Raw genomic sequence first — 136,299 nt, forward strand, 5'->3', positions numbered from 1 at the left:
AAAGTAAGAAATTGCATTTCCTTGTTTACGCCTTTTCTACCACCAATCTCACACTATCCCACGCGAGCCTGCACAAGCAAACACAACAGGGAAGATGCGTTTTCTCCCCAAAAGCAAGAAGCCCCCACCCCAGGGAAAGGTGTTTCAGGGTGCCCGGCCGGGGGGGGGGCCCTGCCCGCGTTGGCTCTTGGCTTTCCAGGATTGCTGCTGCCGGGGCTGCTTGTGCACCGGCGAGCGGGGCAGGGCTTGTCCTGCAAAGAGATGAGCTGCTTTGGAAGAGGAAACCCACCCGTGGGGGGGGCCGCCCCTGCCTCGCCCAGCAGCGTTTCACTTTGTGGGGAAACGAACCGAGAAGTTTTGCAGGGAGAGCTCACTCCGCTCGCCCCCGAGGCTGCACAAAGCCACCCCAAACCCCACCGCCGCACCCCAAGAAAGCTCCCGCCCGACGCCGTCACCCCGGACGGCACCGGGGCCGAGCTCAACGCGAAGGGGTCTCCTACCTGGCGCGGCCGTGCCAGCTCCCCCGAAGCACCGAGGCGAGGGGCCGGGGGGCAGCAGGGCCAGCCCAGCTGCAGCAGCTCATTATCAGCAATTAGTGGGCTCAGCTGGAGGGGAGCAGCTGCAGCCTGGCTGGGGGGAGCCGGCAGCCCTCATCAGGGGGCAGGGGGGGCACCCAGGTCCTGCTCCCCATCCTGGAGGAGGGGATCTCGCCTTTCCTCGGAGTGAGCCGACCCCGTGGCAGGACCGAGGGTCCCGCTCCCCCCTGTGCAGCGCCCAGGTGGGGACGAGAGTTGGCACTGAGGGCGGTCGTCCCAAGAGAGGGGAAAGCGTCTGGTCCCCAACACAGGTGAAACCATTGTTGTTGAGATCAAGGATTTATTTACACGTCAAGGAAAACTCTCACCCAGAGTCCCGTGAGGAGGAAAAAACAAACAAACCCAAAGGACCAAGCAATTTGCCTCCTGAACACGCACACTCGTGCTCCCCAGTGCGCCCGGCCGCCTCGAAGGGCAGCCGAATGCCTTCTCTCCTCCTTCTCTGCAAGGAGAATAGACTAACGGCATGATTATTTTTTTTTTTTTTTAACACAGTTATCTGCGCCACAGAAAACACAACCTGAAAATAAAAAACGCCTTTCCAAAGAGATCTGCCGACGCGCGGGCGGATCACGGAGCACCCCTTGCCGTGCAGGGAAGGTCCGAGGGGCCGCACTCCTAATACTCGTCCAGGGTGTCTGCCCGTGGGACGGAGAGGCCCCGCTCCTTCAGCGCCTGCACCTTCAGCTTCTCTGACTCCTGCTTGGCCTGCTGCTCCACGCGCTGCTCCTCCAGGATCTCCTCGATGGAGACCTGCTGCAGAGGCGTGTCACTCTCCTTCTCCAGGTCCTGCAAGAGAAAGAGCCCCTTGAGCGCTGCACGGCCGGGACACGCAGCCCTGCTCGGGGGATGCCCGTGGGGCAGCTCGGGGCTGAGCCGCCGCCGCCTCTCCCTCCCGTGCGTGGGCTTCGGTGACATCCTGGCGCTTCCCACCAGCGCCTGGCCGGGCTCTGCGCTCCCGGGGAGAGCCGGCGTCGCTGCGCCGCGGGCCAGAGTTGTTGGGGCAGGATGGTTCCCGAGGCACAGCGGGGTCTGCCTCCCGAGCTCGGGGTTTCCCAGCTCGCAGGCAGCCTGGGGATTCGGTCCGGGTTCCCCCGGGGTCAGTCACACGTCTGCACGTCCAGGACAGCCTCCTCCCGGTGAGCCCGTGCCCACCTTCCGCAAGTTCCATCGAAAGGTGGAGGTGATGCACAACAGAGGTGCTAGAGGCACCCCGACGGGTGGGGATGTGGACGGGGACCCCCGGGACAGCCGCCCATGGGAGGGGGCTCCCTGGGCAGCAGCCGGGCTGGACTCAGCACAGGGGGCCGAAGCAAACAGCAAGGACCACGACACTCAATTCCTTCCGAGCAAATCCCAGGCAGTGTCCCCTGGTGCCGAGCCAGCAGGGAGGTGACAGCCCCCCACTAACGACACCCTCCAGCAATGCCACACACGGGCCAGGGCTTCCCCACCCCTCCCTCTGCCAGCCCACATGCTGCCCTTCACCCCTCGCATTGTCTCAGAGGAGCTGCAGCTGCGGGGCACGGGGGCATCTCCACCACAGTTCAGCCTGAACTGGCTCCGGGAGGGGGCCTGGAATTCCAGCCCCTGCAAGCAGGACAGCGACCGTATTTCACAGCAGACAGACAGACACCCCGTGCCGGTGCCCATCTCGGCAGCGCTGCGCCGAGTCACGTCACCACAGACACAACCAGCTCCGTCCCAGACCGCGGCGCCGCTGCCGCGGGCACAACGTGCCGCTCACTTACTATTTCCCCAAGCAGAACAACGTTCTCTCCTCTCACAACGAAGATGCCTCGCGGGATGTCCCCGTACTTCTTGCCCACATGGATGCGCTCCACAGTCTGGTGCAACACCAAGTTTGCTGCAGCAACCAAGAAAGAAAATAACCCGTATTTCGCTGTGTTTTCTAGCTGTAAAGAGTGTCTCACCGGGGGGCCGAGCCCCCCCGAGCACCGTGTGCCGACGACAGCAGAGAAGACAACGGCGTTGTTGGTGCTGCAGGACCAAGGCGCTCAGCTGTGAGCATAAACATCACCCACACGCGTCTTGGGCTCTTTCTGCCCCAAAAGGGACTGCCAGAGCATCAGTGCTGGACACCACCAGGCGTGGGGGGAGCACCCGGTTCTGGGAGAAACCTCCGTGAAGCACCAAATCCCGGGGGACATGGAGGCGGGTGTTTAACCCGCAGCACAGGCACGCTCTAAACCCACGACCTGCGGTCACATTGCTCCACGTAGCAACTAAACCGATTTCTCATAAAACTCCTGGTTCCAGCCAAGGAAACGCGCCCGGCCGTCACTGCAGGCGGGGACCACGACATGGGGAGCCCCCGCCAAACCCGAACTGCAGCCACCGCCGGGGGAGGGAGCGGCTCCGGCGAGCGCAGCCCCGACGGGCACAGGAGCATCACCCAGCTCATGGGAACAGGCACTGTGGGGCTCTCCTCCTCCTCCTCCCCCCCCCCCCCCCCGTCATCCCAGCACACAGGAGCGTGTCCAAAGCCCGGCCCGAGCCCCCCAGCAGCTTCACCACCCGGTGCGGACGTACCGAACTGGTCGATGCTGCGCAGGTACCCGATGAGCGTCCGGCCGTCCCGCAGCAGGACCAGGTGCTTCTCTGTGGGAGGAGGAGAGTGTGCATGGATTGGGGGGGGGGGGTGTGTGTGTGTGAGCCACGACCACGCGTGGGCATTAACACCCCCCCCCCCCCAACGTACAGCGTGGGGAAACCAGCGACGTTAACTGCCCCAGCAGCGCGAAGGGGTGCGAGGATGCCTTCTGCAGCAGCCCCACGCGAGGATCGGTGCCCACAGGGGGGGGGCAACGCACCCTGATGAAAGGGAGGGGGGATGTCCAACTGCCCCACGGGTGGTGGTGGGAAGCAGCACCCACGGGGAAAGAGAGGGTCCAACCGCCCCACGGGGGTCAGCACCCACGGAGAACGAGAGGTCCAACCGCCCCATTTTGGGGTGTGGGGGGGTCCCTGGGGAAAGCAGGGGCTCCAAACCCCCCACGGGGGACAGCACCCACGGAGAGCGAGAGGTCCAACCGCCCCGGTTTTGGGCGGGGGGGGGGCCGGTCCCCGGGGAAAGCAGGGACCCCAACCGCCCCCCCCCCCCACCCGAGGACAGCGCGGGGAGCGGTCGCCCCGGGGGGCTGTCGGTGCGGCGGGGGGCCGGGTCCCCCGGGCACTCACTGTCGATGTCCTGGATGAGGCTGGCCGTGCCGGGCATGTAGTTCATGGTGCCGCCGCGCCGCCCCCAGCGGAAGCGCCGCCATGCGCCGGTGCCGCCGGAACCGCCCCCCCCCCCCCGCCCCGCCACGCCGGGCGGGGCCCACCGCGGCGCTGCCCTTTTAAGCCGCGCCGGCCGTGAGGGCGGGGCGGCCGGCGATTGGCCGTGGCTGGCGGGGGGCCTGGCCGCCGATTGGGCGGCGGCGGGGAGGAGGGGCGGGGCGGGGCGGGGCGGCGGCCATGGAGCCCCGCGACCGCGCCGCTGAGCGGGGCCCGCCGTGGCCCCCCGGGTCCCCCCGCCCGCCGGCGGCGCAGGTAACGTTGGGGGCGGCGACGGCCGCCGCCCCGATCCCGATCCCGGCCGCCCCGATCCCGATCCCGGCCGCCCCGATCCCGATCCCGGCCGCCGAGCCTGGAGCCCGCCCGCTGCCCGTCCCCGGGGGCGGACGGGGCGGGCAGGGCTGCAGCCCTTGTCTCTGCCCCTCTCCCCGCCCCGGTAACGGTAACTGCCCGCCCCGCGGCCACGACCGGGCCGGTGTCGCCCCCTGGGTCGGGCGGCAGCGGGGGGACCGATCCCGGCCGGCTCAGCCCTGCCCCTTCCCTCCCCAAACCCCCCGAGCTGACCCGCGGGGAAGCGGCACCGAGCCGCGACGCGCGGTCCGGACCTGTGAGCTCATCCCCGACCTCCTCCAGACGGATTTGTTTGGTTTTTTATTTTTTTTTATTTTTTTCCTCAGCTCTCGTAGCTTCGTTTCCAAAATTGCGTTAAAAATCTGCTGCCCCGTCCCCTGGGGTTTGGGCAGATGCTGTAACCGGAGAAAAATACATCAACCGGCGAACGCGGTAAAGTTTTACCTTCATATCCGGTTCAAGGTGACGTTTGTAGGGCACGCGTTCGACCGGAGAGCTCACCGGGGAAAGGCCGGTTGGTTTGCGGGTGACAGGGGGGAGCTGGGGGTGACTGACGGGGGGGAGCTGGGCACCGCCGGCCAGGACGGGTCCCGGTCCCCGCTAACCGGCCCTTCCCCCGCGGGAACGTGGGGCTCGGGGCTCCGACCCCCGCCACGGCCCCCTCCTTCAGGGCACGGGGGGGCTGAAGACGGCAGCCACGCGAGCCGTGGCATTTCCACGACAGACTCCCCAAAAGAAAGGAGCCGGCAGCGCCGGGGTGGCAGCTCGGGGTGGAGGGGGGAGAAGTGTCGCCGGTCCCATGACTTGCTCTTCCTGGATCTATTATTTGTTGGTTTTATTGCAGCAATAGCTTTTTTTAGGGGCCGTTGCACAAATACTGTGTGAAGAGAAGGGCTTTACTCTTTCCAAAGAGGTTGTCTGCTGCCCAGACATAACTGCGGTTTGTTTTAATCCTCTGGGACGTGTAGGTTTGATCCAGCGCTTTCATAAATCCCGGCACGCAGGTGATGCAATCCCTTCCCTGTGAAACAGCTCACGGGCAAAAAACTGTTTTGCCCAAAGCTATAGGGAGTCATCCGTGAGCTCGTGAAACCCTGACGCTGAATTGTCTCCTCTGTGGTTAGATGGAAGCTCACGTTCAGTGTCCATTTTTACCTGAATGTGTTCAGGTAAATGCTCACACGTGGTTTGGACATACAGACCGTTCATACGATGAGTTCTCCAACTCGACAGCTCCGGGGTGACCTGAGCACCCTGCCCCTCGGGCCCCAGAACTGGTAGATCTCGTCCGCTTGCATCATTTCTGTTCGCAGACTGAAAGAGGAAAGGAACTTTCCTGGGGAGCTTTTCATCCAGCAGCCAGTGCCTGAGCCTCCCGCTGTGAGGAATGGTGCGCGCGTTTCTGAGCAAAGCTTAGCTGAGTGCAGCGTGGTTAAGCTTAGCGTATCCCCTCTCTTCCCACCCTCCAGACAAATCTGCCCCCCTGCAACGCCCCCGACGCTGCCTGACCCCCCGGCGCGTGCTGCGGGGGCAGTGGGACCGAAGCGTGAGGCGGATGGGCGTTTATTGTGCGGCCAACAGAAAGCCACGTTAGAGCAGGAGAACCTAAAACTGGGGCACCCCAGCCTGGGGGACAAAGGAACCCCTTAGCTGAACGCTGCGGGAAGGGCCAGTCCCCTCCCCGGGCTGCTGCTGGGCCGGGCCGGAGCCCCCCTGCCCCCTGCCCGTGGCCCATCACCTTTCCTCTGCTCTTCCCTCCCCCCCAGGTGATGGATTCTCCCTACGCAAACGGAGCCTACAGCCCCCCGTACCCCCCGGCTCCCGGGGCTGCCCCGCACTATGCCAGCCTGCCGCAGACACGGGGGTACTACTGCTCCGGGCCCCCGCGGACCCCCTACCCTGCGGAACCCACGGGCATGTACCGGCCCCCGTCGCCGGCTCCCCCCTGGAGCTACGCCCCGCCGGACTGCCCCGCCGAAGGGTCCTCTCTCAGGAGGCAGCAGGCTCCTGGCTACTCCCCGTCGCAGGTAAGAGGCCGGGCACCGGGCGCAGCCGTCTCCAGCGCCGCTGTCGGTGCGGCTGCTGGGTTTGCGGTTCCACGGGCACAAGAAGTTGTTTTATGGGGCCGCAGCGGAGGGAAAGCCCCCAGTGCCTCCTCCGTGGGTCCTAACGGCTGTTGTGCCCTGAGCAGCTTGCCCTGCCTGGTTTTCTTCTTATAAAAACTGGTGGCCGCCGCGTTCTTCAGAGACTCCAGGCTTGTGGGCTAGGAAAGCAGGACTCGGGCAGCAAGCGGCTGTTCCCAGCGCTGCCTGGAGGGAGCAGGGCTGGGAGTGATTCCAGGGGTAACGCCTGTTCCGCCCCTCTTCCTGCAGCCCCCCGGAATGCCCCTCCCGCAGTATCCGTACGGAGACAGCAGTCCGGGGGGCACGGCGCAGGGCCCTCCGCCGCAGCCCAGAGCCCCGGAGGACGCGTGGGCTCCCCACACCGTCTATGGGGTGCAGCCGCGTTACGCCTGGCCCTCCGCGGCGGCGCACGGGAACTCCTTCGCCTCCGAACCGCAGCCGCCCTGGAGTGGGAGCGGAGCTCCTTCCCACCTTCCCGCGTGGGACTCGGGACAGGTACAGTGCCCACGCCGGGTCCTGGCCGCGGTCAGACCTCCTCGATTATATGGCTTTCCTCAAAAACCTGCCTCTATCCTGGGAATGCCCCTTTCTCCGAGCACGGTTAGTTCAGATAGAAACAAAGCAGCAGGTATCCAGCGTACTGCCAGCAAAATCTATTTGCATACAGGAGACCAAAATCCGCGGTTGTAATTCCAGAAAGGTGCTGGAGATACCAGACATCTCAGGGCAGGTCTTGAAATGGGTCAGACCTCGTCTCGTTTGTCCAACTCTTCTCTCGCAAGCAGCGAGCGCTGTCAGAAATCCGCCAGCACAGAGTGTGGGACTAACCTGCGGGTCAGTCCTGCAGACTCTGGTGTAGCAGACTCCAGTATTCCTCTACAGGTGCTTGTTTTGGGCATGTTACCGAGGAATGTTTTAAGCACAAAAAATAAGGAAATGATGCATTCGGTGGGGTCCATTCATCTCGGCTTTCTCTGGGTTTGATCAGGAATCAAATGACTCTCCAGAGGTTTGGTCCCCAGGCAGCAGCAGCCCGGATGGGAGGATTTGGGGATGGGGGCTGCTGTTACCTGGGAGCAGCTCCAAAGCGTGGTGCCTGCAGAGAAGTGTCTAATCCAGTGTATCCAGGTGGGACCGTGCTGCCATCTGTTTAGCATCTCCCCCGCTCGTGGGTGACGAGCCAGCAGTGGCTCATGCTGTTCTGCCCCGACACGCGCCTCTTGCCGGGGATCTGCTCTTTAACGGCCAGGGACTGGAGCGTGGGTCCCCCGTCCCTCTTCGGGGACTTCTCACAGAAACCAGCTCGCTTGGCAGGACACGGGGTGCCAGCCCGCGGGGCCGTGATGCGTGGTGATGTCACGGTGTGTGACAGTCTGGAAAATGCTGCCCAGACCCCTGGTAACGTCACGCCTAACCCAGTCTGCCCTGTCCTCCCAGGCACGCACACCTCTACGCGGCCGCCCGCTTCCCTCGGCCCTGCCCGCCTGGCTTTTTGAGTGCGAGATTAAAACCCTGGCTTCAAGGGAAATGCGCTTCAGGGTTTTTTTTTCTCCTTCTGGCTGCAGGATACCGCTTACGAGGCGCCCGAGCGGGGCGCGCACCAGCACAGCTACTACTGCGAGGTCAGCCCCCAGCACCCCGGGGCGGTGAACGACCAGGCGCCGGGCGCTGCGCGCCTCGCCGGGCCGCCCGCCGCCAGCCCCAGGGTGCAGTACAGCGCGCAGCCCCAGCTCTACGGCGCTGCATCTCGGAAGCTTTTGGCTGGGAAGCGGGAGGCTGGCTTTAAACCCGGTGACCAGCCTCCGGCAAATTCCGCAGCCTTCCAGCCAGAGATTCAGAGAATCCTCCACGTTATGGGGGAGGCCGAACAGCTGGAGCAAGAGGTGGATGAGTTTGTAGGAAAAAAGACAGATAAATCCTACCGGCTGCTGGAGGAGATGTTGACCAAGCTGCTGTTGGAACTGGATTCCATCGAGACTGGTGGCCAGGACAGTGTTCGGCAGGCCAGGAAAGAGTCCGTCCACAGAATTCAGGCCATACTGGAAAAACTGGAAAGAAAGGGATTGTGAAAGCGCATCAGCCATAACACACAGCCTGTTGTTGAGGTTCCAAAGAGTTTTAGTTCTGTTAAATCTCAGCTCTTTTTGCTACGCACTATTGACAATGGAATAGCAATAAGCCCCGAGCTAAAAAAACAAAAAACAAAACGAAACAAAGCCACCAAAAAAACCACCCAGAAGCCCAGCCCCAGCAAATAACTTGGCAGTGGACAAATTAAGCAAATTAAGGTCTGAAGCAACAAACTAACTTGTTTGTTTGTTCCAGGCTTTGGAAAAGCAGAACCACTTGAGGTACTTACACTGTAGAGGTCTCCGTGGGGGTCCACCTCCTCTTCATCAGCAGGAAGAAAATCCCGGTACAAAGCTGCCCACACCAGGCCCGATCTCTGGGTGCCTCCTGCAGCCACAGCAGTTCTTCAGACAGCCGGAACACTCGCCAGATGTGGTCGCAGTGGCACAGCTACGTGCAGCCACAAACCGAGACTCTGGGCTTGGCAGTCACTGCGTGTATTTCCAGCTTCAGCTTCCTCGCCATAAAAACGTGTGTCGTCGTGGGGTTTTGTTTGGCCTTAGTGCACTCGAGCAGCGACACTGACGTGCTGTAGGCAGGGACCACGCCGGCAGCCCGTCAGGGCAAGCAGACATCACAGCGTGCTGCTCCTCCTCCGCCGCGAAGAGCCAGGCCGTGGTGTCCCCCTTGGGCACGGGCCTGGAGATCTCAGTTCTGCCACTGGAACGGAGAGGTGCAAGCAAAGGAACAACGTTAGAGCAGAGCAACCCAGAACAGCAGGATGCTTGGAAATGCTTTCCAGGTCACTTGGGTAAAAGATCCACTTTTTAACTGTAATGTCCTTCCACATACTGCGAGTTTTGTATTCCACTGCAACGGCCGTGCTTGTGGCGCTGTACAGGACGGGGGAAGGGAACGGCTCAGCCTACTGTTAACCTTCTGGTCACAATGTGTTAAGTGAATCATTACTCTGTGTGACGAGATAATAAACCCTGACAACTTTAAAATGTTATTTTGTAATTAAGACGTCTCGGTCTCTTTTCTTTAAAGAGAAGGCGTGGGCAGGGCTGTGTAACAGACCTGCCTGTGACCAAAACGCCAGCCAGGCTGTCTCAGTGGTTAGGGACGAATGCAGCGACCTCCAGGAATGCCTGTTTGGGGGATGCCGGGGTACAGTGACCCCCAGCGCCCCCCAAGCAGCGCGGGTGCTCCAGGAACCTTCAGCCGTGGCGCTGGGGCTGGTGGCCGTGTGTTGGAAGGGGTCTGGGGGGGGGGTGTCTTGGCGTGGAAGGCACCCGGCAGGTCCCACGTCCTTCCCAGACCCGGCTGCGCGCGCGGGACTGACCTGCAGCTCCTTGGCCGTGCCCGTCCCCACGTGCGGCGGTCGGCCCGTGAGCCAGGAGAGCCCCGTGTCCGGGGACGAGGGAAGGCTCGGCTGCTGTTTCATCTCCTCCTCTTGCCGGGCAGCGAGCAGCTGGGCCAAGCCAGCCGTGCGTCGGACACAGCATGAAATCGGATTTCTGAGGGTCGGTGGCTGCGCTGGGGGAGGAAGCAGGTCACAAGGAAGAGGCTGAGGCCCCGTCACTGCGGTGCACACAGAAAGGGACGGCCCAGCCCCACTGAACGCCACTTTTCTTTCGCTGAGAAAGGCAGCAGTGTCAGCAGCCTCTCCAGGAATTAATCTGTGCTTTGGGTTTGCTTCTTCTTGTGAAAATACTCATGGTAGGGATGGTTTCCACACAACCAGCCCTGCTACCAGTGGCTCTTTAAACCCAGAGGAACGAAGAGCAGCACTGTGGTGTCTCTACCCCTTTTGGTTCATCTTATGGTTGAGCCTTGTTAAATGCTGCCTCTAATGTCCTGAAACCTTTCTCAAGAGACTGCTGTGTGTTCACTGAAGTAGTGTCATACAGTAATAACTTTACTTAGGTTTTTTTAAAAGGGAATATAAGCAACAAAAAACATCAATCCCTCATCAATCACACAAGAAATGCTTGGGGTGGAGGCAGAAAGCTTGTGCCACAGGATTGCTAGCAGACTCAATTCCAGGTTTACCGAGTCCTGTTCTTCTGATCCTTCAGCATTTCCCGCAAAGTTTGTCTATAAAAGGCTGCGAAGGAGATGGAAAAGTAAAGGAGGAATGTCAATACCCAAAGAGACCTAACTTGCCACTTTCTAGAAAAGCCAAAGACTGAAATTCCAGCCAGCAGAGCGGCACAAGCCGCTGGGCTCGTGGTGCTGGGGTGCCGGGGCAGCAGCCCGAGCCACGCTTCGCACCGGCAAAGGCTTCAGCGGGGCTTGGGAGGAGCGCGCTGGTGACGCAGGAGGGGAGAAGAGCCTCTGCGGCATTTCTCCGCGGTGCTCGGGGCATGACTGAGCTGAAGGTGAGATGAAAATTGAGACCACCCCACGCCGCCGCTTCGCTCCCCAGCCACTGCAGGTTCGGCACCAAGTCCGGGCCACAGGCTCGCCTCGTTTGTGCTCTCTAGGGAATTACCAAAGAGCTCATTTCTTCCTCTGTTACCACATTTGGTTGGTTGGTTGGCACGGCTCTTGAAAGAAAGGTTCGGATTCCCTTTGTGCAGGATCTAGCCAAAGCCTGAAATTTGCTGTTGCAAGAGATGGTGTAAGTCACACTTCAGCACAGAAATTGAAATCAAGCAGCTCGTCAATCTGTGCATATTGACTTCTACAGCACAGAGAGCTGCTAAAGGGCAGCTCGCGGGGCAGTCAGTCCTCCTCCACACCCCTCCGAACCGCCGGCTCACCCCTGCTCTGCCAAAACAACCCCTTTATAAAACCCCAGCGAGCGTGGGCAGGACTGCAGCCTCCCTTCAAGCCTGCCCGCAGCCCCGGGAGCTGCTGCGGCCGCCGGCGCCGGGGCAGGCCTCCCTCCCCACCACCCACCGGCTTTCACAGCTCCTGCTGCTGCCACGGGAGTGAGGTGGCGACAGGCAACCCGGGCACTGATGTGTCAGCCCTGCTGCTTTTTTGAGGACGTGGTGCTAGCAGCAGAAGTGCTGCAGCAAGTCACTGCTTACAGGTACATGGAAAGAAGCAGCCAGCAGCCAGCTTTGGTTAGTCTGGAATCGCAGAGCTGGCTGGAACTTTATTTTCTGTATTTGTTCCAGTAGCAAGAATTGCATCAGGAACAAACTGCATTGTTTACTGCATCCTGTTCGCTCTGATCCTCATTTCCCTCCCCTGTCAGTTGCCAGGGAAAAGGGGTAAGCCGGTTCTGGCTGTGCGAGGAGGAGTGTGGAGCAATCCTGATACCTTGCAAACTCCGTAGCACTGCAATGCAGTCAGCTAGGAGAGAAGAAAAAAACATTCACTGAGCTGCTGTATCACCAGCGCTCTGTGGACTGGGACAAAGGTTTCCTGCCGTGGGTGATGTGGTAAGAATGATCCCTTTATCTGTTCCTAAGAAAAACTGAAAGTGGGTGCGTGGCATACAAGCCAGACAAAATCTGGGAGGAAGGAGAGAGGAAGGTTTCTTCTTTGGTGTTTTGGTGCTGAACCTCTCAAGGTAACGTACTCCTCTACAATATTTCCTCTTCCGGAGTTTAAGTCCCTGCGTGTGGGAAGGACTTGGCAGAGGGTTATATAAACCTCAAGTTGACAGCACAGGAAAGACCATTGAAAAGCGGGCTGAGACGGCTGGTTATCATTTCAGCAGGGCTGGTTATCTGAACAGCTCTGCGAGAAGTCGCGGCTGCGTATGACGGTTCTGCGTCCCTCGGGCAGGCAGTGGGTGTTTTTTGTGTTCCCCCCAAAGCTGAGCCGAACCGAGGGCAGGGCTCGGGGCATACCTTCCACACGGCAGCCTGCAGAAAACTCCCGCTGACGTAACCGCATCCGTCCCCGCTCCTGCCGCCTCCTGCAACACAGGACCAAAGTGGGTCACGGCTCGGACGCCGATCTGAAAGGAGAGAGACGCTGCAGCAGAGCGCGGGCGGGAGCTGTGTCAGCGCCGAGCCACGGCTGCACGCACAGGGTTCACGGCCATTTGCTCTGCCGACGCAAAAATTAGGATTTTAGCCTTTCTGGCCATCCAGTCTTCCCAGCCAGCAACTGCCGTGGCGGAGGTGAGCACCGGGATGACGATTCCTGGCAACTGGTTTATCTTGCAGCATCCACCCACATCGCAGAACCCCAAATTAGAAAGCGTGGCCTGTTTATCACGAGGCTCATCTCTACAGAAACCATACTCTTATTCCCGGGTTGCCTGTCGCTTCTGCAAGCAGCACGCACCATCTGAAGAGGGTTTCTCAGTCTCCACTAAGGCGAAAGGGGCACGGAAGGGTTGAAAAACAAACGTTAAATCAGAATCTCGTGGCTTCCACTGCAGAGCACCCTGTGCTCAAGTGTCTGTCCACGCTGCTCGTGGGCGGCCACCGGCACGAGGGCACGTGCTTCCCGGCGACGCCGCGCCGGCTCCGCGCACCCCTGCCCGCCCGCCCCCGGCTTAGGGCCACAACGACCGGCCTGAAGTCAAGGCTTAGGCCGGAGAGTCCTAATTAGCGCTGGCATCGCCCGCCTGCGCCGGCGTCTGGGCAGGGATCCACTCGGGCTGCTGCCAGCGGCGAGGGCTGCGCAACCCTGCCGAGAGCTGCGGCTGCGGGCAGGGGCTGCGGGCAGGGGCTGCGGGCAGGGCTGTGGGAGGGGGCTGCGGGAGGGGGCTGCGGGAAGGGGCTGCGGGAAGGGGCTGCGGGCAGGGGCTGCGGGCAGGGGCTGTGGGAGGGGGCTGTGGGAAGGGGCTGCGGGCAGGGCTGTGGGAAGGGGCTGCGGGCAGGGGCTGCGGGCAGGGGCTGCGGGCAGGGCTGTGGGAGGGGGCTGTGGGAAGGGGCTGCGGGCAGGGGCTGCGGGCAGGGGCTGCGGGCAGGGCTGTGGGAGGGGGCTGTGGGAAGGGGCTGCGGGCAGGGGCTGCGGGCAGGGGCTGTGGGCAGGGGCTGTGGGAGGGGGCTGTGGGAAGGGGCTGTGGGAAGGGGCTGCGGGCAGGGGCTGCGGGCAGGGCTGTGGGAAGGGGCTGTGGGAAGGGGCTGCGGGCAGGGGCTGCGGGCAGGGCTGTGGGAGGGGGCTGTGGGAAGGGGCTGCGGGCAGGGGCTGCAGGCAGGGGCTGCGGGCAGGGCTGTGGGAAGGGGCTGTGGGAAGGGGCTGCGGGCAGGGGCTGCGGGCAGGGCTGTGGGAGGGGGCTGTGGGAAGGGGCTGTGGGAGGGGGCTGCGGGAAGGGGCTGCAGGAAGGGGCTGTGGGAGGGGGCTGCGGGAAGGGGCTGCGGGGGGGGGCTGCGGGAGGGGGCTGCGGGAAGGGGCTCAAGTCAGCAGCTGCAGGAAGGGGCTGCGGGCAGGAGCTGCGGGCAGGGGTCTGGGCAGGGGCTGTAAGCAGGGCTGCAGGTCGGGGCTGCAGGCAGGGACTGTAGGCAGGGGTCCGGGCAGGGGTCCTGGTCTGGGGTCTTGGTCTGGGGTCCCAGCTGGAGTCTGGGCAGGGGTCGGGCAAGGGTCCGGGCAGGGGCTGCAGGTGAGGGTCCGGGCAGGGGTGCGGGCAGGGGTGCGGGCAGGGGCTGCGGGTGAGGGTCCGGGCAGGGGTCCGGGCAGGGGTGCGGGCAGGGGTGCGGGCAGGGGTGCGGGCAGGGGTCCGGCAGGGGTGCGGGCAGGGGTCCGGCAGGGGTCCGGCAGGGATGCGGGCAGGGGTGCGGGGAGGGGTCCGGGCGGGGTCCGGCAGGGGTCCGGCAGGGATGCGGGCAGGGATGCGGGCAGGGGTGCGGGGAGGGGTGCGGGCAGGGGTGCGGGCAGGGGTCCGGGCGGGGTGCGGGCAGGGGTGCGGGGAGGGGTGCGGGGAGGGGTGCGGGCAGGGGTGCGGGCAGGGGTGCGGGCAGGGGTCCGGCAGGGATGCGGGCAGGGGTCCGGGCGGGTTCCGGCAGGGGTCCGGCAGGGGTGCGGGCAGGGATGCGGGCAGGGATGCGGGCAGGGGTGCGGGGAGGGGTGCGGGGAGGGGTCCGGCAGGGGTGCGGGGAGGGGTGCGGGCAGGGGTCCGGCAGGGCCCGGCTCGCTCCCCGCCCGCCCCCAGCCGTGACGGCAGCCGCGGCGGGGCCGGGCCGGGCCGGGAGCACCGCCCCGGGCTGGGCGGGGGCCGGGGCCGGGGCCGGGGCCGGGGCCGGGGCCGGGGCCGGGACCTGCGCTGCCGCCCGGGCCGGGCCGGGCCGGGCCGAGCCGCCGCAGGAGCCGCCTCGGCACCAGGTGGGGATGGGCGGGCGGGGGGGTGCGCACCCACGGACACGCGTGTGCGCGAGGGGCGGCGGGGGGGCGGGGGGGAAGCTGCCCGCAGGGCCCGTGCCCCCCGCGACCCCCCCCCCCCCCCCCCCCAGCGCCGCCGCCCACCCGCCGGGGCTTCCGTGGTGGTGGAGGCGGGGAGCGTTCTCCATTTACGCCGGAATAAGCCTTTCCGGGGCTCGTGACATTCACCCACTCGCGTCTCCCGCGGTGTCTGTGCAGGAGCATCATGTCGGCTCGGGAGCGGCCGCAGCCCCCCGCGCCCCCCGCCGCCGAGGCTGCGGGGCCGGACCCCGCGAACCGGTACGACGCGGTGGTTCCCCACTGGTTTTACTGCAAGGTCACGGACGGGAGGGAGCGGTGGGTCCCGTTCAGCGCGCAGGACTCGGAGAGGCTGGAGGAGGCTCACGGCTCAGGTAAAAACACACGCTCGGGCTGGGGCTGCCCTGCCGGGAGCCACGGGGAAAACTCCATCCACCCCGGCGGGCTGGGGGACGGCGCAGCACGGCTTGCCTGCAGCTCCTATCGTTTCTATTTTTAATTTGCCCTTTGATTTTAAATTCCTAGTCCCTGCTCTTAAAATCGCTGCGAGGAGCATGGCCTGGGAAGGGCAATAGGAGAGCATCAGGTGTGCGGTCAGGGGGAGAGCACTGTCTGGCTGTCGGAGGGAAATTCCCTGGACACGTCCCTGGGCTTCTGCCTGGGATGCAAAATTTTCCCCCGGGAATTTTATTTTGGGACTTTTTTTTGGCAACGTGCCTACTCGTAGAGCTGTAAACGCATGAATAACTAAACTGCTTGGATGCATCGAATGGTCTGACCTCATTCATTTGATATATGCTCTAAATTATATATACTCATACTGCAAAGCACCCTTCCGACGTGGATGGGAGCGTGCTAGCAGGACGGCAGGAATCCCGCTGGGGAGCAGCTCCCTGCCCCGGGAGGGTGCTGCCCGGGCCGCGGGCTCTGCTCCCAGCCCGGCTGTGCCGCCCGCAGCCCCGGCTGCGCGTAAAGCACCAGGGCTGCTCCCGTCCTCCCCTCCGAGGAAGCTTCGGATTCGAGGCCGGGCCGGGCGCAGGCTGGCACGGGGGTGCTCTGCCAGCGGCCCGGCCAGCGGGCAGGCCCCAAAGGCAACAGAATTAACAGAACTGGAAGTCCGTATTGGGATCTGTGCGGAGTTCTCTGGTTTAGGGGGGAATGACTTAGAGATCCGGGGACCCGCACCTCCACCGGTAAGCACTGCACTTCCCAAGGGCACAAATTCACATTTTACCATCTAAGCAAGGCAGGAAGAGTCCACGCCAGCCTGTGCCTGAGCTAGAGAGGAAGACGGTTGTAGCTGAGTGCCTTCATCTTACCTTCTGCCTCTGGGGGAAGTCTGACTTGGGGCATCTCTCCTAGGATGCCCGCCGACGCTGTTCTCTTGTGCTTGGGTGTGGAGAACACTGGTGTCCGCTGCCGGCACTCGTACATGCTCGTGTGTGCTGCCCACAGAAGACGCTCCAGCCTCATCCCTCTGTTCTGGCGTGGCGTACAGCTCTCCGATAGCGTGTCTTTCTGGTCTTCTCGCGATTAATTTCAGGCCTTGGTTCCTGCAGGGAAAGACAAAGAAGATCTGGTTATCCAAACGTCGGGGGGTCGGTACGACGTGCACCTGAAGAGGAGGCAGCGGGTCGCAGTGTACTGGGAGGAGGAGGTATCCGAAGTGCGTCGCTGCACCTGGTTTTACAAGGGAGACAAGGACAACAAGTACATTCCCTACTCGGAGACCTTCAGCGAAGAGCTGGAGGTGAGCACACCTCTCCTGGTAGCATCCCTCTTGCCGAGAAGCATCTTGGCTTCTCACTGTCAACTACTGGCCTCGATGTCCCAAGCTCCATATGGGGCAACGGGCACCACAGCCATACCTGAGGGCAATGGGCTCGGAAGAGGCTTTGGCATGGCATTTTTGCAGCGGATTAACAGCTGTAAACACAGCCCCTGTCTCCTCCCTCCCAGCCGGCTGTAGCTGGGTGACCTCCCCTTCCTCCTGCTACACGTTTAAGTGCCCGGGTGCTCTTGGCATGCTCTGCAGCTCTGGCCTTGCTTGCAGTCTTTGCTCTATTTTTTCCTGACCCCATCTGCTCTAACTTCAGTTTGGCTCTCCTTGTGAGAACTGTCCTCGCTGTGCTCACAGTTTCATCAAAGCCAAGGGAGTTGTGAATGTAAGAAAGGGAAATCATCGTTACGGGGCACACTGAGCACTGTGTAGTGTTAGAGACTTCAGTGGTCTGTACTGTTAATGGCTGCAGACTTTGGAAAGACACATATGTAGATGTATACATCTTTACAAAATCTGTATTCTGATGTACCAAAAAATACAATTCTAAACTGATGGGGAAGTCTGCCGCTGCTATTGAAGTGGGGGCTTCTGGAAACTCTTTAGGCAGGTGAAACTCCTATGACCCTACTTGCTCCTCCAGCTTGACCTGGCTGATTTCTCTGCCTCTTTTGCACAGTGTGTTGATAAGAGATATCATTAAATGGGTGGGGAATGTCCCCAGTGGTTGAATATTCATGGGAATATCTCAGGCTGACTCACGGAGGGTGTTATTTTTCTTAGGAAGCTTACATGATTGCTGTGACCCTGGATGAGTGGAAGAAGAAACTGGAGTCCCCCAGCAGAGAAATCATTATCTTGCACAACCCAAAGGTGAGGAGGGCCTGGTGATCTCTGTGTTGACCAGCAAGGACATCCCTTCAGTTCTCTTGAGAGCCTGGCTTTATGCCTGTGGCTTTATGCTCTTTCTTTTAACTATGTCTGCTGAGAAATCAGCCTTGTCCAACTGGTGTTCCCCAGGGCAGCAGAGTCTGCTTCACACCTCAGCCTTTCTTTTCGACACACCTTCCACTCCCTTTGTGCCAAGGGCTCGTACCAGCACAGTTAAGCGTCGCAGTCTGGTACCAGCCCCTGTCACCTACCAGCTGGTGCAGCAGCATTTCCCCGCTGCTGAAGCACGGTGCGCCGCGCGGCCCAATGACAGGCTCTTCTTGTTTACAAGCTGATGGTGCACTACCACCCGGCTGCCACCTCTGATGACTGGGGCTCAACTCCTATGGAACAAGGTCGACCTCGGACTGTGAAGAGAGGAGTAGAAAACATCGCTGCCGAGATCCCCAACGGTGAGCTCGCTTCTCCCTCCCTCCCCCTCCCTCCCTCCCTCCCTCCCTCCCTCCCTCCCTCCCTCCCTCCCTCCCTCCCTCCCTCCCTCCCTCCCACCACCCAGAGCTACAGGGTCTGTTCCCCACCCTGCTTTCTCAAAAAGACAGGAGCTTCCATGATCCTTTTAAACAATGGACGCGTCTAAACATTTCATGCTGAAAGGAATGGAATGGTTTTCAGAGACTTTCCTAGCCCCAGAGAGCCTGGAGCGTGAAGGAACGTGCTGGGGAGGCAGGCGCGTGGGTGCGCTTCCAGCTCCTGCGCCGAGGCCGGAGCGGTGGAAGGCGCTGCAGGGCCTGACGTTTCCCCCGGGGTTGGCGCTTACCTTCACAAAGGGGGAGTTCCCTTCCGTGGTAGGGACGCGGGTTTATCACCTTCGTGCCGGTGACTTTCTGGGGCACGTGCTCTCCCCATCTCTGAAGCTGTACGTCAGCTCTGCCCCCGAGCTCCCGGCCAGGCCTGGGGACTTGTCCCCGTGGTGAGGACAGGCAGTTACGCCCGTCTAACCAGGAAAGTACGTGTGCAAACTAAAGTGTGTGGGACGCAGGGAACGAGGCGTAACTCTGCCTGGTGCCTACCCGAGAGCTGCAGCTCCGCGGGGGCCGGGCGGCTCCGCAGAGTGGGCTGCACACGGGGCAGCTGGACCGAGTCCTCTGGTCCTGCCCTCCCGGGCCCCACGGCCCCACGGCCCGTGGGCCTGAACTGCGAGGAGCAGCCACTCCTGCTGAAGCGAGGACGGCCACAGAAGGGCGAGTGCTCCTGAAGCCACCTTGCCTTCCTCCGCTGTCCCGCCGATCCGGATCCATCCCAGGCTGGGCAGCTGCATTTAGTAGTACAAACAGTTCAGAAACGTGAGAAATCCCACTACCCTCGAGGCACAAAACCCAAGCACTAACTCAAAAGGTTTTGGTTTTTCTTCTTGCCTGGCTGAGGTGAGGACGGGAGGCTTCGCTCTCCTGCAGAGCACGTGGCTTCAGCTCCCCACAAAGTGATGTCTCCCGCAGGGCCCGTGCTCTGAACTCTTCCTTCCTCCTTAGGAGAGCCGCTGCAAATCGATCACCTGGTTTTCATGGTGCACGGGATCGGCCCAGCGTGCGACATTCGGTTCAGGAACATCGTCCAGTGCGGTAGGTGTGGAGCCCAGCCCTTTCCATACGCTGCTTTCAGCGGAGCCAGGGAGCCCTCATCTGCGGGGACGTGCGGAACGCTGGCGAGCGCATTCAGGCCCTGCCGACACGGGCGCTGGCGCCGGCCAGCTGCACGGCCCAACCTGCTGACTGCAGCGGGGAGCGTGAATGCAACTCTCACTAACCCGTGAAATCCTACCATCTGGAAAGGTTTGGGCAGCCACTTTCCATTACTGTGTTGTGCTGCTGCTCAAAACAGTGAGTTTTCCAAACTGGATACAGATTTTCCAATTAATTGCCTAAACCTGCTAAACTAATTACTAACCTGCTCTGTCTACTTCTACGGGTTAATCTCACTGGGTGAATTCTAACAGTCTCTGGAGTGATTTTGGACCAAAAGCAGGGATGCTGCTTCTGGCTCAGGAAATCCCCAAGCTGCAAATGCCTGGAGGTTAGGAGAGCATGTGAGGAAGTATCGCTGGTCTTACACACTCCTCTAAGCACCCACTGCTGATCAATATTGGAGACAGGGTACTAAACCCAGGGCCTCTGGTCTGACCCGTTCATTGTTATTTGCTCCGAGTGCTTCAGTTCTGTAGGAGAGGTGCTCATGGAAACCGCCTGGAAGCCCGACATGATTTAACTTGTAGAAATCAAGGGAGCTGAGATTTTTCACAGCAGACTGGCTTTAGTTCCTATAAAATATACCTCTGCTTTATTGCGGCCTATTCTTCTAGATGTTCATCTGATTAAACTATTTTCAAGGCTGCTGACCAACTGAAATGAAGGAAATCAGCCCTTCTCTCTCAGAACCGAAGGAGGAACTTCAAGTTCATCTCCCTTAGGATTCCCTTTGTAACACATGCATCTTTGCAGCAGATTTATTTCTTTCAAATTCCCGAAAATAACGTTCTTATCCTGACTACTGTGTTAAAGCCCTGGCCATGCAGAAAGGAGGCTTGTTACAGATGGGACAGCGAAATCCAGTAAACACACATGTAAGGACATGGAGCCTTCCCCTCATCTTGTAGTTAAAGATTCAGGGTCGTAGGGTAGCAGCAGCAGATTAAAGACCCTGGCGGGATTTCCCCTGGTAACGATCTTTCCTTTTATCTTATTAAGTGTTGTTGATGCAGCAGGCTTGCCCTGCAGCCTGGTGGATCTCGGTAAGAGTTGGTGCTCTTTTCCAGTGAATGTCTTCAGGAACGTTTCCCTGAGCATGCTGCAAGCCCACTTCAAGAAAGCCCAGGAGCAGCAGCAGATCGGCCGGGTGGAGTTCCTACCCGTGAACTGGCACAGCCCCCTCCACTCCACCGGCGTGGACGTGTAAGTGTCCTGGTCGGCTGCCTCGGTGCCGGCGCCCGAGCGCACACCCAGCCTCCTCCCACCTAAACTCCGCTCAGCGTCTAGCCGGGGTGGAGAGGCTTCCGCCTTTCCCGGGCTGGTGTCAGGAGGGACCGTGGACACCCACACCTTGCAAAGGCCGCTGGAAACCCACCGCCCTGTTTCTGCCCTCCAGCGCTGCTCTGCAGTGCCCTAGGAAGGGGAGAGAGGCGGTTAGGCTCCTTACTCGGGCCTGGAGCGTACGAGCACAGGCTGTGCTCTGCCTGCGGTCTTGGCACGAGCCCAGGGTCTGGATTACAACACGTGCCCTTTGAGACGGTGGCAATCCTTCTCTGAACTTACGCTCTGCTTTAGAAACGCGGTGGGGGTTCGCTGCCACCCCTAACTGCAATTCCCTCTCTCTTTTTCCCCCCTGGCAGTGACCTGGAGCGAATCACTTTGCCCAGCATCAACCGCTTGCGTCACTTCATCAACGACACCATCCTGGACGTCTTCTTCTACAACAGCTCCACCTATTGCCAGACCATCGTGGACACGGTGGCGTCTGAAATGAACCGCCTGTACCAGCTCTTCCTGCAGAGGAACCCGCTCTTCAAAGGGGGGGTCTCCCTCGCAGGGCACAGCTTGGGTAAGAGGCTTCACCCAGGGGCGCCGTACGGGGGGAGCAGGGAGGGTACGTGGTCTTTTGTCCCAGAAAGGAGACGGCTCGGGGCTCCTCCCCGACGAGATGCTGATGCTCTCTCTGCCTGCGCCCGGTTTCCAGGGTCGCTCATTTTGTTTGACCTCCTGACGAACCAGAAGGCAGCGCCCGAGGGGGACGAGCGCAGCGAAGAGGTACGTGGTGCTCGGGCGTGGACCCGCGGGGTGTTCCCGCAGCCCTGGCACCGGGAGCTGCGCCGCTGCAGCGTCGCACCGGCCTCCTGCTTCTGTGGCTGCATGGGGGACGGGGAGAGACTCCAGAACGCACGGGAAGAACATAAGTGAGCAAAACCCACCATCCCTGATGGCTCTGTTCGCAGGGGTCCAAGACAACCTCGAGCAACAGGGATACTGAGGAAGTAAAAGAAATGCTGAATAAGCTGGAGCTGTCTGAGTATGGTGATGTTTTTGAGAAGGAGAAAATGGACAGGCTAGCACTGGTAAGGAGCTCTTCTCTTTTGCCGTCTCTTTGCTTTCCTTCGCAGCCCTCCCACCCTGTGCACATCTTCCTGGTACTGAGTCACCTGCACACGAAATGTCTCTGAGGAGTGCAGCAGGAACAGAATTACAGAGAACAGGAATGCCTCACCGCACACACCTCTCTGCTCCTCTACTAATATCCAGGTCGCTTATTTTCCAGTTCTTGTGCACAGAGAAAAACCTTAATGAAATGGGAATTCCTTTAGGACCAAGAATGAAGATACACCATTACATCAGCTCCAAGAGGGAGATGCAGGTTTGTCGTCTGCACAGCTTGTTCTCGTCCAGGTCACGTCCCGTCGCTCTCAGACAAGGACCAGCCTTCACCACGTAGGAGCAGCCCCCGAGCGCCCCGTCCCTGCCCGTCCTTGCTCAGGCAGCTCTCGTGGGCTCGTGTTTGGCCGTTCCCGCGGGTTGCGCTGGTGTCACCCTGCTGCCGGAGCACTTTATCCCGTGGCCTGAAGGGCGATCGCAGAGCGGGAGGACTTGTTAGTGGTGGTGGAGGCCGAAGTTAGCGCTGCCGGCGAGCGAGGCGGCTGGCCGGAGCAGGGTGCTGCTGCCCCGACTGCCCTGGTTCGGGAGGATGCGGGACGCCGGGCAGGTCGCTGCAGGGGTTTCCCCGTTTGTGTTGCTGCAGGACCAGAGCGCAGCAGCCCGCGGGCACGGCGGGGAACACGGGGCCGAGCCTGGGTCCCCGTCGCAGCGCGGCCCGGGCAGCGCAGACGAGGGCAGGAATTGCCAATACCGGGACATTGGCCTAGGACAGGTAACGACCGCGCTCGGCACCGCGCTCCGACTGCAGCGACGAGGCGCCCCTGACACCAGCGTGGAGTTTGTCTCGCGAGACAAACCTGATCCTCCCTCTCCCCCAGGTCTCGGCAAACTATCCTCAGCTGAACTACAAGCCCACCATCTTCTTTGCCTTTGGGTCTCCCATCGGGATGTTTCTCACAGTGCGAGGAGTGAAGCGGATCAACCCAGACTACCGCCTGCCCACCTGCAAAGGCTTCTTCAACATCTTCCACCCCGTAGGTATAAGAGCCAGAGCCTTCCTGCGTGGGACGCATGGAGCACGAGCCCTGGCTCACTGCCCCCTCCGCCCCCGTACAGTTTGACCCGGTGGCGTACAGGATTGAGCCCATGATCGTCCCAGATCTGGAGTTTGAGCCCATGCTGCTGCCTCATCACAAGGGCAGGAAGAGAATGCACCTAGGTAAGGGAAGGGCCGCCCCTCACCCCCTGCCCAGGGCAGCTGCTGCGGCCCCCAGCCCGACCCCGACCCCCCCCTGCCTTTCAGAACTCAAAGAAGGGCTGACTCGCATGAGCGTGGACCTGAAAAACAACTTGCTGGGGTCCCTGCGGGTTGCCTGGCAGTCCTTCACGCGCGCCCCGCTGCCAGCCGTGGAGGCGGCCAGCACCGACGCCGACACGGAGGCAGAGCCCGGCACGGAGAAGCAGCCAGGTCGGTGCTGCGTGCGGGGTGCTGGGGGAGCAGCGTCGCGACCCACCCAGGGAGCAGGGTGCTGGGGCCCCGTCCCGGGGCCAAAGCCAGGCACCGCTGCCATCTCCTGTGCCGTGCAGTGCTGCTCCAAGAGTCAGGCAGCCCTGGGGGGCAAGGACCGAGCATTTAAAAGCTGCCCCTCCTCTGCAAAAGCCCAGAGCGGGGCCGAGGGGGGGGCACGGTGATGCTGTTACATTTTCATGGCTGCTGGAGCCCCTTGGCTGAACCACACTGCTCTTTATTCCTTCAGACACTACGCCCGAGGAGAGCCCCGCAGCAGTGAAGGAAGAGGCCTCCCTCATTAATGTGGGGAGGCTGAACGGAGGGAATCGCATAGACTACGTGCTGCAGGAGAAGCCAATAGAGAGCTTTAATGAGTATTTATTTGCGCTACAAGGGCATCTCTGCTACTGGTAAGATTCTGCATAACTGTCAAAGCTTCAAATTCATGTCTGCTGTAAGCAGAATGCCATCGTTTTTAAAGCCAACATAGTAAGAAAAGCCTTAGCTGAGTAAACGGGATATGCTCCTGCCCACAGTGCAGACACAGAGGGTGGGTAGGGACAGAGGAGGCTGCTGTAGTTCTCCTTGCCTTGCACTGCCTGCGCTCGCCGAGCCTCTACCCCATAACCATCCCTGAGAGAGCGGAGGGAAGGGTCCCCCTCCGATTCCCGTGTCCCCCTCCTCCAGGGAGTCGGAAGACACCGTTCTGCTGGTTCTGAAGGAGATCTACCAGACACAAGGCATTATGCTGGATCAACCTTTGCCTGGAAGCCAGTGACCAACCTGTGCTGCTCTGGCCGCCTGATGTAAGTCATCTCACCTCCACCTTCCTTCCGAATGTCCCAGGACACCTGAGGACATCTGGTTCGTTTGAGGGACCTTATTTACAGCGCTGTGTCCAACGCAGGAGTTAGCGTTGGGTTTTTCCTTTGGCCTGTCAGCATATTTGGCTTCTTTCCCCTTGTCCTGCACACAAGCACTATCGGACACGAGGAAAGCTAACAAACGGCTGCTGCTGACGATAAGGGCAGCAGCAGCTGCGCACGGTTACGATCAGTTCAGTCCAAGGAAGTGACCAGATGTCTGGCCTGTACTCCAAGCCTCCCGGGCTAAACGTTTCTTGCACGCAGGTGGCAAACCAGAGCGTGGACCCCGCAGCTCTTGCAGGGGTGTGTTCCCCCTCTGCTGCTCATTGCTGGCCCGGGGTTCACCAAGGGGAAGGCGCATCCTTCAGGTTTCTCGCCCTCAAAGCCCAACTGCGGGGTACAGCGGCTGGGTGGATTTTGGTCGGCCCCAGTGCACCCATTCCCACGTTCTCCCTTTGCTTTCTTAGATCCAATTCAACTAAGTACTCACCAGGAAAGTCCAGATTTCTTCTCTGCCTTCCTCTCTCCTCTGCTGCTGTGTCCCGCATGCTGCTTCCCAAGTACTTGCTGCAACCTGGAGATAAGGATGATTTTCCTCCATTTTGGGTAGGGGTGGGGGGAAAAAAATATCAAGGGGAAACACTTCTGCTCAAACACACACAGAACTTGCACTGTGACTCCCTGTGGCAACGTGTACTTTTAACCCTCCATCTTGTAAGCTACCACACCAGCTCCTCTAGCACCAAAGCAGACAGCGAGAGCCTGACTCTGCTCCTGGCTTAGCGAGGAAACGCGCAGCTTGTGACCTTGAGGAATAAAAGCCTTAAACGCGCAGTGTGGAGAGAGCTGCAGCAGCCTTGCTGAGCGAAGGAGATTGCTGATTCTCCCTGCTGTAACACCGAGCACCGGGGCGGGAGGACTGCGGTTTTGGGGAGGTGAAGCCCAGGGCACAGGCGTCTGCTGTCAAGCGAGCAGGAATGTGTCTACCAGCCATTCTCATCTCCCTGGATGGCTGCCGCAGGGTTTGGGCACCCGTGGGCTGTGCCAGGCAGGACTGCCCCACGAGACACCTCGTGAGAGCGGCACGTTTGTGCACACTTGACCTAGGTGCTCCTGCCTACTGCCACGTGCTGGCAGAGAGTTCTCAGCACCCTCACCCAGCCCACGGTGGCCGCAAACCCAGGGCCTCCCCCAGGCACTGCCTGCATCTTGCAGAGCACCCAGCCGGTGCCCGGGTGTGACCACACAGGGGAAAAGCCCAACCTGCAGCTGGACCGGGGGAAAGCAGCCGCCCCCCAGCAGCAGCCAGGCGGCTGGGAGGCCTGGAGGGACAGCCCTCCTGCGCTTCGCAGGGGCGCGGAGCAGCGCTGCCATCCTGCTGCAGCGTGGCTTTCAGGGTGGCGACTGGGATTGCACCCGCCAGCCAGGCTCGAGTCATTGATTTTGGTTTTAAACACACAGAACGCAGCTGGCCAAGCTGGAGCCCAGATCTGTAGGCTCCGGACACTGTGTCCCCGTGACCCCACTAAAGAACCGGCACCGGCGCTGCAGGCAGGTCGGTCTGCAGCTACCTGCGGCGTGCCAGCTCTGCTCCAAGGGGGACGGGGCCAGAGCCCTGGGTGACCCCTCCCTTGGGACCAAACCCACCCAGGGCGGAGGCCGGAGCCTGGGGTGAGGCGGAGGCAGACCTGGCCCTGATGGGCTGTGTCAGGTCGTTGCTGTGACAGCCTGTGGAAGAGCCAAACCACTTTCCCTCCCACTGCCTTTTGCCCTGCATGGGGCAAGGAGCCTTTTTTCCACAGCCTGATTGTTTGTCCTCTGCTGTACTACATTGTTTGCACTGTCTGAAAGGTTTTGTTTGCAGCCTGCATCCCTCCTCCCATCCCAGAGGAACAGAAACTGTTCTTTTACCTGACTGCAGAAACAGATGCTGCTCAGTCGGTGCCTGAACTACTGACTGCTAGAGCGTCTCCTACAACAGTAGGAAAAGGAACAGTCTTAACACGGGACACTCATGATCTGCTTTTTAATTTATGCACTTTGTAAAAAAAAAAAGTTAAATACATTTTAAATGTTATTTAATGTCTTTTCCAGTAAAAGCCAAAATAAATAAGTAGATGACTGTGGCGTGTGCGTGTTTGGGGAGTAGAGGGGAAGGGGTTGAAGAATTCACATGTGCACAAATTTAGGGGAAAGTAAAGCTATTTCTGTAACTTCTATTGAAGTTGCAGGGTCACAGAGGGCTTATGTGGCCCAAACTGAAGATGATGGGGTGGTGTTTTCATTCCTGTTGTGTCCTGAACTTGGCAGAGGCACACGTGCCTTGCTCCGACACAGCCTCGCCGTCACTGTCTGCACGTACGTACGCTCGATCAGGAATACACATTTCTGTGGAGGAGACTAGTGACAAATAACCACTTACAACAGTCCTGCCACACAGCTGTGCCTCGGGCCTCTCAGCAGCACTCTACCCTTCCACTGTCTGAGAAAACAAACCATGGTGCAGAGAAACAAGCGCCTCTGAAGGGCTGCTTTCAGACACCATTTCGTTTTCTGCTGACTGTCATCTCTTTACAGCTGTATTAAAGCTGCAAGGAAAGAAATACAAAATAAATATTCACCTAGAAACCCCTGCAGACACACCAAAGAAAATGGTTTATACAGCAGTAAACCCTTGAAGTCCTTCAAGTAAAGTTTTTAGTACCACAGTTCATTAAAAAAAATCAACTCCTTTATTTGGCAAATTAGAAAAAATCAGGGCTAGCACAATAATACAAATAATGATCATGCTAGTTTAATCTTCCCACTCCCCCACTTAATCCACTGTTAAAGACTGCAACCTCGTGCTCATTATTACTCTGAATCAGCTCAGCTGCAATTGAAAAGACGGACTTAAACCTGGCACCAGGAGCAGGTCCCACACTTCACTTTGGGAGCTCGGCTGGTCTGACGGAGACAACCGATGCTGCTTTCTGGACCGGACACCAGAACACCCACTGGACGGGGCACACCAGATCATCCTATTTTTCCAGTTCTTGCTTCAGCACTTTTCGTAGCTGGGCTGTCGCCCGCAGGTTCACACGCTGAATGCCTCGCTCGCTTCGCAGCGGGCCCGAGGGGAGGGACACCTACAAAATTCAGTTAACGAAGCGACACAGGCCCCTGAGCAGGAGACAACTTACCGGCACCGCAGAGAACGCCTGCTTGGCTTTCAGGTTCATCCTCATCTGAGCTACTCCTTGCAGACCATGACCAAGCTCCCCAAAGCCTTCCCCTGCCCTAGCACTGAAGGAGCAGCAGGAGAGGTGCCGGCAGGACAAAGCCCGTCGCTATATATCTAGGGGAAAGCTGGCAGCTCCAGGCTTTTCTTGGTGCACTGGCAATTCTTTGGATTTGTACAGAAATGGTTTGTGGCACATGGAGTCCATCAGAGGAGGGTAATACTGCCTGTAGCAGAGGTATGCAAGCAGGAAGCCGATCACTGAGCCAACCAACACATCTGTGGGCAAGACCAGAGGAGAGTTAACTTCCCTTTACCCTCCCAAGCTTCACGACTGAACTCTCCAGCAGGCAGCTTTTCAGCCTGCTCAGAGCTGAGCTGGATCGGCACCTTGACCCTTGGCTATAAAACTAAGCTTGGCGTGTATTTCAAAAACAAAGAGAAAGGCATCACCACATTGCAGGCAGCAAAAAAAAAAAAAAATCACCACCGGAGGAGGAGTGATTAAAAACCCCAAGTTTCCACCGTGGGCTCTGAACACTTCTGGGGCACTGCAGACTCCCCCCGCCCGCGGTCAGGGCACCCGGCTGTGACACCCACCCAGGCCCACGGGCAGACACCGACCCACCTTGCCAGTGGTGCTTGTAGTCGCAGGTGCGGGACACGGCGATGAGGGTGGCGAGGAAGAGCGGGAGGAGGAAGGCGCAGAGCCGCAGAGCCCTGCCTCCCCGGCCCGGAGCGAAGCAGCGCAGCTTCCCAGCTATGTAGAAGGCAGAGAAGGCGAGGCCAGCGAAGGCGACTGAAAGAGAAGCATGTCACTTCAGAAACGGCTCCGGGCTCTGCCGCGGGCTCTCAGCCAGACCTTCACCCTCTCCCCTGCCGCGGTGGAAGGGCTGAAAGGCGATGTGTGTCCTGTCCATGCAAGCCAAGGGAAGCACCAGCTTCCATGAGCAATGAAGGAGCCAGAGGGGCTGGTGCCGGGGAAGCATCCTTCCTCTCAGGAGCTACAAAACATCTTCAGATTACATTTGTCACCCCACTGCTTTGCAGAGGGAAAGCTGAGGCCCCCAAACAGGCCAGTGAACGTATCCAAAGCCGCGGGGTGAGTGAATGCAAACCCAAGCTGCCCTCCTCATGGGCTTCTGTTCACCACAGTTCGCCGTGGGGGCCGCAGCGGGTAGGGGACATGGAAAACTTACACGAAGCGTGTCCGCTGGGGAAGCTTTTGCGTCCCTCAGTCACTATGCCAGGGTTGCCTGTGCACACCAGCTCCACGTTCGCTCGGCCGTCCGGGAAGCACCGATAGAAGAAGTCCGGCCGGGGCCTAGGGCAGAGAACAAGGCGCGTAGCCCTCGGGCGTGCGGCGCTCCCGGCACGGCGCTCAGGAGACAGCCCAGCACCCACGCCCGAACGCAGCCGCCAGGCGCCTCGCACAGGTCCCTCCATCGTGCCAAGGGATGGCGGGGCCACCCGGGCTGCGAGAAATGCAAAGCCGAGCGCGGTGCCCATCTCCGCTCCTGCCCGGGCAGGCCGGGCTCGGCCGAGAGCCGGGCGGCAGCCACGGCCCCTCACCCGCCCACCGCCGCTTGGGCAGGGCCCCGCTTCGCCCCTGCGGATTAGGCCCGTCCTGATCCTCCCTGGCCAGCCCAGCACAGCGAACGCCCTACAAGAACCGAGGTCCCAAGCGGCCTCAGCGTGCCCTGGTTCCCCCCGGGCTGCAGCTCAGCACAGGACCAGAGCAAACCTCCCGGGCTGCAGCTCAGCACAGGACCAGAGCAAACCTCCCGGGCTGCAGCTCAGCACAGGATCAGAGCAAACCTCCCGGGCTGCAGCTCAGCACAGGACCAGAGCAAACCTCCCGGGCTGCAGCTCAGCACAGGACCAGAGCAAACCTCCCGGGCTGCAGCTCAGCACAGGATCAGAGCAAACCTCCCGGGCTGCAGCTCAGCACAGGACCAGAGCAAACCTCCCGGGCTGCAGCTCAGCACAGGACCAGAGCGAACCTCCCCGGCTGCAGCTCAGCACAGGACCAGAGCGAACCTCCCCGGCTGCAGCTCAGCACAGGATCAGAGCAAACCTCCCGGGCTGCAGCTCAGCACAGGACCAGAGCAAACCTCCCGGGCTGCAGCTCAGCACAGGACCAGAGCAAACCTCCCGGGCTGCAGCTCAGCACAGGACCAGAGCGAACCTCCCCGGCTGCAGCTCAGCACAGGACCAGAGCAAACCTCCCGGGCTGCAGCTCAGCACAGGACCAGAGCAAACCTCCCGGGCTGTGGCTCAGCACAGGGCCAGAGCAAACCTCCCGGGCTGCAGCTCAGCACAGGTAGCTTTTCTCTACCCTGACCACATGGCCCAGAGAGGTGAAACCACCCCATACGTGTGCCAAAGCACTCCTCCCTGGCACAGGATGAGCCCACCTAAATGATGCCCGGAGACAGCCAGTCCCTGCCAGTGTTTGTTCTAATATTTAATTGTCTTTACAGCTAGAAAAAGCACATTCTTTCCAGACTGAGCGTGTCCAACTTCAGCTTCTGGCCCTCGCTCCTGCTACTGCAGCTCTGCCCCTGCGCAGACATGCTTCCCCACCCCACACGCCGCAGCTGGGAAGAAGCCAGTGTCTCACCTCCCCACAATCAGCTTCAGGGCATTTGTGAAAACCCCGTTCAGGGCGAGAGCAAGGCTGGCAGCTAGGAGAGAGCAGAGAGGTCATGTCAGCATCGCCCCCATTCAGCTGGAGCCCCAGAGCTCGGCTTCGATAGCCCTGGCATGACAGCAAGAGCAAAGGGCTCATCCACGAGACCCCTGGCTCACAGCTGCAGCATCGGGACAGACCCCTCATGGGGCTGCAGCTCTCCAGGATAAGAAGGAGCTCACCTAGGCAGGCTTCTCGCGTGTCCTCCTGGTCGGCATTCATGAACACTCTTGCCAGGACAATGAGCAATAACGGAGACAGAAACGCGATGAACTGCCACAAAAAAAGAAGACTGTTAGCTGTCTGTTAGCAAAGCAGATTTAAGCACTCTCCAGAACACAGCAGCAGGGAGACTACACACCTTTCCGTCCCCAAAGCCAAGCAGCAACCTGTCCTCTCCAAACACTCCACTTCCATCAGAAAGCAAAACCAGCCCCAGCTGCACTGGCAGCAAGCCCCAATAACCCTGTGCTCCCCAGAGCACAGCCATTCCTCCTGTTTGTCGTCCAGCAGCAGCACCTCACGTACAAATGCCCACGGGCTACTGGATGTTGCCTGTACCGAAGCAAAACCCTCAACCCCAGGCAGCACAAATAACTCAGTGCACCCCTCTCTGCATTGTGCACTCGCTCGGCAGAGCATCAGAGCCCTCACTCCTCTGAGAAAAGCCCAGCATGCCCGCAGGCTCTCAGACAGCACCTCTGGCAGGAGAGCGCTGCTTTGGCTGGCTTCACATCACCCTGCCTGCAGCTCCCTCCTCTCCTGCTTGCGGGCACCCCTTCACAGCATCAGCCACAGCACCTCAACTCTCCCCACCCCGCAAGCACAAGGATTAGCTCTTCGTCGGCAGCGCCCATGCTGCTTGTCAGCACAAAATACAGGAGCCACTGATTCAGAGGAAACCAGTTACCATTCACAACATCTCAGCGGCGACTGCGGCTGCGGGATTTCACCCCGGGGTTGTCCACGGTGTGTCTGACAGGCTCCCAAGGAGTTTGCTACCACCCGAAGTCTGGCAGACATCGTGCTTTACACTGCCAAATCCAAATGCTACACCAAGGTTTTGACCTTTAATGTTTAGCGTCCACCTCTAGCAGAAAATCACAAGTGCTATTTGCTGAGAAAGTGAGTGCTTGCCCAACCCAGGAGCCAGAGCATCTCACTGAAACACCCCCACTTCAGAGGAAGACAACCCCTTTAACGGACTGTTGTCTACTGGAAATCTAACACGGTTTTATGTTAAACCCTTTTAACAGAGGCTACAGGCGTAAAGAGAACATTTTCACAGTAAAACCTTTGCTGAAAGTAGCTGCTTTCAAGCAAAACATTCCCTGACAGTGAGAGATACGCTATCTTCTGTGGTCCTAGTAATATGGGCATGGAGTTGATTATGAACAACAGCAAAAAGTCCCCATTTGTTTTTACAAGCTGAGTTAAAATCCCCAAGACAACCCTGGCTGATAAAGCCTAAAAAGATGACGAAAATTGACTGTAAATGCTGTCTAGTTTGTGCTTTCAGTAACATACATTAAGAACTACCGGTATTTGCGATACAAGCTTTAGTAGCTTTGCTTTAAAAGGATAGCTGCTAATGAGAGAAAAAACACCAAGCGAAGGCAGGAAACAGCCGCACTTACAAACATGGGTACTGTGGGGACGTGATCCGCCTCTACGTACGGGTTTCTATAAAGCCACATCTCCTCAGGCTGCACCACACGCTGAAACGGAGGCAAGAACTCCATGATCCTGGGGAGAGGAAAAACACCGGCGGATTTCGGGCAGGCTGCACCCCCGCACCCCCGCCATCCTGCCGCCTCGCCCGCTCAGGGCCGCGGCCCGCCGAGCGCCGGGGAGGCCCCGCTGTCCGCCCGGGCCCCGCGGCCGCCGGGCCCCGCAGCACTCACGCGAAGGCGGCCAGCAGCAGGGCCCGCACCGCCGCCTCGGCCGCCAGCTCCGCCGCCCGCCCTCCCGCCCGCCGCATGGCCGCCGAGGCCCGGCCCTTCCCGGGGCGGAGCGGAGCGGAGCGGGGCGGCCCCGCTGAGGGCCCCGGGTCCCCGGCCCGGCCCTTCCCGGGGCGGAGCGGAGCGGGGCGGCCCCGCTGAGGGCCCCGGGTCCCCGGCCCGGCCCTTCCCCGGGGCGGCCCCGCTGAGGGCCCCGGCCCTTCCCGGGGCGGAGCGGGGCGGCCCCGCTGAGGGCCCCGGGTCCCCGGCCCGGCCCTGCCCCGGGGCGGCCCCGCTGAGGGCCCCGGGTCCCTGGCCCGGCTCGGCCAAGCCCGGCCCTGCCCAGCCCTTCCCCGGGGCGGCCCCGCTGAGGGCCCCGGCCCAGAGCCCCCCGGCCCTTCCCCGGGGCGGCCCCGGCCCCTCCGGCCCGGCCCAGAGCCCCCCGGCGGCCCCGCTGAGGGCCCCTCGCCCCCTCCCCCCGCCGCGGCAGCCGCGGCCCCGGGCAGCGAGAGGCAGAAGCCTTTTGGGTCGTTGGAACATTCAGAACGATTTATTGAAGTCAACCTCAAGCAAAAAAGTTCAAATCAGTGGAATGTCGTTAAAAACCTTTCCAAATGAATCCTCACGGAAGCAAAAACCACATCTGAATTCCAAAGTATTTGTAAAATAAAAAAGGCAACATCTCAGTAAATATAATGTACAAAAATTATATGTTCCTACCATCACACACATTCAGTAAGAAGCTAAAATATTACAGGCAAGTCTAGATACACTATAACTAGTCGACAGTCAGCTATCTATATACAGGTTAACCAAGCTTTACAGGTTTCACACTATGCAAGAGAACATAGGCCGAACAACAAAACCCCCAAAATATCATATATTTCAAAGTCTATGCGGCAACATCAAGTCATAATACAGTAATGCCCCAGTGGAACATCGCCAGGGAAATTTAACACTACTTCGTTAGTGTCAAGAGCTTCTAGTCAACTTCCAAAAACTCTTAAGAGACCGACTTCAGTGAATATTGATGCTTTGCTATTAAAGACTTGAGTGATTTCGTTAAAATAACATTTCACAGAATCTACAAAGTTTGTTACAGATAAACAAAGTCTACAGAAATAACGACTCTACAAAGGTCATCCTTACAGATCAAGAGTACATGGGAATGGAAACGGAATCTGCAGGTATCTGTGTTGTGCAACATCACTCGTGTGGAAACAAACGGGTTTCGTTTCTCACAGCAACCCCAGGTATGCGCACACCCCTACGCCGAACAAAAACCCTTATTACCAGCCAGCTGAAACAGTACGTTAGCGCCTTGTTTTCTGTGGCAACGCGACTGGTCTGTTTGAAAAGGAAAAGTGACACCAGAAATGAGATACAGCTCGACTGGTGAAGACGAAATGCTTTTTTGTTTCTGGTTTTGTTTTGTTTGTTTTTTATTTATCTTTATTTTTTTGTCCAGGCTGTTGATAACCCAAAAGCAAGCGGGAACTGCTGGGAGGGGCCGGGTGCCACCAGCCGGCCCCCGGCAGGTAGTACCACACGAGCAACAGTGAAGGAGTGAATGGCTTTGGCAAATTTGTACGTGTTTTCCCTTTTTGATTTCACATTAATTACAAAAGTCTTCTATGCAAAGCACAGACAGAGTTTCAGCTTAACAACTCCCCTCTCTCCAGAGCAGTGAGATAGCCCCTCACAGGGGTAATAAGGACCTGAGCTTGTCACTCAGGAATAGAATATAATAGGAAACTGCTTTTTTTTTTTTTTTTTAATTTTCTTTTTTTCCCTTTTTTTCCTTTTTTTTTTTTTTTTTTTTTCTCATCGGAACAACATTGTGAATACATCCAAAGTGTAGGAGTGTATTGTAAGTGCAAATGTTTTTGCTACACAAACATAAATGGTGGGGGAAAGTTGATGGAAAACTGAAAGCAAATGGACAGCATTACTCCAAGGTTGCCGTCTCTCATGCAACACTTCTTGAACACACACAAGTCTGAGACAGCTGCTCTGAAAAACTCTCCCATTTGCCATAGATTCACTGTACAGTGGGAGCAGAAAGTAACTTCAGGGAAGTCAAAGACATTTTCAATGTAGTATACAAAAAAAAGTTATGTATAAATAAAAAAAGCTGTATAAGGAACCGCAGAGCTTCAAGTACATTAAACCCTGAATTCAATGAGGCAGAGGTTTCAATGTTAAAGTGACTACTTCGTACCAGCGTTGGACATCTCCCCTCCCACCCTCCTCCCCCACCCCACCCACATATTTCTGTAAAGTTTCAATATATACAGATTTTATGCTCATTGTTAATTACGTCCAGTAATTGTGTCTTTCCCACTCTATCCTGAAACTAAGATACATGAAGTTTTTTAGAGGAAAGGCCAAAATTAAACATTCCAGCCCTATTACTCCATTTTAACAGATTCTCTAAGACCATGGTAGTGACCGGAGAAGGTAATTTGCCCACAAAATTGCCTTTAACATTATCCTTCCTGAGCTGCAAATGCCTTCAACAGTCTATTGATAGGACAAGTCTATACTAATAATCTGAAAGCTACAATAACTAATGCTTGCACCATGTATTTAGAAAATGGTAGTAACCAGCCATTGCACCGTTTGGCCATGGGCTGCAGAACGTCTGCGCTGTGCTAAGGTGCAAACTGTAGAGTAAAAGCTCCAGTAAACAACAAAATCCCATTAACTTTGCAGAGCAGCTCAGGCACTGCACTACACGGCGCGCACAGGCGACAGAGCGGGAGTCTGGTGTTCGCCAGAGGCGTGGTGCCATCTCAACAATTTAAAAGAAAAGTAAGGGAAGAAAGTGTGACGGCGCATTCCAGTGAAGGAACAACTGACAGTCTTAAACAGCAGATTTAAGTTCTCAACCAAAATCACCAGCAGTTCTGCAGTGATTCACGCCTCGGCATGGAATGACCAAACTATCCAATACACTTATTTTAGAGACCACACAAATTTAATTCAGCAGCTGACTCCCCGCTCTGCCGATGCCAATTAATCAAAAGACCTGTTGAATCTTCCTTACAAAGGAACTGCATTATTGATATTAAAGATGTGGTTAAAATGTCTATTTTAACATTTTGTGTTTGGCATACAGAACAAACCCCCCTACAGTTACCAAGATACTTTGAAGCAGGTATTTTCTTATCTCAGAATATTAAAGTTTTTTGAAAGATTCACCTTCTCTGCAACAGCATGAAATCCAGTTCAGATTTTTTTGTTCATAAGTTGTACAAGCTTATAAACCAATCTCCCATTTTCCCTCTGAAGTCCAAGCCCAGCCGTTGGCTATTATTAATCTTTTTTTTTTTTTTTTTTTTGGTGGAAAAAAGGAGCACCTGTAAGAAGTTTGAAAACAAAGTTAACCAAAGACATCAAGTGGCACGGCCCAGGAGCAGCAGCAGGCCTCCGTTCGCAGCACTGTGCAGGTTTCTAAGCCTCCTGTGAAGCCCCACACGCGCGGCGAGCCGCGGCACGCCACGGCAGCACGTCTCCCGCGGCGAGGGCCGGTCGGGGCTGCCGATGCTCCCTGGCACGCCGAGCGCTCGCCGCCGAACCACGGCACGCGGGGAGGCACGCCCACACGGCAGCGTGTCTGCAATACTCAGAATGCTCTGACTTCCCAAGAGAAAAATCATCTGAACATTACCAAGCCTAATAAATAATACAAAGTAAACACATCGGGCCTTACAGACACGGCAGCAAGAGCTACGTTTGGAATTTCTGAAAAGGTTAAACACCCCCAATAAGAGCTTAAAAAGAGACATTTATCACATAAAATGTTAAGAAAAATAAAATCCTTTTTGTAAATTTTTTTTTGTAAAAAATACCAAAATATAGCACTGCTTTCAAGCAAGATTAGTGTTTCAGACATTCACTGTAGTACGGACCACAAGATGAAGTGCTTTATAGATCCCGGTAGCCCTCTGTACCACAAACTGACCCACGAGATAGCTGCAGGGTTATGCCACCCGAGACACCCCAAGTCTGTCGGAAAGGCATCTGCAGACGTTCAGAGGATGAACCGACAGATCAGTTAAATGGCACAGTAGCTGCTTGAAGAGACTGTAGTGTATTTTGTAATTTTACAATTGCACACACAAAAAACTCCCTCCCGTACATAAATTTGAGGACGAGAAGGACACCAGCTAGAGGCAAGACGTGTTCTCAGATACCACATGTACTTTTTCAGCCAACTATTTTCTTGAACTGAGAAGTCACTGTGTTCCTGTAGGTTTACGTAAGCAATTTTCCAGAGACTACGTTCTTAATTTCAAAGGCTTAATTTAGCCAGATGCCAGCAACACTTGGTATTGTTTCTTTCCATTCAGGATTATTTTAAATACCCATTAACAAAAGCTAGCACGACATTAGCTAATATAGGTATACGAGTCAAAAGTACACTCTAGCTATACCAGGGCAGGGGGAGATGCACAGTGCTTTGTAAGACTGTGGGCTAGGGGAGGAGGTTCACCAAAGACTAATTTCAGCCTGAGGAAACTAGTCCCTCTAAACTCCTTGCACAAGAAATGGACAACAGGTTTTCAAAACAAAATCTGGAGCCGGAGCCTAGCTAAGCCACTTCAGAAGCCTCACTGAAAGATCCTGTCTCTCCGCTGATTAACAGAGGAAATCCAAGAGAAACGTCTCATGAGGCTGAAGTTGGCTGCTGTGAACATGGCGCGTTACCCAGACAGAAAATACCCTGTTCACTGAAGAAGTGCTGAGATTTTTCTTAGCTCCATTAACAATGAAGACTGAAGTTAGAAGATCTCTCTCAGCAAAAAAAATCTGAACAGTCAATCAAAACAAACAGGCACATGAGTTGGATTCGTTAAGTGCTCAAATTTTCTTCAAAGCTAACAGGAGTCTGAGAAGGCAGCATTAAAAAAAAAAAAAAATCAAACTAATATGATGGCTATAAATTAGTGCAGACTTGGCAGATCACAAATGCACACGCACAGAACAATCCTCCATCTAAAGACGTCAATGGCAGAGCTCCCACTGGCAGGATTAAGACTTCAGTTCTGAGTGTGCTGCAGTGTGTGACCAGTGAGGCTGGGAGGCTGTCCTAACTAGGAAGGTTTCCCAAATGAGGTGGGATAAAGAAATGACCACTGTGCGATTAAGCTCCTTCTGAATTTCCACCTGTCTGCAAACACAGATGATAGCTCTCGAGCAAGGAACCACGATGTCTTCCCTCCTTAAACAATGCTAGATCTCGTGTTACAAGCACTTCTAAGAAGTCATACACCTGATTTCTCATAGGAAAAGCTTTACAATAATATTCGTAAGTTAACATGATATATAACCTACCTTCTCAAGATGCCTTTAAAAATAAGTACTGGAATAGAGGCATTTGAGGGTCACCCGGTCTGAAACCCACATCTGTCTTTATGGCGTCTCAATGTTACACAGAGTGGGGAGGCTTTATTCTTTTCATAAGCTAGACATAAAAATTACGTTGGCTTCGCTATTTTGCTTTTAAAGACACATTGACTGATCAAAACCAGATCTTCAACACCCTTTAGAAATTAAATAAATAAATATGTTGCTATGCTTTGCTTTCTACACTCGAAGAACATTATCTTAAACAGAATATTCTTTTCACTGTCGAAAGGTCTACGTTTTTCTTTGAAGGCCAAGACGTTTCTGGTTTCCAACAGTAAGAGCTGCTGTAGCACATTCAAGGGCAAAAGAAAGACCAAACAATAAAAAACAAACACCACTGCCTGCTTCTGCTTGCTAAGATTAAATGGTCCCATCCCCAGCTCACACATGACAGCTCTGATGACAAAGACTGAATGTGTCATAGCAGTCTCTTCAAGTTCATCGCCTGTTTGCCCCTCTTCCCCCCTCCCTTGTTTGTTTTTAAGCAAATTCACTCATTTGCTTCTTCTACAGGATTCTGTGGTTCCAATTTGCACTTTATCTTGCTCCAGTACTCAGGTGCCACGGGAGATTTGGGGTCATGTGCGGCACAGCAGAGACGGCCATCCAACGCTGATGCCACCAGGGCTCCCTTCTCATGATCCTTACAGAACGAATGAGGGCAAAACTCGCAGAACGAAACTGCAGGATTGCTACAGACGTCGCACTGATGCCATGGACATTCCCACTTTCCTGAGGATGGGAGGGGAAGGGAGAAGAGAGAGACAGGAAGCAGGATTTAGTGCATTTTGAGGACAGCACTGGCCTTCAACCCCTATGCCACGTTGTAATGGTTCAGGTGAACGCAAAGAAAGTTCAGAAAAATCAGCTCTTACTGTAGCTGCTACTTCTGCTTCTCATTTACAAGAATCTGACTGGAAACAGTTCTTAGTCATTTTGCATTATTTGGGCCTCACTTGGCTCAAAACGTTGCTGCATGCATAACCAGAGTTTAAAATAGTTCAAAAATAAGCAAGAAATGGCTCAGAGAACAAGTTGTGTAAAAATACGTTTGAGCATAAAAACCCCCAGATGCCCCAAACCATTCAGACATGTATCTGTATGACCACGTGCTGCTGAACTCTCAGACCCCAAAGGTATACTGAGCATAGCAAAAAAGGAAAATCAAAAGCTTCTTGCTGCTGTGCCCAAGCCTTGCTGAAGTCCCCTTGGGCTGGGTTACTGTTGGGAAACAGCGCGCGCTCTCCCTCACAGGGACACGACACCGCACCGACAGCGTGCCGAGACCCGCGTCCTGAAGAGCGAGAATAGCGCCCAGCTGGGACTCCAGACTCTGACAAAGCTGTCATCAGCCCGTCTGGGCCAGGATACGGCCCTGCCCCGAACTTCAAAGGAAAACAAAGCCAAAGAGAAAAACCTAACTCAGTTTGTTCTCGGTGCTAAGTTGTTAAAATTTCTTTCTGCAGCAAATAAGCTATTTTGAGGATAGCTTCCACGTTTCTAATATGCTGAGAAGGCACCTGAGAGATTCAACATCGCTCACGGCAGCCTTTTGGTTAATTTAATCACAGACTAAGATGGACTTCTAATTATTTTCACTGAAGCCTTTGGAATCAGGAAGATTAAAGAGAGACACGGACATTTACAAAATCCTGCAATTAGACAAAGATGTTGTATTGCGGAACAATTTGAGCTCTAGATACAAAAAACGATGACTTAGCATGGAAAAAGTCAAATGGAAGACAGGTGCCATCAGGATACAGTAGATAACTTGAACACATCTACTGATTAATCAAGCCCTACACGTCATGCTTGCTATGTCAGTGGTTTGAACTGTCATTTGATTTGCACTTGGTGACCTTGAGACATCAAGATGAGGGTTATATTTCAATCAAAGTAAGAGGAGGGTATTTGATCCAAGAAAGAGATGCAACAAGAACAACATCAGAAAGTATTACAATGCCTCTCTGTCCATCAGTTCTCATCTAGGCACACTGCCACCTGATGTATTTCTAAAAATTAATGGTATTGCAAAAGCAAATACGCTGCATTTAATGTAAGTGGATACTGCACTTCAGCTCAAACACTGTCCTGCTGCAGGAAGGAAAAGATGAATAGGAAGCCATACGACTGCTCTTACCAAAAGGTGGTTGAGTCAGGTTAAGGCATAGGAGGTGGTATGCTTTGGGACAGTCCTTTTTGTCACACATGACTAGTTCTCCCCCATCTCCACACTGGAAACAGTTGTCTTCATGCATCTGCTTCTGTTCTGTTTTTATTTTCCGTTTCTTTTGCTTTAATTTTGCATTCTTCACCTTCTCTTCATTTGCCGTTGCAAATGCTGTCTAGCAATTACAAAGATCACAGCATACAGTTACTTTATAAACCCCTTGCAATAAAATTAATTTAATCAACTTTGGGTTATTATTTGCATGAAGGATGCTTAAATTAAATCCACTCAAAAAAGTGGCTTTAATCTATAAAAGCCAGAAATGCCCATCCACACATTATCTGAATTAACACAACTTGGTAAATTAACTTCAGCCGACACACAATAGTGCTACGGTCCATAACTGTAAAATCTTTAGAGACTTTCAAGGGTGGAAAGTATTACATAGATGTAAAAAGTTAAATAAAACAAAAACCTCTCCTTGCCCTACTCTCACTAGTTCTCTGCATTTGGGAAGAGAAGTTTCACTTTTCACCCACGTACCTTTGGACGCACTCCTAGGAAACCACTGCAGTTTTCTGCTCCGCAATGACATTCAGTCCTACCATTTCCCAGGCAATCCAAATTATAATTAAACGTTAACTCCATTCCTAAGAGGTAAAGAAAAACAATTTACCCACACAGGCACTGAGGAAAGACAGGCTTATGACAATGACATTTCATTAGCATTTGTCTCTTCATATTGCGTGAGATCTAGCAGCGACACATTTTAAAAGGAGAAGCATGAACTCCGAAGGTAGCAAATTCTGCCTAGATCAGACATAAGTAGCAGCTACACTATCGTACAGACCCAGTTAACATGACAGGTCAGGTAAAAACACTCAACATGGAAAGGTAATACCACACCAGACAAGTATTGGTGAAAGCATCAGCGCTACGGTAAGCGTTTACATGACACAGAGTAAACACTGGACTTAGCAGCAAACCCTGCAGTTACATTCAACAGTAGCTTTCAGCTTCACACTAATTCTAACTATGAGATCCCTACTAAAACTGGAACTCAAATATCTGTCTCCACTCCAATGAACGACAAAGTTCCTATAAATGTTTCTGGTGTTAAGTAACTTCAGAGGAAAAAAAGCCATGACCAAGTTAGGAACTTAGCTGTTTCAAGACAAAAGTATACATGCAAAATAGTGCCATCTTTTTACCTGCAGGAATATCACAAAGAGCAAAGAGTCCAACTCTAATGTCACCATTCACTGTCCATTTCTGTGTTTCACAGTTTGGATTACAACTATGGTTCATAAAACGAGAATAATTCCCCTTTGGGCCAGCATCTATTATCCGGTCCTTCAAATAAAGAGACAAAGACATTCAGTACTTACAAACAAAAAAAAAGGTTTCCTGCTGACAAGCGACTACTAATGGCTAAAGCAGTAAAAAACATGCTTATTTTAAGTTAGTTAAAAGTGGTAAGATTTCCCTGCAGAGTCAGTTCTCAGTAGGAGGATGACATCGAGCACAGAATGATGTTTCTGCCAGCATTTTGCCCCTAGTTTCAACCACAGACAGTTCATATGAAACAAGACATAATATTTACCTTTGTTACAGTTAACATATAAAAATTGGTTACACTGTTTTCATGTGCACGTTTGATCCGCAATCTGCACTCTTCTTCATCAATTAGCTCACCAACATATTCATTCACAAATTCACCCTGAAAAGTAAAGGAAAATAAGAAACCCATGCTTACTACTTCTTATGATGGTAAAGGGAAGCAGCACAGAAAAAAGAATTTCATATAAAATATACTCTAATCATCACAAAAAGCATTAGACTTTAACCATGTAGTAGGCAATAAGTGAATATGTGCACCAGGTATTTGTGGTCTAAGCAGTGAGCCCACTCAAAGTAAGAAGGCAGGAGAGCCAAGCACTGCTCTGTATTCACTATACAAGCCACATTTGCCACTACTCTAGAATCCTTTAAAGTTTCATGCCTTCTTTTAAAAAGGACGAGACAATATTCACAGACTCCTAAGGAAACACGAACTATTACAATGGCAAGTATTTTCACTACATACTTCACTTTTATCAGGACTTGTAAATAAGCTCAGAACATTTGCAGTAAAGTTTTAATAAAACACAGATTATACAAAAATGGTAAATGAAAAAAAAGTAATTGCTAAAAACCATGTTTAAAAGCAGCCCTCCACGCCAACAGCGTGCTCCCAACTTTCACCTGAGGAAACTCAGAAGAGCTGGGGTGTGACTGATACCTTGCTACAAGGGAGTCAAGCATCACTTCGTCAAGACAGCCAGCCGCTGATGGTTTAAAACACTGTTAAAAATAGCTATCTGAAATTCTGAAATTCCAGTGTCCACCAAGCACCTGATACTTCAAGAAAAACTCTTGTCACGTGCAGTACTGACAGGTTAACAAGTGCTACGCTCTCAGCCGTGCTCGGGGCAGGCGCCTCCCGGGACGGCCCGAAGGCTGGGCCGGGCTCCGGGCGATGCCGCTCCCTGCCCGCAGCTCAGCCCAAACACGGACTAAGAGAGCAGTAAAGGAAAGGGGTAAGAGTGGAAATCAGGCATTTCGGGTCACCTTTCTGAGGTAAGTCACCTCAGTGACTCAGCAGCCCAGTACTAGTTAAGACTGATTCACAGTTTGGAACAGTCTGAGTCTTATCTACTGCACACTCACGTGATAAAAATGACTTAGGTGTTTCTGAAAATTTTAGCTCAAATTTAAGGGGAAAAAACGGAAGTCCCTTCACCACCACGTCGCTTTGAGTTCAGCCCATATGTTTGGGAACACCTGGCCAATTCAACACAACCATCAACAGTTTTCAGTAAAGCTCTTACAGGACATTAATGCATTTATAAAGTCTGCACATTAAATTCACAGGAGCTCTACTATAAAACACCACAAAGCCCGGTATAAAAATTCACCGGGTAGTTGTGACAGGAGTAACTGTAGTGTACTAAAAGGTTTTTAAACACAGCGTTTCCCCCCACTATTCCTCTAGCTACTTGTCACATCAGTCAGGTGAGCACAGGCTGAAAGCCATTCCAAATGCAGTCAGAAGTGGTTAACGGCACCCTCTCTGAAGCTGGTCTGCTAAAACACCTCCAATATCACCTACTTACATACATGTTTGTCAAACTGCTACAAAATATTTTGATATCTCAGACTTCTAGAGACGGTAAGCTATATTTTAAAAAGCTAAGCAAGTAGATGTCTAGTAAAAATGGACAAAAGCGAAGAAATTACAGTTGAAATTACTATACATGAGCCCAAAGCTTTCATCTTGACATTGCAGGAACTCTTCAGTGGATTATCCTCCAAACTACCTGTGCGTACAGTTAAGTACCATATTGCTGAATGGCAAAAGAATCAATTCAGAATCTCTTTGCTTTTTCTACATGTTCTGATTACGTTGGAAGCTAAACATGTCATCCCACAGTGATCATCCAAGCCAAAAGATCACAGCAGAATTTCCAGTTTGCAGAGCAGCCACCTTCTCCCTATGGGGCAGAGCAGTGTAATCCTCCCATCAAGTCTGAGCCCACCAAGACGATGGCCTGCTTCCTTGGGATGAGAAGCTCCAGGATACTATTGCTGTTAAGATGAGTGCAAATTCAAACTGAAGAAAGTAGGAAGGCAACCAAAGGCAAAAGAGTTCCCTAGAGCACAGTCTTGAGCGTGTGGGCTGCACAACAAAAACAACCTGTCCTGAAGTCTTACAGTGTCTAATTCCATCCGTGTGCACAACTGCATCTTCCACTCTTCAGGTATGCTTGGCCATCTCCTTGTTCAGAAACAACAGAGCCTGCATCAGTAAGGGCAAAAGACACATCCGTCCATCAGAGCCATTCCTCTGCCTGGCAAGTTAAAGCAGAGGTGAGAGCCAGGCCAATCATCCTCATGCTTGCCTCAAAGTCCAGCAAGACTGCAATCCAGCTAAATGAGGATTCTCACGCTTGGCTACACAAGTGTAAGAGTTCGTTCTTCCACACCAGCAGTTGCATCTCCCACCTGAATCCCAGCAATACAGTGTAAAGGAAAACCAAAGTGATCCACATCCAATGGCTTTCTGACACTCAGGGAGGAATATTCCTGTTCCCCCTCCTCACTGATGGCACCCCCTGATCCTCTTAAAGACACCAGCCATTCTAATATTTGAGCCAAAATCTGTAGCACTTCCTGAGGCTTGTCAGTCCTCGCTGCTTTTTGTTGTTATAGAAGCATCATTTACGTCAACAGTAATCTCTGTATCTTCATTATTCTTCTCTGTTTTCCCGAGCTTCTAAGAACCTTTAAAGTATGTTGTCCAATGCAGCCTGGTCACCTCTAGCCTTTCTTTAACAACCGCCTCCGAGTTCTTCTGAAGCAAATCCAGGCTGAAGGGTTGAATGCCAGGAGGGTGAGAAAGCTGACTTGTGACCAGACATCTGCAAGAGTGATAGCGCAAACTCCCCCACTCCAAGCAACCCACTAACAGGAAAATGCTGTCAGCATGTTGCTGTGTAACAGCATAAAAAGGCAAAAGGAAAGGCTTAAGAGTAACTCCCTGAAAAGGGGCTCACAATTCAAGCTGATTCCACCCACCCTTTGAGCTTCTCTCGTATTTTGTGGATGTCATTTGCTGGCTTGCGATAAGGATGAGAGGAAGAAAAGGACAAGAAACCCAGGCAACTTATTGTGCCAGCCCTCTAAGATTTCACCACCTTCAACAGCCTTATTTAGGGAAAGAAACCACCATTCAAAATACTTTTTTCCAGACCACTCTCTCCCTTCTTGCCCAGTAGGCAGTGAGAACACACACACACATGCTCTTTCCCTCCACCAACACAACAGGATTCACAAATTCACAATCACCTGGAACTCTGCTTCCGTAAGCATCAAGGTTAAGACGCTTCTGTCAAAAGAGCTAAGCAGATCTCACCATTACTGCTTCCCCTACAGAAGTTTCACGTCTCTTTAACGCACGGCGTTTACTTACAAGTGCTGAAATTTTTGTATGCATTCACTTAAGGTACATGGAGTTGCAGTGTTTTCACATAAAACTACACCGATGGCTATCACAACCCTGGTCCGTCATAATTCTACCTTTTTAATGTTCCTTTTTGTCCTGAGACCCCATCCACGTCGATCAGTTTTTATGATTTCAGCGTCAGGGTAGAGTCTTTTGGTGAAACACTGGTTCTGACATCGCTCCCCGGCCGGGCACACCTGGGGATGGCACTCGTACTGCAGCATCCTGTTCAGACACTCTGACTCCAGCCCGCAGGGGTTCTCGTCCGATGGCTTGCAGTTACAGCGAGGGATTTCTGACAGATCAGCTACCTGGATCTGAACCTTCCCTATTACCTTGTTGGACTGTGGCACAAAGGGAAAAAAGAATAAATAATGAAGAAAATGCACAAAGAACACAGACTTAACAGCCTTACTGGAGGCCACTCATCAGCTGACACAAGAAGACAAGAAAATAATGACTACCTCACTATTTTTCCTCTAGATCCTTTTGAAGGATAGTGTGTCACAACAAGAGTACTACTTGCAATTCAGCAGCAGACACGTGCCTGTGCTTTTACAGGTGGTAGCTGCCACTCTACTGCTAACTTAACTGGGGACACATACTGTTCAGAGAAGCCAATAGTAAGCAATTTAAGTGAAGAACATTAAAATTCATGACTCCAGACAATACACCATGAGTCTCTCTCCCCATTAAAGTTACTGGTTCAGGAAAAAAAAAGCACACAAAGTTTATCAAGTACATTACTGAGATTTCTTCCAACTAAAACTAAAAACATTAGGAGGAAAACCACTGAGTCCTGCATGTCCAGAATTGCTGGCCAGAGTTAGACTCTGCAGCAGGATAAACAGTCAGTATCCCTAACAACACCGAGTTCAGCTTTAACAAAGTTCAGTAAGTGGCAACAGCCAGCATGTATCTAAGACACACAAGACAAGCTTGCAACCAGCAAAATTCTACCTCAGGTAAAACTGTTCTTCAACTGTTAACTCTCTCAAATACTGTGCTAAAAGACTGGTTTATAGTCCTGTAAGACAGAACAAAAGATTCTTAAAGAGAAGCAAAATGATTTATGTGAATTTCCTTAAGCTTGCATTGTTGCAAATATTGGTTTAAATACATAGCTTACTCATGCACAGAATAAAAACAGGAAAATAAAGAAGCCAACTCACTTTAATGTGTTTGTAAGGTGGGGGTTTCCTTGAATTCCTTTCAATTTCTAATGCCTCCTTGCTTTCTCTTTGTGCTTTCAGCTCCTGGAAGCGCTTTGCCGCTTCTTCAAGTGCTGTGCAAGGGAGTTCAAAATAGAAAGCAGTTAGCACCAGCTGCTGTTAATCAAGCATATACATGTATGTATTTAAATTTTTTTTTTTTTTTAAAGCTTGGAATAGAGCTCTGTAAACAAAACCAGAAGCTACGAATGAGTTATTGCAGTATATCATGAATTTATCATCAAGTACTTTTCAGTAGATACTGAGATACTGAACAATGATCCCATGCAGCAGAGCCCAAGCTCCATCTTAACATTTCCCAGTTTGTGGAAGAATTGAACTTGCCCACAATACACAATGAGTAGGCACTGAAAGAAACATATTTTTATCTGCAGTCAAGGGATCTACGTAATGTTTGCAATTTTACGTGAACACAGAACACTAGTCACATAATATTCCCATGCAGGTTAAGTGGTGATGGAGACACAAACACGTGGAATTTTTGTCATAAACCACTATAAACTTTGTTTGATTTTACCTTTCTTGAAGGTCTTGTTAATACTAGTTTGCCCCTCAGCAAAGCTTTTATCTCCTTCAACATAAGGGAAAACTCTGCCCTGGTGTACCCAATAGTAGTCATGTGAACCAAAGAAAAATACTGGGAAGTCCCCGATATCATGTTTGAGGCCCTGTATGTTGAGAGGCACAGACCTGGGATTGCAGATCTCTGCTGGCCACCACCTGAAAGTTAGAAAAAAAAGAACAATGTAAGTTCCCTGAACCGTAGCCTTAGCTTCTGAGTTTGCCTAACTGGATTGAGAAAGAAAAGGCAGTTTTCCCTTCTTAAAGAAATTAACTCCTTCCTTATGCAACCAAGGGTCCCTCTGGCCATACTTGTGAAGCACCATGCAAAACACAAGAGGAGTTCTTACTCCAAATTTTGGAAACGCCTTTTAAGAACATATGTGGCGTGAGAGTGGACTTCTAAGATCACCTATAAATGCTTGCATTCCTGCTGGTGACTAACAGCGAACACAAGCTAGGACATCTTGGTTCTGTAAGACAGTCCCTGGTTTTCCATATCGCAATTACACTCTACAGAGCAAATGTCAGAGCAATCAAGTATCCACCATTGCCTGGAAAAAGCAGGAGAATTTAATTTCAAGGGCGACGTCGATGTCTGACACGAAGTAGATGAATTACTGTATTTTTAGTTCTTGTTTACAAAGACTGAGCTGCTTTGAGTTATCTTCCTGTAATTCTATAGTACATTAAAAACATGCAAAGCATGAAACAAAAATAGCAAACTTGCCTGTAATTTCCAAGCTTGACCCAAACAATCTGCTTGTAACGTAGCTTCTTGCCAGCCTTACAGTCATTGCAATTCCAGCATCCTTCAGGCATTTCTATGTTGAGACACTCAGGGTGAAAGGAAGCTGGGCAGGATTCACAGCACAACAGTTTTCCACCTTTAAACAAAGAAACCCTGCTTGGTTTATAGAAGTAAGCACTTGCTTCTCCCTGCGCATAGCAACTGACATTCATTTTAAATCATCCCTTCCAGATTCTTGTTTGCCCCACAGAAAAAAATGGCAAAAGAAAGGGATCAAGTCAAACTTAACAATGTTGGTTAAAAAAGACTGTGCAGTGCAATCATCTAATGTACAAGTTGTGAATCTTAACTGCATCAAAGACATACAAAAAAGCAGCTGCGTATTTTTTAAACATGAGGTAAGTTGGCAGGAGAAGCAACATTCCCAAAGGCAGGACTGCATCTGACAGCAGTGCCGCTAGCTTTTATTTCTTTGGCCAAAACTTTGGTTTATTTCTTTGGTGATGGCCAAAACAATGACAAATAACCAAATTTTTAAGACTCACTTTTTCAATCAACATCATTATGACTGAATCCCCCAGCAATCAGTTAGTGTGCATTAAAAAACCCCACAGCCTATAGGTTGATCAATGCTTTTCTGTGCCAAGGACATTATAGAAGAATTGTAATGATAAGTGTGTTTATTCCACAAAAAGAAAAGTTTATCAGTATGAGCACAGCACATAATGCAGAGTGAGACACCACACAAGTTGTCCCCATCCCAAAAGTTCCTTTTGCGCACGAAGGAAATCTTAGCGCAGTGGTTAACATTAATTTCTGAAGTTTACACTTATTTGGACAACAGTTGTTTTGGCTGGCTTACATTTTGGCAGATGTATTAACGTGGAGAGCCACAGCACATCTCTAAGCCACCCTCAGCAAACAAAGCAGCTCATACAGTAAGACTTGATACATTACACATATTGTAATATTTTATATAAGCAAGTATATAAAATATATACACACATTTTTATAGATATATAAATATTTTTAAAATTAACAAGTTTTTGTGTCCCAGATGGAAAACCTGGGAGAGATTTGAGAGTATTCAGACAGTATCAAAAGAAGTGTGAATAGTGACTTCCAAACATTTATCAGAAAATCTTGTCCACCTATAGACTTTCAAAAATATCATTGCATTGATTGTTGCATGTCACAATAAGCATTCCTTAAACAAATCAGTTGCATGACCAATACTGTATTTCCTCTGCCAAAAACCAGTAAAATCCAAGCACACAGATTTTTCAGAGCTCCCCAAACCCATAACAAAACGTTAACTTTTTTTTTTTTTTTTTTCAAGTGTTATTTCAGAGGAAATACAGACCCAGTGTAAATTACTGAAACGTTATCCAACATGGTAAAATGCCAAGAGATGCAAAAACCAAACAAAATCAAACACAAAACTCTCGGAGCTAAGCAAGAAAAAAACCCGACACTTTGCTCTCAGGATGCATTAGTAAGATATTGCTCAAGCTAAGCAGAGGGCTCAAAATAATTTTTGTTTTCAGGAATTACAGGAACTACCGGAAGCCGCCGGTCTAGCAGCGTTCGAAATAACCTGGCTTTAGAGTGGTTGACCGGGCACCGACTCTGCACGCTCAGATTTCCGTGGGGAATAAAACACCGCCCCGAGTGCGGCGCGCCGGCCGCAGCCCCCCCCCCCCCCCCCCCGGCACGCCGAGACGCCGCCGCACCGCCCGCGCCAGGGGGGAACGCGCGCGCGCTCCCTCGCGGGGCCGCCCCCCGCCCGCGCGTGCCCGCCGGGCACCCCTGGGCCGCGCGCCCCCGCTCACCCGGGGTCTCCTCCCAGGCCCGGCCGTGGGCTGCCGGGCAGGTCTGACACTGAACGTCCCCCCCCTTCTTCCGCGCTTAAAAAAAAAAATCAATTTAAGCAGGTGGGTTACGCCACCCTGGGAAGTACGGCACCGCAACGACATCAAAGCTCGACTTGCCTGCTCTTCGCGTCACCGTGTAAATAGCTCCCCTAAAGCTGGAGTACCCTGGGCCAGATACAAAACGGTTTAACCTCTTTCAAGGAGAATTTAGTGACAGCAATTATTTTAAGCCCTTTTGTAATAAAAAAAAAAAAAAAAAATCGCCAACAACATGAACACACGCTCACAATAACCAATGAGTGAAGTTTACTGAAAAGCAGTAAGAGGTGCTTGACAAGCAGACATTTCTTGTTTGATTTAAAGAGAGAGAAATAATAGAAAAAGCCAAAGTAAATTAAAGAGAAAGAAACTATTTCGGTTACCTTTCTCACATTTCTTTTTGGAAGCTGACGAAGGAGGAGGAATCATAGGTAATTTCATCAACTCAGCACGATTTGATTCATTCAGTAGGTAGTGGGACTTATAGGCATATGAACTGAACAGGGGGTCTGAATGATCCTGCACTACCAACCCTATACGAAACAAACAGAAAGACATGAGTTGCAATGAAACTACCCATGATTCCATAAAGGAGAAAATAAAATAAATCAAACGAACACCTCTAATGCGTATATGTGCGAATGAAAAAAAGATAAAATGAAGAAAAAGAAAAGTCTGACAGAAAGTTTCTTCACTAAGAAAGAGGTTATGTGTTGGAGAGGCTAAATTAAACTTAACTGGAATAACTTATGATGAATAAGCTGCTTCTAAGTGGCATTTTGGTTGTGCTTTTACCCTTAATTTGTGCATTTATAGAAAAGCACAAGAAAAGCAACCAATTTTAAATCTGTGTGATCCACCCTCCCTCCCAAATTCAAAAAAGCAAGCTAATTCGAAGAGCTGGGGGATGACAGTCACTGCAAAGGTCACGCTGTTAGTTGGGGCTACAAACTGAAAAAGCAGACGTTGTATACAAGAATTCACCATCCCACTTACTACTAATCTGTCTCTAAGATCTCGTCTATGACAGTGTTTTGCCGTTACAGTTGTGTTGGAAAAAAATAACCAGGAGGGGTCAGCGACTCTGCAAGGCACCGGAGGGGTAAGAACAGATGAAAGTTCTGCCCTACGCCACTTGTGTTTAAGTAAAGCTCCACCAACGCTGCCCTCCCACAGCTACTCCGGAGCAGTCAAGCACCCTGTTCTCCTAGATGCCTTTATTTCAAACGATGTGTTTGCATTTCTCTGTCTTTCTCCACCAAGAAGAGTTTTTCCTCAGTGCTCCAAAGAGCTAGGCAGCCCAGGTGAGAGCCCCGCAGCTACAGACCAGAAGCATTTGGCCAGTAATTCATGGATGAGCAGAGCAACTGGGACCCAAAGAAGCAGGAAAGATGAGCTACCAATTCTTTCCCTCGTGGGACACAAGCAGAGCTGCGTGCTGTAGAGAAGCTTTTGAAGTGGGGTGCCTAAAATCCTGCTGTAAGGAGAATGGTGTCAGCCTACCTGGAAAGCACATCCTCAGGAGGATTCATAAAACAAGTATGACCTACACATGCAATCAGATGAACTATAACGTGCTTAATGAAGGATATTTCAGGAAGGTGAATAAGAAGTCTTAAAATATACCGCATTTGAAGTACCTCATGATAAGCAAGTTTGTACGTTTTACAGATTGTCTCATATCTACATTTTCTCACTTCAGTAATGCTTTGCATCTAAATACAAAGTTCCTCCTTCTGGTATCAACTAAAACTAAACAAATAACCCTTCTCACAGACAGATGCCCAAGTGTTTCTAAAGCATTCAGTTCCCCAGTTCTTTCTGAGCAGGTACTCTCCGTGCTCCTGCCACAGATGCTGTCCTCACCTTATGTCCCTCATGCTGACCACATATGACTAGAGAGGACTCAATTCAACCCATCCGGGAGAGTTTGCTAAATGTAAACCTCGCACAATCTTTCTTCGGTGAAGCACACTGGCTCCTGATTCCAGCTATGCCTAGTAGAAACAAACCCCACAAAAATTTTCTAGAAGAACAAGTACATAGTTGCTGTAAAATACAGAGGATTCAGTCAGTGGTAGCTGTTTGTAACTTTTAAAGTTCTCATAACTAAGATTCAGTGAATATACAGGACAGGAAATTCCATCTGCTGGGGTTCAGAGGTTACTTATATTGCCAGGAGAAAATACAGCCTTCTGCAGTGCCATCTCTGATGAAGCTAGATTTAGGTATAAACAGAATTACTAAAACAATGTCAAATGGAAGAAAAAAGAAAAAAAAAAAAAGGAAAAAGAAAAAAGCATGCAAATTTTCTTCTGCACTTCATTTATTTTTTGGAAATAAATGCAGGTCTGCCTCTTCAGCAACCATTAGACTCCTTTATTGTAATTCAGTTTTGGAATTTGACTCCTGAATTCTGATTTCTGTGTCGTATTAGAGGGATGCCAAACAGCAGATACCCCTTTTCATAAAGCTTTTAAATAGGTTCTACCAGAGAGAAGTAGGCAGCCTCTATTTTTCACCTTTGTGTCACAGAGTAAGTAGCCAAAACCTGGAGAAAAAATTCCCAAGGAGATTCACCTTCGTATTTATCTATAACAAACTACAACAGATTTATAATCTTCTGTTTCTATGATTGGGATCTTAAGTCAGCTTCAGGCACCTGTAGTAGCTGGCCACAGGTTTAATAAAGTACAACTTCAAAGAAATTTACTTAGCTGTTCTGTATCATGCAATGTATTTTGATACTACAGCTTAATAGTGGAAGAAAACAAAGTATTTCAGATAAATGCAAGGGCAGAAGCCCGCCATTGCCTTCCATTCACATCTCAGTATAAACAGAGCTTCCCTGGAGATCAGCAACACTCCATCAGCGCTGATCTCTAACGGCTACGACCCCACGACCTACCTCATGTAGGAGCAGAGCAGCAGGACAAGACATCGTCCTACTGCAGGGAATCCTTCGCATCGATACTTACAGGGGCAGACTAAAGCCTCCGCTGGACCTTGCCAAGAGACACTTCTAATCTGACATTCAAACCAGGGAAGATCCACAGAAACTCTTCTGTCATAAACCTATATCTGATCCTGATACCAGACTGACTCCGGACAACTGAGAGAAAAAACATAAAACCGAAGGACTGAAAATATTATGGAACTGCTCTCCTACCAGAAAAATTGCTTTTAATGATTCTACTCTAGCTCCAGAAAACAAAGAACTTCTTTCCACCTATTCAGGTTGGTCTTTTGGACAATTATTGGTTAAATTAATGACGTTGAAGGCTAGGTGTACATTTGTCTCGGAGTTCGCACCCCATGAAAACGCCTCAAAGCATCTGTCTGCCAGCAGAATGCCACCTCACACTTTTTCAGCTAGCTGTACTTCAAAGACGTGGCAACTGGCTTGGTTTTGTTGTTCAGACTGCGCATTTGTACAGGTAATCATACTACCAACAAAAATTAAACACAAAACATATATAAGGCTACCTAAAGACCTAAATAAAAGAGCATATAGACATAGACAATGTCAAATTTGCACATGTACATTTATGCAATGCTGATGTGACTCACATCATGCATATCCTGTTTTGGGGTGACCCCACATTGTTCAAATAAGCCCACATAAGGAGAAACACTGAACCATGTTGTAAACATCTTTTTACACATCCAGAGGAGTTCTTCTAAAGCTCATTCTAAAACTTACTGTTTCTAAGCTTCTGGATTTTTTTTTTTATATTTTATTTTAAACTTGATCCTTTGTAATGGCTTCTAAATCACTTGAAATTGAAAAATGGGAAGAAAGAAGAGAAGTAGAAAGGAAATTATTCTGGCACCATCTTTCCCTTCCTAGTCAAAGATCTTTAATTACTACTCTGCTTTTGCAAATTCAAGACAATCTTCCCCATACTGAACCTCCAACTGAACGAACACAAGTGAAAACCAGTAACTTCAGGGTTCATCTAATTTTCACTTCCTTACCAGTGACTTCAAAGGTGCCAAAAAGAATACATCCAACATAAATTTCTGAAATACTGTAGAAGATACATATTATACAAACACCTAACCATGTCACTTCCACCAATCTGAGAGAATAATGACATTTTTGCATTATGAGACTAAAGCAACGGATACACCGGAACTCTGCAACCTGCTAGCTGGCAGAAGACTAGTGACTTCAGAGCCATAAAAGTAACAAGTGGGAAAAAAAAAGAAAAAAAAAGGACAAAAAAAAAAAAAAAAGAGAACTTTGGTATATGGAAAATCCCAGGGTGAAACCTGTTTATACAGTATTGCAAATGCTTTTTTTTTTTTTTTTTTTTCCAAAGTTCTCATATGTGATGGTAGTTATAAATTAAAATGAATTTTTCTAGTTCATGAGTAAATCCTACCCTTTAGCCTTACAAATGTAAAGAGTTACAAGTTTGTGAGTTTTGAAAGAACCCCCTTCTGCTTAATAGACAGTGAATAATATCACAGCATCCATTCTCAGCTTGCAATGGCTGGAACTGGGGGCTTGGCATCCACTTTTTCCTACTGGCAAAACAAGTAAGCCTTCTGAGTACCTACTGCTGTTTCTGAGTATCAAATATTACGGACCAAAATAGCAAGTGGAAGTCTTATGAGAACTGTTGACCAAAAAAAAAATAAATTCACAGGCAGCATTTAAATCCCAGAGAGCCCTAAGGGAGGAGTTCTTTATGAAATACATTAATTTATCACTAAACTGCACAATTGACCATAGAACTATAAAACAGGGGAAAAAACAAGTGTGCTCACCTCTTGCACAAACGAAACAAAAGCCTACATTTACAGCTGATGAGGAGTGATTCCTTTTGGAATGGTTACTACAGATGAGAATGTGGGATGACACAAACAAGCTTCCTGCAGCAATACAGCCATCTCCTGAGTGATAGGCAATGGGACATCTGAAACATCTCACCATGCGACCTGTTTAATATAAATGCAGAAAAATGCACCGTGTCACCCTGCAGTCAGGATATGGTAGAAGACACCAAAGACAGATGCAAGGCTGATTTTTATTCCAATCGGAGTACTAGATTGAAAAGGAACATCTATATCTTATAAAAAATAGTTTCATAAAAGTTAACTTCTAGCTTTCACTTTAAAACTCTCTTAAGAAAAAATACATGGTTTCCATCATTCTATAGTCTACTTGTTTTGATTAAATATTTTGGTTGATTTCTAAAAGAATTCTTTTTTTCTTGAAAAATAACTGTTCTAAAGGCCACTACCAACTGTCTTAAGAAAACAAAACCAGAAACATTCCTTGCCCTTGCAGTACTAAACCTCAGCTTCCATTAAACCCGGCAACAAAAGATGCCTGAAGTGCTGTGGATCCAGGTATACCTCAGCAGCAGTCCCGGGCCGCTAAGCTGTTTTCCCACCCACAACAGACTCCAGTTAACGACCACATCCCGAAGGAAACCCTTGTTCCTTGCCGCACGCTGCATTACACAGGGTAGAGTTACAGTCACTGGTACTGGGAGGATGCGTTTGCGTTTCCTCCTGCTGTTCAAAGCCAGCTCTGTTCTTACCTTTGCTTGCTTTATGAATATCCTTATCCATTGAGCAGGCAGTACAGCAATGCTGCGGGCAGCGAAACCCTCGCGACTCGAACAGAGCAGTGGCAAACTTGCGAACACAGGCCTCGTGGTAAAATTTACCGCACGTGTTGACGGAACAGCGCTTCACATCTCTGCCAGGAAGTTTGCATGAAAAGCACGTATGTTCTCCTTGTAAAAGAAGGAATAAGGAAGCCCAACTGTAACGGCCAATTCTTTGAGATACAGATGTTAAAAAAAAATTCTGAATCAAACAGTTACACTGGTTTGAGCAACACAGGCTCCTTCCCTTCAAACAGGTAAACTGGTTACAATGATCCACAATAACTATGTAACTGAGTAGAAGTCTCTTATTCGGAGTAAAACCCTAAGTAACTTACTACTTTTTTTTTTTTTCTTACCACATATTTGCTAAGCAGAAAATGTGAATCTGGGCTCAGAGGTTCAGAATGGAATAACCCAAACCCACTCCCAAAACCTAGCAACTTACCATCTCATTTGCTCTGACCAGAACATGGCTCCTTAGCAAACTGGGAAACCCCTCCCCATTTCTCAGACACAGGAACACACTCACCATTTTTACACTCTGTGCAGATGAACTTCTCCTCGGGCACTGACTTCACGCCAAGACACTCCATGTGAAAGACGCTGCAACACTCGCCCTCACAGGACACCAGAGACTCGCCAGAGCTCTCGCAGATCTTAAACAAGCAGACAGCTAGTCAGAGAACAAAGGGTACCTGACATGCTTAGATACAAACACAGAGAATAGAAACTGGCTGAAATCTCTTCAGAGCCAAGCTAAGGCAGGAGAACCCGCCTACATCCCCCGGGCAGACCCGGTAAGTCTCGGGGCTGCAGAGAACCCCAGCACGTTCTGCACCTTCCTCTCCTAACAGCGCGCGCCGGGACAGGCAGGAGAGGCACTACAGGATCCGTCTGGACTCCTCGCCTTCTCATCCACCTGAGCAGCAAAAGCAGCCTGTGCCCTTATTATCGACCAGGAAACTGGCCAGAAGATTCCAGGATTTTCTCTCCAAAATACTGGAGAATTCTCACTCTGCCCTATTCTGAAAGGCCACCTGGAATCATGCAGCGGAGCAGGAAATGGCATGTACTTTTTCTACTAATGCTAGCAGGCATGGATTAGATACCACTTTCTAGCTTTTGAGCTTTCTAGCATGCAGGAGAGATCATGAATCATTTCCAGACCATAAAAACTCATAAAAGCCTTCCTGTTTTATGAGATGTCCAATTATGAGACATGGTTAAAACGAAGTAGTGCAATTTGAAAACTATGTCAGCATAAACTACCAGAAATGGACAATACATCTTTAGTATTAATTTCTGTACAGTACCATAACTTACCTGACAAACAGTGTCTTTTTTACTTGTTCCAGTTCCTCTCCTGGATAAGCTAGAATCTACCGACTGCACATCAGAAGCATCAGCATCGGCAGTAGCTGACGGGCTGTCTGAACGTTTTCCAAAACTACCCTACAAAAAATGAAAAATCCAAGGCGCTCAAACAAGACACTTCCAAAGGACAGCTACATTGTGAAAAAATATTTGTCACCACTGATTAAAAGATCATTCAATATGTCAAGAAATACAAAGGTCCTCAAAAGTTGCTGAGCTTCATTAAAAAGACAGAAGTGCTGCCTTCTTGACATACCTTTTACCTGTACACGCAAAAAACCATAAAGATATCTTACTTTTTCCAGACACCTCTCAGTTTTACACCAAGATACAGCAGCGTCCCCCAATTCCCAAATCATCTAACAACCTTCCAAAGAGCAAAGTGAGTCAGCGTTCTAAACAAATATTTGCCAGACAGAAATAGGAAAAGCTGTAAAGAAGTACTGTATCTTTTTTTGCATCAATACAACAGAGGGGATTAGGAAACAAAAGTCTAGGTTTTATTTTTTAGACAATAAAAGACATTAAGTTTGTAGAAAATACACTGGTCACACATTTAGCAACATGCAACGGAAAAGCCTACTCTACTGGCAGAGTAAACAATATGCCTTTACCTGTAAATCATTAAGTCCTCTTGAATCAGAGTCAGACGTATCTCTGTAAGCTGAGCTAGTCAGTTCTACATCAGTTGAGGCACGACTCCTTTTCTTTAAAGGTTTACAAGAATCTGAAATCTCGCTGGCACCTTAACACAACATACTAAAATTAGTTTTAATATATGTTCTCAACTTTTTGCTTAAAATTAATAAAGGAAGAAATACGAGAGATAGTCTGAAACTGTAGTTTATTCACTAGCCTTAATCTTCAGTTTGCAATTCTGATACTAGTTTAATTCTCCCTGAAAAGCTAATTAACTGAAAAGCACATAGGAAGACCTTTTGACAAACTTCCAAACATGCTGACATAGTGACAGAAGCTACTAAACCGTCTATAACAGAGGATAAACCCTTAGATTACCACTTCATCGGTCATCTTTAAAATAAGGCTAAGCAAAGACTTTTTTTTTTAAAAAAGAAATGTCCAGAAGGAGGCCTTACATTATGTGCTTACAGCACAGCAACAAACACTATCTTTCCAACTAGCAGTGCACAACCAAATGAACAACAACAAAAAAACCCCCTAGAAAACCCTCACAGGAAAAATTACGATCAGCATCTCTCACGTTCACCACCAGAAAGCATTAAGGCCTCTGCATTTTACACAGAACGAAACCCACGGCCGACGCGTGACAAGCCAGGAAGTTTTAATAGAGTTTATTTTCATATGTAACTCACCTTTCTGCAATCCTGTCTTCACTGCTGTCAGTGGAACCATTTCAACCTGTTTGAATAGGAAAACCCATAGTTAAAACCAGAGGAATTTTTCTCCCTAGTACTAAAAAGAAAACATTTAAGTTTAAGCGATTAGCATCTCTGAACTCAGATGTAGTCTGTCATCCCCTCCTCAGTGCGAGCCTTCTTGTCCTGTTGGATTTAATCCTAGCTGCCTACGCTGAAGGCCAGGAGACAAGGCAGCCATACATTCACTAGCAAGGTCCTTTCAATCACCCCCTCTGGGCATGAAGATGACAGGAAAGCTTTATCGGTGTCCAGCAGGCGGGAGCGGGGTTCGTTTTGGCAGCCAACCCTGATGCTTTTGTAAAACCCCACACCTGTGTAAGCACAAGCTCCCCTTCACAGGCATGACCTCGGGTTAGTGAGACCCTGAATGCATCGCCGCTTAAGGCGCTTCCCCCCAGCGTGCGCTCTGGAGCTCCTGGGGACAGCCCTCCTCTCTGCATAGAGCGCTGCAAGGCGCCCGGCCAGGGCGCGGTGGGCTCCGCGCGGCCTTGCAGGGCTCTATGCAGCTGGAAACTCAATGTCAGGATACACTTAAGCAGACAAGTTTACAACCTGGCAAAAGCGCTTCAGGTGCTCGATCCTACAGGAGGAGGGGAAGTTTAGAAACTGTTCTGCCAACGTACGTGTAACACGTGAGAATTTGGCGACTGCGTAATAAATAAAGGAGGAAGTTGCTGCCTAAAATCCTGGTTTTAAGTTTAAGAATTACAGGTTATTTCTTTACGATGTGGTTACATATGCATGTAGAAACACATTTAGTAAATATTTAAGGATTATTCTATAATTTTTTTAAAAAATATTTTATTTTGTTGTACAATAGGTAAAAACATACAATAGAAGGATTTGTATAGGATACATTTCGTAATACAAATATAAAATCTAAACAATCACTTTTATTTCTCCACTAGTCACTGTAACAGTAGCATTAACATTTTGTTTTTCCCATTAATTGTACTCGTTCCAGTTATAATTTTATACCAAGTTGTTGCAGACTAATTTGGGAATCAGTTGCAAGAAAACTTGACTTTGGGTAACAAATATTGTTGCATAATTGTAAGAAGTTAGTAAGATTTTTTTTTTTTTAATATAACTTAATACATTCAAGGTTATGCGCATTACAGTGCATCTCTGTTTAATTTTTAGTCATACACTTTTCCTGAGAAAAGCACTTTCATGTTCATAGTCTTAGTTAGCCAGATAATATAAGCAAGCAAAGCTAACTGGGATCCATGAAGTTCATATTGTTGGTTCTTATACCTTTGTTAAATTAAGAAACATTTACAAACATAAAATAACTCATTTCAAAATAGGGAGGCGACAACACCTCAGGACAAGAGACTTAAGGGACTACGTCAGGTATCTTACGCCCAACATTTAAGTTGCTTTAAAGTTTCAGGGAGAAACTTCCTAGAGTTAGAGCATTCTTCTGCTGAACACAGATGTAAATGCTATGGCATTGAAAGAAAAATATGGGGGGGGGGAAAAAAAAAAAGCAACTGGGTCCACTTTCAATCTCTGAAGTGAATTAAGTGCAAAAGAAAGCATAAAGGGCAAAGAATAAATTAAAATAAGAGATAAAAACATTTTTTCCCCTTCCCATATAAATCTTTAGCCTGACTGTCCCTTTTTTAAAAACTCTCACTGGTAAAAGCTATACTATGAAACTTTTTATATAAAATTCTCAGGTTTCGAGTGGAGAGGCCCTTGAAGAGGGAAAATCAACCATGTAAGGAAAAGAACCAACAACTTTGACAAACTTGTTAAAAAAGTGTATTCAGTTTTTAATATTAATGTCCATCCACTGAACTTTCCTACTCTTTTCCACGCAGAATTTTTTATAATTTTTTTTAAAGCAACAACATTTGTCTGTCTGACATCCAGATTAAAGGAATGCCCTGTACATGTTAGATCTACTTAAGGAAAAAAAAAAAGAAAAAAAAAGTATCTCAGAAGATCTGTTTTGCTGATGTCTGCCAACATAAAAGTCTGACTATTCATCTGTAAATTAAATCATTCTTAAAGTCCATTTTCAAAAGTGGTCAGATTAATCAGTCTAACTTCATTTGAAAAACAAAACCTCAATACAAACCAGCAGCTAAATCAAGAGCAAAAGGAAGGAACCTGGTGGCAATTCCATCAAATAGAAATTACTGAAACAAAATCATTTTGCCCATAACAGAATCTCAAAGTAAACATGGCAGGTTCATTAGGAGTCTTGCATCATTGAGTTCCCACTTCCATAGCCTGACTGATACTGTGAAGATGCCAGTAGCAGAGTCACAGCAATGGTATTGACAAGGGGATTTCATGGAGGATAGTCCAAAACGAAACCCGATGGGGAAAAAATGGAGAAAAATAAAAAGGCACCAATATAAGCCACAACATTTATGAATACAATATATTTTAACTCTCTACATGGAGGAAGCCAACCTGCTCCTTTTTGATCTTCTTCTTTGGCACAACTTCAGTGGATTTCTCAGACTCTGAGCGGGTTCGAATCGATCTTCTCTGTTGCTTCTTTTCTACAGAACCTGAGGAAGGAAAAAGGTTTCCATTATACGATTCCTTGTATTTCTGAGGTACAGCAAGATGTACAACACCAAATCAACAGATAAAGTAATGAAACCAAGACTTTTTCCTCTTTTGAATGTTTTATTTTTAAATTCAGTTCCAAGCTATTTGCCAACTGGTGCTGTGGTTGCAGACAACACATTCTGATTCCACAGACAGAGAGATCAGCTTCAGAAAAAGACACCAGTAACAGAGCGAAACAAAAAGCTGGAATCCAATTTAGGGCAAACAGATTTTCATAACACACCTCAAGCACAGTCTTCGCTTTGGTTAATTTAACCGAACAGTCCATCTTTGGTGTTTATGGGAAGGCATCCACAATCAACTTCTTGAACTAAAACAGGCTAGAAATTTAAGACACAAAACACAGCTTCCAAGTTTTCACTAAAACCACCAGTTTTGTGCCCCTGCTCTGCAAGGGCACAGCCTTCTATCAGAACTGGCTGACACAAAAACTTAGGAACCACGCTGTAACACGTGCCATCAATAGGAAATCTGAACGCTCAGCTAAAGATTTCAAGAGGTGAAGAAAAACTCAGCACAAACAGAAGCAGTGATCATTGTATATTATAAGTAATGAATGTGAAAACCAAGTTTTTTAAAATATCACCATGGGAAACAAACTCAGATTAATGAAGGTTATTATGACATTTCAAGAGATGAAGTAGGCGCTACTGGTTTTTTTTGACAACTAAGGCTGGCAAAATCAGAAGACCTTTCTACGCTACAGTACCGCCAAAAAGGCCATATTGAGAAACATGTACAACACTTAAAACCATGTGCAACTTTTAGACTTAGAACAGTACTGACAGAAAACTGGACTTTGAAGATTTACAATTATCTGTTGTGAAGCATTATTCTTATTTTTCAGTTTTGTGTGTCTCACCTAAAGACAGTACAAATGTAAAATACTTTGTATTCTTCCAAGCAAAAACGCAAACTCTTGGGACCAGCAATTAGCTTACTGTGCCAGATAAGTATATTGTTAGAAGTTGTAAACCTGCGTCTTCTCGGTAGGAGACAAAATACCTGGAGAGATAGGCAGGCTTTGATCAGACACTGAGAGAAAGCCTTTCAACAGGACTCCAGAAAAAAAAAAAAAATTCACCTTGATTAATCAGATGAGCATGTTTAGCAAGGTTGCATGGCTCAGGAATATTTCAGTAACTGAACTTTCTGGTTGAAATGTTGTTGTTTTACAGTAACTGTATTTCTTCAAGGGGAAAAAAGTTTTACAGCATATTAACTAATTAATAATAGCAATGAGTTATTAGTAATTCAGAAATTAATAACTCAGCTCAACATCCTTCATGTTAGCACCCGTGTAACTTTTGGTTCCAGTGACCACATCCTTTGAGACAGACACACAACTACAATGGTCTCAACACTAAAGCTAAGTGCCACCTTTTGTCACCTTTGTATTCAGTCAGAATTCTCTGAAGCAACTTAAAGCAAATTTGAGCAAGTGTGACCAAACAGTTAATTTAATCAACAATGTATTTTCTCCCTGTGTTGCCCCACTGTAGAAAAGGAAATAAGATGCAAGCCCTGTATCAGAGCCATCTAACATTGGCTGAAAGCAATATTGATCAACGCAACAGGCACTTTTTCCTCTTCCCGCTCTCCAAGGATCCAGTGCATCACCTCCACAATGCTCCTATCCCGTCTTCATGCATATTTTGATCCAGAGTTTCAGGACAGATTTCAGACCAGCAATCTACCTCACTACTGGCCAGGTCAGGTCAGGTTAATCCTGTTTCAGCTGTATGTGGAGACCAGAGGCACTACGAATTCTCATAGTTGTTCTCTCCTTATCAGATTTCAAGTTACAGAATTATTTTCCCGGCATTATGGAATTCTGCATAACTAACTGCAGGTTATTAATAAGGACTCCCAGAGTCATTCTGTAAAATACTTTACCGTAAAGGTATTCTGAAGTTCCGGTGACCTTAAATTTGAAAAAAGGACTTCGCAGTTATGTTCCATGAGAGGGGACCAATAACTGTCTGGACTTTGGAAATGGCTTTGAAAGTGACTGTTTGGAGTGTATACTGAAGTAAAGCTCATGCACTCTATAGGGTGTTATCAGGTGGAGTTTTACGTATCCAAAAAACCTAAGAAAATGAAAAAAGAGAGGCTCAGAATTCTCACCCCCCTACGTCTGAAGAGCCATTGTGAAGGTGAAGCCTTTAGTTCCCAGGTGAGAGAAACAAAACAGAGATCAGCTCTCCTGCTGCACGGCAATTAAAGTAGCAACTGTTTGAAAAAACTGAAGTAGCTACAGCAACTAAACTGGAAAGAAGAACCACTGTTGACAACAGCAGAGGAAACCCCACTCACACCAGAGTATCTGCAGTACTCGGCCTGTATTATAAGTCTCCAAATACAGTCCGTGAAACAGTGCATATGAAAATAAGCCTCCCTAAAAACTACACAAGTACAGAAACTGAAGCATGTTTGCAGAGGACAGTGATCTCGTGTATGTTGACCATTGAGGTTTTTTACCCGGAATCTCATTTTATATTTGGAAAAGGAGAAATAACCAAATAGACAGATAGTTAAAGCAGAAGTGACGCTTGGCAACACTGTAAGATTTTTTTCTCAAGAGGAAGGGCTTTTTTTTTTTTTTTTAACATGCATACTGCAATAAGTCTTCCATCTTTTTCTACTTCCATACCATGAGCATTTGTACATCATACTGCGAGAGAAAATCAAGGTGTTCTGCTGCAACTCAGAATTTACTTTTACACACCCAGTGCAAAACTAAGTATGTTTGAAACTATACCAAGGATATGATTACAAGCACAGTAGCAAACATGTAAGAATTATTGTGGATTTTATGTGGCCTGTACAAAATCTGTGGTTGAAAAACAGAAGTCGCTGTAAGGACTGGAGGAACTTGAAAAACTCTTGGCTTAGGATGACTCAAAGCTGTCTCTTTCCAGGAACCTCCATCCTTTCACCAAAGGGTGTCCATCTCCTCTTGAGGATGATGAAAGGACATACTTCAGACAAATTTCTGCTGGTGGGGAAAAGCTCAATCCCTTTGATAGACTTCCCATTAACTATTTTTCAAAAATCGAAACATGAAAAAAATGTTTTTCTGTTCCAAGTCTAGAAAGCACTTAACCCATTTATCTTTCCCATTCTTCTCTACTACTGTACTAGAAACCAAACTTCAAATAGCTTGTTCCAGGGTTTCCCTTTTCAATGTCAAGCTCCATTATTTGCTTCAGTGGTTCTTCTCCCTCAGACATGATACTTTGAAACTTAGAGCTTTATGATGGGGCCCCTAAAATGCCTGCAAGGTGGCAAGCATTATCTCATTTTGCTGATGGAGTTAGTTGAAGCACTTTAAGGAAAATCACTATCCTTTACAAAGGTCATGCAAGAACTCAACAACAAAGTCTAGGAAAGCACCCATCCCGATTCAGAGCTACTCCTTACTGAACTATGCCACTTCCAGACTCTCTCCCTTTGATCCCTGCTGTTGTATTTTACATTTGGTGCCAAAAGCCATTACAATACTCTGCTAACACACATCCACTATGGTGTCTTTAAAACAACTTGCCATCTGCTCTCCACAAGGCATCCATCCTTCTAATATATTGACTTAGATACTGTAAGTTACAGACGCTAAAAGTTCAGAGGCCAAATCAGCTAATCCCAAAGACATCCTGTGTTCCTCAAGCACCTGGGCTCAGCATGCATTATATTAGCCATGCTTCTTACAACTATTATGTAAACAGAAAGACATAAATCATAGTTTTTAATTAATGGTAAAATGTTGGGTTTGATACTTGAATTTAAATGCCATGTCGCTAGAGTTCAGACAAGGATTCTGCAATTTTACCTACCTGTTGACCCAGAAGTTGTTTCAGGAGAGGACACATTTTGCACTGCTGCTTTTTCATTTCTCTGATTTGATGAAGAATTAAGTTTCTCTTGTCCTTTGACGCTTATTTCTGCTTTGTTACCAACTCCCTTAAGCAGAAAAAAAAGAGAAAAGATTGTCTTAACGTATTTATATGTGTATTGCTGGTAACAGGCATATCGATCTACTTCTAAATATCAGAATAAAAACATTCAATGCTCTTCAATGCAACAGGTACACATGATATCTACTACTACTCTACTTCCCTGCAGAACTTTCCATCCCTCTCAATCTCCCCTTACACATAAGGAAAAAAAAAATTCCAGTGACTTTTCTAAACATTACCTTCTCTATAAGTAGAGAGGCAGGAGAAGGAGGCAGAGAAATAGTCCTAAACCTTTTTCTTACACTGACTGTGAGAAGCTGCTGTGCACCTGAAGGAAGCTAGGAGGCAGAACTCATTTTAAAAGTCTGTTACACAAAATGTAGTTATTACTTTTTAATACATTATTAACAGTTTTGTCATCTCATCCGTTTCCCACAAATCCATTGACTTTAAGATTTACAGAGAATTTCTGGATTATTTCTGTTAGGAAGCTGGAATTAAACAGTTTTAATAGTTTGAACATGTTACGAGCAAAACCATGACCATCTGTAGGAAGCTCCTCTGCCACCAGTCAAAACGGTTACTGCCAGAGACTTTTGGATGCACTGAAATGAAGAGTTCAGTGCACTAAAAGGTTCTGTTGCCACATCTGTCTTTTGTTAGATCTAATCTCTCCAATGAAAGGAACATGTACTGTGAAACACAAGTTTAAGGTCCACAGTAAGACAGACTTGGGATAATTTATGAACAAGAGGAGACACTGCACCAAGTACATACCTTAGTGGAATAAACAAACTGATCGATGAGTTTCCCATCCCCTGCAGCATTCTGAAGGGCAAAAACCTGTTCAATTTTAACAACTGGAGACATGTTACATTTCTGAAGATCCAAGTTGTGCATGGTTATTGAAGCCGGTAAGGATTTTCTAGCTGCAGCAGTTTTCCATGCAATTTTCACAGGAGGTGGCTCCTCTTCTTCCACACTTGACTGCCTCCGTTGGCTCTGCCTTCGCACCTCAGCGTTTGAAGGCGATGCTGCTACCACGTTGGCATGTTCTGCCTGGGTGTTCAACGCTGGCTTCGGTCGCCGGTTCTTCTTAGTCTCTGATTTAGAAGCAGCAGTCTTTTTGGCTTTTGACAGAACCTCCTCTGGCTCTTTGTCTATATAAATGAAGGTGTATTGTTCTATCCTTTCTTCCCGAGTCATTTTCAACGCTTTCTCAGCATGGGCAATACCAATATCCCACTGAGCACGCTCCCTTTGCGGCCTTGGTTTGCGAATCTTAGGGAACAAAGACAGGCAGCTAATTACACTGAAGATTTTGCCCCCTATAGCACTTAAAATGCAACCCTGAGGTTCTTTAAGTCTCTCAGGCAGCAAATTTAAGCTTGCTCTCCATTTACAGGGTATTGGACAGTGAATCCCCTGCTCAGAGTACAAGCAGACACTTGAGCTGGATCATATGACCATCACAATTGAAAGTGTCTGCCCTGATTACAACTTCACTGAAGACAAGAACAGGCACTATTCAAGCCCATAATTCTGTTATGAGACACAGAATTAATCCCAATTTATCTACTTTTAAAATCCTACTTATTTTTCTATAAACACTCTTTTTCTTCCACATTAATATTCTGATTAGCATAAATACTGACTGAAGTAGTCCATGTATAGAGTATGTAATTCCTGTAGGAAACACTTCCCTTCCAACAGAACAATGGAAAAGAACATATCCGCTAGTAGCACAGGCTGGAATAGTGTCATTTAAAAACTGTATTTTCCAACAAACATGTTAATAGTGAACACACAGGCACTGTTTTTATTGAATACTTTAATACAGATGTAAAATTATCTCCAGTGCCCAGGAGGCCTACCATCACGACAAGCCGACAAAGTAGCTTCAGCTATCAGCCTTTTCACATGGAAGTCAGAGCATGGAAACATTTTTGTTACTTTTGTGAAAAACACCTTTGCCCTGAAATGCAGACAACCCTTTACAGGGTAAAGTATTACAGTTTCAGAACTGCCCAGGGAGAGTTTCACTTACACAGGCTCCGTAGATAACTCTCTACACAATTAGTGTTCATCATACCTTCTGTTTCTCAGAGTGGTTGCTGGCTTGCTTAGCAGCCTCAGCCAATAATTGCTCATACTGTTTGTGTCCTTTGTACTCTCGAACCCGCTTCTCGTGCACCCACGCCCTCTCTGGCTGGTTGCTAAAAAACTGAACATGGTATTCACGGGCACCTGAAAATGAAAAATTCTAGTCAGCAGTTTTATCAACATTGCTTTGCTGGTTTAGCTTACTCTATCCTCCTCCACATCACTCAATTCCTGCAGGTGGAAGTATCTAGCTAAAATTAAGAAATAAGGCGGGCCTAGATTTAGAACAGTTTAAGATGGAAGGTAAGCATACCCTGCCCACCCTGAACACTCCCATGCTTATCAGTGTCCTCTCCTAAATACACTGACTTGAGAAAAGTGGGAGTATCTGTGCACAAGCCTAGTATGTACAGGCTCATCTGCAGAGGTAATTTAATAGGTACTAGTTTTATACATTTCAGGAATAGTCTTGTTTAGCATACACACAAGCAGAACTCGTCCTGCAAAGCATGTTCAAAGACGAGGTATTTTCAATAAAGGAACAACTACAGACATCTGATATACTCTGGCAAAGATCTTCCTCCCTTACCTCTTGTATTAATTTTGGTATGAACATCAAGCTGTGGATCACATGAAACCATGCAAGGCCACCATGGGTATGTTCCCACCTTGGACCAAACCAGATCGCCAACCTGAAACTTGATGTCATGGGTGACTTGCGTTGGAAGAGAAGGCAAGAACTGCTGAACCTACAAAGAAAAAGTAAGCTTAAAGCCACAGAAGATAATTTAGCACACTTAGAGATGCACACACTATCCACAAGGACTTGTTATTTTTCTCTCGGGTATGCCTGAGGTTTGGTAATCTAACACGAGAGAACCGTTTCTTAGAAACATTACAGAAAGGAGTTACATACAGCTAAGCTTTACACAAGACAGTCACTGACAAACCAAGACACACAACAGCAAACCCTCTCCCCACCCCAAAAAAAGTTCTACTTCGTAAGTTAAGAATGTTGCTCTTGGGATAAAATAAAGCAACAAATACAGTGCAAGGAGAGATGTTTTGATGCAGTAGTGATTAGTAAGAGTTTCAAATAAATGGCAATTGATTTATCTGACAAATTAAAGAATCCAGGTAATAATTAGTTCAAAAATAGTAACACGCTAGAAGTTCTTAAAGTGTTAATTAGTGTATGTACTAACCGGGGTATCCTCCAACACTGTATCTTCTCTCGGTCTTTCTGATAGCATGCTAAGCCTCTCATTTGGTCTCTAGGAAATGGGTAACAATGAAGAGAAAAAAGGAAAAACAAACACAAACAAGGTAAGGGGACAGTAAAACAAAAAATAGCCAATAATGAAACCAGGGAGAAAAAGTAATTCACAGAGAGAAAGGCAACCATGAACCCAGAAAATATGAATATGATGACTCTTTATGCCCAATTCAAAACATAGTAGCATCACAATCAAAAAATACATTTTCTCCCTACACTATTTACATTACCATCACACCTATATACAGCAGTGTTATCTTGTAACAGGTGATAGAAGAACATGTACCCAGGGACAGTAAAACCAAATAATTTTCCACTTAATACAAAACTTCAAAGAAACAGAAAAGAACATATGAAGGATATCCATAGTAACGTGATAAGTCTCATTGTATATCGGTTATTTGCAAAAACTACATTACAAAAATCGTATTAAATATACAATGTGAAAATTGTAAACTTGATGTTAAATTGCATATAGTTGACCAATTAATTTGGAGGACCAAAAGTCAACAACATGAAGCCTACGGTGCCTATGTGAGGCACACGTGCAGTCTATTCTGGCAGAGCAGGACAGGAAAAGGTTTTGACAGCAGAGGGATCACCACAGAACAGAAGCTCACGCCACCGGTGGAGTGGCCATGATAGGAAGTGTGATGACACAGCAGCTGAGAAGAGGTGGGCCATGAACTATCTAATGAGACAGAGACCAGATGTTTGCTTTTACTACAGTAGAGGAGCAGTCAGTAGTCAAAGGACTCAGAGAGCAGCAAAAAGAGGAGTCAAGACACATGCAGTGAGAAACTAATAATGCTGTTAACCCAAATTATACCTGGTTCATTTAAAATGAAGGCCTCAAGTTGCACCAGGGGAGGCTTAGATTGGATATCAGGAAAAATTTCTTCACCAAAAGGGTTATCAAGCATTGGAACGGGCTGCCCGGGGAAGTGGTGGAGTCACCATCCCTGGAGGTCTTTAAAAGACGTGTAGACGTGGCACTCAGGAACATGGCTTAGTGGTGGACTTGGCAGTGTTGGGCTAACGGTTGGGCTCAATGATCTTAAAAGTCTTTTCCAACCTAAATGGTTCTGTGATTCTATGTTAGTCAATACTGCGTGCTTCAGCTCAGGGAAACTAGGAAACACACATGTAAACATCATCTAGAACAATGAAAGCCAGTATCTCATTTAGGGCAGTCTGTAGAAAACCATCATGACAAATCATATTAGTATTTGCTGGGCAGAAATCATTTGTCCCTGGTACAGCACAAAGCACAGCAATGACTCCTGCCTTTCTTTTGCTACAGTGAGTAAGTGGAAACTTCCTCTCTGCCAGGAGAGCCAGGCTGATGACAGACTGTAAACCTCTAGCTCCTCACAGAACACAACTAACCAGCAGAGTAGCTTATTCTTAAAACAAGTATTCAGAGTTCAAAGTTCAACGTTGTGTTCATAACATTTTCATTTCAAATCAACCTTTCGGGTAAGAACATACCCACACAGTCAGTGGGTTTCCACAGAGATCAGTGTCAGAATGAGGCAACAACTGCAGATCACCTCACTTTCCAATATCCATGCTGAGCAGAAAAGTGTAAAACAACCGCAGCTGTACCAGAAGTTTTGTTTGTTCCTATTAAGATGATCCAAAGTTACAAGTCTCATACCATTAATACTAAAGATGACGACAGTGTCTGTGGTGAACGTACATGAAGATGAAATTGTGCAGTGGAAAGGCAAACGGTGGGAGGATGAAACTGAGACTGCACTGGATAATTCGTAAAGAAAACCACTAGCACAAAATCCTGTTCACGTCAGTGTGATCTGCTGTCTGAAACAAGGGTGAGTAACATGAAAAATTTTATTGCAACAACACCTTTTGAAAGGGAAATGGAAGCTACAAGGAGGACAAAAGCAAGACCAAGATTTCTGGTGAATTCTGGATGACACACATAACTAGGAACTTGAAACGAGAGGCAAGGTTTTAGTTCAATCTGGGAAAGGCAGCATGCTGGGTAAGGCAGAAGATTACGTTCTCATGATAACCAGGTAACACCAGTCAAACAGAGGAACAGGCACAGCTGAAACTTCAAGAGTAGAACTGCAGTCCCTGGTAAGAGGGAGGCCAAAATGGTAAAGCAAAACTGACAGCCTGACGTGGGGGTGACAGAGGTGACAGAAGTCTAGAGAAAAGGCCACAGAGCCTGGATAAAAGACTGCGTCTTCTGCTGAACTCTGAAAAATCCAAACTCACTGAGGTTTGGTTTCCGTGACATTGAGGGATAAGCGCACGATTTAAACGAAGGACAGGCAGACGACCACCACAGGAGCAGCAGAGGCACACAGCGGAGCGCTGAGGGCCAGAACAGGCCCCCGGCCCTCCCCGCGGGGAGGCTCCCCCCCGGCCACCAGCCCGCCCGTCCCAGCTGGACGGTCCGTTTCGAGTTTGGATTACAGCGTTTATTAACATCTTCACTAGAGCCAACTGTGGTAACCGGATATAGTAGAAAATCTTGATACATCACCAACCAGATTTCTGGCAAAGGTCCACTTACCAGACGGGAGATGTAACAGTTATAAACTTGTAAATATTCCTGGTAAGGGGTGTGCATACGTGAAATTCGCGTGTCTCCCATTAAAAGTAACACCACCATCACTACATCAAGCATATGAACCTGCAATCCTAGAGCAGCAGGACAGGATCTTCTCCCAAACCTACCAAAAGCAGCAAGTACCAGGGGGTTTCACAGGAACTTACAAGAAACTCAGCTCCATACTGTAACAGCCCAGCCCGAGCTGGGCAGCTTCCGCCCTGGCCTGAAAGGGCAACTTCCCCATTGCAGACACTCGCCACTCCTCTCTGCTACACACTCCCCTCAAACTGGGAAATACAGAAACCAGTATCGCAGAGTGGGCAGGAGCAAGCAAGAGAAAAGGAAACAAGTAATGAAATGGCTTATAAAATTGAATAAAAAAGAATGGCTGAGAGTAGTGAAGACCTATACTTCGTCTCTCTACTTCCTGGAATCCAAGTTAGAACATCACTTATGTATACACACCCTGTATACATACAGCCATATGAAAAAACTTGACAGAAACAGTCATAGATATCAATATTGAAATTCCTCAAAGTTTGCAAAGTCAACTTGTACTTCTAATTTGCCTACTATTTTCTACTGGCTTCTACATATGCTACACGGCTCTTAGGTTTCATATCTCTTTTGAGATACACCCCCCTTATCTCTTTTGAAAGGTATTTATAATACCTTTCAAAAATTAATTAAAAGCTGCAATGCTGAACACTCCAAGTAACCCAACTTCCCACTGAATAACCCAGCATTATTTTGAGAGGTAGTTTTAGGAATGTGTACACTTCTATGCTTTTGGACAAAAGCCCCATCTTCAACACCGTCCAAAGTGTAGCAAGCTCTGAACATTCTAAAACACTAAATAGTATTTTAAAATACTACATATCCTTTTCTAACATTTATTTTTCATATTCAGTCTTTTAACCAGAACTGTGTTGTCCTAGAAATACAGTTCCTAGCAATCTAACATTGAGTATCTGACAAATAAATAAAGCCTCATGACTTTAAGTACGTATACAACTAAAAGTAAGGGAAAACCACTGCTGAAGATGAATACTCCATCAACAATATCAGGCATACAGATGGCTGAAACTATTATTCCACTTACATTTTGCTCCTCTGGTTCTAATTTTGGAATTTTGTGCGGCTTGCGCTCTTCCGATCGGGAAGAGTCATGCTTGCTACTTTTTTTCCTTTTCTCTTTTCTCCCTTCATGTTTCGCCTTAGCATACTCACTCGCTTGTACTTCATTTAAAAGGTCCCCACACAGAGAGGACTCAAACAATTCCCTGCCGTTCTGGATAGTTTTGGTTATTTTTAATTTGATCTCTGGTGAGCCAGTCTTCTTTGGAATCACCGTTTGTGAAACTGAAGGTGGTGGTGGAGGTGGCGGCTGTGGAGGGGAAGGTTTTTCCAGAACTTCATGCGGCCTTGCGTTAGAGTTTTCCATTTGGTAATACTCTGGGGGACTAAAGTTTCTGACTGTACCAAAACCATTGGCTGAACCATTGGGATACTGACTGTACGTCTGGTATTTGGCTTGAGGTTCGTACATATTGATGGTTGGTGGGTAGCCATTAGTGAGGGGTGGAAGGTCCTCCGTCGTGGGCGTAGGGTACTGAAAGCCTTGTTGCAGGGCAGTTTCGTATGGCGTTTGACCACCATCTTCAGCAATGTCACTGCTGGCATCAAAGGCATCCTCTTGGCGGATGTTGGCTGAGTCAATGAGTTGAGGTGGTTGCTGAATTGTGTTTCCCATGATCCCTTGCATGAAAGAGAAAGAGAAATCCATTGTTCTGCTCCAGCATCCTTAGCTTTCCCTTTTTCTCATAGGGCCTAAAGGCAGGGGAAGGGAAAGAAGAAGTCAGCTTAAATCAAAAGGTAATAATCAAGCAAATTAAATTGTTGAGAAAAAGAGAGACCTGAAGACCAATTCCCCCCCCCCCTTTCAGTAGCCACCCTCCTGTGGATTCAAAGGACTGGTATTACTAAATCTTTAAAAAGGGCTATTTACACATTTCTGCAGAACAGCTTTTTTTACACAACCACTTTCTTTTCCAAGACACTTAAAGAAATGTTATAAGCACCTGTAAGTGCTTAAAAACTATAAGCCCAAGCATTACAAAGTCAGAATAATGGTGCTAAAATTCCAAATTCCATCCTCTATAGCCCTCCTCGTTTGGCACTAGGAAGCATTATTCTAACACAAAGCAATAAGACAGCATACTCTGACCCTCAACATACAGAAGATACGAGTTCTCTTGACACCATAGTCACTGCAAACTGAACAAGACAGAAAAAACACAGAAAGACCACTCAAGACAGAAACCTCGCCTCCTCCTCCCCACTTCCTTGCCAAAATTCGAGACAGATGAGCAGCCCTTGGCCAGCAGGAGAGCGAAGCCGTGGGCTTTTCTGAACAATGGCACAATTACAGTGAATAGGTCATTCCACCTCAGCTGCTGGGAAAACCAGTTCATAGTGTCAGCCAGCCTCAGATGGGGTTTCCCAACCTCTTCCCTCACCAGAAAAGCAGAGAATTTGCACCCATTGGCTCTCAGCAGCTAAGTGAGGAGGTTTATTCTCCTCATCCCCCTGCCTTATTTTAATATTAAACACTTAGAGCTTAAATGCTACGTGGTTCTGAGGGAGAGAAAAATAGCTTCAGCATCAAAAGATCTCCAAAACCTGAGGCTATTCACAGAATTAGATTACAGCTGAGAAAGCTGTCATACATGCTTTCAATTTTCCATTGCATATTAAAACAAAATCAGACTAGAAAAGTTAGGTTTTCAAATCCCAACTACTGGCTCAGAGAACCAGTAGTTCTGCATTCACCTAAATAATACCAATGCTCAACAAGAAATATACAGTGACCTGAACTTCAGGTACGAAATACAAGTTTGCTTCCACAGCAAGGTCAATTTAGCCCTTCCAAAGTAAACATAGCTCTCTATTATTTATTCTGCCTCTGTGTAGGCATAAAGGAGGGTTACTGTGCCCTTTTGGTCAGGGTTTGAAGTGACATTAACACATCCCACAGATATTTCTCATAATAAGAATCTACATATAACCCTGCCCACACTGAATTCTCACCCTCCCAATGCAACACATCGCAATACCTTATCTAATAGTTTTCAAAACACCAAGAACACCTCCCTCCTCTGAGACTGCAAAAAGAAACTGAAGTTATAACCGTAACAAGTAAGAACTTGATCAGAATTTTGCTGTATGTTCTGTGGACTTTGTACTCAGATTACATTGATGTTTGTATTCATTTTACTGCTCTGCACAATCAACTAGGGTTACGTTTGTCACTGTAATTAAGTGACTTAGAGAAACAACAGCACAATGCTATGCAGCAAAATTCACTCATTGCAGTAACTTTTAATTCTCATGGCTGTAAACCCATCCCTCCTCTCCAGCAGCTCTCTGCACATCAGCCACAAAACCAACACAGAAATGTTACTGTTGAGGGGACAGCACATCTGAGGGACAGCACATGGAGCAAGCAGGATTGCGTATCAAGGTCAAAAACACAAAACCACCACCCATTCTAGGAAGAGGAAGTGGGACTGTTTGTACTACTTACCAATTAATTGTTACTTTACATCTGCCAAACTGAAGAGCAAACAACAGATTTCTCACACTAGTAAGAAATTGCACCCCCGGCTGCTTTTATTTGTTACTAAAACCAGGTTCAATCTTTTTTTTTCTGCCGAAGGCTTAAAAAACCCCAACTTATCCTGAGAAGCTGCAGTAGCGCTTCAGTCATCCTGGCACAGAGTCAAAGCAGAAATAGTTCAAGAAATTTCAGAATTACTCCTGACTTGAACTAAGAACCAGAATGTTAAAGAAGAGATCTGTTAAAGTATATCACACCAGGACCCAAACTTTGGTGTGGCCACACCAGAACTATAAAAAGCAAAAATCAACTTGCAGAAAATGAAACTCTATAAAACAAAACAACATACAGCATTCTGTGCTTTGTTAAGGATAACTTTGCTAATATCACATGGTATTTGAGTAATTATACTTTACGTTTTCCTTCTTATAAGTCTGAGTGGAAACTCTGTAAGTTTTGGTTTCTGCTGGAAGATGCTAATCTGAGGTGGTAAAATAACTTTAACACTTTTCATTTCTCTGTTGAGTGGTAAGAGAAAGGACAATAATTCATTTAAAAGATATTTTTTTCCCCAGGTGCATTTCTTTGGCCTTATTTACAGTGTCAAATATCAAGACAGACTACTCATTTCACTAGACAGTAGAGCTCCTCTAATGAGCAAGCATCTCATGGTGTAAGAGGAAAAAAACCCTCACTGCTGCTAACAGAATAACTAATCCTCCACCCAGCCAACGCCATCAGATTTAGGGCCTCCACAAACTCTCGTTTTCAAATTAGCAATGGATATTTACATTCAGGAGACTGCCCTGAAACTGTACATCTGCACATCTAGTCACACAATTCACTAAGTACAGAGTGAGAACTTGTGCCTCAACTGGTGTATCAGGGAGAAAAAAAATCCTTCTCTCCTACTACTGTGACCTGCGGGTTACATAATCTGGTCATTCAGTTCACTTCTCTGGCAGCAGTTTAATGGCATGTCACTCTAGGCAACATTACAGAAATTCTGATCCGCTGAATTCACTTAAATCTCCCTTAAAAGCTTCTCTAAAATTGAGCCACATCATCAGGTGAGGATGCATACAGAACACTAGAAGGCTGTTCATGCAATCCACAGCCAAACATTTCAGTTTGAGAAGCACTGAAAATGTACAACAGCCTAAGCAGAAGGTTTCAGCATTACCTTCTCCCATCCCTCTGAAGTTAGAGCAGACCTTTATCTACTACACTGGCAACTTGTAGTGTTTCCTTAAAAGAGCTTCCACACTTTTTAAAGTTGGGATATAAACCGAAGTATTTTGTTCAGCATTTCACTGGGACACCAAAGTTTATTTATTCTCCGGGATGTTGCAAGCATATATCTGGCCGATTACAAAGTCCTGTATTAAGCTATTCATATTCGCCCATTATAATTCCATCTATAAACATCATTCAAAAGTTGATGATCTACAGACTGCTGAGTGATTTAATGAAGACTCTTTATGAGCCCCAGCCCTGCTCCTAATAGGAAGAACTCCGTGCCACACGGCTAGAGCACTAAGCCGTGACAAAACTACAGGCTTCTCATCACGGTCATGTCTGTCTGGGACTAAAGTGAGATGCACTAATTGATCAGTGTAGCCAGCAAAAGTCCTTACCCATACACAGACAAAGGATGCTCTTGCCAGGACAGCTTATTTTTCTCAGAAGGGCTGCAATAAGGTATAGCGACAATGCAGCTTTGCTAGTGTCGAGAAGCAGAAGTTCTCTACTGATACCTTGGTACAGCTATCCCACCAAAGCGGTATTAATGAGATCCAGACACAGTATTAACAGAATTCAAAAGCTGCACGACAGCGTCTGGTGCCTCTTATCTCCTCCACATCCAGCCCTCCAGGTCAGTCCGCCCAGGCTGCCCCGCTCTCGGGAGCGGCCCGGCCCCAAAGCTGTCAGTGCGCCCGCCTCCAGGGGCACTAATCGAAGAGGACGGGTCATCAGTGTGCTTCATTTTGTTACGTGACAGAAGTTGTGGATTAATGAACTTCAAAACACCCTACTGACATTGGATTTAGGAGTTACCGGTAAAAGATAATAGTCTGATTATTATTTTTTTAAGTAATTCCTTTCTGGAGCTCACCTGCTTAAAATAGTCCTCGATGCTAGCCCATGCTTCATAGCCGGGACAGTTTGCACACCTGCCCCATTATCTTCCCATGCAGGCTGCAGGAGCAAGGATTATTGCTTCACCAACTTGCTACTCTCAACAGTCTTAGAACACAAGAGGTTGTTCTCCTCCCACAAAGCTGACATCACCCGGAGCTTCTTCCTTCTGAGCCTTTTGCTGTCATCACTGTTAACACACCCAGATTCTCCCACCCTTCTTCCTTTCCAAAACCCTGCATCAGTTTGCTCATTTCTCAGTTGCTATCCACTGAAGTGGCACCGGGGCTGCGTTACAGTAAAAGGACAGCCCCGGGAGCATCGAAATAATACAACAAAGTGATGAATCCTGAACATATAGCTTTCTCAACATTTAAACCTCAGGAAGGTTTACTTTGTAAAAGTCACTCCCAAACTCTAGTGCAAAGAATACCCCACTGTCATTGAAATATCAACAACAGGCTCAAGAGAGTCATACCTATCCTTCCTCAGCAGAGGAACACTACCTTAACCACAAGTGAATGTGATTTTTTTTTAATGATACGTGTTGATCTTGCAGAAAAGTATTGAAGAATAAATTCTTTTCACTGTAACAGCGATTACTCTCTTAAATTACAGTATCAGCCTTACAGTACATCTGCAAGCTGTAGAATTTGGCTTCCAAATATGACCCATAACAGATACCGCACTGATATGACACTGGAACTCAACCAATGGATAAAGAAACAATTTAATTATTTCAAGGTTTATAGGAAGTGGATACTTTATAGAAACTAGAAAACAACTTGAAATCAATGATACCTTTAAAATGGCAACTGAATTTCCTAATGAGAGAAAGAGTTTGTTCTCTAAAACCGGGTAGCCAGCATTCTGTACTTGTCCTTTCCCACGGCTGTAGGATCTTCTGGCTGAGCAGGAAAACACAACTGTTTACAGACACTGAGACTCTACACATGGACACTGTTTCAGCAAATATTTTCATGTTGCCCACAGGAGAGTCACAGTTCAAAGTATCAGAGGAAAAAGTCAATTAAATAAAAAATGTAAGCAGTACTAGATAAGGTAGGTCAGCCTAGTAGAGCTCTTACAGTGCTCCTTCTTAAATTAACACTACACTTGTCTCACTTCCCACCTCGAGCTTCTAAACTTGACTGAGCGTACCTTGAAAAATTCAGTTACACCTTCAACAGTGAGCGCCTGGTCATGGGAAAGTTTCAAAGAGATTAGAAATCCTCTCGATTCATATTTTTCACCAACAATTGCACTTATCTAAAGCCGTTTTTAGCAACTTCACTCTTAGAAAACAAGATACTGATGTTCTCAGGTGTTGCTTTCATGCTGCAGTAGACTAAATAATAACCGACCTCTCAGATTATCAAACAATTCTGAACAATGCTGATGCTATCTGAAGAAAGCCTTTCTTCCTCCCAATGAGAGAGTTTTGTAGGTCTGCACAAAATACAGCAACACAGTAGCACTTTACCTGAACAATACACAAACGTGCATCTATCCACTGTATTATTGCTGAATCGGGAAGAGCTCAAAAAAGTGAGAAAAGATGTGGTGACTATGCGATGCGTAAGAGGAACTTCCTCAATGTCAGAAGCACCCTCCACTACTCATCACTGCACAGGAGCCCAAGGTGAAGACTCCCAAGCAGGAGGAGGGAGGGCTGTCTCCAAAGCCCGCTGGATGCGGAACTTGGACAAACGGGCCGCACGTAGCCAGAGGCTGCCAAGCGACTGAGACCCGCGGGGTGCCGGGCGCTTCCTGCCCATGGCTGCCAGCTCACAATCCCTGCTCCCACCAGCACGGCCGCCTGGCAATCTGAGGCCGGCTATCACCACAGTGATGAGCCAACACAACATCTACTCGTCAAGCGCAGCACGGATCTACTGTGAACTGAGTTTCCACAAAACCTTCCTGAACGAATTTTACCCTTTTCTGTTGACAACCACCACGTGGGTAGCCCTGCCTAAAGCAGTTGGGCTAGCACTTTAGTTAGAGGCAAGGCATTTCACACAGATGGAAAGTATCTGCTGTGAGAACAGAAACTATCCTACTGGCTCACTGACTGAGTTGAAAAAAAAGCAACAATTTGAGTCAGTCTTATGTGTTCAGTGAACGGTGTCACTGCCTTGTCACCCTGAGCTGGACTTTCTATCAACAGCCTTGAAAGCAGAAGTTCTGGGTCAGCTGTACGCACAAATGACAACCCAGCTCCTGTCCAGAGAGACCCGAATCAGAGAGAGTCAAAGATCTATTCCTATCCTACCACTCCTTCATTACCTGACTCACCAGACGTACGTTTACTGCCCCTTTCTGCACTGTTTCATTCCAATGTATGCCCGTATCTAACCTGCACTGGTAATGGTCACCTCAAACGTCAAGCCACACAGCAGCTATCCTCACTAGATGTTCACTGCTGGAGGTGTTTTACAGACAGACAGCTCTTTGGCTGGAACAGGCTAGGTTGGTCAGGATTCTGAAGTGATGCAATTGACTGTCACGTTTCCATTTCTCCTCTCAACACCTTACAACTTTGCTGAAGTTCAGCACACACACCTGCCACCAAACTCCTCGTGAGAACCCAACATACCCACACTTCTTCCACAGCCATGTCGAAAATCACCTGGAGGGTCACCTTTATCAACTGTAACAGCATTCTGTGATGTTCAAATTATACGTACTGTAGCCAGAAATAATTATTCTTATTGATTCCTGTATTCAGTATTTGCAGTCTGCTTTGTCCCATTTTGTTCTGGATGTACTTAAGAAAACATGCACGGGAAGTTTTATTTACATACGTTAAGACAATACCAAGTTTTTCAACAACATGTAGACTCATTAGCAGAAAAACTGTAGCCTGTAGATTTCTACTGACTTCAGCTGGACTGAGCAGTCTCTTCTGGCAGACACTGAGGGTGAATCAGAGGCCTCCTGACAAACTTTAAAGCACGCAGTAAGGCCGACTACTTCCCTGTATACCTTTTTAAAGGTGGTTTGGTGTTTTCTTAAGTGCCAGAAGAAAAAGTCATGCCTGTAATATGGTTTTGATAAGGCCACTTTTAACAAGTTTCCCATGGTGACATGGAAAGAAACAACTGGCACATAGTAAAGAAAATGCTATGCATTAAAAAGAAAAACAAAAAAAAAAGGGAGAAAAGGGGTTTGTCTTGAATATGAGTTTAGAGTACTTGTTTGTTTTTAGAGCCTCAGGATTCAAATAGGAGATGTGGAAGACAATCTTTTGTTCAAGGAAAGCCACAGATTGATATTCACATAAAACCAGAAGTCCGATCTTTGGCAATACCAAATATTGTAAGAGTGGTTACATGCTTTCACTTATCAAAATCAGTGTTATAACTGCAACGTATTTCACGTGAACCGCTTCAAACTCAGACAAACTTGCCAAACTGAAAAATGCAAACCCACAGATGTATTAAAACAAAGCACACAGTCTTTGATCACCATCCTCTACTCTTACTCTGTAACTTCATAAACTACATGCTCGCTTTTTGGAGCAAAATCTTTTCAAGCAGTTCATTACTATTATTTATTTTTTAAATCTAACTGCCAAAATATTCTCTGTGCATCTCTACAATAAGCCACTGGAAGACTTAAATGGTCATCAAAACAGGCTACAATTTTTTCTTCAACTCGGATCATAAACTACTTTACATTGTCTTTTGTGTGGGTTGGTATATATAGGACTACGTTAACATAAAATTTTATTTAACAACAAATTGAAAATCTTAGACCTGTGTTAAAATTGTTAAGTGTATTGACCGTCAAATGAAAGCAGAGAGAGTAGCGCAAAAAAAAAAAAAAAAAAACAAAAACAATCCAAGAAACAACAAACCCTTATGCCCATGCTTCAGAGCACGCAAGGAAAACCTGTTTATCGGAGAAGTTGACAAGTACGCGGTTCGGTCCCCAAGCCGGCTTTGCATCGTCCCATAAGCGCGCGGTCCAGGCTCCAGCCCCAGGTTTCTCCCCCCCACGGAGCTTTGGGGCTCGCCGAGACCGGCTCCCCCCCCAAACCCTCCTCGGTGACCCGCCGCCGAACCGCCCGCCGGCCGGAGCGAGGGCTGGGGAAGCGCTGGCGGCCGCCGCTTGCCCAAAACCCAGCCTGGGGCGGGGGGACAAGCGAGCGGGTCCCGCTGCGCCCCACGGAGCCCTGCCCGCCCCGGCCCTCCGCGGCTCCGGGCAGACGGCGGGCCGCCGCCGCGCCCGGCGCTGCCCGCGGGGTCGGGACGGCCCGGGGCCCACCGCCCGCGTCCCGGGGCCCAGCGCCCGTGCTCCACCGCCCGCGCCCCGGGGCCCACCGCCCGTGCCCCAGCGCCCGCGTCCCGGGGCCCACCGCCCGCGTCCCGGGGCCCACCGCCCGCGCCCCGGGGCCCACCGCCCGTGCCCCGGGGCCCGTGCCCCACCGCCCGCGCCCCACCGCCCGCCCTCCGCGGGGGCGGCCCCGGGGACCGCGGCGCCGCCGCGGCGCCGGCACCAAACATGGCGGCCTCGGCCCCTTTAAGCCCGGGCGGGCCGCCGCCACCGCCCCCGCCAAGCGCGGCCGCCCGCCGCCCTCACCTTCAGTCTGTTCCATTCTAACTGCCCCCGCCGCGTCCACCCAGCCCAGCGGAGACAAAGGCCGGCGGCGGGGGCGGCGGCGGCGGCGGGCCTCCCCCGCCTCCTCCCGCAGCAACAGCAGCAAGGCCGCGACGGAGCCCCGGCCTCGATTTCCGCGCCCCCGCCGCTGGCGCCGGGCTCCGCCCCGGGGAGGCCGCCCGCTCCCCCCACCGCCCGCTCCCGGCCGGTGCGGCCAAGGGGAGGCGCTCGGCGGGGCGCGGGCGGGCGCGGGCGACCGCTGGCGGCGGGGGACGGCGGCGCTCCGTGCCGCTCTGCCCGGGTCCCGGCCCCGCTTGCGCGCCCGCCGCCTCCGCCCCCCCGCCGCCGCCGCCGCCGCCGCGCCGCACCGCGCAGGCGCCACCCCGCCGCCCCCCGCGCCCCATTGGCCGCCGGGGGCGGCGCCCGCCGCAAGGCACGACGGGGGATGTAGTTCCGCCCCCCCCCAAATCCCCCGGGGCACCGGGGGAGGCGGAGCCGGGCGGGCAGCGCGGCCGCGCCCCGCCCTGCGCAGCCAGGCCTCGAGCATTCCCCCGGGATGGGTATTACCCACCAGGAGCCGTGGGGCCCACCCTCTGCTCGCCAAACGCGCCGCGCGGTAGCCCGCCGGGGCGACGGCGGCGAGAGGACGGCGGGTCCGGTTGACCCCGGCGCGGCGGCGAGCACCGGGTGCCGGGCTCCCCGCCTGCCGAGGCGTTCCCGACCGTGCCGTGTGCCGGGAAACACGCGCGGCGTGGCCGAGGGCACGTGGAGAACCCCGGTTCAGAGGGAGAGTATCGGGACGGGCCTGGCGGAGCCGAGGTCCAGCACCCGCGGTTCGGCGCCTGGGCGAGATCCAGAAAGAAAATGCTGTCACCCGCGGTAGTTTCTAGTCCTATTTTGGCTGAAAAATGGTGCATTGAGATGTTTGCAATTAATTCCCCTCCTCCACAACCCTCAAGTCTTTCTTTTTGCGGAAGAAAACACAACCCGAGTGCACACAATAAATCTTTCCTGCAGCAAAAACACTAACATGCAAGAAAAAAAAAAAAAAAAACAAAAACAAAAACAGAAAGCAAGAAAAGCACAAGAGAGTGGAAAGTAAACAAAATGGGAAGATGACGTGTGTTACCAGCAATAAAAAACAAAAAAAAGTCAGATAATAAAACAATTAAGTAGAGACGTGACCCAACACGAAAGGGGAAGCTGAAGAGCTACGGGCTTTACGAGTCACTGACATGACTCCCAAATTCACACTGTTTCCCACTGCCCAGAAAGCAGAGGCCGGGAGCCCACAGTGAGGAGGTGTTCTTCTTTTCTAGGGGGGCGGGAATTGCTGTAATAAAGTGCATTGAAAAAGCGATTCTCCTCCTCCTTAAACACAATAAGGCACCAAAAATGGAAGTGACCTAGAAAAGGCTTTTTCTCTCTTCTCCTCCCATCTGTAAATGCTCAATGCTTAATATTAAGCGTTAATATTAATACATGGGGGGGTTCTTATGTTCCTGCAGCTGAAGTAGCCAAGGGATGAGAACGTACTTTCTTTCTGATTCCTTCTGACAACTAATGAACGTTATGACAGGAACTAGTTTTTCCTCCATTTCTCTCTTGTTCAGTTTTCTTTCGCATCACTTCTTCCTCCTCCTGATAGCTTTTACTGGAAATGGTCTGCTGGCTGGGAAACTGCACTCAGCGCTAAAGCTGCGTGCGGATGAGGGAAGCGCCACGACAGCAACTACACCTCTCCCAGCCCCTGAGGAAGGCTGGATGATCCGTGCCACGGCCAGCACAGAGCACGGAGTAAGGGAAACGTAACACATCGTTTTGCTTGCCCTGCGCAGGGACTATGAGATATAACCAGCTACCAAAACACAATCACGGTGACCAGCGCCCCTTGCCAGGATCACCACTCAGCCCGCGCTGAGGAACCTGTGGGTGCTTGTCCCCAGCCCTGGGAACAAGCGCTTCTGTGGCTCCGCAGGCGCTGGGGACCTCGCCGCCAGCCTCTGCATTTCCCGCTCCAGGAGGTCGTCGCACGTGGTTCAAGCCAGCGGGCGCCCGCAGCTCCATCAGTCCCAGACCCCAGCGTTCCTCGCACACCACACACCCGAGTGCTTTACAATAATCCCAAAGACGTACGCAAGAGAAAACAATACTCTTGAACACTCGAGGTGGTATGTTCTCCCTGAAGAATGCTCCCCTGTAAGCGCAGCATGCTAACTGCTTCCAGACGCCGTGCCCCGAATCGCGCTGCCTGCCCGCTTCAGATCAGTTCAGGACCGACGCCTGTTCCTGGACAAAGGACCCGTGCCCGGTGCTGCTCCCCAAAAGAAGGGGTGGCCTTGCTAGGGGGGCTCCGAACAGCAGCGCAGAAGCTGCAGCTCTCTGACAGGGCTTTAAGCGTGCGGTGTTGAGGGGGGGCTCTGACCCCTCGTTGATTTAGTGACTTTCGTGAAGGCCCAGCACTTAGCGCAGCAAGGGCGCAGCCATGTATCAGTCTCCCTTGAAGCAAGAGCATCTAGCCCTCGTTCATGTAGGAAAAACTCCTGAAGATATCACCTAAACGTGTTTAAATCACAGTTTTGAGCACCGTGAAAGCCAGAAGGTCAATAAGCACATCTAACAGACTCTGGTCTGCATCGTCTTAGAAACCATCTCACAAATCCACACTGAAATGCATCTCTGAGGAGACAGAAACAGTGTTTCCAAGTTCTGGAAAGCCAGAGCACGCTAGTACAGTACCACAGATCTCCCACTCTAGTGTGTTGAACAAGGGACACCCCCTTGAGCTGGGTTCAGAGGACTGGAGTTTGTGTTTGCCTACTCCTCTAGTTTTAATTTCCTATTCTGTCACTTCCTCAAGCAACAGCCTCTCCCAAGGGAAGGAAAAAAAAAAAAGAAAAAACAACCCCACACCAAATGCCTCTTCTGCGATCCCAGGGGACATGGTTGAGCAGAACCAACTTTGGAAAATAAAACGCATGGAAATGAAATTGTACTATTACATGGTCTGCATTAACAATGCAGAAATGTTTTTGACAGTAAAAAAGTATTTGGCTTAATGGTGAGGTGGTTTTTTTTTTCCAGAATTTCAAGGACTTGGAGACCAGCCCTTTATGGGAATTGTGTTTTCCAACCCATGGGAAACACAGAAACGCTCTGAGAGCTGCGGTGGCAGACTTCGGGAGCTTTCTGTCCCGTTTCTTACCCATCTTCCCCAATTCTATTTTATGCTTTTTAAAATACTTCTTGTCTATTTAGCCACTTGTTAGTGAAGTTGACAGAGTTACAAACTTTCTTCATTTTGGGCAACAAAATGCTTCTCCCCCACTAGTCTCTCAAACGCAGAAGACATTTCGAGAGAGCAAGTCTCCCGTCACTTACTGAGAACGCTCCTCCAGCTGCCTACGCGTCTCACCAGATCTGCTGACCCGCAGGATTTGTCTCAAACGTGTCAGGGCTTGAAACTTCCTTCTGACACCTAATCCCAAGCAAAGCTGTTCTCCGGCAGTAACACGCAGGAGGAGGCTCTACTCTCACATGCGCTGTCGTACGCACAGCTGCTCGGAACACGTCCCGCTCTACATGTAGACACAAACAGCGATCACTTAAACTGGAACCTTTCGCGTAAAAGCAGATTTTTGCGGGTCCCACCTCGGCGCGTGGCTCCCGCTGCGCACCGGGCGCTGCGTGGGTGACGGCGCGAGGGCTGAGGTGCGAGCGGAGCGCCTGCGGCCTCGCCGTTCGGTCCCCAGGGCAGCCTGCCGGAAAACTGAGGAGAAATAACCAAAATTTGGGAAACGGAGGGGCCCCGGTGGGGAGGAGGCCTCGCCACAGGCGCGTCACCCCGAGTGCGCCCCTTCCTCGCCCTCACTTACGTCACGCGCAACTCGCCCGCCTCGCGATGGCGTCACGCACCGGCCCGTGACATCACCCCTCAAGACCCCGCCCTCTCTCACGTCGCCACCGCCACCCTCGCAGCCAATGAGCGGCCCTTTCTGAGGGCACCTCGGGTCAAGCCCCGCCCCGCCCGCCCTCCCATTGGGCGGCCCCCGGCACGGCCGCAGTGCTGCCTTCTGATTGGCTCTCGCCGAAGGGGCGGTGACGCGAGGCGGTGGCGCGATGGAGGGGGAACCATAGAGCGCTGTGCTAGACCGCCGCGGGCAGGGCGCGATGGGCCAGCGCGGGCGGACTGCGGGGAGCGGGAACCGGCACCGGCCCGGGGGAGCGGCGGCGCGGCCCGGTCCCGGCTCCCCTCGCCCCCCCGGGAAGGTGACGCGCCAGCGCTGCCCGCCCGCTCGCCCCCGCGGCTGGAGATGAGGGGCCGGTGACCCCGGCGCACCATGGCCTTCTGCAGCTGGAGGACGCTCCTTGCCGTAGCCAGGCCGAGGTAAGCCGCGCCCGGCCGCGCCCGCACCGTTCCCGCGGTTCCGGGGGCGGCCCGGAGGATAATCGCACCCCAGGGGGGCAAGGAGGCTCCCTGCCGTGGCAGCACCTCCCTTCGGTAATGTCTGCACGGTCACCGGTGCTGCTCCGGCGGTTGCTAGTGCCCGCGCCCAGTGTAACGTCAAGAATGCTTCTGCAGACCTCTGCAGGAGATTACCTGGCTCGACGTGAGAAGTTCAAGGTTTGATTTGTCTAAAACTAAGGGATTTCGGCAGTTGTCACGCTGTACAGCAGCCCGCGATGGCTTGTATAGTGAGAGATCAAGCGATGTCACTGCTTGCCTCTCTCCAGTGTGCAGCCCGTCCTTCCCAGCCCTCGCTGCCAGGGGAGGGAAGGCGCAGGAAATACAGAGAGCTCTGTCCCAAATGCTTGGCGAGAGGACAAGGGGCTTTGGTTTTTTTCCTTTTTTTTGCAACTGGCAAATTTTAGCCAATGCAATTGGTAGAAGGGCTTGCTAGAGGCAGCCTGAAGCCTTGAGTTATTCTCTGCCAAGAGAAAAGTTGTTAGTGTGGGACAAGCTCAATATTTTATCTGTTGCTGAAGGATCAGAGTTTCAGATACCGAGGCAGCCACAAGATCTATTTCACAAGATTAACAATTTGGCACTAAGACTGTTAATTTGCGTGTAACGCCTAGGTACCTTAGCCACAGTGCACTATAGCTTAAATCCCTCTCCAGTTTCAGAGGCGCCCATCTTCTTGCGCACTCCAGTTCTCCATACTCTCCAGCAGTCACTTTTGGCCAACCGGTGGATTCTCACTTAAACCGGACTCGTGTAAGAGACCCTGGAAAGCAGCCCTCGCGGCGCTGCGCGCGGCTGGGTACCGGCCTGCCTCCCGCGCCGCCTGAAGCCGTGCGAACGCTGCACGCGTCCGCCTGCTTGGCTCGGCAGCTCCGGGGGGAACCTCCGCCCCACCCGAGTACTGCAAACCAGGGCACCAAGCCGGCGAGAGCTCCAGCAAATCCGGTCGTGGAGACTCCTGTGGGAAAGAAGTCTTTACGCCAAAAAATGGTGGATGAACTGAAACATTATTACAATGGATTCCACTTGCTTTGGATTGACACTAAGGTGGCTGCCAGGATGGTGTGGAGGCTCCTACATGGTCAGGTCCTCACCAGGAGGGAGAGACGGAGGGTGAGTGCCGGACATGCAAACACCTTGCTAAAATGATGCATTAAGAGGCTTACGGTAATGAAAGAAGTTTTAACTTCTCAGTTTCCACACTTTTTTTTGTGGAAACCTTATTTTGCGTCATGTTGAGCAGTAACTTCTGCTGTGCTCTTCTCCGTACAGTTGCTGAGAACTTGCGCAGATCTCTTCCGGCTGGTTCCCTTCCTGGTGTTTGTCATTGTCCCCTTCATGGAATTTCTGTTGCCCGTGTTCTTGAAACTCTTTCCTGAAATGCTGCCCTCGACGTTTGAGACGGAGTCAAAAAAGGTTTGTGTCCTGCCTGAGCATGTAGACTGTGTACTCCAGCTTGTTAGAACATCCACACAGCTGCATAAAGAGCTGCTGTTTCCTGCCTGCTGCTGTAAACGAGCATCAGCCTCACACACACCAGACATTCCTAGCTTACCCCTATACAGGGCAGCATAATTTGAAGGTTGTACTGTAAACAGTGATCAGCAGGAAGGGGCACAGCAATTTCATTTTCTACAGTAACCAAAGCCTATTTGCTTTCAGTCCTAAAGTCTTATTTCATCTCTTTCCTGGAATCCCCTCCCTTCTGATTTTCAAGTGGAATTTCTAATTGTGTTTTATTTCCTGTATGAAGGAAGAAAAGCAGAAAAAGAAATTAAATGCAAAGCTGGAGTTAGCAAAGTTCCTGCAGGAGACCATTGCAGAGATGGCCAAAAGGAACAAAGCAGATACAGGACAAGGAAAACAGTTCTCCTCGTATGTGCAACAGGTACAACGGGCTGTGCTGGGGCTGACAGCAATGGTACTTATACCAGCTTTAGTGGTGTTTTGGGCAGAGAATATGGGATTTGTACAAAGATTGCAGAGGGGTTTGGCAGCGAAGAGCTGTCCTGTCAGGTGTTATTGTTAACTGGATACTCTACGGACACTGGCTTTTGACCCTCTCTGTCAGAGCTATCTGTACAGACCAGCATTTCCATCCTGGAACAACAGTGGAAGTTTTATGCTGTGAAATCCTTTAAGTGGCCACTCAAAACCACTGTTTTGCTTTGGCCTTTTAACTGTATCGTCCTGTTTCCATCGAGAGATGGCAATACCAGCATGAGAAATGGGAAGGGCTTCTTCCATAGAGGGGAAGGAGGCGTCACGAACTGTGATTCTGTTTAAGTTTGGGTTTTGGCCCTGATGCCTCTGCTTTGTTTAGATTCGTCACACCGGCCATCAGCCCAGTACCCAGGAGATCATACGCTTCTCGAAGCTCTTTGAGGATGAACTGACCCTGGAACACTTGGAACGGCCGCAGTTGGTAGCTCTTTGCAAATTGCTTGAGCTGCAGCCCATTGGCACCAACAATCTGCTCCGCTTTCAACTTCTGCTGAGACTCAGAACTATCAAGGCAGATGATGAAGTAAGTTTAAAATAGCACAGATGTAACTGCTTTGGTGGCATGCACGCTTTTCGCAATCTCCAGTTCTGCCCTCTGAATCACTGCCTGCTTTACATAAGGCATGTGTCACTGCCCACACTCCATCCTCAGAGGTGAAGTTTAATATTGTGGGAGTCAGATTCTCCCCATGAGATATTCCAGAAAAAAAAAAACAGAATGAGAGTTCATCTTCCTGCACCCTTGCTGATTTTGGTGAACCCTAATGAGCTGTGGCACTGCAGATACTGTCACTGTTTAGAACACCCTTATATTTTTATTTTGGAGTCGTACTAACTTGTAGAAAAGGGAGGTCTCAAACCTGGAATAAATCATATGGAAACACCAGATTTTAACCAACTGAATTCAGTATGAGTTTATATTAGTTTGTAAAGTGGCTGGATTTATTTAGCTTGGAGAAGGCCAAGGGAGAATCTGCTTGCTGTTTTCAACTGCCTAATGGGGTTATTTAGAAAACGGAACCAGACTTACAGGTGCATAGCAAAAGGACAGCGGGTAATGGTCATAAATTGCAGCAAGAGAAATTACAACTTGATAAGAGAAAAATTAAAAGCAGCGAGTGGGTAAACAGCGGAACAGGTTGTCTAGAGGTTGTGAAATCCGCATCCCTAGAGAGGCTCAATGCATAAATGGAAAAGGCTGAGCAATGTAAAGAAACTTTTAAGTCAACCCTCTTTTGAACAGGCGGTTGGCCTGGGGACCTTTGGAAGTCCCTTCCAGCCTACATTTTATGATTGTGTAGGAACTGTAAGTTGAAAAGGCGTTAAGAATCCTGTTACGACACAGAGGAAAGACCGGAAAACCTCTTGCTAGTAAGAAGTGACCAGCTCTGAAAGGCATGTGCAACTACCCACAGGTTCCGCTTTAAAGCCTGCAATCTTGGCAGTTCTCAGGGTCACCTGCCCGAGTGAATTCTTCAAACCTGTAGGATCACATGTAAAAGTGAAGGTCTCAGTACTTGAGGGGGAAAAACAATCAGGATCAAAGTTTTTCATCCTCTGTAGCTGAAGACTGTCAGCTTTCAAGGACAGAATGAGTTATCTATAAAGTCAGTTCTGTCTCACCTTTGTATTGTTATGACTTTATGCACATTTACCTAAACAGACATTTATTTGGGCTCAAGTTCATCAAGTACATGAGGGTTTTGGCATACTCTGTGCCTAGATAGGAACATTCCTTTTCATTTCAGATGATTGCCAAGGAAGGAGTCAATGGCCTAAGCGTGTCTGAGCTGCAGAGCGCCTGCAGAGCCAGAGGAATGCGATCGCTGGGTCTCTCAGAGGAGCAGCTAAAGGAACAGCTCGGGCAGGTGAGTACCCTCCAGTCTGGTCTCATTTGACAAGGTCTCTCCTAGGAGAGGGCAGCACGCAGTGTTCAGACAGAGCAGGCACAGGTTCACTAAGAATGCATGCAAGTGTTTCTAGATGGGTCCTCACCTGCATTGCTGAGCTTCAGGGTATGAGGTATCCAGATTATGTCTTAGACTAAAGAGAAAACCACGTAGCGTCAGGGCCAGCTAGGAGCAAGGTGAAGTGTGGGGGGCAGAACATGTTTTAAGCTTCTAAAGTAGCCAAGACTTGTAGTAGAGCCAACAGTGTTTTATAAGCATTCAAACAGAGCACAGCTACTGCTGCAGCTGCTGTATTTCAGATAAGCTGTAGATAATTCAAAGAGCTTTGCTTAGCTTTCACTGTTGACTGTCAGTAGTGATGCTGGTACCTCACTAGTAGCTGGAAACTTCCTCTCTGGTGTATATTCCATACAGTATTCTTAACTCTTCAAAACTATTTCTTCTCATTGTTGTAACTTAAAACTGTATTAGCCAAACTCAAGACAGCTTTAAGAGCTTTAAGGACAGGGAGTGCTGTATAAATAAGTACTGATGTAGAGCCAATATGAGATGACTTTTTCTTCTGTTTTCCTTTAACAGTGGCTGGATCTGCATTTAAAAGAGAATGTTCCACCTTCTCTGCTCCTGCTTTCCCGTGCCTTGTACTTAATAGACATAAAGCCACAATCTGTTCCAGTTCCACAAAATAAGGTGAGTTGTTTGAATAAAACTTTCAGGTTAATAGTTTAACCATTACACATTACTAAAAATTGAAGCACCGTGACATGAATCTTGTTCTTTGATCCTCCAAGTGGACTGAAGTTTTAACTGTGCTGAACTGTATGTTCTTCCGTAGATAGGCGAAACTGCTGAAATCGTGACATCCGTTCTTGAAGGTCAAGAGACCCTGGTGGATCCTGCCCCCCTTGTACGGGGAAGAAAGGTTAGAAAATAGGAGTCTACAAGTAGGAAAATGAGTATGTAGTGCTGTAATCTTTGGGAGGAGCACGTGAACAAACCTTTCCAAAGCTAGACAAAAGCCAGTGTTTGACACCATTGCACGGAGCACAGAAGCAGTGTCTGTTCTGGTGTTGTGTACATGTTTTTGCCCGAGAGCCTCCCAGTTGCACACTCTGATGTAGAGACAATGAAAGGGTGCAGAGATCTGCTGTGGCACATCCCGTCCTGTTGCTGGAAACAGCTGGTTATTCAATACCATGTTACTGGCTCCCAGCAGAGGAGCACTCACAAGACTCCAAGTTGCTTTATTCACATAAATACAGATACTTCAGTCCAGGTACATTTAGTTCAGAGAAGCTGTTTACAGGTGACTTGTTTGCAGCATTCCTAGGGAACTCGGGCTGAGTTGTCAAGGTCAAAAAGATCCAAAATGTCTACAGTAAGAAAGCCAGAGAATACAGTTGTCAGCATAAGGCTGAAGCAAATTCCTTATATTAGTCCAAGCTGATAAAAGCACCAACAGAAAGGAAAGGGGAATATTGTGTCAACTGCTAAAAATGTTTCCAAACAGCTCTATTAAATTGCATAGGGGAAATGCTGACACACAGCTTTCACAAACATGCATTGCAGGGAACAGCCTTCTTCAGAAAGGAGAAGGGACTGCACGGGGCCTAGCTAGAGCTTTATTTTCTGAGAGGGTTCTGTCACTTAAAGCTGCTTTTTCCTTAAAGAATGAAGAATTTATATCTCAGCCAACAGAGAAATTGCCAGTCTCAGAAGTGTCAGTTAAGCCTCCCCCACAAGAGGTAAGCTTTTCAAAACTGTTAGACTTTCCAGAGGAGATTGCTCTTCACACAGCTTACAAATTAACTGTGGAAATTTGTGCTACTGGGTGTTGTGAATGTTAAGTTCGAGGAGTGACTGGAGAAATTGTGGACAAGAACTTCACTGAGGGCTGTTAAATACAAAAATACCACATGTGACTGAGAGGCTGGGGTCCAGTCAGGGAAGGCAGCTGAGCAGGGTGGGGAATTGCCAGTATGTCCTTTCCTTGTGCTCTTCCTTAATCTGCCTTGGACCACTAGGACAGAGCAGCCTTCCCTCAGAACCACCATAGTGTTAAGTGCCATTTTGTATCTGTACAAATATTTCCACAGTGACTTGCCTTTCTTTAGTCCATTTTCTTTCTGTGACTGTTTGACTTCAATTTAGCTGCTTATGCCTTTAGGATGCCCACTTCAGGCAAGTCTGGGAGTCCAGACTGACTTTTAGTGACAGGAAAATGCTCCTTTACCCCGAAGAACTTTGTTCTTAGCTGTTATTCTCCAGAGCAGCTTCCTGCAGTAAAGGGGAAGATGCCTTCTTCAAAAAAGGTTTTGAATTTCAAGAAGCACGTGTATCGGTACTGCCTAAAATCTGCAACTTTCTTTCACACCTAGACTAAAATGGAAGCATCTCAGAGCAGCAAGGCCGGCGCCAACGGCGCCTAGCCTGGAGCCAGCGAGGGCTGTCTAGCACCGGGACAGAAGAGCTTTCATCCCTGCGTCTCCTTAGAAGGGAAGAGTGGTTTTCCAGGAGGCTGCTTTACACAGCAAGGTGTCGGCAGCCCTCGGGGGCCTCTGTCTATTCCAAGCTTATGAGCAACTCGGCCATGCTAAGGCCGTCTGGATGGCACCAGCTCCCCTTTTGTACTGGATCCCCGACCCCCACCATTTTAACTTCTGTTCTAAATATGTTAATAATGATGCTGCTGTCTGTGCTGTTGCTGAAGAGGTGTTTGTGCTCTTAAACCTTAGGAAAGGCAGCTTTTCATTGCCATAAAGGCCTGGGTGCAGACAGAGCTAGGCTGGAAGTCCAGTAAAGCCTGTTCTACAGTTTGAAATCCTCTGCAGGAACGTGCCCACCTATGCAGGGCTTGCAGCTTGTCCTGCTGGCGCAGCTTTACAAGCTCAGGCTTTTGATCCTACCTAGCACGGTTTAACCAATAACTAGCGCACAGAATGACACCTCTGGCTGTTGTATTTCGCCATCACGCTTGTGCCAAGGAGAATAACCACAGCGAAGGGAGGACCAGCACTCTCCTCCGTGGTGGGGTTGAACTTCACTGGTCAGAAAGACTGAAGAACTCGCTGGCGGAGGGCAGAGCAGTGGAGAGAATGGCTTCCACGGCGTGAGCGTTTGCCTTTGTCAGCAAGAGCTGCAGCGGGTGCCAGACACCGCTTCGGAAGGCAGAGACTTGCATTTTTAGGATCCCACTGGGTCACGCGAGGTAGCAACTCGGGGACCCACAGACATTGCCCACGTCTGATGTAAGACTTGGTTAAACCTGATCAGGCTTGGAACTACACAGCAGCAAGTGCTCTCACACTTGCTATACTTCACAAAATGATTCTTCACGCACTCCAGTGGTGACTGATTTTTTGGTAGACTCTATAGCAGGATGCTGAAAAGCTGTTCTTAGCATTTGTTAATTTTTTTACTTCCTGCTCTGTAAGTGTTCAGAAATACATTATGGATTTTAAATAAGTTTATTTATACTTACTGTAAAATGAAAGTTAGACTTGGTGCTAAGTAGAATGCAGTGTCTTTCCTAGAGGTCAGCCAGCCTTTAGAACAATCCAACTCAAAAAAAGCCAGTCAGCTCAAGGGCGGGTGTTATCAGCACTTTAAACATGTGACTTCGGGTTTTTACTAGCAAGGCACGAACAGCTCGGGGAGGACGGCTGCTGTGGCACTGTGTTCTTAGCTCTGTACCTGCACCTTGTTAGTACAGCCAGTATGCTGGGCTGAATATTTGTATTTAACTGGTGGTTAGTAAATGAGAGCAAATGTTTTTTCAATAAAATAACCCCATTGCTCCAGTACTACTCCTGCCTCCATGTAGCACGGATGAGATACTGCTGGTAGCCATTGCTTTGCCAGCTGACACAGAATAGCTTGTGGCTACTGGTCTGTTTAACAGAAGCCCCGTCTTCTCTTAGACAAGTTTAACTCTCTGCAACTCTCAGCTGACTGTTGCTGTCATTTGAACTGTGACCCAACACCTGCAGAGCCTGCTCTGTCTAAAAAAGTGTTTCGCCCCCCTAAGGAGCAGAGTACAGATGTCCAGTGCAAGATTTCACTGGTGCTGAGCACTGGGATTAGTGTGCAGGAGAGTGCAAGTAATTTCTGTATTGGGGCTGAAGTGGGGAAATAGGTGGAATTCCTGAATTCATGGTAAGTGGGAAGAGCTGTGCAAAGGGAAAGGCTCCTTGTTTTAAAGCACTCAGCTGGGCTTGCGGAGCCAGCCTAGTGCGCCAAACCAGACCAAAGCAAGAACATGGAAGGCAGGAGGAAAGTTAGTCTTTTTGATAAGGGAAACAAGCTCCGTGGAACCGGATTGGATTCCATGGAGTGCAAAAGAAGTGGCAGTGAAACAGGCGTGAGTAAGGTGTTGCTGTGTGGACGGCGACAAGCCCTGTGTGCAGGAGCTTCCTTACCCTGGGGTCACTTCCCGAAACCGGTGTCAACCCAGAGCTGGAGCTGTGCGTGTGCACGCAGAGCCGCGCGTGCAGCTGCGAGGGGGGCAGGAAAGCAGGAGCCCCCAGCCCCAGGGTGACGGCCACCGGGCCAGCGCTGGGGACCTCCGCTTCGCTCGCCCGGCGCTTCGGGTGGCTGCAGGGCGGGGGGCCAGCGCAGTGGGGGGATCGAGCCCGTCCCACGCGAGCAGATACAAACACCAGCTCCCTTACTACCCATGGTTTTCCCAGCTCTGCCCCAAAGCCCAGTTCTGTGCCAGCAGCCGATAGTTTACTGGCACAGAACTGGGCTTTGGGGCAGAGCTGGAAAAGCCATCGGTAGTTTACATTGCTATGACCGAGGGACGTGGTTTTTCTAGTACAATGCGAAGCAACTCGCCTCCACACCAGTCTCACTACTCAACCCCCTCTGGGGCTCCCCCCGCTCGGGAAGCCGGGGCCGGCACATCCAGCGCTGCTGCCAGGAGCCGCTCGCCCACCAGAGTCCCCGTCCCGCGTGGGGAGCAGTGGCCCTGCCCGACCAGGGCCGCTTCCCGCCGGTAGATAGCAGCACCAGCCAGTTCTTGTACCGAAAAGCCCCGAAATGGGCTGCTCCGAGTTCAAACCGCCCTGTCGGGGGGACACCCCGGCCCGCTGCTCAGCCCCCTCCCCAGGTCCCACGCAGCCCCCCGCCGGGGGCTCCGCGAGCCCGGGGCTGGCGAGCTGAGGCTCTGCAGGGCCCGGCGCAGGCAGCACGTGCCAAGCACAAACCTGCAAAAGCCCTTAAAAACAGACACAAAAGCCTTTAAAAACAGACACAACACCTCACGCCTCCTGGGTGCCCACAACACCCTTTGATTTTGAAGCCAGGGTCCTGCCTCCGGATCCAAGTGACTTTCAGCCACCAGTATTACAACCACTTAGATCCTGTAGAGATGAGGGACACCCGTACGTGCACCGGGACGGCGCTTGCTGTTCCCGCTGCCCCCCAGTGTCGGGGGTACCCACCCGAGCTGGCTCGGAGCAGGGACAGCCGTGGGTGTAGCTCTCTCCTCCAGCTCGCACCCTGCCAACAGCCCTGCCGGGTTCAAGCTCCAGCTCCCCCAGCAACACATAAAAGCCACACGTAGAAGACGCACTGCAAGCCCTTTCTCGTTTTAAAGAGCTGGCTGCAGCCCTGTAACAACAGAGCAGCCCATGCGGAGTCTGGTCCTTGCACGTAACCCTGCAGTAACAAGCCAACGTCTGTGCGGGGGAAGGCAAAGTTGGGTTGAGAAATGGTTTGTATTTCCAGGGGCAATTAAAAGCCACAGCGGGGAGCGTTACCCAGAACTGCCCTCCTCACAGCGCCCGGCCTGCGGCACCCGTCCTGGCTGGGGGATTTCGGATTCCCAGAATCAGCCCTTCGCTCGCTCAGCGTAATTAAGTGTTTTCAGCACCAACCGGACTTCAAAGGTCTCTCGGTTCCCCACGCCTGCAGCAGCAGCTTGAGCTTCAAAGCTCAGACCCCGGCGCTGCATCCAGACCTGCCCCAGCCGAGAGGGGCAAATCAAACCCCCCTCGGAGCCGGCCCCACGCGTGGCAGAGCTGCCCGTGGGCAGTGATGCTGTGCCCGCTGGCTGTGGAGGCAAGCCTGCCCGCAGCAGCGGGCGAGCCTGGCAGGTACCTCCTGCAGAGCAGCCACGGGCTCGCCTTTCCCCGGCCTGAGCACCGCTCCCGACACGCGCCGGCGCGCCAGCAGCACGGGCAGCTGAGCAGGATCAGGCCCTCAGCCTCTCGGGGTAAACAGGGCACCCGGGACGGGCTTGGAAAAGCTGATTTTGAACCAGTGCAAGCACTCTTGTTGCAAACCTGAGGAGGTCTGAGCCCACCTGGTCACAGATTGCAGGGAGGAATATTTACTGCCTCATTCGGCTGGGTGCCCGGCAGCATCAGCCACCCCGACCCTGCGGAGGGGGAGACAGCAGCACCGCGGAGGAGGTTTTTCTGTCCTTGCTTCTGGAGCTGTAGAATCAACACTGGCCTGTTTTCTAACCCACCTACAAGGAGGGGAGTCACTAAACAGAGTTATCTGGGGTGTCTGGACACCTGACTCTGGGAACAAGGGCTCTGCGTACCAGCACATGCCCGCAGCCTCTGCGGGGGCAAGGGCCACGCACGGAATTTCTCACCAGCCAGGAATTAACAGGCATTAACAGCAACAGCTCGGCAGCAACACTGCCAGAGAAACCCCTGCTGCCAGGAGCTGAGCTGCTTGGGCAGAGGCAGGAGTGAGAAGATCCCTCTCGGCCCATTTCACTGCCTCAGTTATGCAGAAAGAAACCATTCCCTAGAGAGTAATAATGGTAACAAGGGCGCCCAGCCCCCGAGCTGGGGAGCACTTACCGGTGGAGCTGGGATGCTCTGGAGGCTGCAGGGCAGCTGTGGGGCACGAGCCCAGCTCCTGCTCTGGGTTTAAATGGACCCACCTGCCCCCTCCCCCAGCACAGGGTCCCTGGGGGTGGGGGTGGCCCTGCCTCCCCAGGGGCTCCCGGCAGAGCACGGGGGTCCTGGGGGTGGGCAGGGGAGCAGGGCTTTGCTTTTGGAACCATTCCTGCTCTGCAGACAGCAGGTGAACGGTGAGGGGGGGGCACAGCATCCTGGGGTGCGACCTGGGAGCTGGAGGAGACCCGCCCCCGCCAGGGGTCCTGCTCAGAGCACGGGGGGGGGGGGGGGTTGTGACAACGTGCAAATCACCAACAGCTCCTGGGGAGCCCCCATCCCCCCCGAACCGCCCTGCACCCCCAGCTCGGGGTGGGATCCCTCCCGCCGCCGGGCTCTGCGCTGCCCAGTGCAAGGGCAGGCCTGGCCAGGGGACAAGCACTGTGTTATTCTGGCAGCCTGGAAAGTTTTCAGGGTGTTTGGAGAATTTGGAGTTGAGTTTCAAATTGTCAGGGGATTTTCCAGCCTCGGTGCAAGAGGTAGGCAGAAAATTACTGAGATAATACCCTTAATTTCCTGCACATGGGTTATGTTCCCTTGAAAGACTGCCACTCCGATAGTCCTTAAATACATCTTAGGAGAACATCTTATACCACATAATACAGCATAAGGGAAGTCATCTTCTCCCACCCAGTGTTTCAGGCCTGCAACTGCTCCAACTTCTGAACCCGACTGAACTCTTCCTGGCAGTGTTTAGCAACTTCCTAGGAAAGTTTGAGGTGGAACGATCAGATAATAGCTCCTTCGGCAGCTGCTTTGCCAGCTGGGCTCAACCCACCCAGAGAGGAGCAGCAGCTTTGACCCGAGGGTCCGGCAGCCCTTGAGCATCCCGTGCTGCGTGGGAGCTGCCTCCTGGCCGGGGCCAGGGCTGTCTGTCGGGGTCAGGCATCCCCTCAGCCCCGCAGGTGTCCAAAACTCACCCACCGCTGCCATCCTTAAACGGGGGGCTTAAACACAACATTTTTCCTCCAGGTACCCCAAGATCCAGGCGAGCTGCTCATCTCCGCACCCGCGGCAGCTTCATCGGGGTGTCAGGAGCTGCGAGTTACCCGGCTGAGGCGTGGGAGCTTCAGGAGGCCTGTTCTCTGCTGGGTTTATGGTCATTAACAGTAATTAACATGGGAAGCAGTGGTTGGCACCCAGGGCTGTGGTGGACACCCAGCCCCGGGGCTCGGCTCAGCCCCCATAAGCTGGCAGCAAGCTGTCCCCGTTGCCAACCTGCTCCCTCCCCGTGCCGGCCCCGTGCCCGCTCCCTCGGGATGCTCCTGCCCGGCAGCTGCTGCTCCAGGCGAGGGAGAGGAGGAGGTTGGCGCGATGTCCTGGGTGGGACGAAGGCAGAGCCAGCCTGCGCCTGCTGCGGAGGGAGCAGCACATTCTTCTGCTGAGAGGTTTTGCAGATGGAGAGAGAAGAGGGGCTGGGGGGGAGCCTGCGGCATCACCTGGGTGCTGCACTTCGGCCCCGGGCGAGCAAAGGGCGAGCAAAGAGTGAGCAAAGGGCGAGTGAAGGTGCTCCCCACGTCCCCGTCCTCCTGTCTGCGCCCTCCCATGACCACACCGCGCTGGCCTGTGAGCGAGGGCTTGTTCCGTGCCTGCTTACCTCCTGTGTTTTTAATTTAGAAAGATCGGGGAGCCTGGGCTTGCTCTTCCCTGGTTTTCCTGCGGTGACCCCCGGCCACGGCAGGGGCCCCAGCGTCAGTGTTGAGCCTGAAAGTGGGCAGAGGCTGGGAGCGAAGCCACCCCTGGGGGGGGGAGCAGGGTGCTGGAGCCAGGAGGAGGTGGGTGAACCCAGAGCAGACTTGGGCCACTTACACATCGCTGAACTAACCCGTTTTCCCACCTAAAATCCTCCAGCTGCTCCCCCCCAGCCCTCACAGGTTGGCTGCTGCAGAGCTTTCGGGGGGGGGTCAGGGCTCAACAACACCCCCCCCCCCAGCAGGCAGCTGGCCCCTGGGCTGGGAGAGGCGAGTCCTTCCCAGTTGGATTTGTCCTGCAAAGCTGTGGAGAGGAGCTGACACCCCTGTGGCCCTCGGTGGGCACCTGTGGGTGCTGCGGGGCCGGTGCCATGTGCCCCAGTTTCGGCTCTGCCCAGCTGGGACCCCCAGCGCCTTCCTGGGACACCCCCTTACCCCGCCAGCACAAAAAGGGGAGAGTCAGCACTTTTGCTACATGACCCCCCTGAGCGAGCGGAGGAAACGAACCCAGCAGAGCCCCATAAATTACTGGATTCTGTTCTGCAACATCGGGCAAATTAAACGCTGCAGAGATCCAAGGCCGTGTGTGCTTTGGCGTGGGGAGAGCTTTTCCAGCCACGCCGATGCCAAACACCTTTCAGGCCTCCCCTCGGCTCCGGCTCCGCCGCCGGTTTAGCCTTCCCCGGGGCATCCCCGCGCCCTCGCCGCTCCCGGCTCGGCGCTGGGCTTTGCGGCACATCCCGCCGGCGGACGCCGTGCCGGGGGGGCAGCGGCTCTCCCGCGGCACCGGGGGTTTCTGCTGGAGGCTGGTTGGAAGCCTCTCCCGTGCCACAGCCGGCCCTGGTCCTTGCGTCAGCCTCTTCTGCAGAAAGCTGGTGGAGAAAGATGCACCGGTCAGCACTTTTTTAGCAGATTAATATTCAGAGGGAAAAGCACTGATTTAGTGAGGCCCAAGCACAACAAAGGCGGAGATTTATAGCCTCCTGTATTCGAGCATTGCATTCCTAGCAGGCTTTCTGTCTCTGTTATAAATTTGTAACAAAGGAGATGGAGGCTTACACCAGCTTAAAGTAATGTAGAACAAGGGCTCGATAGCCAAACCTTGCGCGGAGCGTTATGGGGTCCCCAGGTTGTCTGTAGGGATGGTCCTGTCCTGCCTCTGCCTGTCCTCGCACCCCCGCGCACCCCAGCTGCGCCCAGGTGGCGTGGGGATGCTGGGGGGATGCTGGGGGGATGCTGGTCCCTGGCCTGTGCCGTGGGGTTTCCCCTGCAGCGGGGGCTGAGCTGCGGTGCTGACACCGGCCCGGCCCAGGTTGCACTCAGGATTTGGGAGCAGGAGGGTGCAGGGCCACTCCCGGACATCCCCGGGGTTTTGGGGAGCCTCTTGGGGAGGTGTGTGTGGGGGGGCGGGTTTATTTCCTTGGAAAGGAGCAATTTACAGCTGGAAAGCTGCCCCGGCTTCGCTGCTGTGACACCCCCCCCCCCCCCCCCCCGCTCTGCTCGCCATTGGCCACGGATGCGCAGCTGGGGGGGGGGGCTGCATGGCTGCTGCGGCTCCGAGGCACAGCGAGGGTTTTGGGGGGAGCCGTGTGCCCCCTTGCAGGTTGCTTTGGCCACAGCTGCGCACATCTGGCTCCGTCTTTGCTCAGCTGTGGGTGGCTGGGGGGCGGGGGGGGGGCTGGAGCCGGACCCCAGGGTCCTGCTGTGCAGCTGGGTGGGACGCGTGGGGCAGAGGGGTGGCGATAGCCCTGGGGGGCGGGGGGGGTTGCTCCCCACACGCACCCGCTGAGCCGTGCTTTGGGAACTGGCCCGTGGGACCCCGCGTCAAGGTGGAATTGCAGAGAAGGTTTCCTGCCACGGCTGGCAGCCGGACAAAGCCCAGCTCAGCGCCGAGCGGAGCAGCGAGGTCCTGGGCCAGGGCCAAGAGATTGTCTCGGTCCTGCACAGCTGGAGGGCTTTAAAAGGAGAGAAAGAGGAAGGCGAGGAGTGGAAGAGACAAAGGATGCTGTGAGAGCCAAACACGCCGTCGTGGGCCGAGCGCTCGGTGGCCACCAACGCCCGGCAACACTGGCCACCCGCTCCCGGGGTCCCGCAGGCAGCAGCTCCGGAGCCCCCTGTTGCGTTGGGGCCGTTTCCCGGGGGGGCCAGCGCCCGCCCGGGCAGCACCGTCCCCGCAGAGCTCGGGGGGCTCGGCGGGAGGGACCGTCCGTGCCCGGGGTGCTGTGTCCCCGAGGGGGGGCAGAGGGCACCCGGCTCTGCGCGCCCAGCCCTCCCCCAGCCCTGCAGCGCGCATTAGCAGCGCTGCCGGAGTCGCTCTGCTTATTATCATATTTAATTGCCCTCCTGGTAACCCCAGGAAATGAGCAGAAGATTGTGATAGCAGCAGTTTCTGATGATGTAAACACGAGCTCCATCTCTCCCCGCCGCCTTGCCAAGTCAGTCCCAGGGAGAGCGGTGATTTATGGAGACCCCCAGCCCCGCTCCCCCCTCTCCCAGCAGCCTGGGCTGTGAGTTTAATCTAGGACTGTGAATTCAACGTAAATCACTTGATTAAAAGCTCTACTTAATTTAGGAGGGTGGGGAGGGGGGGCGGGGGCAGGCAGAGCACAGCTGATCGATTTAATTTACACAGGGAAATAGCAACAAGCAGATGCTTTTAAAAGGGCCGGTGAGGCCGATGATGCTGCAGCAATTTAATCTTAACCATTTAAGTGCTCAGTAAAGGGACTGGCAGCCTCTCAACTGCCCCCCAACCGGCACCCCTGCCTGGACCCCGCACGGCTGAGCAGCTCGGGGGGGCTGTGGGGCTCCGGATGCCCCGACCGAGGGTCCTCGGCGGCACCTTTAACCACCCCGGGCTTCTCAGGCGGTGAAACGCCTTTCCCAAGGTCAGCGGTTTCTGCAGGCAGCAGGTCAAGTTTAAATGCAAACAGGCTGGGGCTGGCACCGGCTCCGTCCTGGGAGGAGAAAAAAAAGACAAGAAAAAGCAGAGAGAATGAACCAGAGCCACAGCGGTTACGGCAGGAGGGGAGGGCTGCCCGGCCAGAGCCCACGGGGATGGCGGCACCTTCTGCAGGGTCCTGCGGGGTGACGCTTTCTGCCGCTGTCACAGTCGCACACGCGTCGCTTTGGTAGCAAAAAGGAGGTGAATGGTTTTTGGTTGCTGAAGGGGAGAGTGTTTATACATGTGAAAACCAGAGGGCCCAGAAAACCAGCCACTGTTCCTCGCCACCCTCTGAACGTCGCTTTCCCAAACCAGTCGCTTGGATGAGCTTTGGTGCCCGGACCCCTTACAGCCCCCTCCCCATCACCCGCCAGCCCAGAGCATCTCCCTCCGCCCCCCCCCAGGGACGGGGCCACAGCTGGCAAAGGCTCGGTTAAAGTCTTTAATAATTACAAGAATTCCAGATTCATTACAGAAGAGTTTACAACAAATAATATTTCTCCATACAAAGGCAAAATAAACTTTTCAAGTAATAGCGTCCTGGCTCTGGAGTCTCAACGCCAGTGATGGGGAGGGAGGGGGGCACACGTGGCCCCCTCCCCGGCGAGGGGCTGCCCCCGGCCAGGGAAATGCCCCGTCCTCCCCGGCACAGCAACCACAGCCACCTCCGGGACGGAGACTGGGGGGCACGGGGTGGCAGATGCGGTGCCCTGGCCACGGACACTCCCCCCGGGCACCGGTAAGGCACTGGCGGGCACCGAACTGGGCTGGAGGGACTGGTGTCCCGGTGCCTTGGGGGGGCCGGCGTGGGACCCCCGTGACACCCCACTCCTTCCCAAAGGGAGCCGACGGCCGGGGCAGGGGCCGCAGCCTCCTCCCCAGGGCACCGTCCCCACCCGCCACCGGCGCTGCCTAAATCACGGGGTACGCCCGCACCCCGGCCCCCCACGCACCTACGCGATGCCCGGCCCCAGCCCCGCCAGAGCCCGGGGGGGACGCGGGGGCCAGGGAAAGGCCAGGCACGTAATGACAACGTATTCCCAAAAGGCATCGACACATTATTATTATTGTTTAATACAACCCCATATAAAACTGAAGCAGCAGCAGCAATTCTTATTGAGGGACCTAAACTGAAATAGGTTTAGAACATAATTTAAAAAAATAAAAACAGCAAAAGTAGCAAAATATATGAACTTTTTTTTTTTTTATAGCAACTGATATCTACCAGCCACTAGTACCTTACTACCAAACTGGTATATCTCTGGTAACAACCCTTTTAAAAAGACATGTAAATATATATTCATATTTATACATATTTTTAGTTATGTACACAGGACTTTTGTTTCTAGCACTGGTGTATTTGGCTGCCTCTATTATCAGTGCTGAGCAATGTATCCGCGGCGCCTCCCAAAGTACCGGGGGTTTGGTCAGGGAAGTCCATTGGTGCCGGCAGGACCCCCGCACCGCTGGGACCCCCCCCCCACCGGCAGGACCCCCGCACTGCTGGGACCCCCCCACACCAGCAGGACCCTGCACCGCTGGGACCCCCCCCCCACTGGCAGGACCCCCGCACTGCTGGGACCCCCCCACACCAGCAGGACCCTGCACCGCTGGGACCCCCCCACTGGCAGGACCCCTGCACCTCTGGGACCCCCCCACACCAGCAGGATCCCTGCACCGGTGGGACCCCTGTGCTGGTGGGACCCCCCACCACCGGCAGAACCTCCGCACTACTGGGATCCCTGTGCTGGTGGGACCCCCCTCCCACTGGCAGGACCCCCGCACCGGCAGGACCCCTGTGCTGGTGGGACCCCCCCACTGGCAGGACCCCCGCACCGGCAGGACCCCTGTGCTGGTGGGACCCCCCCACTGGCAGGACCCCCGCACCAGAGAGGCCCCCGGCAGCGCCGGCGCTCCCCGGCTCGCGCGGCCGCAGAAACCCGGCGCTGGGCTCGGCTTAGCGAATCCTCCACGGCGCAGATGAGCCCGGCTCTCCGTGCCCTGCTGAGACGTGCCATCCCAGAAAGGGTGCTGCCCACAGGAGAGGATTTCAGCTTCACCAAGTGGAAATATTCAAGCACAGACTTCATGGAAAAGAGGTTTAAAAAAAAAGGAAACGCCAAAAAAACACCAGAACAAAACCTTGGGGCTGCAGGGAGCTCCCAACTAAGGCGGCAGGAGAAGCTGGCATGAGGGGTGGGTGGTTTTGGTTATGTGAGATGCTACGGTTGTGTCTCAACCCTTTCTGCAATAGCTCAGCACGACCGGGCTGTGCAGGCAGCGTCCGCCAGCAGCCCGTGGGCACGGCATGGCACGGCATGGCACGGCACGGCGCGGCGTGGCACGGCATGGCACGGCATGGCACGGCACGGCACGGCGTGGCACGGCACAGTGCGGCACGGCAGTCCCTGCTGGCAGTGCCACCCTCAGTGTCGCTTCAGTCCGCCGTTGGTGTGCTGAGGGGGGAACTTGGGAAGGCACGGCTCGTCTGGAAGGGGGTCGTGAGAAAAAACAGAGTCCTCCCCCGAGGAGCAAGTGGAGCTGCGGGTGTCTGGGAAGCCGGGAGAATACTGATCCAGCGGCATGGAGAGGTCCAGGTACTCCTGGGAGGGACGAACCCCGAGGACGGGCTCAGGAGGGCACCGGGCATCCCCCGGGGAGCACCCACCCCGGGCAGGGTGGGTGCCGGGGGGAGCTCATGGGTGCCACCTCTCCTACCTGGTTGGAGGTCATGGCCACGATCCTGTCCAGGTCTTCCACCAGCTGCTTGAAGGTGGGTCTCTGGGAGGGGACGGCGTGCCAGCAATCCCGCATCATCATGTACCTGCGAGGGGGCGAGGGCTGAGCCCGGAGCGAGCGGCTGGGGCCGGGGACCCCCCACCCACGGGAGCGGAGCAGCACCCAGGGACGGCCACCAGCACTGGGGCTGGGGCCTGCGGCCAGCAAAGACGCTATTCTGGGGATTTAGGGCTGATCCCCTGCGTGGAAGGAAGGGAAGCCCCTGGCCACCCCCTTGGCCGTGGGCGCTGGGAGGGACGCGGGGCTGTTTTGGGAGGAGGATGGGTGGGGAGCGAAGCCAGTCCCCCTCCCAGGTCATCCCAGGATTCACTCCTGCTGAGGAATAACGAAGGGTGGCGGTGATTACTGCCAGCAGCTTGAGCGGATGTTTTTGCGGGGCTGGGAACTGCTGGGCAAAGCAGCTCTGAAGGTCTGCCAGGTCTGCCCCCCACCCCTGCCTGCCCCCCCTGGGCTGGGCGGTCGCCCCCGAAGCTCCTGACCCCGTGCCACCCCGGCTCCGGGGGTGCAAGGAGGGGATACGGTGCCAGTCCCTGGCTGGGCTGGGGGGTGTGTTGGGGTGCCAGCGTCCCCCCCACTTCCCCGGCCCAGCGCTGCACTCACAGCTCGTTGGTGCAGTTGCTGGGCTTGTCCATCCTGTGCCCTTCCTTCAGCAGCTTGAAGAGCTCCTCGACCGGCACGCCGGGGTAGGGCGAGCCGCCCAGCGTGAAGATCTCCCACAGCAGCACGCCGAAGGACCACCTGCCCGGGGCAAACACAGCGGACGCTGGGGCACCCGGCTGCGTGGAGCTGACCCCCCCACCTCCCGGCGCTGTGGACACTCAGAAGTTCGTTTTGCTGGGAGGGACAAGCACTCACAGCTTTGATTTGCTCTGCAAGACCAACGCGCCCCAGCGCCAAACGTAATTTGGGTTCAGAATATTTCATCTGCTGACGCTGATTGTATTCTCGTTAAATTAAGGAGAAGGTTCCCCCAGCTCCGGCAGTTTTGGCTCCCCATCTCCCCCCCGACCCAGCCCGGGGGTGAAGCTGGGAGGGAGCAGCACGTCTCGCGGCTGCTACTCACACGTCGCTCTGATGGGTGTATATTCGGTCGAACAGAGCCTCCGGCGCCATCCACTTCACTGGCAGGCGACCCTGGCACACAAGAGAGCCCCACGTCGGCTCCGTGCTGCCAGGGAGCAGGGGGATTTTGGGGGAGGGGGGTAGCCCTGCACGCCCGTGGCATCCCCAGCACAGGTTGGAGCATCCCTGGCACGGAGAGTGCCGCTGCCCTCGCCCACCCCGGCGAAGCCCCTCGCCCACCCTGGCGAAGCCCCTCGCCCACCCCAGCAAAGCCCCTCGCCCACCCCAGCAAAGCCCCTCGCCCACCCCAGTGAAGCCCCTCGCCCACCCCGGCGAAGCCCCTCGCCCACCCCGGCAAAGCCCCTCGCCCACCCCAGTGAAGCCCCTCGCCCACCCCGGCGAAGCCCCTCGCCCACCGCTCACGTTTGTCGTCTTCTTGTAGTAATCGATGTGGTGGATGTCGCGGGCCAGACCGAAGTCAGCGATCTTCATCACGTTGTCCTCGGTCACCAGGACGTTCCTGGCTGCCAGGTCCCTGTGGATGCACTGACCGAGCGCGGGGCCGTCAGGTCGTCCCCAAAGCCCCCGGATGGTTCCCCATGATGAAATGGGCTGGGAGGGAAGGGGGCATCCCCCCCCTGCCCACCCCCGAGCCCAGCTGCCGGGCTTCCCATCCCACCATGGCCCCCCAGGCGCTCCCCACCTTCTTGGAGGCCAGGTACTCCATTCCCCGGGCCACCTGGTAGGCGCAGGAGACCAGGTCCTTGAAGGAGAGCTGCTCCTCGGGGACGCGGGTGGGGTTGTAGCAGTACTCCATGCCGGGGGGCCGCCGGGCTTGCAGGTACTCCCGCAGGTTGCCCTTGCTCGCGTACTCCACAATCACATAGAGGGGTCCTGCGGGCACGGCGGGATGAGCAGCCGGACCACGGGGCGGGGGGTCCCGGCCCTGGGGGTGCAGGGTCAGCCCCCTCCCGGGGTGCGGATGGACGCTGGAGGGGCGGCAGAGGGGATGCCCCCTCCCCATCGCGTGTCCTCACCGTCCTGCGTGCAGGCTCCCAGCAGGTTGATGATGTTCTTGTGCTTGCCGATCATCTTCATCATCTCCATCTCGGAGATGAGGTCGGACAAGTCCTTCTCCGTCGCGTCGGCTAAAGCGGTGGAGAAGGCAGCGGTTGGGGAGGGGGGACCCCAGGCTGGGTCCTCCCTGCGTTGCAGACACCCAGCCCCAGGGCTGCGGCATCGTGCCGGGGGCCCCCCCGCTTCTCGCCACCACTTACACTTGAGCATCTTCACCGCCACCTTGGTGACGCGGTTTGGCTTGTCCTTGTCGAGGCCGATGGCTTCTGCCAGCACCACCTGCCCGAAGCACCCTTCTCCCAGGGGCTTGCCCAGGATCAGCCTGGCGGGGGGAGAGATGCGGCCGCGGGGGGAAGCAGGTCGGTCACCGGTGCCACCATCCCCGCCCAGCTCCCGGCCGGGCTGCCCCGGCAGCTCGTCCCCGCGGCAGTGGGGCTGGGACCTCACCTGTCCCGGGGCAGCTCCCAGCGCGGGTCCTCGGGGAGCTCGTACTCGGAGACGCCGGCCAGCATGGGGGTGCCGCTGGAGGAGAGCCGCGAGGGCCGGACCAGCATCACGCCCGAGTTCATGGAGGAGCTGGAGTCGGCCGACACCTGCGGCGGGGACCGTGGGTTACCTTCACGCAGCACCCGGGGCCGCGGCCGCCCGCCCGCGCCGGGATGGAGGTGCTGCCTGGGAGCCTGCGCGCCCCGACCCTGCCCGCACCCCGCCCTGCCTGCGGGATCGGCGCCCCGTCACCTGGACCCGGACTAAGTTCATTTTGAATTAATTTCCGGCACGCTGATACCACAAAACACACCGCCTGGGAGTCCCGTCTCCTCAGGTTGTAAGGCACGCTCTCCTTCTCGGCCGTGAAACTCCTCCTGGTCCTCCTCACCACCCTCGCCGTGCTGCCGCTCTGGCGCACAGCCCACGGGCGGTCCCCATCCTGCGCCACGGACGGGCACGGGGCTGGGCAGGGTGGCACGTGCAGCAGGGCGAGATGATGCCGGGTCTCCCCCCTCATCCAGAGCCCCCCCCGCCTCCCCGGGAAGGGCAGTAGGTGCAAACAAACCCCCTCTCTACTTTCTGTTACCTGTCTGCGCAGGGGGATGCTCTTGGCCAGCTTGTGCACGGCCAGCTGGCTGTTGAAGTCCGTCTTCTTGGTGGTGCTCTTCATCTTGTAGACGATGACGGTCACCACCATGCAGGAGATGAGGAAGGCCCCGGTGCAGTAAATGATGATCTCCAGGTAGACGGGGGACGTCATCATGGCCGGGGTGTCTTCAATAGCTGGGTCGGCGTGAACAGGGCGTTAGCACCCGCGAGCCCGCCCGGGGCCGAGGAGCAGGGTGGTGCTGAGGGGACCCCCCCGGGTCCCCCGCCCCCCATGCTCAGCGGGGACACGCTCTGCATTGCTGGAGACCTCGGTGCAGCGGGGACCGGGGCGGGGGCTGCCCACCCCCCCCACCCCGGCGGGGAAGGCTCCTCACCCCGCAGCCGTGCAACGCCCCCGCTGCACCCGTGGGCTGGGGGCCCTGGGCTGGGGAGGGGTCAACTGGGAAAGGCGTGGAGTGGGGGGGGACAGTGCCCATGTCCCTCGGTGGGGCTGCGCTGGGGCTGCTCTCCCACAGCCCCCCCCCCCCGCCCAGGGACGGGGCATCGTGGGCACCCCCAGGGATGGGACTCCTTCCCCGCTGCTATGCTCTGCCCACACTGGGAGCCGCAAGTCCCTCGGGGTCTGGGGGGGTTACCCTGAGCACGGTGGGATGGGGGGGGGGGGCTATCCAGCCGTGCCCGGGGCTGTGGGAGTCCGGGCGTTACTGACACAACGGGAGAGCTGGGGGCAGAGCACCAGAAGCACCTCCAGCAGCGGCGATCTGCCGCCGGACCCCCGGGCGGGTGGGGAGGGGGGTCCTGTCCCCGCCGTGCCGTGGGGCAGACCCCACGCTGGTGGCCGCCGGTGGCAGAGGAGGTGTCGGTGCCGTGACCAGCTCGGAGCGGCTACAGCCGTGTGGCACCGGCCAGCACCGCCCCAAACCGCCGTGCACCTGGCAGGGTGGGAGCTGCCGCTGCACCCCCCCGGCAGCACCCCCCAGCCTGGCCTCCCCAGAGAACAGAGCCTCAGAGAGAGCTGTAAGAGGGAGTCGAAGATTTCTGTCCCGCCTCCGAGCACACCCGGCTGACAAAGCAACGGCTGATAACGGGGAGAGTTTTTGGCTGGAAAGTAACACCCACGCAGCACCCCAAAAACTTTCCCGGCTGCTGTTATCAGGCTTTGGTCCGTGCAGCATTGATGCCCGAGGAGCAGCATCAATGGGGACAGGGGCAGCCGTCCCCGGCAGCGCAGCAGAAGCGACACACAGCCCCAGCGCGGGTCCCGTGCCGCAGGGCAAGGCCAGCTCCCCGGCAGCGCTGCCGGCACCCCCCGAGCCCCCGCCCCGTGCCCCCCCCTGCGCGGGCAGCGCTGGCCTTGCCCCGCGGCGTGCGACCGTCCTGCTCCAGCCGAGCAGCCCCTGGTTAAGCTCCCCCGGGGTATGCATCGCCGGGGCCGGGGAGAGAGCGGGGGGCAGACCCCAATTTGGGGGGGGGGGGGGGCGGTACAGAGCGGGGGGACACGTGCCCCGTCCCGCTCCGGTGCGGAGCGCAGCAATCCCGCTGCGCGGGGTGGGCAGGGGCTGGGAAGCGCTCTCTCCCGGACCGCAATGCATACATTGGAAAGGAGGGAGAGGAAAGGGAGAGGAAGAGGAGTATATACCTTCGAGAACTGTCAACCATGCAGAGTGATGGGAGATCCCAATAGAATTACCCGCCAAACATGTATACTCCCCAGCATCCTCAAATGAGACATTCCTTAAGTGAAGGACTTCCATTTCTTTGTCTGTTGTGTTAACGCCAGCCGTCTAGAAGGAAAAATGGAAGCAAAAAACGGAGAAGCAAACGACATGAGATCTTCAGGGAAGGAGGCCAGAGAGGAGGGAGAGCCCAGTCTCATTTGCCAGACCCCCGGGGAGCAGACAGAGACCACTGCAGACCTGCTAGAGAGACCCTCAGGATGACCACTCATCCAGGCGGACCTAAGAAGAGGCCGGTTAAAAACCCTTCACCAAACTGCGTGTCCTGCCCATCTGAGCATGCTGGCAATGGGCCACATGGAGAAATAACGCCCAGGAGGGGCCGGCTGGCGTGGGCGACACGGGGACGGAGACAGGAGGGCGGCGCAGGCGCGCGGCGCGGCACCGTGTCGTCCCCAGCCAGGCGCAGACGCGGCGCCCGGGGCTGGGTGCGAGGGTGCGGGCTGGCCCGACGGCAGCGCCCACGGGCACCCCGGTTTGGTGGAGCTGGACCCACCGGGTGCCCGGGCAGCGCCGGTGCCTGCGCGACGGGGCGGGACGCACACAGGAGGAACGTTGCGACACACACACACACACACAGAGACAGAGCACAAAACCTAGCCGGCCCCGCTAGAGTATTTTTCCATGGCGTGTCGCACCAGAAACACAGCAGAAACGAGAGAGCCCAGAGTTTTGTTTTCCACCGCCGGGGACTGATGGTCCGAGGAAACACCCCGCCGGGCGTTCTTCCGATTACCTTTCGCCAGAGGTCTGGTGACAGTGAGCCACGCAGACTGGTTGGCCTCGCCAATATAATTGGAAACCTTACAAACATACTCCCCGCTCTCCGCCTCTGTCACATTATACAGGGTCAGCACCTCCGCGTCAGAGCTATTAATCCCCGAGTGCTGGAACAGACCAACAACATGGAGTCACATTGACGCGGTCCGGGACGGCAGCGCCCGCAGCAGCGGCACCGGCTCTGCCGGCGCGGGGGCTGCTCCCCCCCTGCTCCCCGCTGCCGGGCGGGAGGGACGGGGCTGCGCACGGAGGGGGGGTCACAGGAGGGAGGGGCGGACGGTCACGGGGCTGTGATCCTGCTCCCCATTGCAACGGGGCGGGGGGGGGGGCTGGCCGCCCACCCCAGGGGTTTGCACAGCAGCCGCTTTGCTGGCTGAGCGCGGGATGGCGGGCGCGCAGAGCGAGCTGCTCTTGCTGGGACGGAGCAGGGGCTCAGCCCCCCACCTCCAGCACGGGGCTGGCCCCCCCCCGGCCTTCGGGGCTTCGAAGGGATCGCACAGCTTGTAGGCGGCTGCGGAGCCCTCCCTGCCCACCTCTCACCCCGCGCTCCTCTGGGCACCCCGGCGCGGAGCCGGGCAGGCTGGTGACAGCCGGGGGTCCCCAGCCGCGGGGGGCTCATCCTGCACGGCTGCCACTTTGCCCCGCTCCTGCCCCACGGGACGGGCGAACCTGCGGGGACGCGGGGGCGGCTTTACCTTCAGGATCTGCACGTAGGGCAGGTTGTCGGGGCCGATCTTGCTGCCGTTCACCTCGATGTGCTTCAGCCACTGGATGTGGGGCTGGGGGTCGCTGTAGACCTTGCAGACGAACTCCACGTTGCTGCCCAGGGCCACCGTCTTGTTGGCAGGCAGCCCTGCCTGCAGGATGGGCCGGTGTGGGGACCGCTCTGCAGGACCCGGGGAGACAGGGCACCTTACGGCGGGGCGCGGGGGGCTCACCCACCCACCCACCCACCCACCCCCGGGGAAGCTCCTGCCTTGCACAGGGGTGCACCCTGCGGCCCCCCCGCCATGCACGAGGACCCCCGCCTAGGGTGGGCACCGGTGCACCCAGCAGAGCCGTGGTGTCCCCTTCCCCGGGGGACCCCCGCAGTGGGGTGGGAGCAGTCAGGAGGGGCCGGGGCCGGGGCCAGGTGAAATCCCCACGCAGGGACAGGGACGTCGGTACCTATTTGGGGGGGTCAGAGGTCAAACAAACCTAACGAGGGCCCCGGCCGTTAACAAAGCGCCTGCCACTGTGGTGAGTCAGCATTAACAAACCCCTTTGTTCACCTCGCTGACTGTTCCCTTCAGTTTGCTCAGTGTAATCAAACTAAATCACATTTTTAATGGTTCATTTACTGGCATTTAGAGCAGCTCCACATGTGGAACTGCTCAGACCAGCCTTCCCAGCTGGGAATTATGGCTAATAAGGCGATTAGAAAAAGTTTCTGTCTGGTCTATGAAATTATTTCCACCACAATTAAAAAATCCCCAGAACGGGTGGAGGTGAACCTTCTGCCTCGCCTGCTCGCGGACCCACTCTGCCGCAGAGCCGCGTGCCGGGGGGGACGGCCAGCTCCCCATCTTTGCAGGGGGCAGCACCCGTTCCTGCTCGGGGAGGCGGGCAGGGACCCAGGGCAAACCCTCCCCGCCCCGCGCTCCTCACCCACGACATCCAGCTGGTAGGTGTGGTTGATGCTCCCGTATTTGTTCTCCACGATGCAGGTGTAGTTGCCCTTATCGGACGGCACCACCGAGTCCATGATGATGCTCCAGGTCGCGTAGCGGACCTGGGGGCGCGGGGGTGACGACAGAGCCCGTTACGTGCGAAGCGCCGGCGGGCTGGAGCCCACGAGCCCTCGCGCCCGTCAGAGCTGGCCCAGCCCCCCGGCCCCCGCCGTACGGGCAGGACATAAATCTCCCTTTGAGGTCACCTTTCCCCTTTCCTACAGAGGGACCGTAATTGCTCCCAGCTGTCCCAGGACAGCCTCGCCACGGAGCCAACTGCGCCGAGAAGCAGATGTTGTGAGCCGAGCGTGATGGGCTCGCCCGGCGCGCAGGGACACCCCTCTCTGGCGGCCTCAGAGCGCGCAGGGAACAGACCGGCATTGTTCCCCGGGCGCTGCAGCCCGGGGAGAGCCGCTTCCCCCGGCCGGCCCCGGGGCTCGGACCCGCGCTGCTCCCCATGGCCAGCCCCGGGGCTCGGACCCACGCTGCTCCCCACAGCCAGACCCACGCTGCTCCCCATGGCCAGCCCCGGGGCTCGGACCCACGCTGCTCCCCACGGCCGGACCCACGCTGCTCCCCATGGCCAGCCCCGGGGCTCGGACCCACGCTGCTCCCCACAGCCAGCCCCGGGGCTCGGACCCACGCTGCTCCCCACGGCCGGACCCACGCAGCTCCCCACGGCTGGCCCCGGGGCTTGGACCCGCGCTGCTCCCCATGGCCAGCCCCGGGGCTCGGACCCACGCTGCTCCCCACAGCCGGACCCACACTGCTCCCCATGGCTGGCCCCAGGGCTCGGACCCATGCTGCTCCCCACGGCCAGCCCCAGGGCTCAGACCCACGCTGCTCCCCCCGGCCAGCCCCAGGGGAGCAGTGCGGGGCCGAGACCTCCCCGAGCCCTGCTCCCTGCCCGGGCGGCTGCATTCCTCCCTCCCAGCTGGAAACTGGTTATTTCCACAGTCCTGCATTTCAGCCCCATTAGCTATCCAGGGCACGGCGCTGTCACCGGCCGGGGAGCCGCGGCGCTGCCAGCAGCCCCTCTCCTCCCCGCCCGTGAGCCCGTGTCCCTCCCCGGGACGTGCTGCGTGGGGCCGAGCACCGTGACGGGGCCGCATTCCTGCCGCGCATCCCTGGCACCTGGCTGGAGCCCGCAGGGCCACGGCCGGGTCCCAGTTGTGCAACACGACGAGGGACTGGGGGTGGCAAGTGAGAGCCCAAAGCCGCGGCCCTGCAGCACCCAGCCGGGCTGGTCCCACCCAGGGAGACGCCCACCAAGGGGTGCGAGCCCCAGGCAGGCTGCAGGCTCCACAAAACTGAGATGAAAAACGGGGATGATGCTTGTAGGGTCACCCAGGGGGGGTCGCTGGAGCTGCTGCCGGCACAACAGCAGCCCCAGATGCTGGGGGAGCGTGGTCCACCCTCTCCTTTGGGGAGGGATGAAGTTTGGGGGTCCTGGCACGCTGGTCCCACCGCTGGGACTGTTCTCCCACAGCACCAACCCCACAGCGGGACCGGAGCCGTGGGAAGGGGAAAGCTGAGCCCCCCCGTCCTCCCCCGGGGGGTGACCCGCAGCCTGGACCTGCTGCGGGTTCTGCTGGGGAAGCAGCACCGCAGCCGCCTGCCCAGCTCAGGGAGCAAATGTGGCCCCTGCACGCGGGCCAGGGCACCCCCCCCCCGTACCACCCCCCCCAGTACCCCCCCCCACCACCCAGTACCCCCAGGCTGCCGGCACAGCTCCTGCCTTCCACTGCTGAGCAATGGAGGGGCTCTTCCACCCCACAGCCCCGGGGGCCACCAGCCAGCCCCGGGAGCCCCCTCGCCTGCTGGGGATGCTGAGACCCCCGCTCCTCAGCGCAGGGGGATTAGGCAAAGCCGGCAAAGGCTTCCCCCCCCCCCCCGAGGTTGAGCTGATGCAAACATGACCCAGAAGCAGGTCACTGCCGTAGGGCTATTTTGCAACAGGAATGTCAGAGGGGCCCATCTGCCCCCGCCGGGGGCTGCGCGGACAGGGGGCTCGGTGCCTCTTAAGCTGCAGAGCCCCTTCCCGGTCCTCCCCCCGCTCCCCACTGCCGCGGAGTGAGCCCTCCAGCCCCGGCCCCTTGGGGTGTGCGGAGCCTGCACCCAGCCGGATTGAGCCCCGAGGCCGCTGCCTGCTGCCCATCACCTCCTCGGGGTGCTGCCCTGCACCGCCCCGGCCCCCCGGCTCCCGTACCTTGTACCCCCCGATGCGGTGGTCGGGTTTGAACTCCTTGCCGTTCTTCAGCCAGCGCAGCGTGGGGTTGGGCGTCCCGCTCGACGGACACTTGAATTTCACCGTTTTGGCGGCAGGGACAGCGTGGAGCTTCTTCTCCATCTTCTCGGGATAGGTCCAGTAGGGAGCGATGGCCTCTGGTGAGCAGAGTGGGGGAGCTCAGCACAGTTTGGGGGGCACCCAGCCGAACCCACCGGGGCTCCAGCCACAGGCAGCTCCGGCGTTTTGCTCCTGTTTTAACCCTGGGGATGCCCGTGGCAGGGCTGAGCCGGGGAGATGCCGCCTGGCTCTGGCAGGGGGGGAGCTCCCGGGTGCGGGGTGTTATCTGGGGGTCACGGCCGCAGCTGGGGGGGGGATGTGCTCTCAGCAGGCATGGCTGCAGCAGCAGTTACCCCGATGTCCCCATGCTGGCACATCCCCTCGCTCCCACCAGGCTGCTTCACCCGGGTGCCCCCAGACCCGCTCCCTGCACCGAGCCCTCGCTACCGCCGGGTGCCCCGGGCTGGAGCGGGAGCCCCTGCCCACCCTCGCCTGCCTTTCTCCATCCCTGGGTGCCCACCTGCCCCTCACCCCCCCTGCAAAGGCCGGGGCAGCACCAGGGGCAAACCCATCTCGCACGTACGGTTCGGCTTGGTGTTATCCGCCTCCTTCTCCTCCGAAGAGGAATCATCTTCATCGTCATCATCCTCCGCGGAGGGGAGCGCGTCTGCAAGAGAAGAGACGGCCCCACTGACGGCCCGTGCGTGGATCCTTCCCGAGTGGGGCCAGTCGGTGACCGCAGCACCGTGGGCTGGCGGGGGGACACGGTGCCCAGCGGGGCAGGGCAGTGGTGGGGAGGTGTGGGGACCCCGGGTGAACGCTCCGCACGCCCCCCAGCACAGCCGGGGCTGACAGTGCCGGCCGTCCCGGTGCTCGCAGCCCGTGGGCACCGTGCAGCAATTCGCCCCCCGAGGTGGTTCCAGAGCTCCACGCTACGTGTCCAAGCACGGCTCCTCGCCCTGTGCCCGCGGCCACCACCCCCCCCGGGCCGGCAGCCAAGACGCTGCAGGCACAGAAATGCCCCAAACCTCGGCGGACACCTCCCGACCTCGAGCGTTCGTTCTTCTCCAGCCTCACCCTCCGACAACGCCAGCGTGGACCTCAGCTCGTGCCCAGCGTGCGCCCGCTCCCGTGGGCAGCCCCCCTGGCCCCCCCCCAGCCCCATGCAGACAAACGGGCGACAACCTCCAGCTGCTTCTCCCTGCACGGCAGCAGGCGGGAACTCACCGCCCCGCGCCGGTAACTCCTCCGGGTCCCCCCGAATCGCAGGTCCGCCCCGAACTCACCGCGCAGCCGGGCAGATCCGCGCGTGGCCGGTGCCCGTGCCGGCGAGCATGCAAAGGCGTGCAGAGGCAGCCTGCTCCTCGCTCCGCAGCCCGGCCCCGGGGCTGCCCCTTCCCTGCGCACCCAGGGCCGCTACGAACCTGAGACGTTCACGGAGAAGTAGGTGGTCTCGCTTCCCGAGGGGCTGTTGGTCATGCAGGCATAGAGCCCCGAGTCCTCGGGCACCGCGTCCCTGACCTCTACCTCCTCCCCGGTAATGCGCGTCCGGTTGTTCTCGGCCAGCTGGACGCCGTCGCGCACCCAGTTGATGCTCTGGACGTCATCCCTCAGCCGGCAGCGCAGCTGGAGGAGGTCACCGGGGTGGGCCGAGTAGGACTCCACTTCGATTTTTGCTTTGGGCTGAACTGGAGGAGTTAGGAGAGAGAAGAAGAAGAAAAAGAAAAAAAAAAAAAAAAAAAAAAACAGAAGAAGGGAGAAAAGAAATAGAGACCAAAGGAGACCATGCTGCTGCTGCTGCTGCTGCCGCCGCGGCTTCTGTGTTAATGAGGCAACGTGCGCTGCGGGGATGCTCCCGCCGCGGCCCCGAGGACCCGCGGCCCCGGCTGCGGAGCGGAGGGGAGGCAGAGGCAGAGGCTGAAGCACCCCAAGCAGCACCAAGCGCGTCACCCCGCCGTACGGCCCGCTCCCCACCTGGGGACTGCAAAGGCACGCACTCCCCTCCTCAGCCTCTCACTCAGCACTGCTCGGCCGAGGGGCTTGGAAATGGGGGAGAAATGGGCAACTTGGGCAGGATCCGGCCTCTCCCGGGAGCATCCCAAATCCCTGCTCGGCTCTGCCACCGCGCAGGGGTCCCCACCACTGCGAGCGGGCAGCCAGCGAAGCAGGACAGGGCCCCCATGCCACCGGGACCCCCCGCCCTGGTTAAGAGTGGGGCAGGAAGGCTGGGGGGGGGGGCGAGGGGGCTGCGGCAGGACAGCAGGCGGGGGGGCGAGGGGCTGCGAGAGCGGCATCGCCAGAAAGGGTCAGCCCAGGGGAGCTCCGGAGAAGCAGCGCCGGCCGCAGCGTCCCCGTTCGCAGCGACACTGGGACGGGAGAGGTGCAGCTGCTCCGAGATGACATTTGTGTGAGCAGCACAAAGATCCTTCCTCTCCATCCCGTCGCGGCGTGGTCTGGTCTCTCCTGGCCCTGCTCGTGCAGACACGGCTCCGTCCTCACCCTCTGCGGTGGTGGGCGAGCGGCTCCCCTGCTCCTGGGCTCCGTGCTGGGCTTCAAACCATCTTTTCAAATTTCGCCCCCCCCCGAGGAAGGGCTCCGTGGTGGCTCCGTGGGCGTGGGGATGCAGCGTGAGCATCACCCCAGGAACGGGCAGCGCGGGCTGGCCGGCGTGCATGGCTCCGGAGGAGGGAGCACCACATTGCCACTGCACCTCCGGGCACAGGCGAAGGGCTCCGTGGTGCAACCGCTCTGATCCGAGGGGCTGGAAAGTCCCAACAAACCCCACGCAGGCAGCTCGGCAGAAACGGTCTGGAAACGTCCAAACTTCAGCCGACGGGCGGCTCGAGGGCTGTCCCCACCAAGGACCGGCATGCCCGGTGGGCAGGCAGCCCGCAGGCACCGCGCTCCGGCCCCGGGGGGGCAGAGCAAAGCCACGGCTCTCCCTCGGGACCCGCGCAGCCCCTCGCGAAGATCACGGCAATTTGCAAAATCTCTGCAAATTGCGAACGCCCACAGCACCCGAGGGCGCGTCGGCGGGGCTGTCTGGCTGCAGAGCTAACGCCGCTGTCACCCTCCGCTCCTGGCGCCCACCGAGCCAGACAAGTGCAGCCTCTCCCTGCTCCTGCGCTGCACCGACCCCCCCCGTGACACCCCCGGGCCGAGCAGGCAGGGAGCGCGGGCTGGCAGCGAGCACCACTCCTCCCAGGGCCCAGCAGCAGCTCCGACCTGCCAAAAACGAAAGCTCAGCTCTTCAGAAACTCTCATTTATACCGCGTCGTGATCTGCACTTCGCTTGCTGGCCGCTTTTCTTCTCCTCGTACTGATGAGAAGCTTCATGGGGAAAACATCTACGAGCAGCTCGAGAGCTTCTCCTTTGCCTTTTGCTTAGCACTTGAAGGCAAACAGCTTGTTGGGGAAAAATTCACTTTCCTCAGCTGCTAGAAGACCAAAAACCAGAGCTCCAGATCCATCAGTGAGGAGGCTACAAAGCGTTTTAACACAGAAGGTGAAGACTGGTGGGAGCTCCTTAGGTGGCGGGGGAAGGGTCTTGCTTTTGCAATCCTGTTTTCCCCATTTTCCTCTCGCAGCCTCGCAGGACGGGCACTTCTGATTTGTGTTTCAAGCGATTAGTCACAGGCATCTTCCAACACACACAATGCAGCGGTGATGTCCCATCGCCGTCTGTCTGAGCACCACAGGACTCGGTAACACAACGTCCTCCTGTCTGTCCTGATCCCCTTCTCAAACAGAGCAAGGTCAGCGAGCGATAAGCACCCACGAAAACCCAAACCAACACAAAACGTGGAGCTGCAGCCACAGCCCTTATCTCGCTCCCTCCACCTCCCCACGCACCGATAAACTCATTCCTTATCGCACAGAATAACCTGCAGAAGGTGGCCGGAGCTGCCGAGGGCCCCCGCTGCCCACAAACGTCCCCCAGCGTCCCCGTCCCCTGAGCCACGTGCAGGTCCGGGGTCCGGCGTCCCACGGCCGCGGTGCTGCGGGGTCCCACCACGCCACAACCGAACCGACGCTGGGTCAGGAGCACCAACACCCCGCTGCGGCTCGAGAGCTCACCCCGGGCCCCCCCTTGCCCAGCCTGCCCGAGGGACCACCACGGGCTCCTGCCACAACTCGCCCCGAAAGGGCTGCGGCCAGCCCCAAGCTCCACAAACACCTCTCAGCTGGACCTGCAGGCTGGGGAGGAGCTGGCCGGCGGGCAGGGGAGGTCTTTGGAGGGAGGGAGAACTCTGAGCCACCCCAGTCTGACGCTGGGGCTCGCGGAAGCAGCATCCCGAGCTCAGGTGGGTCCCCTCCCGTGGGCACAGCATCACAGGGGTCCCCGGGCAAGTGCCACTGCTCCTTGGGGCCATGGAGCCGTGGGCTCTGCTGCGCCGAGGAGCCCGGGCAGGCGGGGGCCGGGGGTCCGCCGGCGTGTGGCCAGATTGCTTTTCAAAGGCAGCAGCCCCCTCCCCCAGCCCCTCCGAGTCGGAGGCTGTTTTGCATTAACAGCATGACCGGGGAGGCGTCGAGGGTGATGGACGGGAGAGAGGAGGCAGAGGGCAAGGCAGGATCCTGCCCTTTGGTAACCCAAAGCACATCTCTGGCACTCAGGGATAAGGCGGAAAACGCAGCATGGTGGGAACGGCCTGAAAACGAATTCACAGGCTAATGAGCATGTCCAGGTTAGCTCACCCTGCGGGCGGGAGCGGGGCCGGGCCGCAGACCGTGCCGCGGGCACCGGGGCAGCCCGGCTCGTGGGGCTGCTGATGCACAGAACCCCCCTCGGAAACGCAGATGGTCTGTAAAACCAGGGAGCACAGGGGGTGCGCCGGGAGCAGCCGGCGCTGTGAGCGGGGTTACCCGGGAGCCCTCCACGGACGGTAATTAGGGCGAGCCCGTTTGATCGCCGCAGTCGGGCAGCCCAAAATGTCTCTTTCTCGTGTTCAGCTCTTCTGTAACCTAAACCAAGGCAGCAGACCCAGCCCCTCCGCAGAGCTGCTCCCGCTGGGGCGCGAGCAAACCCCGAGCCGGCCACCTTAGCAAAAGTTTAATCAGCCAGACAAACGCTTGGCTCTGCCCCCTCCGGGCCCTTGCCTGCCCTTGCTGCGTGGCGAGGCTCGGGAGAAGTCACCTGGGTTGCTCCCAGCACCGCACAAAGGTCGGTCCGAGCCGGGCGATGCCCGGGGAGGGGGGGTGGGATTGCTCCAAGGTGGGCTGCAGCAGCACCGGGCAGTCGTGCTTGCAGCCGCCTTTGAGCAAAACGGGGCAACAGTGAGGGGAGCAAACACACACCAGCAGCGCCCGCCTGGAGAAAACAGCAAAACGCACGCTAGATTGGGCACGTCTAAGCTATCCGCTGTTCCCTTTGTAACTCTTCAGGCCAGGGAGGTAGCACCAGGGTCCCAGTGTGGATCCTGCAGGGCAGAGCCCCGGCCCGGCCCCCCGCACTTGCAGCCCGTGGGGAGCCCCGATGCGCTGGGCGAGGCGGGGGGCAGCTCCAGCCCCGGCTGGACGCGCCTCCGCTCCCAACCGAGCCCGAAAAGTAGAAGCACGCTGCAACGGCCGGAGCAGCCCGCCGTGGTTTTGTTGCTTTATTCCGGCTTTGAAATGGAACCGAAAGCGGAGCCGAGCCTGGCGAGCGCCGGCCAGATGGAGAGTGTCACCAAGCGCGTATAACTGTCACCGGCTCCCCCGGGGACACGGGGTGGCCGCCCCGGGGAGAGCAGCGGTACAGATTAACCTTCGTGCCCCCCCGCCCCGTTCCCCCCACAGCCCGGGCCCCCCCAGACCTGCGCCAGCACTCAGCAGAGCCCGGCGTGCAGCCCCCCCCCCCCCCCGAGCGGCGGGAGCCGCGGGCTGTGCCGGCGATGGCGACGGCAATAAAGCGGCCAACAAAGCGGCGCGGGGACAATGCGGGCGGGGGGCTCGGGGCCGAGGCCGCCGGTTGCCCTGGAGACCCCAGCGGGGCTTTCCGAAGGTATTTCCTGAAGAAAAAGCACACACATGCCCGGCAGCCCCGCTAATCCCAACAGGAAGCGCTTACCGGGACGCGGGGATTGGCTTCTTTCTTATTTAAAAACCTCCTCGCCCTGCTGCTCCCCCCGCAGCATCCCTGCGCCTCGGCTGCTCGGGGGGGGGGGGGATGCACAGCCCCGGTGCCCCGTCCCCGGGGAAAGCCTGGGCCAGGGAGATGCCAGCGGGCAAGCGGCAGGGGCTCAAGGCACCCACGGCTCTTCTGGGGGGGCTCAGAGCACCCATGGCTCTTCCTAGGGTGGGGTGAAGGCACCCATGGCTTTTCTGGAGGGGCTCAAGGCACCCATGGCTCTTCCTGGGGGGCTCAAGGCACCCATGGCTTTTCTGGAGGGGCTCAAGGCACCCATGGCTCTTCCTGGGGGGGCTCAAGGCACCCATGGCTTTTCTGGAGGGGCTCAAGGCACCCATGGCTCTTCCTGGGGGGCTCAAGGCACCCATGGCTTTCCTGGAGGGGCTCAAGGCACCCATGGCTCTTCCTGGGGGGCTCAAGGCACCCATGGCTTTTCTGGAGGGGCTCAAGGCACCCATGGCTCTTCCTGGGGGGCTCAAGGCACCCATGGCTTTCCTGGAGGGGCTCAAGGCACCCATGGCTCTTCCTGGGGGGCTCAAGGCACCCATGGCTTTTCTGGAGGGGCTCAAGGCACCCATGGCTCTTCCTGGGGGGCTCAAGGCACCCATGGCTCTTCCTGGGGGGGCTCAAGGCACCCATGGCTCTTCCTGGGGGGGCTCAAGGCACCCATGGCTCTTCCTGGGGGGCTCAAGGCACCCATGGCTTTTCTGGAGGGGCTCAAGGCACCCATGGCTCTTCCCGACCAAGCCAGCCCGGGAGGCAGCCCACTTCTCCCCCCGCCTCGGGTCCCCAGATGCTTCCTCCGGCGAGGAGAGGGGGATTTATGTACTGCTCCAGGCACTCCCGCTCTTCCTAGCCTGCACGTCAAATGAAGCAGCACTTAATTAACAGGCATGTTGGTAGTTTGCAAAGCTGTCAGAATAAATCCACCCCTTTCCCCCCGGGACCCCCCCAGCCATGCTCAGAGCTCTGCAGCAGAGCGGAGCCCTTGGGGGAAGGGGCTCTGGGCACAGACCCTCACCCCCTGCCTCCCCCCAGGCGTGGGACAGCCGGGGGTCCTGCCCACCCCGGGGGGCACAGGCGAGCACCCCAATCCAGACACGCGCCTGTGGATTTTTGCCATAACCGCCGGCTTTGCCCAGGCCCTGGCTCGCTGCTGGTGCAGGCAGAGTTCGCGTTCCCCTGCCCACATCTCTCCTGAGCAGCCCCAGGCTGCTGCACATGGAGGGGGGCTCAACAGCCAGGCAGCCCCCAGACACCCCCTTGCACCCCCCTCATGTGGCTCCACTCGCCGTGGGGCAGCTCTGCAGCCCAGGCTCCGGCAGAGCGCTGCTGCTTTTCCCAAAGACTCATATTTCTTTTTTCCTCCTCAATTAAGGGCCGGAGTGACAGCATCCGAGTGGAAAGGCGGGAGGCGGGGAACAATGCCTGCTCAACAGGCTGGGAGGGGAAGGCCGGCAGCGGGATGCCCCAGAGGACACGGGATGCCCCGGGAAGCCGGGGGCTGAGTGGCTGCAGCAATCGGGGTCTGGGGGAGCAGAGGGCTTGGAGGTGCAGGTGGGGGCTGCTGGGCCCCCCCCTGAGCTCTGGTAATGATCCTGGGCCGCTGCCATCAACGGCAAAAGTGCAGGAGGCTCCATGGCTTGGCAGGGGAACTCTAAGCTGCTTGTAGGGCTCCAGTGAGGAGTCAGCTCCTCCAAACCTGAGCCCCTGGGGCTGCCAGGGCAAGGGGTGGGGAGACAGCGAGAGCCACTAAAACAAGGGGGGTGACGGGACACAGGACATCAGGGAAATGGGGAGAGGGGGACAAAGCCAAGGGCCAGCAGTCCACCCGGGGAGCAGCGGGGACAAGCTGAGGACCCTCGCTGTGCCACCTCCGGGGGATGCTGTGGCTGGTGACAGCACGTCCCAGGCTACAGCTCTGCGAAACACCTTCGCTGCTGGGAGCAGGGTGGGGGGGGAAGAGGAGATTGTAGCCCCCAGGTCGACGTGCTACAATCCTGCCAGCGCTGAGCGAGGTTTGGGGAGAGGAGGCGGCGGCGGCAGCACAGCCCCACGCTCCCCGAGCTCAGCACCCTTCCAGCCCTGGGCTTCTGGCTCCCGTTGGGGCCGGAGCGAGAGCCCCCGGCTGAGCCGGGCACAACAAAGCCCCGGGAGGCAGGGCCCCCGCTGGCCCCACAGATGGGCCGGGGGGGGGGAGGTTAAGCCTGTGGCCAGCTGGGCGGCCAGCAGCGGCCCCAGGAAATGGGGCAGCCCTCTGCCCCCCCGCCCCAACGGGGGCTCGGCTGAGCAGGGAGGGGGCTGCAGCCCCAGGCTCCTCTGCCAACCCCCCCCCCTCCCCAGCTCCAGAGGGCAGATGAATCCCCCCCCCCGAAAGTATCTGCTGCACTGGGGCGGCTGCTGGGGCTCAGCGGGCCCCAAAAGGAGCTGCCCAAGGCAGGACCCCCCCGTCCCCCGGGACACGGCTGTGCCTGGCTCCCCGCAAAACCCTGCTCGGCTGCTTTGCACCCCCAGCACCCCCCAGGCAGGGATGAGGCAGACCTCGAGCGGTGGAAATGCCTGAACAGCGGCGAGGACAATAGCAGACAAGGAGAGAGGAAAAAAATCCCCTCGGCAATTTTCTGCAGGTTTCTATTTAACCTGAAGACAAAGACCGGCTTTGTGAGGGCGGGCGATGGAGGTTGCTCATGGAAATTTCTTGGCTTTTCCCCTTAACTAGGGGTTTTTTACCACCTCCAAATTTAGGTAACCATAAAATGCAGTAAGTGCCCATTAATATTTTATTTGCTGCAGATTTTTCAGTAACAGAAGCAAGCCCCTGACAAAGGCAGAGTTCCCAAGCCCCCTCCCCACGCCACGAGGAGAGGCGAGCCAGCGATTGAAAATCCTCCTCTGCAGCGATGCAGGGGCCGCTGGCCGGGCGCGGGGGATTACTCGCTCCCTGAGAAGGGAGCTTAGCTGCCTCAGAACCGGGAGTAAACTGAAACCCCATAAACATCCAGAACAAAGTCCGGGAAAGCTGCTGCCTCCGGCGCGGAGGGGACCCGAGCGCGGCCGCCACTGCCCCCCGGCCGATGCTCGTGAGCCGGCGGCGATGTGGGGGGAAGGACAGCGAGCCTGGCCCCACGGACACGACGCCCCACAGCACAGAACTGAGCCCCCATGCACACCCTGCGGGACCCCAGACACCCCCCCCCCAATCCGGGGCCAGATCCGGAGCTCGCTCTGGCAAGAGACCGGCAAGGTGCTGGCGGCACGGCCGCGGGTCCTGGCCCAGGACCGGCTCTTCCCATCCCGCACGTCCTGCCGGGAACATTTTGTTCCCACCAGCTGGCCCCGGAGCCAAGGGATGGACTCAGCCCCAGCCGGGCTCCTGCTGTGGCACTAATTGGGCCGCCCTGGTGAGAACCATGTCGGGAAACGTTTCCAGAGGTTATTGTTAGCCCTGGCATGAGGCTGGCGAGGCACCAGCTCCCTCCTCTCCAACCTCTCCTCCTCTTCCACCGCCGCCTGACGCTGCTCCCCAAACCCCCCAGGGGCTGCAGGGCTCCTTAAGCACCCCAAAACCCACCTTTGCTCAAATTAGCCCTCAGCCTGAACACCCCAACAGCTTTCCCAGTGTGATAGACGGGGCTGCCAGTGCCTCTCTCCTGGCAGCATGAGAGCCATCCTCTCCCCAAACGGCGCCAGGAAACCTCTTCTAGAAAGAGCAATCTCCCGAGAAAAACACGTTTGCCACTGTCAACCGCATTGTTTACAGAAGTGGGGAGTAAAACATGCTGACGGAAAAATCTCAGAGATGGTCCCGGTGAGCGATGCTCTGCCCGGGCTCCTCTCTGGAGCCCGCAGCTCCCCAGGGACGATGCGGAGCTCCAGCTTTCTCCTGGGATGTATCCATGACCAGGGGACCTGCTGCTCAAACCAGAGGCACAGGCCACAGCATCACAGCATGCTTCCAGCCGCGATCACCTGGCCTCCCCACACCGAGGCTCGTGCAGGGACCCCGGCCGCAGCACGGCTTGCTCGCTGGTGCCAGCTCCTGCCCCGTCCCAAGCCCTGAGCCGTGATGGGACCGTGGGCACGGGGAGCGTGGCTGCTCTCCGGGGTGCCATGCCCAACATCAGCAGCACCAGCAATCAGCCTCTTGGGGTTTTGGTGGGAGGAAGAGGGAAGGGGGAGCGAGCCTTAAAAAGAAAAGCAGTACCCCACAGACCAGACATTCTTGGGTAATTAAAACCAAAAGGCAGTAAGTCAGAAGTCCTGTGCGGCGCTGCCTGGTCTGTTTATTCTCTGCCTCACCGAGGGGAAGGCCAAGGCTTTGAAATGCTAGAGCGGTGCTTTCTGTCGGGGCCGGCTGTCTCTGGGGCCAGGTGACCCCCTCAAGCCCATCCGAGGTGCATCTCGGGGTGCCACTCCGCTCCGGAGCTTTGAAGGGCTGCGGCAGCAGCAAACCCCCCCGCCTGCCTTTGCCAGGCTTCTAGGGCAAAGCAGTGATGAGAAGCGAGGGGGGTGCCCTCGCCTGGGGCTGCCCTGCAGGGATCAGGGCTGCAGGAGCCGCCTGAGCCAGTCCCGGCTTTGAACCCAGCCCCGTGGGCATTCCCCAGCCGGGAGCCACACTGGAGCATCCCGGGGGGCTCCGTGGGGTGCATTCACCCCACGCGCTGCCAGCTGGCAAAGCCTGCTCCGGTACCCTGCACCCAAATCCTCGGCCCTACCCACCGAGCCCAGCCCAGCCCAGCGTCAGGCAGGGGTGGGAGAAGGCTTCACGCTCGTCTCGGGCTGCAGATCGTCAGGGCCATGACAGGCGGTGACCCCCCGCCCCCCGCCAGGGACACAGCCCCCAGGGCTTCACATCCTTCTCCAAACCGACAACAACGACAACAACGTGGGGTTTTGCCACCGTTTCCCTCGGGGTTTAAAACGCCCACGGGCAACGCCGGAACCGCGCTTCCTGCGCCCACGCGAGCTGCTCTCAGCGGGCAACGTGCGCCGCGTCCCCGCGGGCACCGGCCGGCAGCTCCCAGGTAGCCGGGTGGCCACGAGGCACCGCGCTGCTGCCGGGGGGACGTGCCCTCTGCCTCCTCTGCGAGGGCGAGCGGCTCTCTTAGGGCCAGAAGAGAAACGCAGAGGCGGAGGCAGCCCCGGGGAAGCCTCTCCCGAGAGACCCGCGGTCCCTTTGCTCGCCTTACCTTGGTCGGGCAGGGTGGGGGCCGGCCTGGCAGCTGAGAGCGCGGCTGTGACCAGCACAGCCCAAAGGATGAGGCACCGCCAGGTAAACATCCCACTGCTGCGGCTACTGCTCGGCGACTGGGCTCCGCAACTCCCACTCCATGGGGACCCCGGGCTGGCCCCGGGCGGGCGCGGGGGGGGTCTCCGCCGGGCCGTCAGCCCCTCCGAGCTGCGAAGGAGGAAAGCAGAGTCAGGGCAGGGCGAGGTGCACCCCCACACCGCGCCATCCCACACCGGCACAGCTCCACGGGCTCGCCGTCGCAGGCGATGCTCCTCCCGCACCCAGCCCGGGGAGCGGGATGTCCCCGGAGCCGTGGGGGCAGGTCCCCGTGGACCCCTCCGCAGCCTGAAGCGACCCAGCGCTGACTGGCAGGGTTATGTTTTCCTGCATAAAAGCACTGATATGTCAAGAGCAAAACCACTGGCAAAGCAGAATCGAACGCAGCAAAATCTCCCAGAGCGGTGGAAGAAATTTTCAAACGCCGGTTAAAGAAAGGCAGGTTCCTGCTCTCCTGTTTTCCTCTTCCTGCACTTAGTTTGTGCTGAAAAGAAGATCTCCCATACAGATCAAAATTCCACAGAATTTTTGAAACAATAACCCCCTTGGCCCAAGCTGGGTCATCACGGTGCAGCAGCTCCCGGAAATTTCTTAGTTTTCCTTAACTTTTCTCAGATGAAAAATCATCTCAAAATCTCGCCAAGTTCTGTGGGACAGGAGATGTTTCTGCTGGGCTCGGAAAGGCCACTTCTCCCCCGCGTGAGCACACCTGCAGGCAAACACCCTCCTGCCTCTCTCCCTTGTTTCCACAACAGCCTCTGCCCCAAACACCCCGGCAGCACTGGGACCCCTGGGCGCTCCAGGACCACCAGCACCCCATTGACCCAAGACTTGGCTGCGGAAAATTCCACATATCCAGACCAAAACCTGACACTGTCCATGTCACCGTGCACCCAGATCCCGCTGCAAACCCCAAGCCCCTCCATCCCCTATGGAATCTATAGGGCACGCAGCCATCCCGGAGCCGAAGGGGTTAGCCGGTGCCTCGGCCCCGCTCCCACGTGCGGCAGATCTTTTTCCACCGACAGCTGTTTTCGGAGCAGCCGTTTGGGGAGAAATCCCCCGGCTTCCACGGCCAACACTACAATCCGCTCTCGTCCCTGCCAGCTCTCACGCTGGGCTCTCCAGCCCGTCCGTCCCCTCCGGTCCCTGTCCCCATCCCCTGCCAGGGGACCACTCTGTGCGGGGAGGGATCCGGCACAGGGAGACGCATCGGAGCCTGATCCCGGCTCAGGGTGCCCCGGGGATGTGCCCTCCACAGCCCTCATCCCTCCTTCCCGCCACGCTGGGAGCGCAGAGCTCTGCCAAAACACGTTCGAGGGGGACGCGGGAGCCCCAGCCCAAGCCCAGCTGCCCCCGGCCAAGTGTTCGCTGCAGTGTGGATGCGAGCAAACCCCCGCGCTCCGCCCCCGCGGCGCATCTGCAGCTCCGCAGAAGCCTGGGATGGAGGTCCCGACACCGGCTGCCGTTAACTGTCCCACCGGGCTCTGCCGGCGAGCTCCCTGCCCAGTTAATTGCACAACCCCAGCGCGGCCGTGCCGCTCCAGCCAGGGCGATGCTGGCGGCAAACGCTCCGGGAAAAGTGCAAGGACCAGGGTGCGGACGGGATGATCCCGTCCCCGAAACCCTCCTCCAGGCGCCGGCAGCCACAGCACCTCCCGGGGTGCAGCCGCACCTCCGCGCCCCCCAGCCCTCGCTGCGTGTCCTGAGCTCACCCCGCTCCTCTCCCGACCGACTCGTGCTCCCCGAAGCCCCGTGCCGAGCCGCTCCCGACCTGCTGCGCGAACAGGCGCTTCCTTTTGCCATCAGACGCCTGCCTAAAGTATGCGCTGTTAAAAACTGTGAGTAATAATTGTAGTGAGTAATAAGCCGCTACTCATCTTCCCCACACACTTGGTCCGTCGGAGCTCCGGGCACCCCGGCCGCTGCCTCTCCTGTTCCAGCGAGACCCTTGGCTCCCCTTGCCCGAAATTCCGGCTTTTCCCTGCGGATGGGCCGAGCAGCCGCCAGAACCAGCCCCAAAGGGCTCCCGGTTAACACCGGGTCCTGCCCGGGGAGCTCAGACCCCCTGAACAGCCTCTGCAGCCCACGGACGCCCAGCCGGGGCGCAGGTTTGGGGGCCCCAACTGCTGCGGGTCCGGCCGGCGCAGGAGCATTTGAGACCCACAATATTGACACAAGCAATCGGGCAGGGAAAAGCGGCACCCGGCAAACACCAGCGTTATCTCCAAGCACCAGTGCGCCCCGGCGCCAGGCAGTGCGCTTTAAAATAGTTATTGAATGTTAACAATTTATCAGGGTTTGGAAGGGGGAGGTGGAATTCTTCGTGGAGAAGAAAAAAAAAAAAAAAAAAAAAAAAAAGTCTTTGGTATTTCTGGAAATTATTTTCTGTCTCTAAGTGGTTTTGTTTATTGACAGCACATGCTCCCCGGAACATGCTCTAATGCGGAGCGTCTGCGTGGGCCTCCCGAGCCGGCCCCGTGCCGAGGGGCGGGAGGGATGGAGGGAGGGGAGCGCAGCGCTTCCAGAAGCAGCAGTTCCTGAAAAATGAGTCAGTGCTGGCTCGGCGCACAGCAAAGCCCTTCTCCAGATCCACCTCAGAGCGGGCGCCTTCCAGCTGATTCAGGGGCTCGACAGCAGCATATTTCCATGGCGTATGGAGCGCTCGGCAGCGAAGAGCTGCCCCGCGGCCTGGGAGAGTCGCTGGGAGGGACTGGGAGGGAGGAACGGGTGCCAAGATCCAGAGGGAGCACAGGACCGATGCTCGTCTCCCTGGGGCACACAGGGAGGTGGCGGCAGCCGCGGCTTTGCTGGAAGGCAAAGGGTGCAGGACAGGGACGCATCCTGAGCGCGGGGCTCAAACCAAGCACCCTGCCTGCCCCCCCTGCAGAGGCTCAGCAGCACCCTAGGAAACCCTGGCGTTCAGAGAGGATGCTGAAGGGAAGGGGCAGCACGGACCCTTCCCTCCTTCCCAGGGGAAAAGGGAGCCCCGGGGAGTCCCACGGTGCCTGCCCCCCGGGGCTCCGCTGTGCCCGCTCGGCAAGGAGGCGAGGAAGCGGGGAGAGTGCTCCTACCTGTGCGAACAACGGCATGGCTCTTCTCCGTGTTTGTGCAGCTTTTATAGAAATCCCAACAGGAAACCGTTTGCTCAGGAGGACGGGAGCTTGGGCAGGGTGGGTGTCCGGCTCCTGCCGGGCACCGTCCCCGCTCCCCGCGGCCCCGGCACACTGCAATTTACTGCTCAGGGGTGGATTCAAACAACTAAAAATGGAAGCAGTAAGAGAGGAGCCAGCGCTAACTGCCCCTCGGAGACCTGCCTCCGAGACTGCAATTACAACTGGCCATTACACCCACGGAGCTATTTTGGAGCAGTGACGGACACCCCTGTGCCCACCTGCGCGCCCTCCCAGGGGCACACGCTCCCCACACACCCGGGTGTCGGGGAAGATGCTCTCAAGATGCTCTCACGCCGCCTTTGCACGCCCGTGCGTTCACGAGGAGCAAGCCTTGTGCAACCTGTCTCCCCCACTGTCCTCGGGGACCCCGAGGGCTGCACTTTTGCCCCTCGCCTGTCCCACGCCCGTGAGTCACCGGGCTGAGCTGTCCCAGGGACGCGGCACAAGATGGGACCTTCCACACTCGGGCAGCAGCTCGTGTTGAACGTTTCTGTGCTGAGTGTAGTGGGGAAGCCCCTTCCCGTCCCGTGGCCCTTCCCCAGGAATGCAGCCAAAGTGCCAAAAGCAGAAGCCGGTGCCGGAGCAGGTTGCCCAGTGCCAGAGCAGGGGGTCAGAGCCCAGGTTCAGCCTGCAGCTTCCCGCGACGCTGTGCTGTCCCACCAGGGCCCCCCCCCCGATCTGATCCCCCGGGACCAGGCTCCGTGTGCTCGCGCTGCCGGCTGGGGTGGGGTGGGGGGCTCGGTGGGGCTGGGGTGGCTCCGGACCGGGGCAGCTTGGCCACCACGTCCCCGTTGGAGCAGAGCTGGCCCGTGCAGCACCCACCATGTCAGAGCATCCCGGGGGCAGGCGAGCGCCGCGGTGCCTCAGCGCCAGCAACCAGCGTGTAAGGCAACAGGCAGAAAAACAACAGGGAAAGGCCAAATTCAACAGGGAGAAGAGTCCGAGCTGGGCTCTCCGGTCTGCAAGGCTTCAGGAGCTCGCAGTGGGGGCTGCACCCAGCTCGGGGCCCCGCATCCCTTGGGGTGGAGAAGGGGTGACAGACCTTGCCTGGCACAGATGCCCTCCATCTCCAAAATACAGAAAGGAGACTCAATTTTTCTCTGAGGCTTGACACAAGCGGCCCTCCAGGCGCCCTTGGGGAAGAAGGGCATGCCAAAGGCAAAATTCTTGGGTGACGCAGAGAAAAGCCTTTCCCTCACCCAGCGCTCCTTGCCCCAGCCTGCAGCTCAGGTCAAGAACCAAGTATTTGCTGAAATAAAAAGCAAACACAACTGCAAATGTAACTATAGGGAAAAACTATAATGCTTAAAGCAGATGCATGCTTGGAAAAATAAATATCCAACTGTGCAGCATGCATACTGCGTTAACCCTTGCTGGGCATACGTGCTGCAGCCTGCCGCGAGGCCTTACAGCTACCAGGGTGTCTCCAGCACGGAGCTCGCTGCACGCTGTGGGCATCCAGCAGTGGGGGAGCCTGGCACGTGGGGCAGGAGGGATGGGGAAGTGCCCAGCCTCACCCACAGATCTCTGTAAAACCATTTCAGTTTTAGAAGCATCCTCAAATTCAGGGATCCCTACCCGAGGGCTTGGTTTTCAGACCTGCAGAGCACCCACTGGTACCCAAAAAATCTCCACTGGGCTGCTCTGGGAGGGCACTGGTCCAAGACAGGGACACTGGGGCACAACCACAGCCTGCCATCACCTGAAAGAGGCAGAGGCCTGTTATCCAGCCTGGGCAGGAGCTGGATGGGGTCTTCACTACCTTCAGCTCCTCCAAGGAAAGGTGCTGGCAGAGGAAGGACACACACTTCTCCAGCAAACATATCCCCAACTGGTTGCATTTCTCTTCATGCTCAGAAACAGAAGGTCCCCCCCAATGGGGGGGAAAGCTGAATTTCTGGGAAGGGATGAACATCTGTGACCCAGCTCCAGCCCAGTGGCCCCTTCTAGCAGCCAGGGCTTGGGGGGCCGGTGCATCGGGGGGAAACCAGTGGGGCTGGGGTCAATACAGCTCCTAGTGCTGTTTCTGGTTTTAGGTAGATTAATCAACAGGCAGCTCCAGCTCCCAACCTGGAAGCAACCCGGGCTCCTTCCCAGCCCGCCAGGGCAGGCAAAGCCCGCAGCTGACGGATGTGCATGCGGGCTGCTCCTGCCTTCGCCCCGCCAGGGCAGGGACTATTTGTTTTAATCCCCTCTGAGCAACACAACGAAAAGGCAACAGTGCGTGCCAGCCACCGCGGAGATTAAGGGAGGAAGCGCTCCTGTGTGGGGAAAATGGCTGCTAGCCAGAGCAGGGGTCCGCGGGGCCCCGGCTCCTGCGGCACCCCCCGGGCTGGGCAGCGCGGGTGCCCCCCCACTCCTCTGCACGCACGCTCGCTTCCAGCTGGTCAGCACCCAGAAATTTCCAGCCAGAGCAAATCACCGCCTCCGCCTGAACACCAATCCCCATTTCACTCTGGCCGGGACCCTGGCAGGGCAGCAGCCTCCGAGCCCGTCTGGTTTATTAACGCAAGCGGCTGGGCGACCCGCAGCGCCGGGGTTTAAACATTGACGGGGAGGAACCTGCGTGGGCCAGCCACGACACCCCAGCCGCGGGGCCGTAACTCCACAACCCGGGCAGAGCAGGGACTCGCGAGGCGGCTTCCGCGCTCCTCGGCGTAACCTGAACACGGACACGCTCTGCTCCTTCCTCGCGCAAGGCCAGCTGGCTCACGGCCCCAACAGCAAAGAAAATAGATAAATCACAACCACCGCAACCGAACCCGCCGCCCGGAGCCCACCCCGGGGCTGCGCACGTCAGCCCAGCAGAAAACCGACTATCGCCCGCGCGGTCGGGTGCCACGCCGCGCCCCCCGCGCTCGCCATGGGCGAACGAGAGCGATTCCCGCAAAGAGCTGGGATAAAGGAGGCTCTCGGAGCCCCCCACCTCCCGCGGGCAGCTTCCAAATACAAAGGGAAACACAAACCCGTAACGGACCGCGCTATTCCGAGCGCCGCCATCCCCGGTGACCACCGGAACACCCCAGAATCCGCAATCTTCAACAAAACTAATCCCAGCTCCTTTTCCATCTTTTTCTGGAAGCCGCGGGGCTCCCGCTTAGGAACTTTTCGGGAACAAGGGACCAGGCGGCAACTCGGCAACGAGCCCCCAGCCCCGCGGCCGGGAGGGGTCCCGGGCCCCCGCCCGCCCTGGGACCGGGGGGGGGGGGGTCTCCAGCCGCGGCTCGGCCCGAGGGACGGGGCCGCCTTTCCAAACTGCCGCCCCCCGGGGGCTGCAAAGCGGGGCCCCCGACACACGCACGCCGGACGGCCCCGGTGAGCGCCCGCAAACAGGAGCCCCTCCCCACACCCCCCTTCGGTGTCCGCAAACCTCCAGCACCCGCAAACCGGGAGCACCCCCCCCGCCCCCCGCCCCGGGCGCACCGGTGGGGGGGGGGGGGGGGGGGGGGGGGCGAAAGGGGATGGGGGGGCGGGTCCGCCCGCCGCGGAGCCCCGCGGGCCGGGGGGTGCCCCCAGGTGCCGGCTCGGGCCCCCGCCCCGCGGTGCCGGTGCCGGTGCCGTCCCGGTCGGAGCGCGGCGGCGGGTACTCACCGGAGCCCCGCGGCTCTCCGGGAACAATGGAGGGGAGCCCCGGCCGGGGCGAGAGGCGCAGCCCCGCCGCCCCCGCGCTCACAGCGGCCGCCCCATAGCGGGGCCGGCCCCGAGGTGGCGGCGGGACGCGCTCCCGGAGCCGCGGCCACCCCCGACGGCCGCCGCTGCCGCTGCCGCCCGTCCCCGCCGTGCGCCCGCCGCCGCCGGACTGAGCCGCTCCCGCACCGCCCCGCCGCCTCCTCCCGGCTCCTCCCCCGCCGCCCTTCCTCCCACCCTCCTCCTCCTCAGCGGGCTGATGGGGCTTGTAGTCGCCAACGGGCCAGCCCCCCCCCCCCCCCCAAGTCGAAGCTCCCGGGCCGCGCTCCCGGCAGCCGCCCGCCGCGGGGGTGTGTGGGGGGGGTCCCCGCTGGTTTTGCAGGCGGTTTCGCCCCGACGGGCCCTGCCGCGATGCTCATCCCCGGGCCCCGTGGCGCGGGCAGGGGCGAGGGGGGCCGCCTGCACCCCGCTGCCTTCCCTGCCCAGCCCTTCGGCAAAGCAAGGCCCCGGGGCACCCGCTTTCGGCGAGCAGGTTTTAAAAGGGTGGCCGGAGCCTTCCCGGGAGCCAGCCAGGAGCCAGCGCTGCTGCGGTCCCTGCCCTTCCCAGCCACGCACATGGGGCAGCCTTTCACCCAGGTTTGGAGCAGGAACATGACAGCTCTAACACAGAGCCCCCAGCTCTAACACAGAGCCCCCCCCCCAAAAAACTCTCCACATGCACAGGCAGCACGTTGTGCCTCCTGCTCAGTCTTAGCCGGAACCGCGCTGGGTCCCCGGGCTGCGGGGCAAGGGGGGATATTGGGGACCAGTGAACCCAGCCTGTCTTCTGTATCTCCCAGACCGGATCCCACCCCACAGAGCCCCGGTTTGTGCAGCTCAGATGAGCCCCCCCTGGCTGGGCAGGCTCGGGGTAACGGGGGGTGCAGGGCGGTTCAGCCGCCGTGCAAGGAAGCACGGGCACAGGAGCAGCCCCGAGTCAGGCTCCACGTTCCGCATCCTGGAATGAAGACATCTCTGGCTGGCAGTGCAGGACCTGCGCGGGGCAATGTGGAAGTGATTAAGTTATAACAGGGAAGAGGACAGGCTGAATTAGCCCTGTCAATCACCGGAGCTATATTTGAACCAAATGCTGGGCATCCATCTTCAGGAGCAGCCTCTTGCTGGTTCAGGCAACCGTTCAGCTTGCCATGCCAAGACCCGCTGAATATTTTCTTCCCAGGATGACAGATGTGTGGATAAGGGGAAGGGGGGAAGGTAACGCACCTCCTGGATGCTCTTCTGCCAGCAAGCTGGCCGTGGGGAGTGTTCGGATGACAGCAGGGCAGCAGAGCTGGCCTCAGCCCACTGCACCTCTGGGGCACCCCGGGTGGCTGTTCATCCCTAGCCCTGCTTTCCTGCCCCCTCATCACCAACAGCCAGGAGCTGGGCCACTGTGCTGGAGGTGCCCGGCTCCCGAGCCTGCTGGGGCACCCACACGAGCTGGGGGAGCCGCGCTGCACAGCTCCTGGCCCTGTTCTCCTCCAGAGCAGCCATGCCTCCCACTGCGCTTTTGCACCAGACTTATAAATGTTGGCTCTGGAATGGACCTTCCAGGGTCGCACCCTTGGGGTGGAAAGGGGACAATGCTGCTCCTTGGCGATGGTTTTCTGCTTGACTGCGTCAACAGGACACGCGTTCTTGGGCCTTTATAAGCAAAAGTGTTTGCAAATGGCAGAAAATGGGGAAAACCATCCCCTGCTCCCGGGATGCTCGAGGATTTAGCTGTGTCACCGGCCTCAGCATCACATCGGGGCTCAGCGCAGGAGTGGCCACGAGCTGTCACCATCTGGTGGCATAAGCAGAGCGTGAGCAGGACGGACAGAGGGACGGATGCTCCCCAGGGCAGGTGGGGGACTGCCGAGGAGTCACTGGGCAGACACTGATGGGGGTTGCTGCTGTTGTGGGAGCTGCAGGCTCTTAACTAAAAAGTAATCCTTTCTGCCTGGGAGAGTGAACCAGCTGCTGCTGAAAGGCAGGAGGAGGTAAGGTCCACAGCAGGCTGGCATGGACACCATGGGGACACGTCCCCTCTGTGTCCTGGGGGAGGGCCTGCATCGCAGCGGAGGGGCTGCTGGCCTCGGGCTGGCGGGTGTGCAGCCATGGCCCAGACCCTGCGTCCCCACGCGGTCCTGCCCCAGGCTGGTGGCCGTATCTGGGTCATCCTCCTCCTTGGGAGAGTGGCGGGGGGGCAGCTGGGAAGGGGGTGGCAACACTGTGGGGCTGCCCGGCCACGGGAAAGAGCCAGAGAAGGAGAGAGGCTCCCAGCTGCGGCACCCAGAAGCAGCCAAACCCACCCCGGGGTGAACCCGCACCATCCCTGCGGTCCAGCACGGACACGGCAGTGGGGACGCGGACAGGCACCCGCACAGCCCCCCGGCCCGGGGCTGGGGGAGCAGCCTGTCCCCCCTCGCCCGCCCAGGCGGGTTCCCCACGGCTTCAGAGTGGTTCCAGTGGGAACCGGAGTGTGAAGAGGGGGCACAGAAAGGGCTGAGCTGGAGGAGGAGAGTCCCAGCACAATAGAGCGGCTCCCCCCTGACCTTGCCTTCCCAGTTAAAGATCTGCAGCTCTCCCCCCTCCTCCCCACTACAAAGGGGCTCTTTTCAGTCCCTAATTCTGCATTTAGAAAACAAAAGCAGATGCATCTAGTTTAGGTTTGGAGAGGGGGAAGCGAGAGCAAACGCTGAAGAACAAAGAGCTTTCCCTGACAGATCCGACTGACAAAGACTTTGTCAGCTCCATCTCCCCCTGAAAAGGCCGGAGCACATCAGGGTGTGGGGGCTCCTTGCAGGCAGCTGCCGGGCTTGCAGCTTCGAGCCTGTGCGAGGAAGAGGAAGGCCGAGCACCCACGTGTGCGGGCCCTGCTCCCAGGGGACGTGCAGGCAGGACGGGCACCAGCCCCGCTGCAGCGAGTGCCGAGCGTGCACAAGCATGCACAAGCGTGCACAAGCGTGCACTCGTGTTAACGGGTGCAGCCCGGCCGCGGGGCTCCGGGGGGACACCCAGGGCTGTGCCGGTGCCACCCTCCCGCCCGAGCCCCAGGACCCGACAGTTGCCTTTTCCCTGCTCTCCCCTCCCGGCCGCGCAGCAGGGCTTGCTCAGCGCTCTGCAGAGCCTTCCAGGTGCGTTATCCGACCTTGGCAAACCGCTCCCCGTCAGTCGGAACATCTGAGTCACTCAGCACGCTGCCCCAAGGCCGCCCGGCAGCGGGGAGGCAGGGATGCGTTTGCCTAAGCTGCCCCAGAGAAGCCGGGCCCCTCTCGAGGGCCAGTGGCCGGCCAGGCCACCCTGCCACCGGCCGGCGGGACCCTGTGGGGAGCTCGCAAAACACCGACTTTCCCAGGGAAACGTGACACGTGAAAACGAGCAACACCAGGGATAAAGCATCAGCTCCCGGGCATGATTTGGCAGCAAAGCACTGCGTTTTACAGGAAGCCCCCTCTCTCACCCCTCCACGCCAGCTCAGTCGAGCGTTATTAGTGGCGCTGGCTGCAGCCACGGGCGCTCAGCTGAGCTCTGGCTGCCCGGCCAGGCTGGGTCGGTGCCCGTGGCAGCATTATTGCTCGGCTGCACGCAGCCCCGGCCCGGCCCACAGCGTGCCTGCCCAGGAGCAGCATCTCCAGGGTGCTGCTGTGCCGGGGTGAAGCCTTGGCATGGGCTCTGATGCAGGGCTGCAGGCTGTCTCCCCAGCACTTTGCTTGCTTGGAGGTTTCTCTGCTGTCAGCATTGACCCAAACCGGCTTTCTCCTGCCTTGGTTGCACCTCAACAGCACTGTAATATCTCAACAGCACCTGCTGCTACTTGGCTGCTCTTCTGACGGTGACGAAGGGACGTGCATTCTTCAGAAGCCCCTGCCTGCCAAACTGCCCAAGCACCATCTCACTCGCGGAGCAGAGGACCAGCTCCGGGGCCAGAGGTGCTAGGTGCACCCCCAGTCACACTGGGGTCTGCCCGCAGACATGGCATTCAGGAGACCGAGTGGGAGCTGTATGGAGCAAGCTTAGCCAGGGAGCGGAACACACTGAAGACATCCTGCCTCACTTTCAAAGAGCCCGAGCCCAGCTTTTTTTTTTTGCTACTTCCCTGACATTAGTGCAGTATCTCATTTGAAATCACAGCTGACAAGAGCTCTCTGCCCCTGCCCACAACGTGCCCTTGCAGGGCAGAGGGTCCTGGCCAGCCGGGTCCACCTCGGAGCCTCCCCTCGGCTCCGGGCAAGGCAGCTCCTCCCGTGCCCCCCTCACCGAGCTGCTTCACAGCCACTGCTCCCCGAGAACCCCGCGCAGGAGCCGGGCAGGGCCCACCCCTCCAGCCCCCCCCCAGCCAGGGCAGTGAGCTCCACTACCCTGCAATTGTCAACTACCAAGGAGCTCATTAAGACATCACATGATATTTTATTGTCTGCAGCCAACAATCGGAGCAGACAGTTGCACGGCGGTGTTTGCAGCCAAGCCAGCGGTTAGGGGCGTCCCCAGGCTGGTGGCCCCCCAGGACAGGCTCCCACGGCCACCCCGGGGCAGGGGGAGAGGGGAGGAGGGGGTGTAGGATGCTCAGGGCTCTGCATCCCCTCGAGCTCTCCAGGCACAAAGCTGCACCCTTCCCCGAGCTGCTCTTTCTGCCAGAGCCACCACGTAGAGCAGGCGAAGGAGTGAACCAGCCGTCTGAGAGACTTGATGCCCGAGAGAGCCCTGCCGGGTTTGGTCCGGGCACCCTGGGCAGCTCTGGCAGGCGGTTCGGCTCCCCAGTGACTTGCTGTGACAGACAATCCATCGCAGAGACAATCCTGCAGCCTTGTCTCGCCTGCAGCCCAAGCGGGCGGCTCTTTAATTTGCTCGGAGGTGAGCGGCATGCCCTCCGAAGCGCTGCACCGATCACCCGTCTGCGATTATTCACTGCAGTGTATCTCCTGTACCAGGCGGGCTTGACTTCTGGCCCCCAATTGATTTGCAAAGGGAAATTAATTAAGTTTGTTTGACATTGCCCCCCTTGCACTGAAGCCGAGCTGGTGTATGAGTGTCACAGTGCTCCAGCCGGGTTCACTCGCGGGGCTGTGATGTTTAATAAGCTGTCCCAAGGGACAGCCAGCACTTCCCATTAGCTGCAGCGATGCTCTACGCATCCCGAGGCTGCTCAGGCTCCAGGGAAGTGCCTGCACGTCAGGCGGGCTCAGCGACCCGGGGAAGGAGCGGTTCGACCCGGGGTTCCCTCCCTGCGAGGGGCAAAAGGCAGCGGGGCCTCCGGCGGGCAGCGGCTGCCACGCTGTGCTGGTGACGTGCCACCGGGATCCTGCCCAGCCGCTGCCTCCAGAGCCGGGGCAGGGACAGGGCACTGCCCGTCCCCTTGGCTCTCCACCCTGAGAACACCTCCTGCTCTCTTTGGATCAGGCCCAAAAGATCTCCAGGGGAAGATAAAGGTGCTGAAGTCAGAGTAATAACA

General features: G+C 54.4%; 7 protein-coding genes and 1 long non-coding RNA gene across 29 annotated transcripts; 3 read left to right on the forward strand and 5 right to left on the reverse strand.

Annotated features, from left to right (window-relative positions):
• Positions 1 to 859: 859 nt before the first annotated feature.
• Positions 860 to 3,909, reverse strand: LSM1 (LSM1 homolog, mRNA degradation associated). The gene is made up of 4 exons (XM_042801508.1): positions 3,798 to 3,909; positions 3,150 to 3,218; positions 2,348 to 2,463; positions 860 to 1,385 (listed from the first exon to the last, which is right to left on the reverse strand). Exons 1-4 carry the CDS (start codon positions 3,841 to 3,843, stop codon positions 1,215 to 1,217), a joined length of 402 nt encoding a protein of 133 aa, XP_042657442.1. The 5' UTR covers positions 3,844 to 3,909; the 3' UTR covers positions 860 to 1,214.
• Positions 3,910 to 4,065: 156 nt separating this feature from the next.
• Positions 4,066 to 8,728, forward strand: BAG4 (BAG cochaperone 4). 4 transcript variants are annotated; one of them, XM_042801506.1, is made up of 5 exons: positions 4,089 to 4,148; positions 4,571 to 4,758; positions 6,011 to 6,271; positions 6,617 to 6,862; positions 7,933 to 8,728. In XM_042801506.1, the coding sequence occupies exons 3-5, from the start codon at positions 6,014 to 6,016 to the stop codon at positions 8,434 to 8,436; spliced, it is 1,008 nt and encodes a 335-aa protein (XP_042657440.1). In that variant the 5' UTR covers positions 4,089 to 4,148; positions 4,571 to 4,758; positions 6,011 to 6,013; the 3' UTR covers positions 8,437 to 8,728. The 4 variants fall into 4 exon arrangements, with proteins under 4 accessions (XP_042657439.1, XP_042657440.1, XP_032854202.2 ...); XM_042801505.1 differs by lacking the exon at positions 4,571 to 4,758 and having other exon boundaries at positions 4,066 to 4,148; XM_032998311.2 differs by lacking the exon at positions 4,089 to 4,148 and having other exon boundaries at positions 4,211 to 4,758.
• On the reverse strand, positions 5,059 to 8,826 carry LOC122154220. The gene is made up of 3 exons (XR_006166131.1): positions 8,727 to 8,826; positions 8,290 to 8,415; positions 5,059 to 5,558 (listed from the first exon to the last, which is right to left on the reverse strand). It is a non-coding gene; the product is annotated as an uncharacterized LOC122154220 (long non-coding RNA).
• Positions 8,827 to 11,732: 2,906 nt separating this feature from the next.
• On the forward strand, positions 11,733 to 24,765 carry DDHD2 (DDHD domain containing 2). 4 transcript variants are annotated; one of them, XM_042801497.1, is made up of 18 exons: positions 11,733 to 11,835; positions 14,930 to 15,123; positions 16,309 to 16,499; positions 17,313 to 17,402; positions 17,752 to 17,872; positions 18,950 to 19,039; positions 20,230 to 20,365; positions 20,803 to 21,011; positions 21,147 to 21,217; positions 21,403 to 21,522; positions 21,723 to 21,818; positions 22,200 to 22,328; positions 22,435 to 22,590; positions 22,673 to 22,775; positions 22,860 to 23,024; positions 23,314 to 23,476; positions 23,754 to 23,872; positions 24,400 to 24,765. In XM_042801497.1, exons 1-17 carry the CDS (start codon positions 11,831 to 11,833, stop codon positions 23,842 to 23,844), a joined length of 2,130 nt encoding a protein of 709 aa, XP_042657431.1. In that variant the 5' UTR covers positions 11,733 to 11,830; the 3' UTR covers positions 23,845 to 23,872; positions 24,400 to 24,765. The 4 variants fall into 4 exon arrangements, with proteins under 4 accessions (XP_042657431.1, XP_042657434.1, XP_042657433.1 ...); XM_042801499.1 differs by lacking the exon at positions 11,733 to 11,835 and adding an exon at positions 12,311 to 12,525; XM_042801498.1 differs by lacking the exon at positions 11,733 to 11,835 and adding an exon at positions 14,621 to 14,674.
• Positions 24,766 to 24,881: 116 nt separating this feature from the next.
• Positions 24,882 to 31,909, reverse strand: PLPP5 (phospholipid phosphatase 5). 8 transcript variants are annotated; one of them, XR_006166126.1, is made up of 9 exons: positions 31,749 to 31,903; positions 31,482 to 31,590; positions 30,027 to 30,117; positions 29,776 to 29,839; positions 28,352 to 28,476; positions 27,781 to 27,951; positions 27,115 to 27,431; positions 26,355 to 26,520; positions 24,882 to 25,904 (listed from the first exon to the last, which is right to left on the reverse strand). XR_006166126.1 is itself a non-coding variant. In XM_042801507.1 (7 exons), the coding sequence occupies exons 1-7, from the start codon at positions 31,823 to 31,825 to the stop codon at positions 26,948 to 26,950; spliced, it is 750 nt and encodes a 249-aa protein (XP_042657441.1). In that variant the 5' UTR covers positions 31,826 to 31,909; the 3' UTR covers positions 26,642 to 26,947. The 8 variants fall into 8 exon arrangements, 2 of the variants coding, with proteins under 2 accessions (XP_042657441.1, XP_032854205.2); XR_006166128.1 differs by lacking the exons at positions 24,882 to 25,904; positions 26,355 to 26,520; positions 27,115 to 27,431 and adding exons at positions 25,994 to 26,320; positions 26,831 to 27,060 and having other exon boundaries at positions 31,749 to 31,909; XR_006166127.1 differs by lacking the exons at positions 24,882 to 25,904; positions 27,115 to 27,431 and adding an exon at positions 26,831 to 27,060 and having other exon boundaries at positions 25,994 to 26,520; positions 31,749 to 31,909.
• A 403-nt stretch (positions 31,910 to 32,312) lies between these two features.
• On the reverse strand, positions 32,313 to 80,470 carry NSD3 (nuclear receptor binding SET domain protein 3). Of its 4 annotated transcripts, XM_042801348.1 has the most exons (24): positions 80,134 to 80,470; positions 70,891 to 71,618; positions 67,131 to 67,199; positions 66,515 to 66,674; positions 65,915 to 66,069; positions 64,600 to 65,103; positions 63,700 to 63,826; positions 59,702 to 59,802; positions 57,206 to 57,251; positions 56,486 to 56,616; positions 55,821 to 55,949; positions 55,027 to 55,153; positions 54,426 to 54,623; positions 53,647 to 53,817; positions 49,254 to 49,403; positions 46,937 to 47,093; positions 46,163 to 46,365; positions 45,586 to 45,698; positions 44,488 to 44,757; positions 40,973 to 41,089; positions 40,581 to 40,722; positions 39,913 to 40,019; positions 39,340 to 39,544; positions 32,313 to 37,931 (listed from the first exon to the last, which is right to left on the reverse strand). In XM_042801348.1, exons 2-24 carry the CDS (start codon positions 71,572 to 71,574, stop codon positions 37,690 to 37,692), a joined length of 4,308 nt encoding a protein of 1,435 aa, XP_042657282.1. In that variant the 5' UTR covers positions 71,575 to 71,618; positions 80,134 to 80,470; the 3' UTR covers positions 32,313 to 37,689. The 4 variants fall into 4 exon arrangements, with proteins under 4 accessions (XP_042657282.1, XP_042657283.1, XP_042657284.1 ...); XM_042801349.1 differs by lacking the exon at positions 49,254 to 49,403; XM_042801350.1 differs by lacking the exons at positions 32,313 to 37,931; positions 39,340 to 39,544; positions 39,913 to 40,019; ... (1 more) ...; positions 40,973 to 41,089; positions 44,488 to 44,757 and having other exon boundaries at positions 45,592 to 45,698; positions 46,336 to 46,365.
• Positions 80,471 to 84,240: 3,770 nt separating this feature from the next.
• LETM2 (leucine zipper and EF-hand containing transmembrane protein 2) lies at positions 84,241 to 92,336 on the forward strand. Its single transcript, XM_042801570.1, has 10 exons — positions 84,241 to 84,538; positions 85,273 to 85,729; positions 85,889 to 86,032; positions 86,370 to 86,504; positions 86,940 to 87,143; positions 88,369 to 88,488; positions 89,110 to 89,220; positions 89,366 to 89,452; positions 90,201 to 90,275; positions 90,909 to 92,336. The coding sequence occupies exons 1-10, from the start codon at positions 84,492 to 84,494 to the stop codon at positions 90,957 to 90,959; spliced, it is 1,431 nt and encodes a 476-aa protein (XP_042657504.1). The 5' UTR covers positions 84,241 to 84,491; the 3' UTR covers positions 90,960 to 92,336.
• Positions 92,337 to 102,291: 9,955 nt separating this feature from the next.
• Positions 102,292 to 130,989, reverse strand: FGFR1 (fibroblast growth factor receptor 1). 6 transcript variants are annotated; one of them, XM_042801482.1, is made up of 18 exons: positions 130,791 to 130,989; positions 123,926 to 124,134; positions 114,055 to 114,318; positions 113,214 to 113,297; positions 112,553 to 112,728; positions 110,282 to 110,405; positions 109,330 to 109,520; positions 107,758 to 107,902; positions 106,096 to 106,292; positions 105,468 to 105,613; positions 105,221 to 105,342; positions 104,981 to 105,091; positions 104,647 to 104,837; positions 104,367 to 104,489; positions 103,945 to 104,015; positions 103,482 to 103,619; positions 102,801 to 102,906; positions 102,292 to 102,685 (listed from the first exon to the last, which is right to left on the reverse strand). In XM_042801482.1, exons 2-18 carry the CDS (start codon positions 124,014 to 124,016, stop codon positions 102,509 to 102,511), a joined length of 2,457 nt encoding a protein of 818 aa, XP_042657416.1. In that variant the 5' UTR covers positions 124,017 to 124,134; positions 130,791 to 130,989; the 3' UTR covers positions 102,292 to 102,508. The 6 variants fall into 6 exon arrangements, with proteins under 6 accessions (XP_042657416.1, XP_042657415.1, XP_042657414.1 ...); XM_042801481.1 differs by having other exon boundaries at positions 106,090 to 106,292; XM_042801480.1 differs by lacking the exon at positions 107,758 to 107,902 and adding an exon at positions 108,591 to 108,741.
• Positions 130,990 to 136,299: the final 5,310 nt, after the last annotated feature.

Source organism: Tyto alba, unplaced genomic scaffold (assembly GCF_018691265.1).
Source record: "Tyto alba isolate M040663 unplaced genomic scaffold, T.alba_DEE_v4.0 Super-Scaffold_34, whole genome shotgun sequence".
Taxonomy (NCBI): Eukaryota; Metazoa; Chordata; class Aves; order Strigiformes; family Tytonidae; genus Tyto; species Tyto alba.

Bases quoted from the DNA above. Each gene is read 5' to 3' on its own strand.
- LSM1 (XM_042801508.1), bottom strand. From the start codon at position 3,843: ATGAACTACATGCCCGGCACGGCCAGCCTCATCCAGGACATCGACA. The intron at 3,219-3,797 runs GTGAGTGCCCGG...CTCCTCCCACAG, and splicing joins CCTCATCCAGGACATCGACA to AGAAGCACCTGGTCCTGCTG. The intron at 2,464-3,149 runs GTACGTCCGCAC...TGGTTGCTGCAG, and splicing joins GCGCAGCATCGACCAGTTCG to CAAACTTGGTGTTGCACCAG.
- FGFR1 (XM_042801479.1), bottom strand. From the start codon at position 124,016: ATGTTTACCTGGCGGTGCCTCATCCTTTGGGCTGTGCTGGTCACAGCC. The intron at 108,742-109,329 runs GTAAAGCCGCCC...GGTCTGTTCCAG, and splicing joins CCTACGTGCAGATCCTGAAG to CACTCGGGGATTAATAGCTC. The intron at 104,838-104,980 runs GTGAGGACACGC...CCGTGCCCGCAG, and splicing joins GGGAGCCTGCACGCAGGACG to GACCCCTCTATGTGATTGTG.
- DDHD2 (XM_042801497.1), top strand. The intron at 20,366-20,802 runs GTAAGTGTCCTG...CCCCCCTGGCAG, and splicing joins CACTCCACCGGCGTGGACGT to TGACCTGGAGCGAATCACTT. The intron at 22,329-22,434 runs GTAACGACCGCG...CCTCTCCCCCAG, and splicing joins GGGACATTGGCCTAGGACAG to GTCTCGGCAAACTATCCTCA.
- BAG4 (XM_042801505.1), top strand. From the start codon at position 4,074: ATGGAGCCCCGCGACCGCGCCGCTGAGCGGGGCCCGCCGTGGCCCCCC. The intron at 4,149-6,010 runs GTAACGTTGGGG...CCTCCCCCCCAG, and splicing joins CCCGCCCGCCGGCGGCGCAG to GTGATGGATTCTCCCTACGC. The intron at 6,863-7,932 runs GTACAGTGCCCA...TTCTGGCTGCAG, and splicing joins CCGCGTGGGACTCGGGACAG to GATACCGCTTACGAGGCGCC.
- LETM2 (XM_042801570.1), top strand. From the start codon at position 84,492: ATGGCCTTCTGCAGCTGGAGGACGCTCCTTGCCGTAGCCAGGCCGAG. The intron at 84,539-85,272 runs GTAAGCCGCGCC...ATCCCTCTCCAG, and splicing joins CTTGCCGTAGCCAGGCCGAG to TTTCAGAGGCGCCCATCTTC. The intron at 89,453-90,200 runs GTTAGAAAATAG...TTTTCCTTAAAG, and splicing joins CCCTTGTACGGGGAAGAAAG to AATGAAGAATTTATATCTCA.
- PLPP5 (XM_032998314.2), bottom strand. From the start codon at position 31,825: ATGCGGCGGGCGGGAGGGCGGGCGGCGGAGCTGGCGGCCGAGGCGGCG. The intron at 31,591-31,748 runs GTGAGTGCTGCG...TCCTCTCCCCAG, and splicing joins CTGCTGCTGGCCGCCTTCGC to GATCATGGAGTTCTTGCCTC. The intron at 27,952-28,351 runs GTAAGTTTTCCA...CTTCTCTTTCAG, and splicing joins CCCCAGCGGACACGCTTCGT to TCGCCTTCGCTGGCCTCGCC.
- NSD3 (XM_042801348.1), bottom strand. From the start codon at position 71,574: ATGGATTTCTCTTTCTCTTTCATGCAAGGGATCATGGGAAACACAATT. The intron at 56,617-57,205 runs GTGAGTTACATA...TGTTGTGTTAAG, and splicing joins GAAGACAGGATTGCAGAAAG to GTGCCAGCGAGATTTCAGAT. The intron at 37,932-39,339 runs GTAAGAGCAGTC...TCCCATCCTCAG, and splicing joins CCTGACTCAACCACCTTTTG to GAAAGTGGGAATGTCCATGG.